This window comes from Phaseolus vulgaris, chromosome 11 (genome assembly GCF_051622355.1).
Source record: "Phaseolus vulgaris cultivar YP4 chromosome 11, ASM5162235v1, whole genome shotgun sequence".
Classification (NCBI taxonomy): Eukaryota; Viridiplantae; Streptophyta; class Magnoliopsida; order Fabales; family Fabaceae; genus Phaseolus; species Phaseolus vulgaris.
The window spans coordinates 3901317-4029494 of NC_143508.1; the positions used below are offsets into that span (position 1 = coordinate 3901317).

General features: G+C 31.2%; 18 protein-coding genes, 2 long non-coding RNA genes and 1 other non-coding gene across 29 annotated transcripts; 15 read left to right on the forward strand and 6 right to left on the reverse strand.

The window, feature by feature from the left end:
- Positions 1–18041: 18041 nt before the first annotated feature.
- On the forward strand, positions 18042–23182 carry LOC137821979 (phosphatidylinositol/phosphatidylcholine transfer protein SFH8). Of its 2 annotated transcripts, none has more exons than XM_068627099.1 (14): positions 18042–18348; positions 18437–18740; positions 18828–18927; positions 19068–19334; positions 19422–19499; positions 19644–19745; positions 19846–19895; positions 20018–20117; positions 20212–20310; positions 20432–20545; positions 20863–20998; positions 21751–22151; positions 22766–22840; positions 22924–23182. In XM_068627099.1, exons 1-14 carry the CDS (start codon positions 18315–18317, stop codon positions 22939–22941), a joined length of 1878 nt encoding a protein of 625 aa, XP_068483200.1. In that variant the 5' UTR covers positions 18042–18314; the 3' UTR covers positions 22942–23182. The 2 variants fall into 2 exon arrangements, with proteins under 2 accessions (XP_068483200.1, XP_090153076.1); XM_090296950.1 differs by having other exon boundaries at positions 18047–18348; positions 22927–23182.
- A 153-nt stretch (positions 23183–23335) lies between these two features.
- Positions 23336–27588, reverse strand: LOC137822688 (phosphatidylinositol/phosphatidylcholine transfer protein SFH3). The gene is made up of 14 exons (XM_068631751.2): positions 27477–27588; positions 26739–26991; positions 26550–26649; positions 26190–26456; positions 25947–26024; positions 25777–25878; positions 25638–25687; positions 25310–25409; positions 25136–25228; positions 24965–25024; positions 24336–24761; positions 24153–24224; positions 23902–24035; positions 23336–23599 (listed from the first exon to the last, which is right to left on the reverse strand). The coding sequence occupies exons 1-13, from the start codon at positions 27529–27531 to the stop codon at positions 24024–24026; spliced, it is 1668 nt and encodes a 555-aa protein (XP_068487852.1). The 5' UTR covers positions 27532–27588; the 3' UTR covers positions 23336–23599; positions 23902–24023.
- On the forward strand, positions 23489–24892 carry LOC137827049 (uncharacterized). The gene is made up of 3 exons (XR_011083717.1): positions 23489–23617; positions 23997–24084; positions 24192–24892. It is a non-coding gene; the product is annotated as an uncharacterized LOC137827049 (long non-coding RNA).
- An 8260-nt stretch (positions 27589–35848) lies between the features above and the next one.
- Positions 35849–41150, forward strand: LOC137830007 (bifunctional dihydrofolate reductase-thymidylate synthase). Of its 4 annotated transcripts, none has more exons than XM_068637078.1 (13): positions 35849–35999; positions 36079–36139; positions 36655–37137; positions 37229–37628; positions 37705–37749; positions 37944–38009; positions 38842–38903; positions 38985–39059; positions 39152–39317; positions 39410–39533; positions 39927–40033; positions 40293–40410; positions 40711–41150. In XM_068637078.1, exons 3-12 carry the CDS (start codon positions 36671–36673, stop codon positions 40401–40403), a joined length of 1623 nt encoding a protein of 540 aa, XP_068493179.1. In that variant the 5' UTR covers positions 35849–35999; positions 36079–36139; positions 36655–36670; the 3' UTR covers positions 40404–40410; positions 40711–41150. The 4 variants fall into 4 exon arrangements, with proteins under 4 accessions (XP_068493179.1, XP_068493188.1, XP_068493203.1 ...); XM_068637087.1 differs by having other exon boundaries at positions 36083–36139; XM_068637102.2 differs by having other exon boundaries at positions 35853–35999; positions 36083–36139; positions 36631–37137.
- Positions 41151–41963: 813 nt separating this feature from the next.
- Positions 41964–43945, reverse strand: LOC137822091 (protein HYPER-SENSITIVITY-RELATED 4). Its single transcript, XM_068626999.2, has 2 exons — positions 42692–43945; positions 41964–42627 (listed from the first exon to the last, which is right to left on the reverse strand). The coding sequence occupies exons 1-2, from the start codon at positions 43661–43663 to the stop codon at positions 42238–42240; spliced, it is 1362 nt and encodes a 453-aa protein (XP_068483100.1). The 5' UTR covers positions 43664–43945; the 3' UTR covers positions 41964–42237.
- Positions 43946–46066: 2121 nt separating this feature from the next.
- On the reverse strand, positions 46067–46914 carry LOC137822102 (uncharacterized). Its single transcript, XM_068627007.2, has one exon. It carries the CDS (start codon positions 46774–46776, stop codon positions 46147–46149), a length of 630 nt encoding a protein of 209 aa, XP_068483108.1. The 5' UTR covers positions 46777–46914; the 3' UTR covers positions 46067–46146.
- Positions 46915–53103: 6189 nt separating this feature from the next.
- LOC137822110 (small ribosomal subunit protein eS25) lies at positions 53104–54883 on the forward strand. Its single transcript, XM_068627013.2, has 4 exons — positions 53104–53129; positions 53234–53308; positions 53497–53631; positions 54494–54883. The coding sequence occupies exons 1-4, from the start codon at positions 53127–53129 to the stop codon at positions 54605–54607; spliced, it is 327 nt and encodes a 108-aa protein (XP_068483114.1). The 5' UTR covers positions 53104–53126; the 3' UTR covers positions 54608–54883.
- Positions 54884–58041: 3158 nt separating this feature from the next.
- On the forward strand, positions 58042–59053 carry LOC137826124 (uncharacterized). Its single transcript, XM_068631986.2, has one exon. It carries the CDS (start codon positions 58090–58092, stop codon positions 58963–58965), a length of 876 nt encoding a protein of 291 aa, XP_068488087.1. The 5' UTR covers positions 58042–58089; the 3' UTR covers positions 58966–59053.
- A 2482-nt stretch (positions 59054–61535) lies between these two features.
- On the forward strand, positions 61536–62535 carry LOC137832934 (uncharacterized). The gene has a single exon (XM_068641343.2). The coding sequence runs from the start codon at positions 61603–61605 to the stop codon at positions 62476–62478; it is 876 nt and encodes a 291-aa protein (XP_068497444.1). The 5' UTR covers positions 61536–61602; the 3' UTR covers positions 62479–62535.
- Positions 62536–63688: 1153 nt separating this feature from the next.
- On the forward strand, positions 63689–64755 carry LOC137823597 (uncharacterized). The gene has a single exon (XM_068628804.2). It carries the CDS (start codon positions 63787–63789, stop codon positions 64687–64689), a length of 903 nt encoding a protein of 300 aa, XP_068484905.1. The 5' UTR covers positions 63689–63786; the 3' UTR covers positions 64690–64755.
- A 1020-nt stretch (positions 64756–65775) lies between these two features.
- On the forward strand, positions 65776–66862 carry LOC137832944 (uncharacterized). Its single transcript, XM_068641353.2, has one exon. The coding sequence runs from the start codon at positions 66236–66238 to the stop codon at positions 66752–66754; it is 519 nt and encodes a 172-aa protein (XP_068497454.2). The 5' UTR covers positions 65776–66235; the 3' UTR covers positions 66755–66862.
- Positions 66863–67954: 1092 nt separating this feature from the next.
- LOC150023003 (signal recognition particle RNA) lies at positions 67955–68252 on the forward strand. The gene has a single exon (XR_016518008.1).
- A 397-nt stretch (positions 68253–68649) lies between these two features.
- Positions 68650–69901, forward strand: LOC137832131 (uncharacterized). The gene is made up of 2 exons (XR_011084521.1): positions 68650–68720; positions 69433–69901. It is a non-coding gene; the product is annotated as an uncharacterized LOC137832131 (long non-coding RNA).
- Positions 69902–70425: 524 nt separating this feature from the next.
- Positions 70426–71489, forward strand: LOC137832122 (uncharacterized). Its single transcript, XM_068640137.2, has one exon. The coding sequence runs from the start codon at positions 70503–70505 to the stop codon at positions 71391–71393; it is 891 nt and encodes a 296-aa protein (XP_068496238.1). The 5' UTR covers positions 70426–70502; the 3' UTR covers positions 71394–71489.
- Positions 71490–77435: 5946 nt separating this feature from the next.
- LOC137805494 (glucose-1-phosphate adenylyltransferase large subunit 1) lies at positions 77436–82917 on the forward strand. 3 transcript variants are annotated; one of them, XM_068622801.1, is made up of 15 exons: positions 77436–77733; positions 78068–78431; positions 78659–78781; positions 78857–79027; positions 79605–79697; positions 79804–79887; positions 80114–80169; positions 80398–80491; positions 80911–81096; positions 81231–81311; positions 81735–81821; positions 81904–82008; positions 82104–82210; positions 82367–82427; positions 82575–82917. In XM_068622801.1, exons 2-15 carry the CDS (start codon positions 78195–78197, stop codon positions 82674–82676), a joined length of 1587 nt encoding a protein of 528 aa, XP_068478902.1. In that variant the 5' UTR covers positions 77436–77733; positions 78068–78194; the 3' UTR covers positions 82677–82917. The 3 variants fall into 3 exon arrangements, with proteins under 3 accessions (XP_068478902.1, XP_068485955.1, XP_068492285.1); XM_068629854.1 differs by having other exon boundaries at positions 77519–77864; XM_068636184.1 differs by having other exon boundaries at positions 77521–77929.
- A 1905-nt stretch (positions 82918–84822) lies between these two features.
- On the reverse strand, positions 84823–88754 carry LOC137822117 (F-box family protein). 2 transcript variants are annotated; one of them, XM_068627019.2, is made up of 4 exons: positions 88548–88754; positions 86703–88201; positions 86460–86485; positions 84823–85905 (listed from the first exon to the last, which is right to left on the reverse strand). In XM_068627019.2, exons 2-4 carry the CDS (start codon positions 88159–88161, stop codon positions 85159–85161), a joined length of 2232 nt encoding a protein of 743 aa, XP_068483120.1. In that variant the 5' UTR covers positions 88162–88201; positions 88548–88754; the 3' UTR covers positions 84823–85158. The 2 variants fall into 2 exon arrangements, with proteins under 2 accessions (XP_068483120.1, XP_090153635.1); XM_090297509.1 differs by having other exon boundaries at positions 84823–85849; positions 88548–88645.
- Positions 88755–97074: 8320 nt separating this feature from the next.
- On the forward strand, positions 97075–100125 carry LOC137828229 (protein RER1B). Its single transcript, XM_068634712.2, has 4 exons — positions 97075–97268; positions 97664–98025; positions 99288–99468; positions 99616–100125. Exons 2-4 carry the CDS (start codon positions 97676–97678, stop codon positions 99667–99669), a joined length of 585 nt encoding a protein of 194 aa, XP_068490813.1. The 5' UTR covers positions 97075–97268; positions 97664–97675; the 3' UTR covers positions 99670–100125.
- A 3117-nt stretch (positions 100126–103242) lies between these two features.
- LOC137828219 (FtsJ-like methyltransferase family protein) lies at positions 103243–108347 on the forward strand. The gene is made up of 11 exons (XM_068634701.2): positions 103243–103804; positions 103895–103942; positions 104044–104202; positions 104314–104360; positions 104858–105014; positions 105123–105184; positions 105268–105457; positions 105892–105981; positions 106371–106513; positions 106627–106753; positions 107183–108347. The coding sequence occupies exons 1-11, from the start codon at positions 103331–103333 to the stop codon at positions 108191–108193; spliced, it is 2508 nt and encodes an 835-aa protein (XP_068490802.1). The 5' UTR covers positions 103243–103330; the 3' UTR covers positions 108194–108347.
- A 940-nt stretch (positions 108348–109287) lies between these two features.
- Positions 109288–112535, forward strand: LOC137826569 (NmrA-like negative transcriptional regulator family protein). 2 transcript variants are annotated; one of them, XM_068632587.2, is made up of 5 exons: positions 109288–110055; positions 110134–110268; positions 111187–111430; positions 111759–111962; positions 112146–112535. In XM_068632587.2, the coding sequence occupies exons 1-5, from the start codon at positions 109876–109878 to the stop codon at positions 112310–112312; spliced, it is 930 nt and encodes a 309-aa protein (XP_068488688.1). In that variant the 5' UTR covers positions 109288–109875; the 3' UTR covers positions 112313–112535. The 2 variants fall into 2 exon arrangements, with proteins under 2 accessions (XP_068488688.1, XP_068488681.1); XM_068632580.2 differs by having other exon boundaries at positions 109729–110268.
- Positions 112536–112641: 106 nt separating this feature from the next.
- On the reverse strand, positions 112642–114807 carry LOC137826583 (phenylcoumaran benzylic ether reductase Pyrc5). Its single transcript, XM_068632597.2, has 5 exons — positions 114509–114807; positions 114233–114367; positions 113810–114047; positions 113350–113553; positions 112642–113170 (listed from the first exon to the last, which is right to left on the reverse strand). The coding sequence occupies exons 1-5, from the start codon at positions 114695–114697 to the stop codon at positions 112956–112958; spliced, it is 981 nt and encodes a 326-aa protein (XP_068488698.1). The 5' UTR covers positions 114698–114807; the 3' UTR covers positions 112642–112955.
- A 6440-nt stretch (positions 114808–121247) lies between these two features.
- LOC137810330 (phenylcoumaran benzylic ether reductase Pyrc5) lies at positions 121248–124139 on the reverse strand. Its single transcript, XM_068611537.2, has 5 exons — positions 124026–124139; positions 122585–122638; positions 122044–122281; positions 121644–121847; positions 121248–121462 (listed from the first exon to the last, which is right to left on the reverse strand). Exons 1-5 carry the CDS (start codon positions 124137–124139, stop codon positions 121248–121250), a joined length of 825 nt encoding a protein of 274 aa, XP_068467638.2.
- Between the last annotated feature and the right edge of the window lie 4039 nt (positions 124140–128178).

Here is a 128178-nt window from a genome sequence, read left to right on the forward strand (position 1 = left end):
AATCTTTTAGTTAAAAATGAGAAATTTGAGTAAGATAGAAGGGAAAAAAAATGTTCATGATTATTTTTGTCAAATTTCTATATCTCTCATTCTCACTATGATCACTTAAATTAAATATATGTAAATACATAAATTTAAATTTTTCATTAAAAATAATTTCTTTTGTACTGGTAAACAAGTATATAAATTTATAGTATTATTAGTTCTTCATCAAATATAATCATCATAATCAAAATAATCAAAATAAGATGATATAACAAAGAAGATAAAATAATAGAAGATAATTTTTATAACACTTAATTATTATGTATCACATTATATAAAGTTACATGATTATATTATTATTTTGAGAGAAGTGTGTTGGTCTTGATTAGACAATCCGTAAACTGATACATATTTATTTATTTATTTTATTAATAAAAAAAATCAAACAAATTTTCAACTTCTTATAATCCAACGAATTTAAATAGATTGCATTACAACTAAACTAGAGATTTAACAACTTAAAATAACAAGCAAAACTCAATAAACCTTATTTTTTTTAATTCTTATATCCTTATTTATGTGACTGGAGGTCTAAAACTCAAACCAAATCATTTAAAAATTAAATGTATAAACTCAAACCAAATCCACAATAATTTTACTTAAAAAGAAGCATATTTTGATCCATCTTGTTTAGATTTAAATTTTCTATTTGTACTCAAACTAATTCAAAATTACAAACAACAAACCAATTTATTATGTAGAGGAAAAAGCTACTAATATTCTAATATATTCATGTGAAACCTAATTAAAAACATAGACACATCTTTGCAAATCTAAATTAACATGCATTTATCTTTCCAATCACTCATATAATAACAAAACATCATTCATGTAGACAAAATGAAATAAAAGGACTTGATATATGAAAGAAAAATTAGAAGTTTTGAAATTTAGAAAGAAAAAAAAAGAGTATATATATATATATATATATATATATATATATATATATATATATATTATAACCCAATAACTTAAAATGGTTAAAACGTTCATTTTTAGCAATTTATTAAATTTGGTGAAGATAAGATTGATGTAGGAACATGTGAGGATGTGCAACAGAAATTGTTTTAGTAGATTGGTTGGGCTAAAGTAACTTGTTTTATCTTTTTGAATGAATGAATGAGTGGTCCCTCACAGAGTGAAAACCCTCTTTCACAGGACAATTAAATGATCCCCCACTTTTGTTGGTGTTCATCAGGCCAAAGCAAATTTTTTCAAAAATGCTATGTTTAACTTTACCAAAAAAAATTATATAAATAACTATTTTATGAGTAAATTCAGATAACATAAAAAAATATTTTTGATCTTAATTTAGACTTTTAGTTATTTGAAAATGGAATTTTTTATGTATTACAGTAACTATTTATTAAAATTTGCTTTAAAATGTCTTCATAATTGATTTAAACTCATTTTATTATAAAATAATTTTAATAATAAAAAAAAAATTACGAAAAATATTTTTTGTACAATCAAAATAGCCTTCATTTTTTCATTTTTCTTTTTTTCAAGTATTTTCCTTTTATTTGTTTTTCTTTTATCTCTATCAAACATATGAAAGGCAAGTAGACAAAGAGAATTTATGTGATTCTTTAATTTTCATAAAGTATGAGTAAATTATTTTATTCAGTTATTTTTGTCTTGGACATGGCAACAAATGTCCAATCCATTTAATATTTTTTTTGTATTTTTGTTACTGAAATAAGGCAGAGCCTCTTGTGCATCATTCAGGCTTGATTCAATGAACTAAGTTTTTTTTTTTTTGCAATCAATTAAAGGTAAAATTATCATATAATTCCTTGATTGTGGAGTTTATATCAAAATCATTTTTTTAACTTAAAACTTAAAAATCATAATGGATATTATAACTATACTTAGCTCTATTCCATGTCATGCTTTTTAACAGGATAGATAAGTTTCATGCATAAAATAATTTGAATGGAACAAATCATCATTTATTTATTATTTTATTATAAACTTTAAATTTGTGTAGTTACTAATATGATCATTCTAAAAAATAGGGAAGCATCATGTTAAGTGTCACCCACTATAAATGATTGGGATTCTAAAATTGAAAAAAAAAATCATATAATTTTTAAGAATTACTTTTTAAAATATTTTAAATTCTAAAATATTAATCATTTGTAATTTTTTAAAATGCATAACTATTAGAAACATTTAAAACAATAATTTCAATAAATAAAATATCCAAAATTAAAGGTATTGTATACTTAAATAAAATTGAATATAAATATTTTATTATTTAAAAAGGTTAACTATTTAAAGTTAATTTCACAAAAATTATCATCTCTCTAAAATATTTTTATTCTATCTTCTCCAAATGTTTGAAACAGTGTATCATTTTCTCCAAATGTTTGAAACAGTGTATCATTTCACATATATGAGTCTGCCTTAAGATATATCTCATGCTATAAAGTATTTATAAATGGGTTTTAATTTTAATTGTAATATTTTAATTATAAATAAAATTATTGAAAAGAATACAACATTAGAATTTATTTAAATTTTTTATTTTATTTTTAAGTACATATAAAATTTTAACTAATTTCTTTATCTAATAATATTTTTTAGGAGTGTTTGCTAGTTGTGTTGGAAAAGATTTGGATAAAAACCTTATCCAACCTATTAAAAAAATATTGAGTTAATTTTTTTTATTTTTTATCTTAACCCAATACATTTCGAGCATGTTATATTTGGTTGAATCAAAATTATGACAGATTTATTTTCTTAAAAATTATAATTTCCAAGTATCACCATAATTAAAAAATAATATAATTTTTTTAAAAATTAATTTGAAAAGTTCAAGTACTGTTTAAGTATGAGATTTTCTCAAATAACTCATATTAAATTCATTATTCTAAACTTATTTGAATTAACTCGAAGTTGAATTAACCATAAATAAAATAAGTTTCAATCTAACTGGATTGAATTAACTCATAAGTAACTCAATCAAATAAATATTTTTAATTTTTTTTATAACTTAACTTTAATTCGTGTAACATTCAATTACACCGTAATATTAACACTATCTTTAAAAATAAAACTATAAGATTAATAACATTTAAAACACTTAACTATTTTTTTCAAATATGTATGAATTTTTTTTTGTTATATATGAAAATTGGGGTATTATTCAATTAACCACAAAAGATAGTATATTACCTTTGAAGATATAATATTAATTATATGTTTTATATAGAAAGGAATAAAAAAAAAAAGAAAAAAAACAGTGGAAACCAGTATATTTAGGTGTGTGGAAGAATCTATTCAAATCCCACAAGGCAATTGTCACTACCATCAGTTTTACAGAGTACAACATGCAATAATGGTTGAGCAAATTTGTCACATTAGGTACCACAAATCTCACCAAATATTTCAATGAATAGTTCAATTGTAAAATAATCAACATAACATTCCAAAATATGAAAAGTATTCAACTTCAACCTAAACCCTAAACCAAACCATATTGTTATATAAGTTATTGTTAATCCATATTTCAATACTACAACATTTTTTAAGATACCAAACTATTATTTTTATAATAATTTTTCAACTCAATCTAATTTCACACAAAAATATAAGTAAATTAGTACATCAACATTACAAACATTTCAAATGAATTTAATAAAAAATAATAAAATAATATAGAATATTTAAGAAGTATTTTAACTCTATTACAAATGGAAGGTCTAATAAAAAATTAACATTGTTTTTTTTTAAACACTATTTCACTAATAATTTCATAAAGAATAGATGCTGACAAAGCTTATTTCAAACATAAATATATTTTTTAGTACAAATAACATAAACTAAAAAAAAATATACAAAATACAATCATAAGATAAGATGATATTAACATTTTATAACTATTTAATAAATTAGAAAAGAGAATATTTTCTAAAACTACTCTATTCATGTTCAAAGTGATTCCAATAAAGGATGATTAATTTTAATTTTTAATCAATATTATAAAAATATTAACTATAGTTATCTACCTGTCCATAAAAACTTATACTTGTAAAAAACAATTAAAATTTATAACTAAAAAATGCAGTCTACCATGTACAGTGGCGCACACGCGAGTGCAGAACTGTTGGTTGTGCGCGTGACACTTGCTTCCATAGTTTTGTCTGGTGGGCACGAAATGTCGTTGTCGCCCACACGCAAGAAGGAGCGCTTAGACAACACAGACGGAGGAGTGTGGCGAGTGGTAGGAACGCGCGAGTAGGTAGGGTGCAGAATCTAGACTCAGTAATGTTCTGACACAAATAACTTTTTAATTTCAGAAAAATATTATTAATTAATTAATGAAAATAAAAAATATATTATGCAGTGGATGGGATGTAGCATCGGTTAGCGTGGCCTACCAATTCAATCTCGCTTTTCAGATCTGGGCCCCACCACCTTCTCACCACACCTGCTTTTTAAATATTATCTTTTTATTTTTATTTTTCAACTTCTATTATTTTTAACTATTTTAATATTCATTGAACTTATTCTACTTATAAAATATCTTTAGGAAAAGTTTTTGTTAACACCCAAATAGTAAAATACCCTTTGACACCCAATTATAATAATATTTATATTAAAAAAATATATAATTAAAATAATAATTTATTAGTATGTAGAATTTTACTGTTTGTGATGTCAAACATGACCACCCCATATCTATATACCTACCTGAGTCTATTAAAGTACTTTTAACTTCTTACTAGATTTATTAAAATTAAAAAAAAAAACAATTAATTAAATTGTTTATTTCTACTAAGGGGTAAATATTTATTTAGATACATTATGTTAAATAATTATTCAAAATAACCTGATTTGTTATAATATTCTATTTCAAATTTGATTTTTTTTACTTGACAATAAATATTTTTTTTTTATAATTTTGATTTTTTTAATAAAATTAGTTTGGAAAATACTTTTAAAAATATTTAGAGAAATAATTATTTGATAAAATAATATTTACTTAAGCAATATGTAAATAAAACAATTTGTTAAAAAAAATTAACATTTATACATTTTAAAATAATTTATTTTTTGAAAATTTGGTTTGAAAAATTCATAGAAAAAAAATAAAATATTATAATTTAAAAAACATTATTCTTAGAAAAATAATTGTTTTTATTAAAAGATGATTATTTAGTTTTGTATTGAACTATAAAAATGTAATAATAATAGTTATTTATTTTTTAAGTAAAATACAAATTAAGTAAATATAAAAAATGTAAAAATAAAATCCTGTATTAAAAAATATTATAAGTCAGTTTTCAATATTACATTTATAAACATTTTAATTATTATATTTATTATTAACAAAATCAATAATTTAAATTATATAAAATATATTTCAGTATTTTTAAAATATTTTCTTTCCTTTTTTCTATCAAATTTTTAAACCAAAATTTCAAAATTTATAAATGCTAATTTTGTCAACATTTTTTATTTACATATTATTATAAATAATTATTTCTTAAAATATATGTATTTAAATAATTATTTCATTAGATAATTTTTTTATATATTATTATATTTTATATTTTTTTTATAAATATTTTTTTGAATAATTTATCTTTAACATCCCTATTACCATATCTAAATAATATAATATGCATCAATATCTAATTTTAAACCAAAATTTCAAAACAAATTATTTCAAAATTTATAAACGTTTTTTTTATTTACAGATTATTATAAATAATTATTGCTTAAAATATATGTATTTAAATAATTTTTTCATCAAATATTCTTTTATAAATTTTATTATATTTTATGTAATTTTTTTAATAAATATTTTTTTAAGAAACTCTATTACTTGAAACATCACTTACTCCCATATAAATAGATAGTATCATGAGAATAAATATAACCCAAACAAAAAGGTAAGTTAGTTATTTTTAAAACTTATAATATAAATGTCACTTTAAATAACAAACATGAATTTATAAATTTTCATACATTTTTTTTAAAGCAATCAAGTGACCTTATAGACCAACATATCACTACAATAAATTCATCAAATAGAAACTAATTTTAGAGACAAAAATAATTAGTTGCAATAGTAACTAAATTAGAAACCATTTTAGAAATTAAAAAAATTAGGTATCAAAGTTTTAACTACCAATTATTTAGATTATAAATTTGGTAACAAAAATATTGGTTGCTAATTAGATACCAATTTAAAAATCATCTAAAAATAATAGAAACTAATTTAGAAACCAAAAAAATTGTTAGTCTCTTTAAAATGGTCTCTAACAACTAATTATTTTTTTATCTCTAAAATTGATTTATATTTTATAATTTTCTTGTAGTGTATAAAGATATTTGGCTATAATTCTGAATACTCTTGCATTGACTTAAACTCAAAGATTTGCACATCTCATATTATCTCAATATGAATCCACATAATTATGCACATAATAATCTCAATATTAAATCACCTTGTATGACAAGGTTAATTCATGTTACCTACCAGATTAAATATTTAGACCACACCAAAGCTTAGAAATTCAATCAACCCAAATTTATCCAATAATCACATAAAATACATAGTTAATTTTTGTTTTTAACTTAAGCAAAAATGGATCTTGTCTGAGCGAAAATCTCATCATTTAAACGAAAATCAATCTAAGAGCACCTCAAAATTCACCCCATTTATACATGATTGAGATTTCCTCTCACTTAAGAAAAATGAACTTGAGAGAAGCCTATTTTTCACCCTATTTTCGCTGAGCGATAACCCCTCTCACTTTAGCGAATATAAGTTTGGAAAGAACCCAAATTTTCCTATCTTGTTCTAGCTTACCGAGGATATTTCGCTTAAACGAAAAATGCATATTTAATTTTCATAAAACTTATATTTTTCAAGCTTTCTTTCAAAAATTCAATACCAAATATATATTTTCACAAAACATAACACCCAAAGTTGATACCACCTTTTACAGAGTTAGATATGTGCTTTGAGTGAGTTCATATACCAACCTATATCTATATATACATTATTTCTAAACCAACTATATTTAGATTTCAAAGGGAAATGAGTAAAAGTGAACTTACTCTGACTAAACTTTTGGTCGGACAGTCTTGTAATATTCGTTGTCAGGAATCCGTTGACGTAGTATGACCGTTAAAATGATGAGCAAGGAGATCAATTATTCAATGGTTACTCCTAATCGCTTTTGGTCCCAAATCTTTGGGGTTGCTTTTTCCAATAAACATTGGTTACATTTCTTTATGTTATTTGTACCAAACTTAGAAAAAATGTAAAGGAAGGAAAAATAAAGTTTATAAAAAAAATATTATTCTTTTAGAATGAGACTCGAATAAGTGATTATTTTATTTATATACTTTTTTCACTTTAATAATATTAAAAAATAATTTTAAATATACTACTTCTCCTCTAAAACTATTTTGCAAGTCTATATTAAATTTTTATTTTTTAAGAATTAAAAAATTATCAATTCTTTTTTCTTCAATTTAAATAAAAAAATTAAAATTAGAAATCAAGTTAGATTATAATCAAATTTTGAATTACTGCAATAAACTAAACTGTATTGTTTAAGAAATGATTTGAGACAATATATTGTTTAAATAAATATTTAACACAATAAACTATTGAAAATAATAATAATCACAACCATGTTAATTTGATTAAATTTTTTAATTTTTTTCCATGTCTTGTTCCTGTTGTCTCTTTTTTTTTCACCACTAGAATCTTGGGTCGCTTCCACACGTCACCATTAATTCTTCCTATGATTTCAAACTTTCTAAAGGATCAATGATGTAATAATAGTTCCAATGATACTTCTAGGGTGACCTTAGAATCCTTTCACCTCCTTGTGCCATGCACCATGAAAATCTTCCTTTTTAATTATGATTAATTAATGGTCAAACACCTCACTGCATAGTTTTTAATCTACTAAGACCCCATATAAACATATAGTGTATGTTAAGAACCATGCATTTTGTAATTGAAAAGGTAAAAGGTAGAAAGTGGACAAAGACTCAGAAGAAAGAGAGAGAAAACATGGCTTTCAGTGTCTGTTCTATTGCAATTGCAACCACTCATATGTATATATATATTTATGCATGCTTTTCTTATCAGTGAAGGCAAACAAAAAATATTATTGCATTTAATGTACTGCACCAACCGAAAAATAAAATCTGTAGGACAAATCTTGAAGAAAACGACAATTCTATGTTGTGGCCAATGATGTTATGGTCACTCTCTATGCTTGTGTTAATGATGCACAGTTTTTGGTGTTTCAGTGTATATGGAACTTTGTCTAAGTGTTAGTCCCTTTCTCATTAAGGGAAATAAGTGATTTTGTTTCATCAAGTAAAATATTTGTAGTATAATACATAACATTTTTTACATATAATCCAAATTTTTTGTTGTAAAACTGTGTAGACAGAACTATGCTCCAGCTTATAGATTATGTTCAGACACATATATGATTGTTATAACTTTCTAAAAATATCACAACGAATTATATAATTATGTCTGTTTAACTTCTCTCAAATTTAGACTTCAAAGTATACTCCAAATAATGAGGTAACTCATTCCCCTGGGTCTGGTTCAGGTAAATCAAAGCACAAAATAGACGGTTTCTTATGCACCTTCATATAAAATATAAAAATACTTTTTTTTTGTCATCCTTATATTTTGATTATATAATTCAAAATGATATTTCGAATTATATAATATGGAAATCTGAATTTGAGAATAGCTTTCGGATTATGTTAAAAAATAGCTTATGGATTACATAATCTGTAAGCTAATCTCATATTAGAAAAGACTTATGAATTATGTAATCTGGAAATTAATCACACATCTGAAAAAAGACTTATGGATTATGTAATCCAGAAGTTAATTACGAATTTGAAAAATGATTTTCGAATTACGTAATTCAGAATATTAGATAGGGACATTTTTTAAAATATGAAAATTTATGAAGGTGTGAGAAGAAACTATGAAGGTGCATGAAGAAATAGTCCACAAAATGTCCTCATAAAAAACTTCAAATGGGCTAAAAAGCTAATAAGGCTTTACCGAGAAGGTTAAAGTGTGAATCTTAAATGGCTTTTCTTTCAGCATCTCCTATTTTTCTTCCTGCACCACCATAATTTTTAATTGACCATTATTCTTCTCTTAAAGTAACTTCTGGATTACTAGTTCTGGGACACATTTTCTGGAATTCCTGAAACAAGATTTCTAGAATTTCCATAACAAAATTTATGGAATAAGATTTTCATAATGAAATTTCTAAAACGGAATACATTATGAAAATGAGCTTTCCATAACAGATTTTTTTGAACAAGCTTTTTCGATTGTAAAATATATTTTGTAGAATAAGTTTTTCAAAATAAACTTTCTAAAAGACAATGTTATGAAAAGAGCTTTTCAGGAATGATCTTTTTTTCGTTACATATAACTAGTTGAGTGACGCAGAAAGGGGAAGGAGAGAGATAAAAAAGTAAAACTCATGAGGGTAATTCAATCATTTTACTCAGTTGAGGGGTGCAGGTTGAAAAAATGGGGGCTGCAGAAAGAAAAATACTTTTAAAAACTTTATGTTAAGTGAAGTTGAATATGTTTAGCTCACATATATTTTTTTATTATCTAGAAGTTAATATTTTTCATTCAAATTTATAATTTTAAATTTTTTCTGGAAATTTATAGAATTCTTTCAAATTTAAAAAAAAAATATTTTATAATATTATAAAATTTGCAAAAAGTAAAGTTATGAAAAAATAATATTTTAAGATCTCAATTTAATACGACTACCGAAATCAGAAGGTGCCTAACATGAGGGAGCTCGCATGGCACTAGAGCCCACAAAAAAAAAAATGGGCTGCTAAAGCCTTGTCTATTTGTTTTAATATTTGGATTTGAGACCCAATTGAGAACCTATTGGGCTATATGGTTCGATTATCCCTGTTAAAATTAGGGATGTTTCTTCCTGAAACTCTACATTTTTCTTTCTCTTTCTGCACCTCTATATTTTTTGAAATATCCAAATTACTCTTGACAGTTTTGGATAATTTCAAAACAGGAGCGTAAACAAAAGTGTTTCTGGAATAGGAAATCTGAAAAAAAAAAAAAATCATTCCAAAATATCTTTTTCTGGAAAATATATATATATATATATATATATATTATTTTTAGAATCATAAATTCAGAATTCATAAAATGTGTTTAAAAAAAATATCTTGGAAAAATTTCGAAAAAAGAAATTCAAAAGTCATTTTTAAAAGAAATAAAATAGTTTTCTTTTTGGAAATGATGGGGTACCGGAAGAAAATTGTTAGGTGCAGGAAGAAACATCCTAAAATTAGGTTCTATTTGTTTCTCCTACACCTCCATAAGGTGTGAAAAATGTTAAAAACACATATGCATGCAATTTTGTTGGAAAACTTTGGATTGAGTCATTTGGAAAGTTTCCGAATTACAAATCTAAAAGTTAAAACATTTGGTATTTTAATTTTTATTGTTCAATCCAGTATTATTTATTTTGAATGTGATTATATATTTTGAATTATGTAATATAAAATATATTTTTGAATAATGTATTCTCGATTTCATAATCTATCATATATTTTTAAATAATATATTTTCAATTGTAAAATCCAAAATGTCAAATAACATTGAAAATAAATAATAGGAAATTGTAGAATTCAAAATGTAACACACATTTTTAACTTCTTAATTTATAATCTAGAATTATGTTTTTGCATTTTGAATTTGAATTAGTCAATCCCAAACATTGTTTTGTATAAAAAAGAAATATGATTTGAAAGTTTTTTATAATTAAGAAAGTATATTGTTCAGTATAATTGTCATGTTTTTTAGAAGTGGTTTCAAAATCCATGGCTAATTGTTTTGCTTCCCCCAAAAAAACTTTGCTATAATAACCATCTGCACACATGGGAAATAAAGAACCAAATTATTATCAGTTGAAAATCTCAATTCTGAATTATAAAACAATTTCAAATTATACTTTTTTTACAAAAAAAAGTTTAGGATAATATGTTATTATATTCTAGATGGTATAATATGCATTATTGTTTTTAATAATATTTATTATTTTAGAGTGCGTAATTTAAAATAAAATCTAAAATAGATTTTGAATTTCACAACTTAAAATTTTAAATAACACTGAAAAAAAAATAATATCAATGTTGTGATATGAAATACAGCACACAAAAATAAAATTTTAACATCTAAGTCATGTAGTCTATACCACAGATACGGACACTGATACAACACGGAAACGAACACGAATATACGTATAATATCTAAAATGTAGGATACGAGAACATGGATCTATATATTATATAATTATGAATTATATAAATTGACAATAAAGATTTATGTGCACAAGTATGTTCCAAATTATTTTTTGGAACAGAAAAATGTTTTTCATGATTGGTTCAAAAAGATTTGTTTCTTATTTTTATAACCATAATAAAAATTTATACAATAAGTTTGAGTTTTTAAAAAATTAATGTATTTTTTCTTTTCAAAATTGTGTTAGAACCGTACAATTCTACTAGAATTGTGAGAAATCCAACAAATATTTTTTGAATTGGACACTTCATGGATACGTGTCCTACAAGTGTCATACGAGTGTCAGTGTCCAATATGAGTATCTGACACCGACACATTATTTAAGAAAAGTGTATGAACTTCATAATATGTACTTCAAAACAAATTAAATTATTTAATTTTAAAAAAATAAAATAAAATTGCATGGGATATTACTTTTCATATTTTCCACAACTTATTGGAGATGCATGATAGGAAGAGATGAAAAAAAAACACACCTTAAAATTATCATGACAAGTGGTCAAAATGATCACTTTATTCATGGGCTTCAACTTTATCTGCAACCCCACAATTTCCTTTATCTAATGTATTTTTTTACACTATCAAAGACTCATTCTAAAATGTATGAAAGGTGACACTAGAAAATCATGGGATCCATAATCCAAACCCCCTTTCACCCAAAATAATCAATTATTGTGTTTTGAATAATCCTTTTAGTTGCACCAAACAATACAATTGTTTCTGTATTTCAATGTATAAACAAAAAAAAACCTCAAATTTAAAAAAAAGTGACTTTTGCTTTCTGCACCCAATCAATTCTGACCTGCACCCTGCTGTTATTAATGTGAAATAAGATAATTGTTTTTTTAGATTTTAAATAAAAGTGAGGTGTAGGTTAGAATGTATTTCGGATTTGAATTTTGGAAACACTTTTTTTAATTTTGGTTCCGAAACACCTTTTCAGATAAGATTTTCCAAAATAGTCTTCTAAAATATGTTTTTTAATTTTATTTTTCGGAATTCCTTTTATAAAATGTATTATCGATTAAGTTTTTCACTTTCTAGAATATGTTTTTGAATTTTGTTTTTCAGACTCTATTTTCTAAAATATATTATATGTTTTCCAAAATTCACTTTCCAAAATAAGATTTTTCAATTCTCAATTTCTAATTCTGAAAAATGTAGAAGGGCAAATTTGAAACTTTAGAAATTAATAAGATGCAGGTTATAATTGTTTAGGTGAAGGAAGCAAAAGCCAACAAAAGTAAATCTTGTTGAGCTTAATCCAAATACAACATACCACACTAAAAAAACAGTTTCAATTTATGTTATAAGAAAAACAACCAAATCAATGAATCACATCCAATTAGTGAAATAATAATTAGATAATACAAATTAGTGACAGTAATATAGTGTTTAACTATATATATATATATATATATATATAAATTGATTTTCCCCTTTGACTTAGTTGTTAATTCATTGAATTTTGGTATTGAATTTCAATTATTATTTTTAAAAAACTATTGATAATTTTAATGAAGTGGATTTGATTGGTGAATGAAACATGCTAATTAATTACAGTTTATTGAGTAAAAGGATATCAATTACTGGCCCAATAATGTCAACTTATGTGCATGATACATACATATTATGGGTGGTTCGATAATAATATGATAAACCTAACAAATACTCGTTAGAATAAACTCGAAATAACTTTGATATCATATTAATAATTAAATTTTAAATTTAACTTAACCTCACAACTAGCTTATAAAGTTAGCTTATAAAGTGAGGTTTACACCTACATATATATTATAAAATATAATCTTTTGAAACTTTCCAATATATGTTACTAAGAACTTAAAAATTAATGAATTAGAGTTAAAATACACATGTAGCTAAGTGTTTATAACAAAAATTAAGTGTTGTTATATAAACTCTTATTATTATAAGACGTTGTATTATTTAGAAAAAAAAACTGTAATAAAATTTTAATTAAATAACTAGTATACTATATAGAGAGTGAGAGAATTTGTCTCATTGGAGAAGAATGTAGTTTAAAAATTAAAGTGCAGAGACTATGGTAATTTTAAAAGAAATATAAAAAAATGAGGGGCAAGTTGTAAAAAAAAATATTACAGAAACAGTTGCAGAAGAAGCTACTATGTATAGGTATGATATTTATTGATCAAGCAGCAAGTTCTGTTTCAATGGAGGATGTTTGGATGTTCTGCAAATTGAACTGTTATGTCGATTGTGACAGAACATATATGTTGGAATGTAGCATAGTGGCATAAATCAGAAGTTGATGTGAACTTATGATGGATAAATTCTGCAGATCTTCATCAACCTTTCAACCCAAGTTCGTTGGTTGTCCAAAACATGCAATGTTGTTTTCTGCCATTTCTCAGACATTTTCAGCTTCTGACAATGTTTGACCTCTCATCAATTCATTTCATACCTTCATCACGGGTCTGCACTCATCCCTAGTGAACTTATATATCTTTAATTTCTATAATATTGTTGCTTAATCAAATGTTCTTATTACAATGAAAACAATTATTTATATTATAACACTCAGAAATGAAAAAAGAAATATGCAAGTAAAATGTAAATCAGAGACATAATTATATTTTTTACCTTCTTTCACCTTTTTTTCAACATATATTTTAAATAAAAATAGACTTTAAAATAATGGAGTTATTAGAATAAAAAAATAAGTTTATAATATAAAAATGAACGACATTTTTATAAACACCAAATTTAACAGTTTAATTATTATATAATAAAATATCAATTTTTAAAATAATTTTAATATAAGAATGAGTATAAAGTTAAATTTATTACCTCGGAACCATTTCATTATAAATAAAAAAGAGAAGTATAGACAATTTTAAAGATATAGGATTTCTAACACTAAGTTTGTTTTTAATTATTTTTAAACACAAATAAATTCCAATCACATTTATCATATCACTTTACTCTCTTCATTTTCTTTAAACTTCACGTTTTCCTCAAATAATTTCAAATTAATTTCTTTAAATCCACCTCCTAATCCAAACAAAAACATAAAACATAAATAATATATATATATATATTAATAATAAACTTTTCTTAAAATAATTTTGTATAAATAAATTTTAATTTAAGAATCTCTAGTTATATTTCGAAAAGAAAGGACATACAGGAATGTGGCATATGTAGTAAATTACTGGTAAGTTTTACATGATAAATAATATATATAGATTTACTTTTATTATAATGTGAATAAGATTGAAAACGATTATTATAAATAAAATACATTACTTTATGTAATATTATTATAATCTTACTTTATAATAATTCATTCTTAAAACAAAATCTAAGAATAGTTATTAAATACTAATTATTTCATAATTAAAGTTTTAAGAACAAAATAAAATAAATAAATAGTAAAAATTATTCCTAACAATTTATTATCTTGAAATAATTTTAATCAAGAAATTAATTTTAAATTTGACTCTTTATATTTGTTTTTAGAATTTTAGATTAAAAAAACCACGATTTAGACCAACATTAAGAATAAATTATAAATTTCCAGTATGAGATAGAAGACAACAATTTATATTAATTTATAACTAAGAAAATAGGATAATTCAAATTCAAATAGATAATGACACTTGGTAACATATGTTTGTACAAATAAAAATCACTACATGAATTAAATCATTTGTTGGTTGCTATAATCTCCTTGAACAAGAGTATTACCACAAACATTGCTGTTGTTACTTTTACATAGAAGAGATAAAAAATACACAAATTTTTCTTAATCATTAAAAAATAAAATAATATTCAGATAAAAAAATATAATCAAATCACATTGTCGTAAACTTTATTACCTTATAAGTTATGAGTTTTGAATAAAGAATAAAATAGGAGTAGCCTTAGAAAGCAATATAAAGATTCAATTATTTTATAAGTTTAGAGAAATAAAAAACTTAAAAGGTAAAAAAAAATTATTTGAACCTTCATTACTTTTAAATAATAAAGTATTTATAAAACAGATTCTTACCAAAAAAACATTAATATCATTTTAAAAAACCTCAATAAGTAAGTGTAATTTTTTCTCATTTTTTTCACAAAGTTCAATTAGCAAGCAGTGGTTTAACTTATATGAATTTTCCAAAATCTGTATATAAAGAACTTAAAATCCACCATCACACTAATCAAAATAGTTTAATTTAGAAGTTAGATTTAAAATAAAAACATTTTAATGCAACAAGTTCAACACCATCCACCACAATCATTTTTCTCCATTTAAATTTATATTACACTGGATATTTATCTTAACAGTGTGATTTGATAATTTATTCCAACTACCATTAATTATTGGATTAAAGCAGATATTTTTGATAAAGAGAAGACACATTAACTGGTTGGAATGACTAATTATAAATATAATCCACCAAACACGCTTCACAAACTGAGGGAGTTTTTCTCGAAACACATGTTCTTGCACCATTTAATAGCAGCACTAGTATGGGGAGTTATAATAAAGACAACAACCACCATGAAAACATTGTAAGTAAGACAAAATAACATTATAATAATAAAGTTGTCTTGTGTGACAAGGTTATAAAAATATGTTAACATCGATTAGACATAATGTTATAAAAATCGGTTGGAGTTCTTATGTCAATAAAAATAAAAATATTTTATATACTATAAAAAAATTATTAAATAGTAATCAATTAAAAATAATTTTAAATATTAATAATTTTTTAAATTTATAATTTAATCAAACAGTAACTAATTAGTTTGTTATATAAAATTCTATTTAATGATTTTTTGTGGTGATGATATATAAGTGGAAATAAACTTAATCTTATAAATTGATTTTTTAAGGTTGAATTAGACTTAAAATTCACTTCTTAATATCATATTAAAGTTATTTAGAACCCATCATAATGATAATTTATTAAGTCATATGCTATTAGATCGTTATAATATATAATTTCACACATATGTCTCAAGACTCGAACACTCATTTTAAATGGTGTGTCATTGTCGGACACACGGATACCAATACTCGTAGGACACATATTGATGAAGTGTCAAATTCAAAAAATATTTGTTGGATTTCTGATAATTATAACACGGTTGTAACACAATTTAAAAAAAAAATACATTAATTTTTTAAAAACTCAAATTTATTGTATAAATTTTCATTATGATTATAGAAATAGAAATAAATCTTTTTGAACCAACTATGAAAAACATATGTCTGCTAAAAAAAAATTTAAAACATATTTATGTATATAAAATTTTATTTTCAATTTATATAATTCATAATTATATAATATATAAATCTGTATCCACTTACTTATATTTTAGAGATTACACATATTTTCCTATCTATATCCATTTTATATATGTGTCCATGAGTGTCTGTCCTAGTTCTGAATTGATAAAAATGTGTTGAAGATTCCAGCATATCAAATTGAATTTTCCTTTAATTTTTGTTGCATGATATACGAAGGACATTAACCGTGGAACCCGGTAATAATTAAGAATGAAACAATTAGTGGACATGCATGAGCATGATCTCACGCGGGAATACCATTGATTGCCGCTCTTTGAAGCATTTCTCATGAAAAAGGGCTTACTCAACCAAAAGAGGTTACTCAAATCAAAACAACTAATAAAAAACTTGCAACTTGTTTGGAACTTAGCATAAAGTAATAAGCATTATTTTCTTACAAGGAACACATTTTCTTTTCTTTTTCATCACAGAAGAGCGAATTAAACATGCAAATTATATATTAAAATCAACAAATAATTTGCACTACGCATTTTTTTATGATTTGAAAAATTGTTTGGGTATACGAAGATTTAATATAGATAAATGAATTTTTAATATGAGAAATAAAAAATTAAAAAGAGTAACGGAGTTCAAAAAGGAGAAAAGAAAAGAAGAAAGAGATTGCAGTGCAACAGTTACTCTCACCCCAAAAGATAGTCAACATCATCTTCTGCAACTATAATAGCAATGCAACAACGACCAACAATTTTCGTGGCGGGTCCCGTTACGGAGGTTTCATACGGATTTTGCCCTACAACCTTCTTTTCGGCGATAATTCAGCTTTTCCGTTTAATTTATTTTATAATAAGATCGTGATCTAAGCTTTTCTTAATTATTTATTATTTTATTAAAACACCCCATTTTCTTGGCATGCCAATTGTTCTTATTATTGTCCCTCTATGATCCTAGATACCAAACTTACGTTAAAAATATTATAATAATTGAATAAAAACAGAGTCCTAGATATTGGTCTGAGTGATTAGATGTGGTTACAGAAAAAAAAAAGTTATTATTTAGTGGAAATATTAAATATTGATAATGACTTTAATAAAAAGTTTAATTGGATGATTGGTAATAAATAAGGAAGAGAAGAATTTTGTTATTTTTTGGTCAGTGGTCAAGAGCAATAGGGTAGGCAGTAGCCACCAGTGATTAGGCCTGCTTGCTCACCAAATCACTGGACCCTTGTCAATTACAAATTTTCTTTCCACCGCCACGTGTCAGTCCCTTCTAGCTGTCCCGACTTTCACCGGCTACTCCAGTCACCGTACCTAAAAAAACAAAATAAAATATTCCATCTATAGGGTGAGAAACTGGAAAAGTAAAACTCACTGTACGCACAGTGTCGCAGAGGGACAGAGAGAGAGCAGTGTCTGAGTGAAACATCCATTCCTTCCTTCTTCCTCCTCCTCTTCCTCCTCCTCGTGATTCCCGAACATTCTCTTCTTATTCCAGCTCCACGCGCGCGACTCCACTCTCTACACTCGCGCCATTCTTCTTCTTCTTTCTCTATAATCTTAGGGTTTGCTTAATGCTGAATGTGACTTAGCTCTCACATTCACTCTTCACACTACAATGTCCGGCCCTCTCGACCGTTTCGCCAGACCATGTAACTTCTCTTTCTCTCTCTGTTTTCTTAGGGTGTTAGGTTTTCTTTTTTTGCTGATGAAACGTTTCGTGTTGGCTCTGCCTTGCAGGTTTCGAAGGTTTCTCCGGGAGCGATGAGAAGAAGGAGCGGAGATCTGATTTTGAGAACTCCGAGGACGAACGGAGGACCAGAATCGGATCTCTCAAGAAGAAGGCGCTGAATGCGTCGTCCAAGTTCAAGCACACGCTGAAGAAGAAGAGCAGCAGAAGGAAGAGCGATGGCCGTGTCAGCTCTGTTTCCATTGAGGATGTTCGGAATTTCGAGGAGCAGCAGACCGTTGATGCATTTCGCCAATCCTTGATCATCGACGAATTGCTCCCTGGAAAACACGATGACTACCACGTTATGTTAAGGTGTGGCTTAATCAGATAAATATTAAGTGTTGAATAAACAAACTCGATTGTTATTTTTTGTTTGATTTTTTTTATACATTTTTGCAGGTTCCTGAAAGCGAGGAAGTTTGATATTGAAAGGGCAAAGCATATGTGGGCTGATATGCTACAATGGAGAAAGGAGTTTGGTGCTGACACTATTATAGAGGTAAGTGCATATTGGATTCGGATAATATTTGCTGGTTACTGTAGGGTTCAAGATTAGCCTCTGTGGTGGTTGGATTTGTTTGTTGTGGATTGCTCCATACTCTGGACAATATTTTGCTTAACGTTTTGTGTTTGGGTTAGGATTTTGAGTTCGTAGAATTAAATGAAGTTATGAAGTATTATCCGCATGGCCATCACGGTGTCGATAGGGAGGGAAGGCCTGTTTACATTGAGAGACTTGGGAAAGTGGATCCGAACAAACTTATGCAGGTTACGACCATGGATAGATATGTGAGATACCATGTACGGGAATTTGAGAAAGCTTTTAAGATAAAATTTCCTGCTTGCACAATTGCCGCCAAAAGGCACATAGATTCAAGCACCACGATATTAGATGTTCAGGGCGTGGTATGTTGCTGTTAATTGTTCCTCATTGTATGTGTCTGTGTGTTCCTGTGACATTCGGAAAATTTATGGTGTAGTTTCAACTTTTAGGGCCTCAAGAACTTTACAAAGTCTGCTCGGGAACTCATTATGCGGTTACAAAAGATTGATGGTGACAATTACCCTGAGGTGAGTGATATCAGTTTCTGAGTAATCCCTTGTTACGTTACGTTCCTGTTTTTGATTTCATCCGTTGTGGGATAATTTAAAGAACTTTACTAAGGTGTCAATGGTTGGTGATGATTGATTTGTTTTTTCTTATTAATGATACAGACTCTTTGTCAAATGTTTATCATAAATGCCGGCCCTGGATTTAGGTTACTGTGGAACACCGTCAAGTCTTTCCTTGATCCCAAAACAACTTCAAAGATCCATGTATGTTAAAATTTTTACATATTCTAGTTGCATAAGTCTCCTTTTTTGTTGGTTTATGACTGCTGATATTTCTTGGTGCCTGTTTGGAAATATTACTCAGGTTCTTGGAAATAAGTATCAAAGCAAATTGCTTGAAGTAATCGATGCCAGGTACTCAATAGGCCTATTTCTCACTATCCAAGTGTTAGAAAATTTTAATTTATATGCTTTAACCATCACTATCATTTTACACCATCCTTAAAACGCCTAATATTTGTGTGCACTTGATGAAGTGAGTTGCCGGAATTTCTGGGAGGTACCTGTACATGTGCAGATCAGGGTGGTTGCCTCAGATCTGATAAAGGACCCTGGAAAAACCCTGAAATTTTGAAGGTAGACTGATGTTTCTTTCTAAAATGCTCAACACGCGCTATATGATATGAATCTTGCCACATGCTAACTGTTAATTGCACGGGGAAATTTGCAGATGATTCTTAGTGGCGAAGCACGAAGAGCAAGGCCTGTGGTAAAAGTTCTAAACAGTGAAGGAAAGGTTATTGCATATGCCAGCCCACAATACCCAATGGTAATATGTTGTATGGTTTATTATTGCTCGAACCTGGTGGAGTCTGAATTGATTCCTTTGTATCTCTTCAGGCCCCTTTTCATTTAGAAACCTTATGGAATGTGTGAATTCTTTCTTGCAGGTAAAAGGAAGTGACACATCCACAGCTGAATCAGGGTCTGAAGCTGAAGATATTGCTTCTCCAAAAGCGATGAAGAGCTACTCTCACTTGAGGTTGACACCTGTTCGTGAGGAAGTAAGTGTTGATCTTCGGATCTGTTTACTCAGTTTTCATTAAATTGGCAGAAGTTTCAATTGATTATAGTTTTTTTGTGCGCTGCCTCTCCACTTAATAACTTTACTGGCTGCAAATTTTTCTTTGATTATTCTTACTCCTATTACTTTTTAATTTAACATATATTTCATTAATTGTATTTATATACAAGATATTCACTACAATTAAAGATTAATGAGGATGATCAAAATATAATGCTTCTCAAGGAACTTGTTCTTAGGATTTTCCCTGGTCTATTCCAAACACAGAAGTTATTTATATTTTGTGTTCTTTGTTAGGCTAAGGTTGTTGGAAAGTCAAGCTATGTTGGTGGTAGTATCTTGGCTGGGTATGATGAATATGTTCCGATGGTGGACAAAGCTGTTGATGCTGGCTGGAAGAAACAAGCATCACTGAGGGCTCAAACTTCAAAAGGTTAAACAACTCTATCGTATTGTTACTATATTTACCTGTTGTATGAACTTCTCATGGTGCTTATTCACCAAAAACAATAACGATGCTTAAAAAATTACCCCGATGTTTAAAAATTTGTATCTGCATTCTGTACTAAATCTCATTAAAAACTTGTTTCGTTATCAGCATAGCGACACTATTTGTGCTTTAACCTTGGCAGGACATTTGATGGCTGTAAATGCATCAATGTCATGAGTTTTGGCCTTATATTGTGTCATTATATAAAAGATTATACCCAATTAAATAATGAATTTTGATTAATCAATGTTTGATTGAAATTAACTTATATTTTTTGATAGGCTATTGAAGACATGACTTGATTTTCTTTTAACGCTTATACTCTTGTTAGTAATCCACCCCCTTATTTTTATGTAATGCCCCCATTTTTTGACTTTTTAATTTTTTCAACAAGTTGATAAACATGTTAGTGAACTTCAATTTATGAAAATGGTGTTTTATATCTGGCGTGTTGTATAATTTCTAGTAAGTTAGAGAGAAACCGGGATCTACACCTGATAGTTTAAGGTATTGTTGGAACAGTTGATCCCTGACCTGGTATATGTTGTCAGGGTGAGATTTATTTGGGATTATAAGCACTTGCAGAAGTCCTGGCTTTAAGATTTAGGAAGAGCTAGTTCTTTTCTCGTTTTCTTGATTTTGAATTATTTAATTTAATTTTCTTCAGCATTGTTAAATTTAATTTTGTATTACAGGAACACCTTCCCTCCCTAACCCTCCAAAAACTCCCGAAGGGATTCAAGCTCGGATGGTGGTGGCTCTAACTGCTTTCTTTATGACGCTGCTTACTCTCTTCCATTCAGTTGCATACCGTGTGACCAAGAAACTTCCTGCCTCATCATCTAATGAGGATCAGTGCACGTCAGAGACACCCCTTAATACAACAACCGAAGACAATCATCCTCCTTCACCAACTCCAGCACATACAGAGGCAAAACTCCTTTCCTCAATGATGAAAAGGTTAGGCGAGCTTGAAGAGAAGGTTGACACACTCCAATCTAAACCATCTGAGATGCCTTATGAGAAAGTGGAATTGCTAAATGCTGCTGTATGTCGGGTGGATGCTTTGGAAGCAGAGCTAATTGCAACTAAAAAGGTAGGATGCTATACTTTTGCTTTTCCATAATTCTTTGAAAAACTGCAGTCATGATAATTACGTTGAGGTGTTTCCATGTCTTATTTTATTTGTTATCTTTAAATGCAAAATTAAAATCCTACCTTTTCTGTTAGCTGGCTGCTATACGAATATAATAATGAGCACGTCCTTAATGAATAATCTTTCGTGTCTGTTTATATTAAAATTCTAACCAATTTTGTCTGTCTATGTGGAACTGAGGTATGATAGTTATTGTAAGTTAAAGGATTAAACCAGAGAAAGAGAAAAATCAATATTTTATTTAACTTTCCTATATCACCTCTTAGCCAATCAAATCTATATGTCATGTGCTGTTTGGTAAACGGGTGTATTTGTGTTATAACAGTTTGATTATTTTAGATGTTAATTTCTTTACAGTTTCATTTCATGGTGAATTAGGCAAATTGGTTATTGAAGTTGTGCTTATGTTCTCTTTATGCATACATCTATTTTTCTCTCCTGTTTATGTTCGGGTGTAAATTTCATATTTGACCGTGAAGATGAGTACTTAGTTTCGTACTGTTTCCTTACCTGAAGAATACTGTTACATTTGTACTTTCTGGATTGTTCGATAGGCTCTGTATGAAGCATTAATGAGGCAAGAAGAGCTGCTCGCTTACATTGATAGTCAAGAAGAAGCTAAGTTGCGGGTAAGTTGGTTTCTTCTATATTTTTAATACAGTTTTATGGATGTTATGCAAATTTCTGATATTTATATATTGTTGTTTATCAGAAGAAGTTTTGCTGGTGAGTTTTGGCTGGCTGATAAAGGGACTCTGGGAGAGGTGTTTTCGAATTACGGTGTTCGTAGTGCTGACACCTTGCACATTATTCTGAACCCTGAACATTGATTTTCTGTTTAATGAGTACATTCGAGAATTGTTTCAAACTCGTGTATAGCTAATAGCTTTTGCCGGATTAAACACAAGCTTTGTTTTTGCTCTGGCAGCCTTTGTTTTATTTGGTGTGATTGTCTTTTGTTGGCTGGAGAAGCGTTTGTTCTTCTTATCTCATAACTTGCATTGAATATTAATCGATTTTGGGGGATATCGAGTGGGAAAAAAAACTAAAAAATAAATAATCCCTCAACATTTATAGTTAATGCATTAAGGAAACGGGCATATTTCGGGCTAAATCCGTATAAATAAGGCACGCGAACATTGATAATTTTATTTCTCAAATTAAAAGGTTATGATGGTAAGGGCTTGTGTACACAGTACAATACAGTAAATATGTGGATTGTTTGGCCTAACCCTTTTGCTGTGGTTGATGGTTGAAGTGAAGATCCCTTTGTCAATCAAGTAGTAAGTGCAGTGTCTCAGAAGGTTGGAACGAAGTTCACTTCATCACAGGGACGAATCTAGGATAACAGGAACAGAGGGGATTATGCTGACGGAAACGTCTGTCATCTGGTTCAACTAGTTAGTGTAAGTAGATTTTGAATGTAGTGATAATAATAATAATATCAAAATTTAACAATCTTGTCTTTACGAAAAAAACTAATTACTTTGAAATATCTTTTTTCAAAATTGTAGATTACGAGGAATAAATTGACGGGGTATAAATCATTTTACGGAACTTGACTTTCCTTGTTATTTTAACACCTAATCTTATTTACATAGCTATATAGATTCATATGGACACAAAATTTCCAGGGAGGTTGCACTGTATATATACAGAAGATTTCATTCAAAGAGAGGAGAAATTATACAGAGGTGAATGTAGTAGGATCCGATGGGGCTGAAAAAAGGAACGCCTCCAATAATATACAACTCTTGCTAATGTTAAATATTTGATTTGATTCAGGTCAGACAGCAATGGATGCCCAACACTTTACCAGCGGAACTGCAATCACGAACCCAAAGTCTTGTGTAAGGGAAAGCACTATGCACAAGTAATATAATAATACCTTACGAACTTTGAAAGTTATAATATATCAAAATCAAGCTTCATATAACTTACGAACTTCTTCTTTTTCTTTTTGTCAATTTGAGTTTGAAGCTCTACTTGTCGGGTAAAGGCATCGTCAAGTGACTACAGCAAACAGAAAAAAGAGTTACAGAAATATAAGATTCTTTGTTATCATATATCAATATTTTTCTCAAATGATGATGATGTTGTAGTAAGAAGGAAAAGCAACAGTACTTTTTTGGTAATAACCAACTCTTGCTCGAGCGTGCTGACTCTGTTAAGGGTTTTATTCAGCAATTCTTCCATCTCAGGTGGCATGACAGGTTTCTTAGAGAGCTCATTCACCTTCTCTTCTAGTTCAACGATGCGCTTCATCATGGGCATTTGATCATCCATGGAAATGTCAGGTGTTTTCATCTCGTTGCTACTACAATATGCTGTGTTACCAAACAACTCAGCTCCAGTGATTTTCCTTGGCATGTTCTTCGCCATTCGGATCATTGCTATCACTCCCATAATAATGGACATGATTCCACCAGTAAAAGGGATTCTAAACCCCTTAGAACTGTTGTTGCTAGGCGAACAATCTTTAGAAAGGCCTAACTCATCATTTTGTTCTGTTTTTTCCCATGATGTATTATTCACTGGGGCAAAGGTCACCTGCCAATATAAGGGGAGTACCCAAAGAGAAGGTCAACTCTGCAGTTATGTTTTCTTCAATCATTTGATTTGTAATTCATGCAAAAAGTTATTGTTCCCCACCATGAAAATTACTGAATGTTATAAAGATACATAGGCTAGAGTTTATAGATAAATACATATAGAATGGAAACATGAAATGATCGAAAACCTAAGAAACTTACTTTTGGACTAGTACTGGGATGCTCCACGGCTGCAGATTCTTTGTTTAAAGAATCGTATTCCTAACATTATATGAAAAAATTCAAGTCATCAGATTTTCTGGCAAACAGATGATGGCAAGAAAGTTTCAGAGCAAAACTGAATTTGAAATTGTGAAGTAGGCAACTGACCACCTTTTGACATGCTGTATCCTCCTCAATGATGGTTTTCACTTCAATCCCGGATAAAGTTTTTCTCTTGCATTTTCCTTCGCCATTTTGAACCATCTAATGCATCCAAAGAAAACATCACTTCATTACTATCTTTTCCTAATTACACAGCAGAAAAAAAGACTTTGATCTTACTACCTTCAAGATTTCTGGGTCATTCCATGGTCCTTTGTCTGAAAGCAAACAACCACCTTTGTCTCGACAGGTACAAGTACCACCCAAGAACTCTGGAAGTTCACTGGTAAGTAATATAAGAAAATGTGTTATGTATAGCCTTAAATAGTAATGTTGTTATTCAATACACCAACATGTTAAGAGAACATCCCCATTAATCAACATGATCAGAGATCGTTATTACTCTTTACTCAATCTAAACTGTCTCTCAGTATGTCCTTAATGTGGTAAATTTCAATTCAGATGAGAATGAGATAAAAATACTTCAACGAGAATTGAGAAAAACATTTACCTGGCATCAATGATTTCAAGCAACTTGCTCTGGTATTTGTTACCTAGGACCTGGCAGATAAAGCAGTAATCTGTTGAATGCTTGTACTTAACTCAAACCAACATTGCTTGATGGTGAAAAGTGTATAAAAATTGCTTACATGGATTTTGGCCGTGGTCTTAGGATCAAGGAATGACTTGACAGTGTTCCACAACAGCCTAAATCCTGAACCAGCATTAATGATGAACATACGATTTAAGGTCTGAAAAGAAAAGTTCAGTGAGGTTAAATTCAGAAGATGACATTTTAGTTAGGAACCTGAAGTAGTACCTCTGGGTAGTTGTCTCCATCAATCTTCTGAAGACGCTGGATGAGATCCCTTGCAGCTTTGTTCATACTTTTGAGACCCTGAACAAAAACATACTAGTCAGCACTGGTGTGAAACTTCTTTTACATATAGTTATGCATGCTAACATTTAATGAAGGTGCTATGGTGAACTTTTACTCTTTCTGGCTTATTTGTACATAGAATAAAAAGTAAAAACTACACATGCTGCATATTTTCACACATACCACTCCTTGCACATCCAAGATTGTTGTGCTTTGGTCAATGTGTTTCTTGGCTGCGATGGAACAAGCAGGGAACTTAACAAGGAATGTCCTCTCAAATTCTCTCACATGGTACTTAAGATAGCGATCCAAAGTTGTGACCTGCAACAGCTTGTTAGAGTCAACCTGGCCCAACCTTTCTATGTAAATAGGTAGCCCTTGTTTATCAACTCCGTGATTCCCTTGTGGGTAGTATTTTCGAACTTCTTGCAACTCCTTGAACTCAAAATCCTTAATAAGAAAACAGAAGAAATTTCGGTTAAACTACCATAGAAAAAAGTATATTTATGAACATTGTTTTTTTCTTTATCCACAGGAAGTTACCTCCATAATTGTGTCAGCACCAAACTCCCTCCTCCACTGAAGCATATCTGCCCACATTTGTTTTGTTTTCTCAATGTCATATTTTCTTGCTCTCAAGAACCTGGGTTTCCATTTATAAGGCATTAAATGATACAACTCATACTACAGCTATTAGTATATCAAAAAAGGAACAAGAAACTAAGTCATAACCTTAACATCATATGATGATCATCATGTTTTGAGGGTAATAGCTCTTCCAAGATGAGTGTTTGGCGAAAAGCATCAACGGATTGTAACTCTTCTGCATCAACTTCATCCTCAATAGCAATAGACATAACCCTGCTATGCCTCCTCCCCTTCTTTTGCAAGGAATGCTTGAACTTTGAAGATGCACTGATTGCTACCTTCTTTAAAGAGCCAAGCTTTGTCTTCTTATCATCCTCTAAATATTCCATCTCAACACCTGTTTTCGCAAAATTGCTATCAGAAGTTTGAACAGAAATAAACTACAGATCTTCATTAACAACAAAGAATACCTTCTTCCAATAATACTACAACATTAACTTTGAATTTTAGCTTCTTTCTTTTTCTTATCAACCACACATTACAATCACTCTACCCTTGTAAGAAAAATGTCTCTCTCATACCTCAATAATTCTTGCATTGATCACAGGTTCAGATATAATTAATTACAAAGGCAATCACAGAACTAAATCATCTCCATTTCTATCAATGATTTCTCTAATTGATCAATAAGCTTTATAATAATAAGAGCATTCTAAATAGTAAATGCCTGTCAGATATATAATCATTTGATTTCATTCTGCTCATCTTCATACATTGAACAACATGCAAAAATTTATTTCACAGCACATGCATAACATATATATACAAGTAAACAAGCAAGAATGCAAAGGGAATGAAATTGCAATAGCATAGATTTACCACCTTTAGCAGGTCGATCTGTAATAGGCATGGACGGCATAGCTATAATGTCACACATGATTGATTATCGACGTAAGGTAGAAGAGAATTAACAATATTCAACGTGCCTACTCCTTAGCTTAAGCCATCAAATAAGATCAAGCATGTTAGAAGCTGAAAAACCATTTCTTACACACACCAATATCAACCCTTTTTCAAATATATTCAGAAAGCATTGGAAAAAAACAAAAAAGCCAAAAGAATAAAGATACTCTTACAATGAGATATAGATATATATAATGATATATAAAGTGCAGTTGAAGAAGGTATATGGCCTATGGGGGCTTGGAAAGTTGATGAATCAACATCAGGGAGACAATGGAGTTGAATGAGAAGGAATAGTAGGAGAAATACCTTTGGTTTGCAGGAATATAGGCGTTGCAAAAGCAAAAAAAAAATGTAAATTTATGATCCGAATAAAAATCTGACAGATATATAGAAGAGCGAAAAAGGGAAGACAACTCATTTTTAGAGTTTGCCGTTTTTTGTTTTGTTACTTATATTATGACATGTTTCTTTTGAGCTTGTGTTGCTACTAGAAGGAATACAGATGGAGATGGTGTTGGCGAAATGCATGCAACTCCATTCTTTCATAATACGCAACCCAACCAATTCATTCATATACTTTCTATCTTCTTTACTGCTATTCTAGGTTTTCTTTAACATATATGTTTATTCTTTTTATTTATAGTATTTAATATCTTTTAACTGTGATTTTCTATAACTTATTCTAGTTACACTTTGATTAACTTGTCACTTACATGTAAATCTGGTTAACCAGAACTAATAATTTTCTCATTAATGATACATTGAAAACCTATTTTTATATATAATATGTGATTGATAATTTGAAAAAAAAATAGTATTTTTATCTTTTCATGCAAAAACTAAAACTTTAGAAAAATAATTAGGGTTGTAGATATGACAATATGGATTCCGCTTAATGAATGCAAACTAATTATAAAAAATATATATATAAAGAAATTCAATAATTATAAAAAAATTAAATATAAATTAATTAAAAAATTGAACTTATGGATACTTATATAAAACATCAACCTTCCTCCATTTCAAACATAATCCAACATCAATTAAGATAAAATACAACTTAAGTGGATCAGTTGTTGAATTACTGAGTCCGTCTTGCGCTTTTTACTGTCCGCATAGTTTGTTCCGCATTGTCATTCTATTGATGTAAGTGGTCAATATATCATTTCTCTAATTATTTTTTTAACATTAGGAAGAGTTTTGTACTTTCAAACCTGAAAAACTTGTTAATCTACTGGTGACCAAGATGGCTATTTTATTAATAATTTAATAGTGTGTTTTGGATGAAAATTTTAAGAGAATAGTTTTTTTTTATAAAAATATTTGAATGGTCTACTATAAAAATATGTTATCTAATCAATAATTTTGAAACAAATTAAAATTCTAAATTTTATGAGTAACTCAATTACTTAATTAGAAATTTTCAAATTATACTTTATATATATATATATTTTATTTGTGTCACTATCTCAACCTTGTTTATAACGGTTATCAATGTCTCTAGTGATTTTTTTTATTAGTAAGATTAATGTTATTTTTTGTTAGTTTTTTTTTCTGATATTTCAACAAATATTAACTATAATTGTTTTCTATCAATGTTAATTGGGGAAGTTTATTTTTTTAGCAAGTCAACAAAATCTTCACGTTCTAAAATAAATCCCGAAATCTCCAAGTTGTAAAAATAAATTCCGATCCATATTAGTCTAAATAATTGTGAATTATATTAATTGAAAATAATTTTGGGTGATGTCAATTGATAAAAGTTTTGTTAATATAAATTGAAAAAATATTGGCAAACTTTGACAATAAAATAATTTTAACTATATATTAACTAAAAAAAATCAATATTAATATTATTAACAATTATTTAATATTTTTTTGTAATAATTGAAATACTTTATTAAAAAAAATCAATAAATTTGAATTTCCTTTATATAAACAAAATATTTAAAAAATAAAACAATTTAAAACAAAATTAATTAAAATCCAATGTATTTGAATCTCTTATAAATAATGAAATTATCTATCTAAATGCGAAGTAAAAGTATAAAAATGGAAAGATTTCTATATATTTAAAAATATTATTAATTTATTTCAATGAAATGATTATATTTCTAATGTTTTACCTAGTTAATTATACATAGCTTTATATAGAATTTTTATTTTAAAGTTGTATATTATTATGTAAAAAAGCAGTATATTGAATTAACTTTTGGTTCTTATAATTGGTTTATGTCTATTGAATATGATATCCTAACAGTTTAATTATTGGACTAAAGATTGAACTTTCTTACCTTTCATCTTTTGATATTTAGAACAGTTTAATTATATCATATTTCATAGATGATAAATCATTTTCTCAATTACTGACACATCCATTTTCATCCTATCATTAGATGTAACCATGGTTTTTTTTTTCTGCTTTGCAGTGTGCTGATAATGTAGCTTCTCCCTGCATGAAATTCGGAAAAACTTAAAGTAAAGCAATTGAAAAGAAGTTTCCTATCTTATCATATATTTTATTTTTTTTAATAATATTTTTTTTCACACAATGACATATAATTGTTATCACTTAAAGTATCAGATATCAAGTTATGCCTAACATAAGAGTTGTTCTCGTCGATTGATTTCTATCGGACTTGATACTGAGGTGTTAAAACGATTTTGCTTGGTGTATTGAATCGAGATGATGACGCTTTGTAATGAATGAAATTCTACCTGTTGATCACACTTCGACTCTTTATAACGAATGAGGACGCTTTGTCTCAAACCCTATTTATAAACGTTTCTTTAACAATTTTCGTCAACAAGAATATAATTTCAACAATAATATAATATCAACAACAAGAATATTTTGCTATTGTGCACCTTTAGTTTTTTAGTATAATGCAACATTACTCCTAACATTTTTTATTTACATCGAAAATATATATACCTTTAACTACTTCAATTATTCACCATGTGGTTTTGCTTTTAGTCATCCCCTTAATATGGACGACCAAACGTCTCGACCGACCTAATGACAAACCATTGAACTCGTTACTTACCTTACGCCGAAATAGATATATCTCAAATTAGTCTATCTCACCAAGCTAATACACTTAAATGTTTGAATTGAGAAGCCGAACACGTGAAAACTGAAATGAAAACTTCTTATCTTAAATGAAAACTGAAATTTTACGTGAATACAGAAGAAATATTCTTCAGCAATTAAGAAAAGCAAGATTAAAGTGTATGAGCTATAGCAGGTCTATGATGATTAGTCTTGTAGTTGGTTGACTTTGCACTTTTGTTAGTTGAAACGTTCATTCAACTTTCCCTATTTGAGGTCAAAGTATATATAGATTAGTAGAAAAAGAGCATAACTATAGTTCTTGGAAGTTCATATAAATATAAAATGCTAAGATAAGAGTTTTCTTCAAACTATTAAGGCTTATTGGTCTCACATGAAAAAGAGTGAAAAAAGACAAAGAGTTAGGGTCATTTTTCCCAACTGCTTTCATCTACCAATAGGCTGGTTGATAGAAGGAAATGCTTCCATGTCTATTTTTGTACAAGTCCTCTTTCCCACGTAATTTATTCTTTCACTTCAATATTTAAGATTTAATAACTTCACCCTTCTTTTCATGCTAAGATAAACCACCAAACTTGTATTCTGCTTTTATATGTAAATGGGCATGAATTAATGTATAAATGGATACTAAATAGTAATAGAACTAAAACAAGAATCCCATAAATTTTTGTTTGTTTATTGTGAGAATTCTTGAAAATCTATAACTAAATCAAATTATCTCTGGGTACTTTTCATATTTTAGATGGGTTAACACCTTTAAACTAAAAGATTACTAGATAAATACTAACACTAACAAGAGTTATCGTGATTCTAAGCATCATAGGAAGAATATGAGAAGCCATTTGCATAAATAATAATAATAAGAATAACTGAACTTTTAAATTTAAAAATAACAATATATCGTAATGATTAACTCTATTTATATATCACTATACAAATAATGAGATTTACGGAGGGATTTAAATTCGTTGATAAATTCAACATTACTTATATATATTACGGATATAAATTCTTAAATAAATTTAATGTTACCTATGGATATTACTTACATGTCTATATTTGTAAATAAATTTAATATTATCTACGAAATATTATTCACATATATAAATTTGTAAATAAATTCAGTTTTACTTACAAATTATTACTCGCTCACAAATATCGGTCCATAAATAAATTTCACATTATTTACAAATTTTATCTACGAATCTATATCAAAAAGTAAATTTAATATTAATATTAATTATTAATATAAATATTTTTATTAACAATATTAAAAATATAGATAATCTTAATAATTTTAAAATTTTTCATAATATAAATAATATTAATTATAATAATTATATACGTAATATTAAAAATATAATTATAATATATTCCACCCACTACAATTTATTTTTAATATTAATATAACAATAAATAATAATTAAAAAAAATACATCATTTTTTTCTTGTAGTATCTTATCTCACTAAATTTTATATTATAACACAAACCATGATAGATAATTTGAACTTAGTGTCCGTCAATAACTTTTTTTTTTTTTACTTTTTACACTTTGGGTTTTCCGAAGAATGAGGATAATTTTATTAACTAGTGAAAGTGAAGCCTGAAACCTGACCATTTGAAAGTGTACCATAAACAATGTGTTCATAAAGAGAATTTTGGTTTATATTTTCTTGCTTTTAAGGACAACCTTCCATATCAATTATTGTTACATCATTGAAATTTTTTCTTCTGTGATATACAAAATAATTTATAAATAAATATTAATTTTTTTTGTCAACTAAAATCAATCATTTTTTTATCATATTCTTATCTTTAAAAAGGTATTTTAATTAATTAAAAATGTATATAAATAGTAACTAACTTTAACACCTAAAAGATGTAAAATGTTTTAGGATATTGAAACAAATTTCAATCAAAATACAAATCTCTACGTATTAGTTTTAATAAAATATAGATTTTATCGAGGTATATAATACTGTAAAATTTACATTTAAATGTCAGAATAAGATATTGAAGTGAATTTTTGAAAAAAAAATAAAAAACTATATAAATTTCTCCTTATTATTATTTGTTATTTGTACATTGTCCTAGTTCATTACAAGTTTCATTAGTTTACCATACACGTACGAATTTGAACGATTTTTATGTTGCTTTTCCACTATATTTTTAAAATACATTGATTATGATTTTTGTTTAATATATTATATTCAGTTTAAAAATTGATAGTAAATAAATAAATAACTCAATACAGATTCTGAAATTGCAATATACTGGATTAAAATAGTTTTTTAATTTAATATAAATTAATTAAACTCATTTATGCCAACAAACATAACTTTCATATAACTGTTCCAAAATTTGACACATTTGCCTTACATTAGGAAAGTTTCAAATGAAATGGAAATCAATTGAAAATTACATTTGTTTTTAGTAGATAAATGGACGGTCAAGATTCCACCAGCAAAAAATTATCTGAAATAAAAATGAAATATAAGTGTTTGGATAATCTAATTTAGTTAGTACCTACATTATTAATTACAATTAATTAGCTAGATGTACCATGTTATTGCCACGTGGACGACCAAGATCAATAACGGAAAATACGATGCAAATTTGACAAGTGTCACAATATCATTGGGTGTATACAAATTTTCCGCCCTTAACACTGTGGGGCCCGCATTTGCTTTTACTTGTTGCATTAATATTACGTACCTGCATTTTTAATTATCCCTACAATTGAATTCCAAAAATACCTTCTCAACCTCCCTATTATTACCAAATTAATTTTTACTGTTAGATTGATTTGTTTTTCTTAATTGTAATTTTGATAACGTATTTTAAAAAAAAGTATAATTAGGTTTTAAATTTAATTATTTTAGAATTTCGATTCAGATCTTGATTCTTAATTATTCTTAACTCTTAGTTTTAAAATACATTAAATCGCTATTAAATTAAATATGGTAAGGGGTTTTTATAATTGCTATCCTTTTCAAGATTGTAAAAAAATTACGAATATATAATAATACGTCAGTGTGTGATATCCAAAACAACATTATTATGGATGGATAATTAAATTTAAATTTAAACTAATTATATACATTTAAAATGTTAAAATTATGTAAAAATTGAAAACAAAACTACAGAAATTAAAAATCAAGGAAATGAATTTTTGCAAAATGAAAAAAAAAATAAAAAAATTACATTTTTATGAAATATACAGATCAAAATTATCATTAAACTATCTTTCAATAAAACTTTTGTATGGTTTTTTTTCACTACCACTAGTCTATGATTGATGAACCTTGATTATATATTTCTGTACATAAGTTACTGGTCAATAAATCATATGTTTCTATTGAATTAATAAGAAATCAAGTACAATTATAAAACAATGAAATTTTATGCTTTTAAAAAATAAAATCATTTTTAATTTTAACTAGTATTCTTGGATTCCAATTAATGTTTATCTTCCTTTGATGTAGATGCTTTAATAAAAAAAAACACATAAATTTGGTTGAATATGATTATTATGAATTCCAAAAAAATTATATATTTAAAATTTGTACTGGTATGGGACAAGACCGAGTGGATCGAGACTTTCACGGACAGCCTGACCGATTGACACATATAACCATTAACGTTCAAATCAAAGTCAGTGAAGCTAAATTACCATTAAGAATTAGGTAATGCAACCATAAGTGTGATCCATTCCACTAATCAAACCAATAAGGTAAGTCCATTAAAATAATATAAATAACACATATTTCAATGAATAAGGTACGTTATTATCACTGTACACATACCCGAGTGCCAAACACCATCTTTACTGACTGACTTCTGCAGGTACCTCTCTCATTTGGCATTCACCCGAGATTGAGAGCTGAATGAGTAGTGTGACGACCGGAAAGATCACAGCAAAGCCCCAGCAGCCTGCCCAGAGAAAGTTCTCTAGGTTTCATCTTCCTAGGAACAAAATCATTATTAAAGTTTTAGTAAAAAAAATAATTAGTAAAGATAAATTAATCTCATATGAGTTTATTCAGAGAATGAATGAATACTCAACATTAATTAATGCATTCTTTCAAATACATTTAATAAATCAAATTAATTTATTAAATATTTTTTCTAATTTTTTAATACTAAATGATTTGTTTGATTAATCTTCCATATGTATAAAATTCATTTAATAAATATCATATCAATTTATTAATTTTTTATTAAATAATTTCTATAAATTTTAATATAGTAAACCATTTAATACTAAATGTTTTCTTTAATATATATAAAGATCTACCTTGATTGAGTTGATTAAACATGATTATAAGTTCTATATAATCTAGAATAAAATTGTTCTGCGTATAGAAATTATTTAATAAGATTTAATAATTTGTTAAGATATAAAATCTAATTCAATAATTATACTTTAAAATTTTATTAAAAAAGTGCCACTACTTAATATATATATAATTTTTTATCCTTTCAAATTATCATTTATAAATTATCTGTAATAAATCTAAGGTGTAGTCTATATGTAAAAATATGTATCAATTATAAAAATGAATATAATTTACATATTTTAAAAAGTATTTATTTTTCATTAAAAATAAGTATATAATTTAAATATTCATTTTTCATAATGCAAACGTAAATTCTATTGCAAAAATAAAAAAAAATGACTATCTCCAATTGTAACACTTATATGAACTAATATTCGAGAGAAAAAAAAAGAATTAGGAGGTTTTTATTAAGGAAAGTATTTTTTATTTTGGAAATGTTATCATTCTCATTAATGCACATGCCTTGTCCTATTATCATTATTGATCCTTTCAATTAATGATTTTTTTAAAATACTGTTTCATTTTAATTTTAAAATTAATGTGTTTTAATAAACTACCGTTACAGTTAGTTTCAACCTCATCTTCATATCACAATTGTTCATTTAATTTAATTTTTTTTCTTTTTTAAAAATATTGCTTGATTTTAATTTCAAGGTTTGTGTGTATCGGAAATTTAGAAAAAAAAATGTATATATCAGTTACATTTTTTAATTTTGATACAATTTATTATTAAAATGTTTGTTTATTACAATATAAATAAATATTTATTTTATTGTTATGTGAAATAAATGCTTAAGGGGTTTGGTGGAAGGGTATTTGTGGAAAAGTGTAAAAAATAAATGGTATAAAAATCCATTATACGGTAACGTACACTGGACAGAAAACGCACGCATACGCTTCTTGGCGGCACTTCACGTCAACTGTGGTTTTGGATTTTCTTCTCTCTCCATTTGTTTCTCTCTCTCTCTCTCATTCGGTGTTTTCTCTAACAATAAACCTCTGCATTTCAGAAGCCTCTTCTCCTTGTATTACACCCTCCGATTTTCAGTTTCAGCTTCTTTTCTTTCGCTATTTTTTTTCTGTTTCTGATTTTACATTTTTCAGACAGAACCAGAAAATAGTCCGCGCAACATTGTTAGGTCACTCTGCGGTTCCGCTTTCTCCGGTATAGATCCGCTACCTCCTTGTTCAAATTTCGATTTCTGTATTTCTAGATTTTTTTTAATAGTTTGAATATGTTGCAGTCGTTGTTTATGGAATTTTAGATTATGTTCGTTTGGTATTGGCATAAGTTTTTTAGAGGTTATGTTTGCTTCTTAACTTATTGTTTTTCTCGATTGTTTTGTTTTGATGGTTTCATTGTGTGTTTCTGTTTCTGTTACTGTTGCTAAGTTATTGTGATGCGATGAGGAAGACCACAGTGGTGTGTTGTTTTTATGATTTATCTAGTTTAAGTAGGTGAATGGATTTTGGAATTTTTTTTATACTAATATGTATTTTTGGAGTGTTTGAATTAGTGCAGAGAGTTCTTTTTATGCAGACATGGAAAAGGGTGGGAGAGTGGATGGATTTTTTATTACGTCGTTGTTAATTGTATACTGCACGTGTTTCATTTCATAAGAGTTTTGTTTTGATTTATTTCTTTGTTGGATTTAGATTCCCACTTTATTTGTTGGGCAGGCTTTTGAGTCCTCCGATGGCAAGTGATTCTTTTGTGATTTCCAATGGCAATGGAAATGGAAATGGAAATGGCAATGGCGATGGCAATGGAAATGGGAAGTCAGAGCCTCTTCCACAGAGGACTTACCAAGCAGTAGTGATTGCGACGAGAGATATGGGCATTTCTAAGGATGGAAAATTGCCCTGGATGTTACCCACTGATCTCAAATTTTTTGATGAGATCACTACTATAACGTCTGATCCGGGGAAGAAGAATGCTGTTGTGATGGGTAGAAAAACATGGGAGAGTATCCCTCCTGAGAACAGGCCTCTTCCTGGTCGCCTTAATGTTGTTCTGACTCGCTCGGGTAGCTTTGACATTGCAACTGCAGAGAATGTTGTCATATGTGGAAGTGTCTCTTCTGCTATGGAACTGTTGGCTGCTTCTCCGTACTGTCTGTCAATTGAGAAAGTATTTCTTACAGGAGGTGGTGAGATTTTCAGGTATATTTATATTTTTGTTACCTTCCTGCTTCTTTCTTTTGTAATCATATTAAACTCTTTTACCGGTGTTGCTGATAGTTTTCATGTACAGAGTGGCTCTTAATGCACCTGGATGTGAAGCTGCCCATATTACAGAAATTGAGGCAAGCATTGAGTGTGACGTTTTTATGCCTCGAGTTGATACCTCTCTATTTCAGCCATGGTATTCATCATTTCCTTTGGTGGAAGACAACCTCCGCTATTCTTTCACCACTTATGTGCGTGTAAGGAGTTCTCCGGCAGACTCCCTGGGTCAGAATGCTGATCCATTTTCTGATAATGATTCCGACTCTTTAAAATTTGAGGTCGATAAAATTTCTTTTCTTCCAAACTTCATTTATGAAAGACATGAGGAGTTTAAGTATCTAAGGTTGGTTCGAGAAATTATTTCTGAAGGCACAATTAAGGATGATAGGACAGGGACTGGTACCTTGTCGAAATTTGGCTGCCAGGTAACATCTTGATTGCTCTGTTCTGCAGTTACTATGATTTATATGCACGCTTACACCGTTCTCTTTAATTCCACAGATGAGGTTTAATCTGCGCAGAAACTTTCCGCTTCTAACAACCAAGGTATGTATGAATTTGGGTTTTGGATTTGTATAAACTACTGCATAGTAATTTCTTATTTTTGTGTTTCCATTCTTTGTAATTTTGATGTAATTGCTGCTTGTTTTGTCACTTTTAAAGTTTATGAAGACTGAAGAAGAATATATATTGTATATCATGATATAAAAGTTGACATGATTTCTTCATTTGGTTCCTAGAAAGTATTTTGGCGCGGGGTTGTTGAGGAGCTTCTTTGGTTTATCAGCGGCTCAACAAGTGCCAAGGTAATGATAATCTGTACCAATCTTTTCCGCGCAGACGCACACACATGCCCTTTTCTAGTAATGTTACAATAGACAAAGTCGCTAGCTAGCATGAGTCAAATATTGGGGAACTAGGTTGGTTTCCTTGATACTATTTTAGTTTGGGAAACAATGGGGATAGACACATGGGAAGCTTTGGAATCTCCTACCCAACTCATTATTCCCTGTAATTTTTATTTTATTTTTTCAAAATTTTAATAGACTTATACACTGTTGTGAATCAAAATAATATAATATGATTGGATCCTTATTAATCTATGCACTGATGACTAAAATATCAATACCTTTTATGTTCAACGATTTATTAGTGAATAAACGTCGTGATACCAGGAAACAACATATGTGTCACATGCTTCACGAGATCAAGAAGAGCTTGTTGAAGCTTTTCAGAGTTCTTTATTGAAATAGTTGCTGTAATTTTGATCATAAACCCTCATGTTCATAAAATTAACATTATCGTGTATATTGATTTTTTTTTAAATCTATTTGCAATGGTTAAAATATTATCATAAAACGGTTTCATGATGACATGACTAGCACCTGGATGTTGCATTATTAATATTGAATATTTTTACCAAAATACATTCCTCAATAATATAGCTTAATAGCTTCCTGCTAACAATTTTTAGTTATTTTTGCCAAACATAGCTAGAGTATAAAAAGCTGCTGAACCAAAATTCCATTAAATCACTGCGTTGCGTGAAGGGCTTATTAGTGGTTCACAAGAATGTCTCGATGGTTCATTAGATACGGCTAGAGTGAATTTTATTCTGGAATTATTTTGTATTGACAGGTGCTGCAAGAAAAAGGCATTCATATCTGGGATGGCAATGCATCTAGAGAATACCTTGATAGGCAAGCATGACCTACTAATTTTTGTAGGGAAATTTTTTCTTCTCCGTGCATTTTTTAACTGGATTTACAATATATATACAGCATTGGTTTGAGAGAAAGGGAGGAGGGTGACTTAGGACCTGTTTATGGGTTTCAGTGGAGGCACTTTGGAGCCAAGTAAGTGGACGTACCTTTGTTTTACAAGTCATTTGGCAGCATTTTGTGGGCTTTCTTAGTTAGTTCTTTATTTTCCATCTTACATTTTACAGGTATACTGACATGCATGCCGACTACTCTGGCCAAGGATTTGATCAGCTTTTAGATGTTATTAACAAGATAAAGCAGAATCCTGATGATCGTCGGATCATTCTTTCAGCTTGGAATCCATCTGATCTTAAATTGATGGCACTTCCCCCCTGCCACATGTTTGCACAGGTCTGCAGCTATATTTGGGTTTCTCTTGGAATAACTATCTCTCTTTCTCTCGTTCTCTTTTCATGAAATTTTGTAAAAAAAAAATCCTGCAGTTTTACGTAGCAAATGGGGAATTATCGTGTCAAATGTATCAGCGATCTGCGGACATGGGCCTGGGGGTGCCATTTAATATTGCATCTTATGCTCTCCTGACATGCATGATTGCTCATGTTTGTGGTAAGCAAATTATGCCAGTTTGCTAGACTTAAATTTGTTCTCAGACGTACATGGCATCTTAATTCCTTTTCACGGGTTCAATACAGATTTGTCATTATTTGATTTTAAAGTTCTTTAAGCTGATTAATGGGTTATGATTCACAAATAATTTATATTATGATTAGCATACTTTGGTGTGGAAGGGCAAAATAGTCCTTTTGGTGCCAATAATCAGATTCTCTTATAAATTAGAATGCACTTAAAAAGAAGATTTAGTTTCGAAAAAGTTTGGGTGTGGCTCTGATGATGTTTTAGGTTGTAATCTTACCGTAGAGAAATACAGCTTTTATATTAAAGGAAAATTGACATCAGATATCGGACTGATCTAACCATATCATATCCTGTTCTTGTCAGACCTTGTTCCGGGTGATTTTAATCATGTTATCGGGGATGCACATGTTTACCGCAATCATGTGAGACCTTTGCAGGAACAGCTTCAGAATCAACCAAAACCTTTTCCGGTATGTGTATATGTTTAAAAAAGACATTTGCTTAACGTAGATGCCAACAAAAATTTAGGGAAATACCTTTTTGACGCCGCTATTAAAATATTCATTTACTCTGCAATTACTTTTTAGAATAAAATATAATATTATAATAAAATAATAATTTATTTAGATATAAGATCATATTTATGGATGTCAGGGGTGCTCAAATATTTACCATTATGTTCTAATATAAACTGCCTTTTCCTTGTTGATTACCTAAACCTCAATTCAGATTTTGAAGATAAACCCGAAGAAGAAAGATATAGATTCTTTTGTGGCTGCCGATTTGAAGCTCATAGGATATGACCCTCACCAGAAGATAGAAATGAAGATGGCTGTTTAGGGATCTTGTAAGAGTCTCAATCCCTGCTTTTGTGCTATCTGAAATGGGGCAAGTAATATATATATATATTATTTTTGCTTAATTTTATTTGTCACTTGCACCTGTGGCAAACAGAAAAATGGCAGTTTAGGATTCATATTGAACTAGTTTTGACTTGCTGATAAAGTAAAATCTGCTCTTCCAAAAAACGAAAGTTGAAGTAAACTTGGCTTTTCGCTTGTTGTACATTTTTTTAATGTATAGCCACTTGATTTTGTGTTCCATATTTTGCTCATGAAGCTGAAACATGGTATTTTCATTGCTTCAGGCGTAACCATAGGACCTATATATTAAATTTATGGACAAATAAAAGAATCTTGCTGGATATACTTCGAGCTTTGCTTGTTACTACTGGGAATCCTTTAGGTTCACATGTTTCGTGGCTCTAAGGTGATTTTTAGGTATACTTTTGACTTTTGAGGGATTTTTTATCTGCCCCAGCCCCATTCAAAAAAGAAGAAGAGGAAAGGAGAAGTGCCAGAATCACTATGCGATGTTGCATTGCTACATCTTTTTTCTGGCTTTGTTTAATCTTTTGATACTCTTCGTTGTTTCTTATTTTTGGTGCTTCTGTGTATTGTCGTGGCGTTGTGATTTGGAGAGATCCCCGCGGAAATGAGTAAAGGATGATAAAAAATTACATACATGTATCAAAACTCAAAGGTGTTTAAAGATCATTATTTATATTTTACCAGTTTTTGTTCTAAATTGTCCATGAATATCTGGTTGCTGCTGTTCTTTACGTTATGCAAGTATTAGATTCTCCACAGTCCACCCGTTTTGGTTCTTCGGTGAATTATATGCTCACTAGATCAGAGAAAAACAAGAGCAGAGGTTATATTTATATTTATGATGTTTAAGATCTTCTTTATTATCTTGATATTAAGTTAAACAAAATATTATTTTTATCTTAGGAACAATCTTTCATTCAACAAGTTAAAAAAATTATTAAACTGAGATCTACTAAGATTTTCACATTGAAGTAAAATTTACCATAAAATTTTGAAAGTGATGTGGCATGAAATTAATTAAGATTAAAATTCAAAAAATCCAACATATCTTAGCAAGTATTTGTTATTCATTTTGTTTTAAAGCTGAATTGACTTAATTTTGAACCATTCAATGTGATTGAAATGTATGCATTGTAAGTTGTATATGCGTACGAGTTTGACTAGTGTAAAATCAAACAGGTCGTGGATCAGTTTTGTTAATCATGGAAAATTTTGCAATAAACTACAGTGAGTTTTTTAACTAACGTTAGTACTTTTTAATACAAATTTATATATTAAGACTACCGGTGGACAGATTATGAAGTGAACAAATTTTGATTTTATAATTTAAAAATTGTTGGATTTGGTATTCTGTTTTTAAAATTTACGTATACTTGAGCGTTGGGATACTCGGAGAGGGAGGTGGTGACGTGGATGGCAGTTGCGCAGGAGCATGTTAAAGACACAAACATTAGTTTTTGTAGTTAATGTGTTATTGTGCTTTTAAAAAAACAAATCAAGTATTCATATCTTCAAATAAAGAAACATTTTGAAGTGAAATTTATTTCGTCAGTAAATATTATATTTTTCATAAATAAGAGCACCGAAAAGAAATTTATCACTCTTCAAGAAATTCTTTAAATAAACTGGATAGGTTTGATCCTTTGAACACCGTGTTTATCTATCGTTTCTCCATCATTTTTGTTTTGTTTAGCTATCATCTTCATTTCAATGGACTCAAATCATTCAGTCGTTCTCTACCCCAGTGAATTAGGATATCCCTGGACAGAAGAAAAAAAACATCATCATTCAATGGTGAGAGGTGCTTTCATCTTCAATTCATGATTTCGTTTCTTCTGAAGAAGGAGATCTATGAGGCTGTTGAGTGCGATTTCCGGGTCTTGATCCAGCAAAAACTGCTCCCCCACCTCTGCAGGAGTGACATTGATGGTCCCAAGAAACTTCTCAATTTGAACAAAAAGTGGGTGCTCTGTGATCCCAAGGTAATTGGAAGCCAGCATTTTGAACCCACCAGGGGTGCAGTAGGTCATGTCAATGTGCACATCCATGCGCCCAGGGCGCAAGAGAGCAGGGTCCAATTTCTCCTTGTGATTCGTGGTGAACACCATGATCCTCTCATCCCCACAACTTGACCACAACCCATCCATGAAACTCAGGAACCCCGATAACGTGACCTGTAATTCAAAACCATATGTTGATGCTTGAAAGAAAGTGTATAAAATTGACATTGGATTATACCTGGGGTGGTGGTGGATTGTGAAATGAGTGAGAATGGGGTTGTGATGATGTAGGTTTTGCAATCCTGTCCTGCAATTGAAGGGAACAATCAATGTCTTCCACAACAAGTATGGAACGGTTCCTGGTGGCCATCAGCAACTTCCTGAGATCAGAATTTCGCCTAACAGAGGTGAGTTCCAAATCATAGACATCAAAATTCAGATAATTGGCCATGGCAGCAATCAAACTCGATTTCCCAGTACCAGGGGGACCCGAAAGCAAGTACCCTCTCTTCCACGCCTTCCCAACACTCTTATAGAAACCCTTCCTCTCCACAAACCTATCCAAATCCCTAATTATCATCTCCTTCAATTCCCAATCCATAGCCACTGTCGCCAACGTCGCAGGGTGCTCGAGATTCACGCCCTGCCACAAATCCCCCCTCCCTCCCATCCGCATCCGCTTGTCCTTCACCGTGAAGAGCCTCAGCGTCTTCCTCCGCTCGCGCGCCGCCTTGGCCTCCTCCATCACGCGCGGCAAATACTCCGACAGAACCATCTCCCGGTGCTTCTTGTGGAACCGCACCTCGAAGAACCGCACCTCGGAATTCGATTTGTGGCGTCCGGCCACGAGCTTCCACCGGAACGGCACGCCGTTGAAGGAGTCCGTGATCTCGTCGTTGCCGTCCAGCAGGAGGGACACGTGGCGCGATCTCGAAGGCATCGTGGCGCGGAAGCGTTTCGCGTTCGGCGCCTCGTGCGGCTTGAGGTAGAGCTGCGCCGCGGCGAAGAGCGGGTTCGGAGCGAACTCGTGGAACTGGTCGATGACGAGGGTGAGTTCGGAGGAGAAGGAGAGGAGTTTGGAGAGTTTGGAGTAGAGGTAGTGCTGGAGCTCCGGGGGAATGTAGTTGCGGGTGAACGAGCGGAGGAGCATCACGGTGGCCGCCACGGACGCCGCCGTGGAGACTACGTTTTGAAATTTGGGAGTCGTCATTGGGCCTTAATTGGGCCGGTGTAAGAATCGGTAAGTCAAGAGAGAAAATATTGATGAATATGAAATCTGAAACTATGAACTGATGCAATTAAGAATCATTGATTTGATTTGGTGAGTTTACTTGTTTTGAGTATTGTTTTCTCATTGCAATTTCTTCGTTGACCGTGACTTCTACTAACAATAACAAAGTCTTCTTTCCTACAGTTGCAGGAAACTTCTTTTGAGCTTCGCAGCATTTCAATTCTCAGTGGAAGGTATGCTACACGCGGGAAATTTACGAAAGTGGTGCAATTTCTCACTCTTTTTATGAAAATGAGTAATTAAAAAAAAAAAAAAACTACAAAACAACCTTACATAGGATAAAATCCTTGTTACATTATACGGTATTGTTAACTGTGGTCAAACCAAGGAAAAAGTGGGGAAGGAACCAACAAAATATCTCACACTTGAGTTCTTAAGGAATCAGTGAGCCCACATAAAATGAAAGTAAAGCATCATCAGATATTACACTGATATCATAAAACTATACAATAATTAGTATACTATTTTTTCTACTTTCTTTTCACTATATTATTTCACACTTTTTATCTCTCTTTTTTGCATATTATATTGCATGTTTTCTTTTGCCTTTTATTTTTGCAATTTGTTGCATATTATATCTAGAATCAAAAAAATGCCAAACATCATGCAAAAGCAGAATATCTATTGCTACTCCTAGTGACATTACATGGTGGTGACTGGCATATTGAGCTTCTGCATAATTAAATAATGCTTCTCCCAATACCTAATTATATTCTATACTTAAACTCTTATACCTTCTATTTTTCTTTCCTTCAACCATTTTTCTCAATAGATTTCATTAAAATATAATTTCGATTAGTAACACATTAGTTTTTAATTTCTACATTTTTTTTAAAGTTGTTTTTACGGGATTGAGATGTCCTAGACATAACTGAAAACATCTCAAACATGTAAGGTAGTCATTACTATTATGCAGTACAAAATAATTTTTTAGAATTATTAACTGATCGTATGTATGAATCCTATTAAGTGATAATATATAGAATTTATATTAATATACAAGTACAAAAAAAAAAAAATTATACTAGTACTAGTACGAGATTCTATTACGTGATACAAAATTATATATTTATAAAAAAAAATTATCTTCTAACCTATCCTAGGGATTTATATTAAAGTATATGTCTCACCTTTCAAAAATATTTACTTATGTGAAACATAACACGATCATAATAGGCCAAACAATAGGTAAATATAGGATAAGCTAATGATTCAAAAATAATGACTAACAAATAATATCATTACATAAAAAACAAAATGTCATATGTAATAAATAAAATAAAATCAATATATCTTTCGAAAGACAATGTTGTTGTGTCCATACTTAAAGACTAATATTTGTTGGTCAAATTGGGGTAGACCACTTTGTTGGTACTCCCAATCAACCCAATTACCCTATCCACAAGGTAAGACCACTCTTGACACTATTCTAGTATAGTCTACCTCAGTGTAATTTCATAATATATCTTTAGCATCTTTTCATAGACTCTTCATCACCTAATACCACCACAGTCACCAATGCAATTTGAGATTTCATTGAAATTGTTATAGCATAACTCACCACATTAATTATAAATTATACATTTTCATGTACTACAACACCTAACTATTACGTAAATAATTATTTTTTATTTAAATTTGGGAGTATTAATAAGAATTTTTTCTTATAAAATATTAATTATAACATAACTTCATCTGTTTTATATTTTTAATAATTATTTACAATATATTTAAAAAATATATAAGTTTTACAACAATACAAATTTTACATTAAGATAGAAGATCCATATATTTTATAAGATATTAAAACTAAGTTTTTCATGACTGAAAATTTTAAACCCTAAACCCATCTAAATCAATCTAAATCATAAACCTAGATATGATACTCAATCTGATATATCGGAAAAAAATGTTTTCACACGAACGTCTTTATTAAAAATAGTTTATTCTTAAAATTAATCTTATAATTTGTGTCTTTTCTTCTGCTATAATAGTACAGTCCTTAAAACAAAATACATCATAAAAATAAAGAAGTTGGGAACTTTGGCGGCATGAAACAATATCCTTAAAAGAAAATAGATAAATAGAGAAATAGACACAGAAATATATTCTTAAAAACTTAAATACATTAGGAGTCGAAACCAGAGAATAGCATCTATTGTCATGTTTTGTCTCTCAGGGGAAGTCCCCTCATCTCCACACTATTCTCACTATTCTCACTATTCTCACATCTCAAGAATCAGAATACCCCTTTCCCATCAAAATCACTTTTTTTTTCATTTTCTCTTAATATTTTCTTGACCTACCATACCAACATGCATCTAAACCATTAATTACACTTCACTTTTATCTTCTTATTTAATACTTTATTTACACACTTTTTCAAATATACATATATTCTTTTACAGTAAATAATAATCTTCTTCTCTTCGAATCCTCTGTTCCCTAGCAATGAAAGCCTCCACAGTGCGGCGAAACTCCTCGTTGCTCATCCCATCTTCAGGCCGCGCCACTTCTTCTACAGCAACACCCTCAATCTTCTTCCTTCCCTTTTCACTCTCACTCTCACACCTACGCATCACACCACGTCGTTTCTCCCTCTCACACCTTCTATAACCCTTTTCCAAACTAATTTTCGCTTCCCCTGTTTTCATCCTCTGTTTCTTTCTGCTATACTCTGCCACAACTGTTTCTTGGTTTTTCGTTGTGTTTTGAATTAACTCTTGGTAGAGATTAGGCTCCTGAACAACGTTGTTGCCCTGAGCGGAGAACTGGGCGAAGAGTGCGATGATTATGATGTTTCCAATGAGGAAAACAAAGCGAGGACTGTTCATGAAGAGTGACAAGTCTCTGAAGTACTCGCCAGAGTTTCTCACTGCAACTGGGAGCTGCATGGAGAACCTTGAAACCAAGACCAAAACCGCACACACTTCGATGATACGTAACAAGCTCGCCACCCTTCGAAGCTTGCGGTGTTTGAGGATGGCGTTGGCTTTCTCTGCTTGGAGGTTATTGAAACTGAAGGAGTCCATTGCTTGAAGGGTTGATGCAGAAACAAACAACAACAACAACTCGTGCTATGTGCTTCACTCAAAAGGGAATAAAAATTTGTCTATGGCAATAAAATATGTATGTGATGTTGCAGACAACAGTGAAGAAGCTTCTGCAGTTGGAAGCATGGATACAAAGGAGACAGGGGAAGTGAATGCAATGTGTGAACTCTGTTTGAACAGAGAACAGAATGGTTCTGTTTGGTGCTATGAAGTTGTGCTATTCCTTCTTTATAGAGCAGAATCCAAACTTTTAACAAAATAGTAAAATAAAAATCTCTCAATATTCCATTATCTACTTTTTTTCTATCCCTTCACTGTGTATGTATGAAATTATCTTTACCTTTTTTTCTTCACGTCATGTCAAATTTATGATTTATATCTAAGTTAAGATTATTTTAAACAGCTTATTTATTTTTTCCAAAACTTCAAATAACCATAACATTATACTAATAATATACTATATAGTTTTTAGTTAACAATGATGAATATTTTGAACAAATGGAAGAAAACACCAAAACTCTTTCGTATTAAAAAATATTAATATACTCTAATACTCCTCATTTTTAAGTTTACGTGATATAATATAATTTTAAAATTATTTAATTTTTTCACGTGTATATAGTATATTTTAGCAAAAAAACTATTAGTATGAACCTATGAGTATTCTAATTTATATATGTACCAAATATTGGTCAAATATATTTTTATAAAAAATATTACTAATTATATGTCACCAAGTGAGTGAAAAAAATATTTAAAAAAAAAAGCATCATCACATATTCTCTTATACTCTGAATTATTTCTGAATTATTTGTGGAACTTGGAATATTCTTCTTTCTAAAACGTCTTTGGACTGAGAGGAATAACTTGACGTGGATATTGATGGCTTTCAGTTATACTGTGACAATTGGCAATATTTAAATAAGGTGTTGTTTGTAGAATCCCTTCTAAACTTAATAAAGTGAAAAAAAATAATTATGAATATTATAAACACTTTTACTTAACTCAATAAAAAAGTATTTATTCATGACTCAGAGATAATAACAAAAAGACTGCAACACAGAGATAATTCACCCTCATTCATTTTTAAATAAAAACTTTCATTTTAGGAATCACAATGCAACTTGAGATCTCAGGCTGACACATGAAAAAAGTATTATTAAATAAAATACAAAAACGATACATAGATAGACTATATCTATTCATAAAGAAGTCTAAGAGCAGACAAGATGAAAACCTATTATACCAATGAAAAGTTTCTCTATGAATAAATCATAAATTAGCCAACTTATCAGTACACGAATTTCTTTCACGAAAATTATGAGTAACCCTAAACCTAATTTTCCTAAAGTAATTAAGACAAGTATTCAATTAATTAGGAAACATCCAAAAAATATTTATCCTAATAATCAACGCACACAAACCAAAACATAATCACCCTAATATTATTTATTGCCTAAATTGTTTATAAAAGGAGATGTATTATTTGTTAAATTAAACATGGCTTATGGTAACGACAAAAGACGAGAAAAAATCATTTTCATAAAATATTGTTATATTTTTGTTAATCATGTGAACATAAAATTGACTAGATTTATCTATATGGAATTAGAAATGATTATTTAAGAAACAAATAAATAAAAGATAAATCATATTAGTGTTTTAAGTGAAACATAGTGTGAAATTTGTTTATGAATTTTTTGGGTGGAAATATTTGTTAAATCCAAGTAGGTGGTACTCAATGAAAAGACAGAAGAGTCAAACACTGTTTCTACACGCCTTACCCCTTTGGTCTTCTTTCGAATCTAGGTTAATTTTTTCAATTATTGAAATAGGTAATAATAATAGTAATGTAACAATTATGATAATAATATTTTTATATTTATTTATAGTACTATTGTTTTAATACAATATTAATATTATTAATTATAATAATAACAATAATATATATCGTATATAAAGAGAATTTCTTACAAATTTGTTTCTATTTTATTTTTATTAATATTTTATTTTTTATATTTCAGTTAGTTTTTATATTTTAAATATTTACTAAATAATTAATTATTTTTATAATTACTAAATCGTTAATTATTTTTATAATTAATTAAAAATTATCATTTTATTTTATTTTTAATACTAATATACTGTCATTTCGTAAAAAGTTAACAATTTTAAATGTTAGATGTGAAATAATTTAGGAATAAAACAGAGTTTTACCAGTGAAGTAGTTTTTTTACATATATTTATTTTCCTTAAAAATTATAATTTTTAACTTGTTATTATTTGATTTAATTATTATTTTTCCTTATTATTTAATTTTTTTTATCTTTTCTTTATAAAAAAAATATGAATATAATAATAATAAAAAAAAATGTAGATACACAAATATTTTTATCTGCGTTTCCAATAATAATAATAATAATAATAATAATAATAATAATAATAGAATAAAAATAATGGTACTAAACCGGAAATCGTGTTTTCAGGTTTAATTTTATATAACAAAATTAGATTGGAAATTCTACTTGAAATGAAAAAAAACAACTTTTTTTCATAAAATGAATATAAAATTTTACGTATTTTTTATTTTATGATTTTTTTTATCTAGTAATTCTAAAAGAAATTACACTAACCAAAAGGTTGAACACAAATAATTAATGTACTAAAAAATTCAATTATTCTATTGACATAGTTTAAGTTTTATATTATTTAAAATATTTTTTAAAATACTTGAGGCTATAACAATTAGATATTGATAGTATATTCTTAAATTGTGAGTTATTTGAGTAACCACACATGGATATTGCCAAGGATTGCAAAACAAAACACAAAGTATTGTCTTGCAAGTTGAATAAATCTATATAGAGTGAGATATGCCTCTAGACAATGATTTTGCAGGTTCTTATTGAAAGTAGTTGAACATGGTTTTACACAATTTAAAGATGATTACTCTTTGTTCACTCATGGTTATGACTCTTCTTGGTCATTTTGTTGGTATATGTGAATGACATCATCTTAGAAAATCATTATTCTTCTTGTGTTAACAACGTACAATTGATATTGAACTCCTCATTCAAATTAAAAATCCTTAGTCCTCTTAAATATTTCTCAAACTTAGAATTTGCCAAATTCAGTAAGAGTATTTCATTAAGTCAAAGAAAATACATTTTTCTTGCCGATATATATATATATATATATATATATATATATTCTTTTGTTTGATGATATTGATTTCTTAAGTAGCAAATCGTTTACACTACATATGACTCATAATTTAAAACTTAGCCTCAATGATAGTGATCATATTGAGGATCCCTTTGTATATAAAAAATTAAAATGAAAGCTTATGTATTTAACTATTTCTAGAGAAGACAATGAGAACATGAATAATCAATTGACCACACATTCAAATGCAGTCCATCACTTTACGATACTTGAAATCTACTATAGGTCATATTATTTTTTTCCTCGATCAACTGCAAATGTCATCTCTCAACATATATTGATGAGCAACTCTTTAGACATTAGGAGATTAACAATTACCTTTTGTATTTTTTTTGTGATTCTCTTTGATTTCTCGTAAGGTTATAAAACAAGGTACTACGTAAAAAATATTGGTTGAATTAGAATATCATAACTTATCACCAGTGATCAATAAGTTGTTTGACTACAACAATTACTCAAACATTTTAAAGTTTTAATTAACACAATTATTATGTGACAACTTACTCTTAATCCCTTTCATTATGAGAGATCCAAACATATAGACATTGATTATTATTTTATGCGTGAACTCCTTCAAAGATAATTTTTCACTCTCATTCATTCATGTTAACACTTAACACCAAATAACTCACGTATCTACAAATGATCTTTCTTACTATTGCTTTCAATACGTTGGATAAAGTTAAAACTTCCAAAGTGGAAATTATTTATAAATATAGTAGAAATAGAAAGTGATATCAAAGTGTAAGTTTTAGTTTTGCATCGCAAAAGAAATTTTTGTATGTAATCTAGTCATAATCACGGAGTGGTGAGAAAAATAAATTGATTATGAAGGAAATAAATGGAAAGTTGAAGAGTTGTTTTTTTTTTATAAAAAATAAATGTAGGTGCACCTAAATTAAAATTAACATTCATCACAATTAAAATATCACTTAAATATTTTTATACTATTTAAAACTCTGAATAATTTAGAGGTATAATCTATACACAGGTGCATGTACAATGCATACCCATAATTTCTTCCAATAAATGGGTGAATGAGTTAAAAAATTGGAATAAATTTGATGCGACATCAATGTCTGAAATTGAAAAACTCATTCTTAGGTTGTGTATGATATTTTAGAGTTATGTTGTGGATATGGTTCCAGATTCTGCACTATTGAAACCAGGTCCTTCCCACGGAATCAGTGAAACGATGGGTAGCATTATAGAGATTGCTGTTCCCTTCAACCATCACTTCTCTCTCTTCTTGCTTGCTCCAACCAAAGAGGATGAAGGATAATGCTTCTCAGTATAAAACAAAACCTCAAACTACTTTGATCTAAAACTTTTTAATACATAAAAAATTATTCTGTTAACTTCTGTTTAAAGTCTGCAAAATAGTTTTTAACTTTTTTGTATTTAAGTTGTATCACTCCAAAATTCAATTAAACTTGTTTAGGGGACATAATGGTTATAAGATTAAGAAAAAATTTGTTGAAAATCTTACATCGACTAAGAATTAAGATATTTCATAGTATATATGTGAGTGTAAATATTACCTTATAAACATATGGTTTTATGAGGTTGAGTTAGACTTAAAGTTTACATCTTAATATAATATCAAAGTCATTTCGAGTCTATTATAGCGATTGCTTGTTGGACTTATTTGTCACTCGCTATCAGACTGTTATCGGACCATCAACTAGAGATTAAAATATTTCATAGTATATATGTGAATAAAAATCTCATTAAGACAATTTTATGAGATTGAATTATACTTAAAGTCCAGAAGAAGAGTTTCAATAAAAATAATCATGATAGAATGATTAACTTGTTCATTTAGTATCTCGATCAATCAAGTATATAGAAAAAAAACTCGTTTAATCAAAAGAGTTGGTGTGGGAATTGGTAAAATTTGTTTTCAAGAATACTTTCTTGTGTTAACAAATTTTAAAAGTTGAAGTTTTCGAATTTTTAAATATCTTTTTAAGCATGATTCTTCAAACTCCTGTTTAAAATAAAAATAAAAATAAAAATGTATATCTAAACTTTAGTTTTCCCAGAGTCAACTTTCTTTATGCGAAGACAGAAAAGTAGTATAAAAAAAATGTCCACAACTATTTTAAAAGAAGTTACGTTTATCTTTCTTCGAACCTATACTAAACAATACTCATATTTTTTAAAATTTTAAAATAAATATTATTTTTATGTTTTTAATAAAATAATAGTGACATTTTTAAATTTTTTAAAAATGAATATATATATTTTTCATAATATTAGTTATACTTGTTTTTTTTTTATGTTTTTAATAGAGTGATATCTACTATTTTATTTCTTTTATGATTTTTATTGTTCCATTTTAGTGATTTAATTTGAAATAAATAAATCAACCAAGTAAAAATTATCAAGTGTACGAGATATACTTTTAACCAAAAGAAAAACAAAATATCTTTAAGAAATCTGAAAAAAAGATGCATACAAATAAATACTGAATTCATATATATATATATATATATATATTATTTAAAAAATATCGATATACTCCGTTTTAGGATTCTACTCACACATTTTTTTCTCATATTATGTATTCAGTACTTAGATGAAGGTCATGAAATATATCTTAATTGTTAAAAAAAGTAACAATAAGTTGATATTTTAATACACTGATTTTTTTTAACCAATATACAGTACACAAAATTCAACATAGTTTTCTATTTTTTTAATGCTTATAACAACAGCTAAAAATACAGTATGCTATAGTTTTAGATAGTTAAATATAATTAAGAGCTAATATGTTTTTTTAATACTTTTTTTAAATTGATAGTAAAAAAAGAGAAAAAAAAATCAGTGTAATTTGTTCAATATATCAAACCGTTAATATATGATTATTAATTATTAAGTTTTATGATTTGTGGTGTGACCAGTCAAATATTGGATCTATCTATCAAAAACAAAATCTTGGGTTTAAAGATGGGCCTGTTGGGCCGAAAGCCCGGAATAAATATGACATCATGTGTCTCTTATAAGATGCCTAGGGTTTTCAGTGGTTTGTGTTTCCGCCTCTGCTGAAAGAAAGAGTGAAAACCCTATTCTTCTCTGGTACCTAAGTTGCAGCTAATATCATGGTGCGATTTTTGTTTTGTTTCTCTGCAAAATCTCTGAAAATGTTCTACCTTTCTTTCCCCAATCCATGTGAATTGTGATTGACTTTGTTGTTCTTTGCTTGCAGGCTCCAAAGAAGGATAAGGCTCCTCCACCTTCCTCCAAGCCCGCCAAATCTGGCGGTGGAAAGCAGAAGAAGAAGGTTCGTTTCTTGTCAAAGTTTTATTTTTTCTTAGTATAATTGTTGTCTGGTCCATTTGGTATTTCTGGGTCAGCGCCATTACCTTTATTTCAACATATTCCAGAACAATGTTTTTTGTGTGTATTTGTGCGATTAATGCTATACAAGGGATGTGTATGTGATGTTTTGGTGGAACTTGTGTTCAACAGAAATGGAGCAAGGGAAAGCAAAAGGAGAAGGTGAATAACATGGTGCTGTTTGATCAGGGCACATATGACAAACTCCTCTCTGAAGCACCTAAATACAAGCTCATCACTCCTTCCATTCTCTCTGATCGTTTGAGGGTATGTTTTTCTTCTTCTGTTCTGTTAATGTAATTGCGTCACTTGTTTTGTAGATACGTTAATTTCTAGGAGAGAGGTCGTATCTGTTGGTGTTGCTTTGATGCGTCTTCTGTCTTATGAGTCAATTGTTGATTTTCCGCAATGTTTCATCTGATTGATTTTGATTGTTAGTTCTGTATTATGATTAATCATTACCTAAGATGAACGATTTCTGGTTTTCCTTATTTTATGGATAAATGATTGTTGCTTTTGTCCAGCTTCACGAAAGAACTTGTATAGTGCAAGTGGTAACTGACTAATTGCTTATGAGAAAATAAAGAGGCATTATTCTCTCACAACCCTGAGTGTTATCCACTGGCTTTTATGTTTTTAAATTCTGAACTGTTAATTGTTCAATAATTGATTATCAACTAGATACTTTTTCTCCAACGTTCCTCGTTTGTATTACCCAATCCAACTTCGTTACAGATTTGCAAGTATTTTTCCATGTTAATTCCTCTATTTTTGTTTTTGATAAGATTCACCCGATATTGAAAATAAACTTAGTGCATCTCTTTAGGATTCCATAGTTTGTTTCTTATTAGGAAACATGGCCTTTCTCCTCGATGTCCACAAACTTACATGTCCTTGTGCATTTGAGTAGCTTAATGGATGTTTAATCATTTTGCAGTTGGTATATTCATGTTTGGCAGTCCATTGAATTTGATGTCATTGCTATGCTCTATTTTTGACTTTAAGTTAACACTGCCTCCCTTTGTGATTCACACTGATACCTACAATTGCATTTGCTCAATAACTGTCGTAAATTACTAAGTAAATGGTATATTGAATAATATATAATCGTTTTACATGCACTTTACAGGTTAATGGATCCCTTGCAAGGAAGGCTATTAGAGAATTGATGGCTAGAGGATCAATCAGGATGGTGTCTGCCCATGCAAGTCAGCAAATTTACACCAGGGCAACAAACACCTAAATGTGGAATTGTTCCTAGGTTATGGAGTACTCTTAGGAATAGTGAAGTATGTTCTTTTGAAGTTTGAGATGCATCTCATACTAGCTTCTCAGTTCTAGATTGTTGCTGAATCCAGGCTGAGTTTGTATTTTTGGTTTCCTTCCATGTTTGATGTTTTAAAATATTATGAGTCTTATTTTTACATGTTTTGTTTTGTTTGCTTGAATAGTTAATGTGCCGGAGATTCTTTCTGAAAACAAAACCGATTGGAATATGTTTGTGCCGGATATTTAGTAATTTGTGTTTTGGTGGGGGTTGGTAGAGTAGTTTCTACTTGGTTCAGTTAATTACATTTAGAATAATTTTTTAACTGTTAAAATCAATGTTTTTTCAAATGTGATGTAAAGGACTTTCTAACTGAAAAGGTACAACGACTAATGTTTGTCTTGCCAATTCAAATTTGGTGTTTTTGTATTGTGTATTTTTTACGTTAGCCATATCCCAGCTAATGACAACGTTTCTGGGGAAGTGTATGGAAATTCGTTACAAATGTTTCGAAGCATTGCAATTTAAAGCATAACTTGTAAGTGTAAAAATAAGAAATTATAGCTTTTGCCTAATTGAAATGAAGCATAGATAATACCTTTGTTCTAATTAAATGAGTAAAACGTTTTTATTTTTTTATTTATGAAAATCAGGTAACCGTAGTAGTTACAGTTCATATTTCCTTGGATTATTTTCCTCCTCTGTCAGTTCTATTAAGTTTGTGAAGTGTAAAACTATTCCAGTTGTTCTTACATGTGCATGTATGCAAGCTGACGGCACTGACAAATTGTGTGGCTCTTACGGTGTACCTGCATGTATTGAAATCTCTTGTGTTTCACCTATTGGCAATTTATATATGTATTAACCGAATTACTATGGTCCATTGAGAAAAGTTTTTTCATGTACACATTTGCATATCTATTTTTCCTATTGACATATGCACAATCGAGAGAGGATCTCTTAGTCTAATCTTTGCGAATCCTAATCAAAATTAATTGAGTCACTTGGCTAAACCGATTAAACAACTTATTCTATATCACATTGGTGTCAAGATCCTCAACATACAAAAAAGGCATTCTTGAAGTGCGTACCATTTAAGGAGCCGAAATCATCACCGCTATTATTTTTCACAAAAATGGAATCCTCTTCCAAACACACCAAAATACCACTTGGAAAAAGGACTAGGAATATTTGTTTTTGGTAGATGTATAAGCTGTTTAGGCGAGTTGGCCTCTTTGTTGAAGGGTGTGGAGCTTTGATGAAGAAGAAAGTGATGATCTATTCGTAACACTTTTTTCGACGTTCAAGTTAGTAAAAGTTTAAAGAGATATAATAATATTTAAGTCAGTATATAGAATTGAATGTATACTTCTTGAAGACCAAAATTATATTTATAAACTTTTTAGACTTAAAGAAATAGGGTGATTATTAAATATTAGAGTGATTAGTCTATAATAAATTATTAGACTGATTTCTCTCAATTTTCATGTGGTTTGACAACTATCTTAAGTAAATATTATATTCTCAATATTATTGATATTATGTAATGCATTGTCATTCTGAGTTGAGGGTTTGGAGCCAGGAATTGATGGCCTTGAAAGGCCACTCATTAGGACAAGAGTTTCCCTTCTCAACATCTATAATCACTGAAAACAGTTTTACCTCAATGAGCATTGACTATATCACATACTTGTACATGAGTGTAACTAAGATTTTACTAATGATTATATATTATCTAACACTCAAATTCTAGCTGTTATGTTTATCTTTCATTTCCTCATCTCTTTCCTTCGAAACGAAGGAGTTTAGATTTTAAGAAGTTCGAGGCATTAATGTCTAAATAATTTGACTAAAACGTGTTTAGTATGGTTAATAATTAATGCTTTCGTTTATTTAAAGTGTTCAAACCCACATGGTCTTTGGGATCAATATCGAAGCTGATCAGGTTGCTTGATGAATAACGAGTAAAATCTATTACTGTCTTGTTATGAGGAAAATTAAATCAATAAGCACTTTCCTTGTGCTATCTTTGTACATAATAGAAAGACAGAAAAGCAAAATCCATGATACATTATCACCGTCAGAACTGAAATTGTGCTACTAACAATAAGAAATTATTTGGCAATAATACTTCAGCAACTATCTCATAAATAATAATTCCACACAATCAGGGGAAAATATCCATCACTTTCGTTGTACATGATCCCTAGTATATGTTGGAAGATCTTAATAGATAACTTGCAAAATAATGAGGCAAGCCTGGGATCCATTATACAAGATCTCTTGAAGAAGAACACGAGTCTAAACTTATGTGTTCAATTAAAATCATAGTCGCCCTTAAATAATTTTATTGTTTTTTTCCTTATGTTTATGTGTATATCTGCATTATTTTGCTTGTAGATGGGGTGAATTATGTCCTCACCACTCCTTATGGTATTGCAGTACCTTGTTTACTCATTTCCTTTTAGGATATTCTGTAATATAATTGAACTTTTTGTTGAATCACTTTATGTGTGATGAAAATGTTCAGTCACAACATTCACAGATAAACACCTAGAGTTTTTTTCAAAGACTTATTAACATAAATAGACTTAATTGAGCTTTTGTCTATCTTTTGTTGAATGGTTTTATATCTGTCAATCGGGGATCTACATTTTGTAAAATGGTAACTGTTTTTCTTATACAGAAAGTGAGAAGAAAAGTGTTTGGTAATTGGTGCTCAGAAAATAAGAAACTTGAATGGTAAATTCTATTATTCCACATTCATATATGAAGCAGACCACCATGAATAGGATAGGAGTAATAAAAATAAAATGTGGTGGTTGCTATTTCATTGTAGCTGGGCAGGGTATGATTAGCTACATAGATGCATGCACATAAACATCAACAAATCAATTATGACTTTCGGAACTCTGCATCAACATTATAATCAAGATATGACCAACCAATGTCTGAATATTAAGAGATACCCCTCAAACAATTTTGTTTATGTCTCAAACCAAACTGGTATTTATAATAGAATTGCTTTTCCTCCTGCAGACAAAAGTTCTGAGTAATATTGCTCACCCCAATACCTTGCCCTCGTGTAAGTCACAGCTTAATATTTTATATCTTGAACCTGTAATGATGGAGGAGATATGATATCTACAGCAGATGCCATATTCATGTGATTTACAAAATTAAAAATTGTGGAATGAGTTGTGAAGCTTGGTTTGTGGGAAGCATTCAGCAAACAATGCTATGGTAGCACTATGATGATAAGATCCAAATTAAGATAATCGAGTTGCATGCTCACTCTGTAACATTTGAATAAAAATATTGTTCATGCCTATTCAATTAGTTTCCTCTCTATCTCTCTATGTGTGTGTGTATATATATATTGATATATTGAGCATAATACTGGAAGTACTAACCAGAGGTTTAGAACAACTTAACTACCTTTTCTTTGAGAAGAAAAAATGGCAATCGTTGAAACAAACACAAAGAGCTCTCTGCATCTTCGTAGCAACAGCTTGCCCTCTACACCTCACCCCTTTACATCACAATTTGAGGAGCATTTGCACAGATTGAAGGATTCTGAAGGCACCTCTTCTTCAATAAACTACAAACTTGAGGCCTTGCAGGATTTGCATGAGTGTGCTGATAAGCTTCTCCAATTGCCAATCACTCAGCAAGCCCTGGCACGAGAATGTAGCAGCAAATGTGTTGATGAACTATTAGATGGATCTGTGAGGATCTTGGATATCTGTGGTACAATTAAAGATTTCCTACTGCTACAAAAGGAAAGCATGAATGAACTTGAGTCATCTATTCGCAGGAGAAGAGATGCTGAAGCAGGATTCACATTTGAGAGTGGGAAATACCTGGCCTCTAGGAAACAGATAAAGAAAGCAATTCGGAAGGCCTTGAGAAGTTTGAAAGGATTCAACAATGAGCTCATGAATTCTACCTCAAATAAAGGCAATGAGACATTGTCCATGCTTAGCATCTTAAAAGAATCAAAAGTAGTCACCGTGAGCTTATTAGAATCCTTCTTGTTGTTTATCACTGGCTCAAAGGAACAACCTAAACAGAATAGGTGGTCAATAATCTCCAAGTTGGTGAAGCCAAATAGAGTGGCATGTGATTCTCAAGAAGCAGAAACAAATGAATTTGAAAAGGTGGATGCTGCTTTGATGTCTCTGATCAATCACAAGCCTTCATCCATTGATAATTTCCAAAGCCATATGGAGAATTTGGAGATGTTCATTCAAAATCTAGAAGTAGGAGTTGAATGCCTCTCTAGGCAACTAATTAGAACTAGAGTTTCCCTACTCAACATCTTCAACCACTAGCCACAGAAAAAGTGTTTCCCCCCATGACAAACTCATACTTGTACATATATATGATCAATGAAAAAGGTTAACATGTTTTGAGCTATTAGATTATATCTCAATCTTTCTACCCTCCATATCTCGACTATTTTTATTCATTGCTAGAGAACAGGAAATTTTATTTATCCCCCCACTCCCTTCTTGATTATCAGGTTTAGAATGATCCTGCAAGAATTGAAAAACAGGAAAAAAACTAAAAATAGCTTCTCTCTCAACAGAAAATAAATAATTATCTCAGGATTTAGTCAATGATGTTTTCGCTTACTCACAGTATAGTGTGTATTGTTATGGATTGGGAAAGAAATGGACCTAACTCCTAAACCCATATCAGAGAAATATAATTTCATAGAATTGATGCAATGCATTTTGTTTATTCTTTTTTACAAATTTTATTCCCAGTTCTATATGTATTTGTTTCTTAAATCACTTGTGAATATTACTTGTTTTATTTGCAGTTCTCAGTGTTAAACTAATCTGTGATGATAACGGAGAATACTATTGCAATGTAGAAGCGGACAAGGAAAATTGCTCACAAAAACAAAGAATCACGTGTGCATGCATGGATCACTGACTTATAATTTGAAGAACAAATAAATCAGTAGTTACTAAACAATACTTTTTATTTAATTACCGAGACTGAACTGTGAGTTAGTTTTGACGAGATTTTTGTCATCTTATTGTTTTTCCTAATCAAACTTTGCAATACTAAGAAATACAACATTGGTTAGTAGGACTTTGTAGCACTCATAGAATAAGATCAAACTACCATTTTGTCTGTTTCCCTAGTTGACAGGCTGTTGTATTCCTTGAACTTGAGCACTCAATTATTTGATAAACTTTTCCTTCTCAAAATTCTTGATTCACAACGTTTTTTGGTATATGAACGTGTATAGTTAACTGATATAGAAAAATGAAAATAATGCATGAACATGGCCATCTAGGTGCGGCTCACCATTGACATCTGATGATTGAAAATAGAAAAAGATTATTTTTATCCTTGACTCATTTTTGTTAGCAGGCAAGTTGAGAATAATTGGTATTACAAATAGAACACCTCCTTCTCCTACAGACAGAAGACTCAATTATGATGCTAAGTCCACAATGGCTCCTCTTCATTTTCCTTTCCATCCATGCTAGATACATTCATGAGATTCTCAAGTCATATTTTGTGGGATGAGTTGGTAAGTTTGGCGTGTGGGAAATATGGACTAAAAAATGCTGTGTGGCACCTCCAAAAACCAAATAATAATGGACTTGGCATGCCAACTTGGTGACATTTCCTAAGAAAAACATTCATCTTGTCTCCAGCTTCAAAATATGTGAAGTGAAAGAGGGTAAAATAAAGAGTAGACCAATTATAAATACTGAAATTGAACTTCCAAATATATAATGGAGGTTGGTAGTCCTATAATTTTTTGGACATTTAAGTTGGACCTTTAATGCTGAAAATAAATATGAATTTCACCTCATAGAGTATATTTTGACATCAATTTAATCCTTAATTTTGCTTGTTTCAGATTTACACAACAAAAAACCAAACTGATGTCCTAAATCTATAGAAGACCAACATGATGACATCCCATGTATCTTTGGATGACCAATTTGAGTATTTAGTTTGAAAACTATTTGTAATTGAACAAGACACAACTCTATCAGTTGATTACAATCCTTCAACAAAACAGCACTTTTCTCTTAAGATAAGAGCATGTGAAATTGTGAACTTCCTTTCCTTTTCAATTAATGCTGATACGAGGAGTGTTTTGGTAGTGGTTTTTACTTTCTTATACTTGAATTCTATAGCAGTCAGGCTCCAAGCCTATAATTGATGAATGTTTCTTTCTTGTTGCTAATTGTTTCATGTGTTCGCCAATGTCTTCAAACTGCAACCATGTAAATGCAAAGACAAGTCAGCAACTGATCCATAAATCAGAGGGAAGCAACTCAACAAAATATATGTTATATGTTTTCTGATCTGCAACAGTGAATGAGACTTGACCACAATAGGGAAACCCTATGGAATAATTTATCACCTTCCATCTAGAAAACAAAATAAAGTCTAATGTCGATGTTGCATACTTTGTGTATTTCTCTTCCAAGCAAGTTCCTTTTTATCAGATATTGTATGGTGCCTGCACCCTCCACCTTTTTAGTCCATGTTTATAAACTAAAGTTGGAAATTCGTGTTGTCTTTAGTTCAACAGACAAGTTTGTTGCCTCGATGCTGTTAATAGAACCAGTTTCTCCACTTCAAGACAAAAGCTTCCATTACAATGCATACTCCGCAAATTTAGATTTTTATCAGCAACCTGCAAAAGATACCATTTTCAAACAACCATGTGAGCCTCAAGTAAAAATATTCATGAGTGAGTAGGAAACACAGAGTAAACTATATAATCATAGATCTGAGATTCAAATCAAGATGATATAATTGCTAGCTCATTTGGTGACATCTAGGAACAAAATTATTCTACTTGTCTCCCTCAATTTATTTGCTATATATGGAGCTGATGGAAAATACTAGGACTCAGACTTCAGAACAAGTTGTGCATATCATCTCCTACTTTGGTATCCCGCTATTATCTTCTCTAACAAGAGTAAATGGAAAGAAGCGCAAAGAAGTCTCTGCACATTCGGTGCAACAGTTTACCCTCTTCACCTCACCCACTTTTATCACAATTCCAGGATCACTTGCAGAGATTGAAAGACTCTGAAGCCACCAGAATTTCTCTGTCATCATCTTCAATAAGCCAAAATCTAATTGGCTTGCTTGATTTGCATGACTATGCTGATAAGTTGTTCCAGTTGCCCACTATCCAACAAGCCTTTGCACAAGAATGCAGTGACAAGTGTGTTGATGTTCTGTTAGAAGGGTCATTGGCACTCCTGGATATCTGTAGTACAGCCCAAGATTGCCTCTTGCAATCAAAGGAAAGCATTCACATGGTTCATTCAGTTATTCGAAGAAAGGGTGCTGACACTGAATTCACAGTTGAGGGTGGAAAATACTTGGCATCTAGGAAGAAGATGAAGAAGGCAATTCGAAAGGCCTTAGGAAATTTAAAAGGAAAGAAAAGCGATTTAATTGTTTCTTCCTCAAACAACGACAATGAGGCTTTGTCTATCCTTGGCATGTTAAAAGAAGCAGAAGCTGTCACTGTGAGGTCTTTAGAGTCCTTGTTGCTGTTTGTCTCTCACTCCAAGGGACAATCAAAGCAGAACAGATGGTCAATAATATCTAAGCTGATGCAGCCTGATAGAATAAACTGTGACTCTCAAGAAGACACAAATGAATTTGTAAAGATGGATACAACTTTGCAATCAGTCGTTAGTCACAAGCCTTTATATGTTGAGAATTTTCACAGCCATGTGGAAAATTTGGAGATATGCATTGAAGATCTAGAAGTAGCTGTTGAACACCTTTCAAGGAAACTCATTAAAGCAAGAGTATCCCTTCTTAACATATTCAGCCACTAGTTAGAGAAAAAAATCTAAATGTTGTATATATGCAGACACCCAAATTCAATTTTTGACCTACAGTTGTACATAGATATGATTAAAACTTACTAAATACAATAATCAAATGATCAAATTTCTTTCTTTTTCACTTGCTTTCTTTGTTCCTTTCTTTCCTGCTAGGTTGATTGCTTTCTTTATTTCTTTCTTAGCAAATTCTATGCCCATGTGTAAATTCTGTTTGCTTGATTGAACGGGTTGAAGAAAGTGACTGCCACAGTCACCCTTACGAAGTTTCATTCTTTGGAAATTCTTACCTAGGTCTAAATTGCTATTGAATGGACAGAAGAAAGTGAAAAATGAAATCTAGAACAAGGTTCAAAGTGAAATTGTATTGTTTTTCATATTTTAGTTGTACTAGAATGTATTAAGTTATATTGGTTCTAAATTTTTCACATCCTCAGTTGTCGCGTACACAACCAAACATATCTTAAGGAAAAAATAAACCTTTTTTCATTGTAATCCTTAATCAAGCCAATGACTGATAAGCCAAGTGGAAGGACTATAGTAGAATGAAGAGGATATAATAATAACTTAATCAGCAACCCCTTCATATCAATTATTAAGCCCACATGGGATTCAAAGTCAGTTTGAAATTGAATCCATATATAGTTCGCACTAGTGCAAATAGGTTGAAGAGTAAACAATAGTCAAAATTAAGTGTATGCACATGTTCCTTTATTTCATGCGCTGAAATTCAATGAAGAACGTGATTTTTGTCTTCCTGTAATGAGGGAAAAGCCAATTAGTTGTCATTTGTCAGTTCCTTATATTAGTATGATTCTTTATTATTAGTTTCTTGTGTTCCGAGCAGTTGCTATTCAGTACAATAGTTCATTTATAACTGCAAGTGATTCATACGATTCCCCTCATGCAACTGATGATTTGCATTTAAGGTTATTCTATTTGCAAAAGGCAATATTATACCTGCATTTATTGCAGTGAAGAAAGGCCTGGCAATTAGACAATGCCACTCGTGAGTTTCATGCATTGATAACACCAATATGGATTACTACAAGCGTGTGCTAAGAAAAAAAAACAAGTCATGAGTTGGAGTGTTCCTGTGCAAGAAACACTGCATTAACATTACTGAGATCTCCGATAAATCTGAATCTGAATCAGTTAGCCCTTATGGATTTTTGTTGATATTTGATTCCTTCTGTCTCCTGAACTTCCAATATATATTGAGCTAATCTCAGTGGAAGGAAGGTATATCCAAAGACCCAATTGTGTAGAGTCAATCTCAAAGCCTTTCTCTTGTCTGAGAAAATGGAAGTCACCCCTTTTAGCCCAAAATCTCATTCTCATCATCACCAATCTCGCTCAAAGAGCTTGCCCTGTAAACCACACCCTCTTATTCTACAATGCAATCAACACTTAGGAAGTTTAGAGGCTTCAGCTTCTGATGCAACTTCCTCTTCATCATCATTGTTCAGACAAAAATTAACTGGTCTGCAGACTTTGCATGATTCTATTGAAAAGCTGGTTCTACTTCCTCATACTCAAGAAGTCCTAGTCCAAGAGCGTCAAGAGAAGTGGGTAGATGAGCTTTTGGATGGATCTTTAAGGCTCCTAGATGTATGTACTGGTGCAAAGGATGCTCTGCTTCACACAAAGGAATGTGCACGAGAACTTCAATCGATTATGAGAAGAAAGAGGGGAGGTGAAATGGAGGTGGCAGCTGAGGTCAGGAAATTCTTGGCCTCTAGGAAGGTAGTAAAGAAGGCAATCCTCAAAGCATTGGAGAGTTTGCAGGCAACAGTGAAGAAAGCAAAATTTTCTCCAAGCAACAAGGACCACCGAACCACAACCTTGGCTAACTTGTTCAAAGATGTGGAAGTAATCACTCTTTCCATATTGGAGTCCCTGATGAACTTCATCTCGGGATCAGCACAACCCAAACCAAGTAAATGGTCTTTGGTTTCCAAACTAATGAACAACAAAAAGGTCACTTCTACACAAGAATCAGATCAGAATGAATTTTCCAATGTGGATGCTGCATTGCAATCGTTTGTGTTTCACATGACAAGAAAGTCTGACCATATCAATAATTTGCAGAACCATTTAAAAGATTTAGAGTCAGTCATTCAAGACTTCGTGGAAGGACTTGAAGCTCTTTTTAAACGTTGTATCAAAATTAGAGTTTCTCTTCTCAACATCCTCAATCACTAGTTGTACAAATCCGTGCCAATGTTTTGTGATTATGTCAATGAAATTGGCTCCTAATTTAGATGATAATCTTTCTCTACCATTTTTTTTGGTTTCATATGTTGTTTATTTCCTCAGTAACTCTTTGTGCATACTTTTTGCAATTTGATGCATTTTCTCTATCAATTTGTAAAGCTATTCCGTTGTGGCTGTAAACTTAGCCTCTGAAGCTTATATGGTTATCACATTTTTTATTTTTACTGCATCCTTTTGTACTGTTAGTCCCATGGTTAAATGACATTGTATCATTGATTTTGTTAATATCCTTCAATAAAGTGCTAAAGGCTCAAACTTCTCAAAGCACTGTGGTTAATAGTGATTATTGTTTAATGGGTGAGAAAGCCAAAGAAACTTTATATCCCTAATATTTTCTTTCTTATCCAATTCCAAATGCGCATTCAAAAACTCTTTTCCAATCAAAGATTGAAGAATACTGCAGCTGCATAAAGCTGTAGATAATTTTAAATGTCAAGTTGTTAAATATACATTTTAATTCAAAACTGTTAGAACAAAGGTGGTTGAAACCTTAAATCCCGGGCAACATAATAAGCTCCACTTGGGAAATAGAATATTCTGTAAAAAAATGTTAATGTATTGAAGCAGAAGAAATTACTACTAACCTCCACTTATGGTTGTTCACGTGTCAATGGAAGCAGAAGAAGATTAATTAACAGGTATTGAGCTGGGGACAATAAACATTGCCACCAAGAAGTAGCCAATATATTGCTATATCTGAAGATGAAGGTTTCTCTTGTCGTGAATCTGTCCTGTCCTGTTGTAGGTAGACAATTTCATAGACTGAAAATCAATTATGTTAGGAAACAGCTCCTCTCATCCTCCAGACAGAAGCTCCCATTACAATGCATTCATCACACAGCATGAACTAGTGTATTGTCAAGATATGCCACTTTGCAAGAATCCATGTGATTCCCAACTCACAAGTAAAAAATTGAGGGATGAGTTGGAAGCAGATGCATAATGGTTAAGATGCTGAGATCCAAATCAAGATCATATAATTGCATACTCATTAGGTGACATTGGAGGAAAAAACAATTCCTCTTGTCTCCCTTATTCTGTTTCTTCATCTGCTATATATAATACAAATGCCTACCACAACAACTCAGGCTTTGAAGCAAACTCTACACATTACCTTCTAAGAAGAAAAAATGGCAGTCATTGAAAAGAGAACACAAAACTCTCTACATCTTCGCAGCAACAGCTTGCCCTCTGCAGCTCACCCTTCTGTATCACAATTTGAGGAGCATTTGCAAAGATTGAGGGGTTCTGAAGCCACTTCTTCATTGTCATCATCTTCAGTGAGCCACAAACTTAACGAGATGCTGGACTTGCATGATTACACTGATAAGTTGCTTCAATTGCCAATTGAACAACAAGTCTTAGCTCGGGAGTGCAATGACAAATGGGTTGATGATATCTACTAGAAGGGTCTCTTAGGCTCTTAGATATTTGTGGTACTGCTAAAGATTGTCTTCAGCAATCAAAGGAAAGCATGTGTGACTTAATGTCAGTCATCCGAAGAAAGAAAGGTCATGAAACTGGACTCGCGGTTGAAAGTGTGAAATACTTAGCTATGAGGAAGACCATCAAGAAGCAAATTCGAAAGGCCCTGCAGAATTTGAAGCACAAGGACAACAACAACAACACTTCACCCATGCTCAGCTTCTTAAATGAAGCAGAAGCAATCACCCTGAGCTCATTAGAAAATTTGTTACTGTTTATCTCTGGTCCAAAAGGACGCTCAAAGAATAGCAGATGGTCAGCAATCTCCAAGTTGGTGCAGCCAAAAAGGGTTATTTGTGACTCTCAAGAATCAACCATAAATGAATTTGAAAAGGTGGATGCAGCTTTGCAGTCTCTCATCAGTCACAAACCTTCATCTGTTGAGAATTTTCAAAGTCATATGGAAAATTTGGAGCTGTGCATCCAAGATCTAGAGATAGGAGTTGATCACCTATCAAGAAAATTAATTAGAAATAGAGTTTCCCTTCTCAACATCTTCAACCACTAATGATAGAATCTATATGATTTTTGTGCACTCAATTTTCCCCTTTGAGAGTCACACAATTGTACATGAATGTCATATATTTTACTGAATACATATTATTTAAGGATCAAACTATTGTTTCTTCAGCATCTATCTCTTTTGTTCAGTTCCTATGTTTACCCTCAACATCACACCTCAAATGTTTACTAGTAAAACAGTAACTATACTCTTTTTATTTAGTCCACCATTATTTATTTATCATTTGTGAACATGTTACATGCACCCATGCCATGCTGCTACTCACATTTTTTAATCAAGTTTTATTTTTTCTTTCTGGGAAAAACAAAATTAAAGTAGGAGAAGCAACATAAATAATTTTAAACTTCTGCAAATCATGTGCTGAAGGCATATATTAGCTGGTAGTCATGCAACTGCCATTAGGTTGATGTTTAAATCAAAACCTAATGGCTGCACAATGTTTTAAAGTTTCATTTTCTAAGGATAGTGGAAAATAAACTAGTTTTATCATCAAATATGTAACGTGCATGTATATTTATATTGATTAGTTAGTATCTATCTAACACATACACGGACACTTCGACCCATATAATTTCCAAAATATAACATACGGATCAAGATTTATGTCAATTTGTTCATTATTTTTATGAAAAAATAATAATGAAAAAGGGAGCAAGATTTTAGAAAAGGGGCAGTGGCACAGATTATTCAGTCTCTTGCGGATTGAGGAGGGAGGAGGTAAAGGGGTATACAGAGAAAATAGAGAAAAATTAGGTTATTTTTATATTTTAATAAATGGGCATTTTGATCTTTTATCACAATCATGAGGTGTAAGAAGAAATAAAGTAGGTGCACAAAACATTTGTCCAGTCTTTTGGGCCTGGTGGATCCGAATTGGGGATCCATAAAGAATTACGTAAAAAACAATATCAAAATTGAACTTTTCTGATGAGATGAGAGTATTAATCAAAGTTGAATGAAAACTTATAAATGGAACTTTTATGTTTTTCTCAGAACTTTAAAATGGACTCAACCAAACCTTTGGGGTTACAAGGTTATGTATCATAACATAAGATGGAGAAAGGAATATGCCTCACTCTCCAACTAAAGGCTATCTGTACTTAATATTGTCACATTTCAAGTCCCACATCGTTTAGAGTATTACACAAACTAGACTTTATAAATCTTTGACAAGCATGTCAGTTCGCCGAGCTGGGTAACACCAGCTTGTGACCCAGGTGGGGGCACCAAGGTGATTGAACAAGGCTTTAGCACCATGTTGGCCTGGAGGTTGCATCTGCTGGCTTGCCCACTCCAAGTTGAGAGTTGAGCCAAGGGAACATTGCGAAGGCATTGGTCTCCTGGTTCCTAGACGAGAGGGCAATGCGTGAGGCTGGCTTCACAGAGCAGCGACTACCTCTGGCTCTTGACAGTGGAGGGATCACAGGCTGCTGCATCTCCAGGCACCTAAGCTTGGTGAGCTATCCCTTGAACAATCACTTTTTTTTTTATGCTGCTGCTGCATTCATGATCTACAAATAGGAGTTGATCACACCTCTCAAGAAAATTCACCAAATACATGATTTTTGTGCACTCAATTTTCCCCCATGAGTGTCACAATTGTACATGAGGATCAAACTATTGTTACTTCAACATCTATCTCTTTGGTGTTGTTTGTTCCTGTGTTTACCCTCTACATCTCATCTTTCCAACTCCCCTTTTTCTCCTAAAAGTTCACTATTAACATAAATGAAAGTAAAGAGATCATAAAACAGTAAACACTTTTTTTGACTTCTAGAGTCACAGTAGAAAAACAACTGCTCAGCAACATTTTTCTTTTATTCAGTCCACCTATAGATGTTATAGTCTATTACTTATTATTCAATTATACACATGTAACAGGCACCGATACCATGCTTCTAATCGAGTTTCAATTTCTTCTGTCTGGGAAAATTAAAGTTAAAGGATGAAGGTATGTCCTAGCTGCTAAAGCTACAACTTCTATTTGGCCGATTATTAAATCAAAACTATGGCTGCACATGTTCTACAGTTTTATATGCTAAGGATAAAGAAATGTTAGCTGGTTGTATTCGTGTAAAGAGGACAAGTGAATCAGCATATTATCATGAAATATAGTCCATGCTACTCCAAAATAGGAGCTACTAACATTGATTATTTAATATATACGGAATTGGGGACATTAGAAAACATGCAGATGAGAGGCCAATTCACTTCTCCATAGATCCAACACTTGTGCTACTAAAAAAATCAAGTTTATTTTTGCAAATATATTGAGTTGCAGCACTAACATTGAGTTTGATGAGGCCACAAGAGATGCAGCATTTGTTCCCCATGGCCAGCGTGACCTAAGCCTTGTGTTTTAGCCATCTGACAAGTCTACACATGCACACGAGGGGTGACACAATGAAATACATTTTTTTTTCAAAGTAGTTGTTGCAAAGCGTGTGTTGCATAGCATATAAATTAAGAGAAACGAGGTGTCAGGAGATTCCTTGTGGGAGACACTGCATTAACATTAATAAGGTTATGTTTGGATTCAAATCTTGATTAGTTAGCACTCATTGATGTTTTTGTTATTTATGTTGAGCACATGGCACTGGAAGGAAGTTGAATCTACATCTCAATTTTCCATGCATCTCATCATGTGTTCTCTTATTTTGTAGAAAAATGGAAACCTCTTCTACAATCAGTGAACACTAGGCCAAGAAGCCTCTTCTTTAACTCCACTGCTAAACCATAGACTAAAAGGGTTGCAACATCTGCATGAATGTGTTGAAAGTTCGGCTCATTATCCCCTAGTCCAAGAAGCTCTTCTCCATGAACATAAATACCCTTCTGCATGAGGTTTTGGAATGTAGTGAGAAAGACCATCTTCAAAGCCATGGGAAATTTGAAGGATGTTAGGACAACTTCTCTTCTAACATCATAGGCCAACAAACCATGTCACTGATTAGCTTGTCAAAGGGTGTTGAAATAGTCACATTTTCCATGTTTGAATGATTAAATATACAGCAGAGAAGAGTTTTTTCATGTAAAAAGAACAATGAGACTTAATATTTTGACTTGAACCTCATGAAAGGCAAGTATCAATCCAGTTCCTATATATTCTGATCTTAGTTATGATGTTTAAAACTATTATTCACCTTATATTTTTCTTATTCAATTTTTTAATTTAGATGGTAGCTAGAAGCACAGACCTAACGTTCTTAACCATTAGACAGTTTTGTATTAAATCAATGAGATGCAACACTTCACCTCCCTTCTTTTCTCTCACACATTGTTAGCTTTATTTTAATAAATGGGAACAACGAGTAGTTCAATTATTGTTTCTGCATGAGGGACATGCTCAGAAGTAGTGCAGCCATTGTTTTAGACATCAAGTAGTCCACACGTGCAGTTCAATTACATTATTGAATGCAGGTTCTTTATGGTAGATGATTCTAATTGAAAAAGGTGAATCATCGAAGTGAGAGAGAAAAAAGGAACAAAGTGTTAGTTGGAGAGTTTCCATGTGGGAGACACTTTCCTAACAATTATGTGATCATGTTTAGATCCAAATCTTGATTTGTTAGCACGTATTGATATTAGTTTAAGATGAGATTCCTTGTGTCCTCAACACCCTTTTGTATATATTGAGCATATGGCATTAGCAAGAAGGTAGATCAAAAAACTGAATTCCATTCTCAACATCTAGCCTTCTCTTCTCTTCTCTTCTCTTCCCCTGAGGAAAAAAATGGCAACTTCTCAATTGAACACAAAATCCCATTTCCATGCTCGTTCAAACAGCTTGCCCTCTAGATCACACCCACTTATCCTGCAATGCAATGAGCACTTGGAGAGGTTAAAGGCTTCCCATGAAACCTCCTCTTCCTCTTCACCCCTTAGCCACAAGCTAGGAGGGTTGCAAGATCTGCATGAAGGTGTTGAAAAATTGTTCCAACTTCCCCTCACTCAAGAAGCACTTCATCGTGAGAGTCAAGAAAAGTGGGTAGATGAGCTTCTGAATGGATCCTTAAGGCTCTTAGATGTGTGCACAACCGCCAAAGACTCTCTACTACACACAAAAGAGTGCATGCGAGAGCTTCAATCAATTATGAGAAGGAAAAAGGGAGGTGAAGCAGAGCTCAGGGCAGAGATTAAGAAGTTCTTGAATTCAAGAAAGGTGGTGAAAAAGGCCATCTCAAAAGCCTTGGCAAATTTGAAGGGTGGTTCTACAAGAAAATGCAGCATGCCACTTGCAAACAAAGATAACCAAACAGTAGCTTTGATTAGTTTATTGGAGAACGTGGAAGTGGTAACTCTATCAACATTTCAGACACTACTTCATTTGATCTCAGGGACTGCACAATCAAAGTCTAGCAGCTGGATTTTGGTTTCCAAGCTGATGCAGACGAAGAAAGTAGGATGCTCAAAGTTGGCAGATGAACGTGAATTTGCCCAACTTGATGAAGCATTGCAATCCTGCATGTTTTCCCAAACAAGTAAATTTGAAAACATGAGTAATCTGCAAAACCAAATGGAGAAAGTGGAGTCGCTTGTTCAAGATCTTGAAGAAGGTTTTGAATTTCTGTTTAGGCGTTTGATAAAGACCAGAGTTTCCCTTCTTAACATCCTCAATCACTAGTTAACATTATTAGACCATCAAATTTTGTAATGTATATGTATAGAGAGAGAGAGAAATAGAAACATTTAATTCAAATTTTGTTTGCAATGTGAGCAATGATCATTTTGACAATCATGTTATTTCGTTACAACACTTTGAGTACTCAAATTTTATTGCTACTATGAACACTCCTACCTATCAAGGTCTATCTATTAAGTAGTTTAAAGAAGCAATTACCATTATATCACGAATCACATTCCAATATCTTTTAAATTTGGTTCACGTTCTTTTTTTAATATCCCATGTCGACTAAAAATAAAAATATTGCATAGTATATAAGTGAACATAAATCTAAGTTTATAAGTTGATTTTATCATGTTGATTTAGACTTAAATTTTTTCTTCTTATTCTAAGTATTGTAATCAAATATATCACGCTATTCCAAATTTTTCTATCTCATCTTTCACCACTTTCAACCCATCTATTACTATTAAATTTAAAGTAAGGACTCGTCTTTCAATAAGATCTTCAACAACCCCTTATTTTTAATTTTCTCAATTAAATGACCATAATTATTTAAAGTGATGATGAATAATTTTGTATTAATGTTACAATTTATCAAACTTCCAATAAGGAACACTATCATAAATCAACCAGATTTGCATTCAAATGCATCTTACTATAAAAGTAAATTATATAATACCCAATATCAAATATAATTAGGAAACTTATAAGCATTTATATTACCTCAAAATACGACTTTGTAATGTACAAGAGTATCATATAATAATCAATGTCATCATTAAAAGAAAATCATTAAATTGTAATTAATTTTAGAGATAAATATAATTAGTTACTATTGGATTAAATTAAAAATTATTTTAGATATTAAAAAAAAATAATGATATATAAAGTAGTTTTTATTATTAATAAAAAAATTTAAATTAATTTTTAAATTGGTAGCTAACCATTAACTATCAAGATTTTAGCTACTAATATTTTATATTCTAAAATTAGTCTCTAAAAAATTAATTGAGACCAATTTAAAATCTAAAATACTAGTAGCTAAAACCTTGATAGCAAATTTAGATATCAATTTAGAAATTCTTTTAGAAAATTTTATTAATAATAAAAACTATTTTAAATATAAATAAATTTTTAATTTTTAAAATAATATTTAAGTTAATTAATATAGTAACTAATTAATTTAAAAAAAAAGTTATTTAATGATTTTTTTTAATGCATGCATTGTGGATAATGTTCTTCATTATATATGTTGAACACGTGTATGATCTATGTCAAGAGTCAAATTAAACCCAACAATGAAAACAGATCATACACCTATGAATCAACCACACAAGAAAGCTGCAAACAAATATGTTCATTTTGTTCTTACCAGAAGGACTTGTCTGAGGTAAAAAAAAAGGATAAATCTCTGCTTTCAAATTTTATGAATTTATTATTCATGAACTTCGATTTATGGTTGAAAATAAAATAAAAAATTCACTTAAAAAATTAAATAGCTAAAAATATATTTGATTATAAATAAATATTTAAATACTGATTTTTAATTTTTAATCTTATATTTAATGTTTGATTCTGTGTTAAATCATATCCTAAATTTGAGATTATAGTTATGAAAAAAAACATCAAAATCAACATGTAGTGATTTTTTTTTTCTTTCTAAATGTTGTTGTTCAGTCATCACATGTTATTGGTCTAAGTGCATAAACAGTAGTTGCAATTCTCCATCAATCTCTCTCAGTACACACTGTAATCCTTATCTGCTTTTTTTTTTACCCTTCAACTTCCATCGTCCATCTATTATGTTATACTACAAGACATTTTCATTAATTTTATTCTCATATACTTAATAGTCTCGATTTTACTTAATTAACCATATTTTTTAGAGTCAAAATTAATAATAATATAAATATATCTTCTTTCTTTAGTTATTTAAAACACTTTTAAGAATAAATTTATCACGAAATTTTAAATTCCAAAACAAAGTAACATAAAACTTTATGTCTGACACAAGTTTTAATATAAAATATTACTTTCAAAATAAAAATAAATTTAAAAAATTGAAATGGATTAAATTGATGAGTAAAAATCATATATTTTTTATATAGATTAAGTTCGATATTTATTTGAACTTTTACTTTGAGCTTTAAGATTCAGCTTATAAATAGTTTGAATGATATAAATTATAACTATGTGTGATATTTTGTTGTCTTGATTATAATTATCTATATGCATTTTTTTTAAAATTAAGTGATTGTTAGGTTATGTATTGAATTGGTTTATTTATTAGTTTTCAAATTAAACACAAAATTTATATCAAAAATTAAGAAAAGAAATATTTAATTTCTAAACTTTACTTTATACTCTCAACTCTAATTTTATCTTGATTAATCTTAAATTTTATCATTTTACAAGGAGTATCACGTTGAAATTTAAGATTTCCTAATTCATTTTTATTTTTTTAAATTGACACCTGGATTTTTAATTTTATTCTAATTAATCCTTAAAATTTATTACATTTTACAAATATTTTTTCTAAAAAAAAAGAAAAAATAATAAATAATTGACACTTAATGCAAATAATTTAACTAAACTATGTTGGAGAAAAACTATTTAAAAACAAATAAGTTTTCCGTATCATATTAAAATTTTAGGTGTTTTATATAGTAAAATTTATGGATCAGTTACAGTAAAATTAAAATTTAAAGTATCTATTTCTCCATGAGATAATCCAAGGATCAATTAAGAAAACAAGTTTAAGGTATTTATTTACTAAAAAAATAAAATTGAGGAGGTTAAATACTTCTTCCTAAGAAATTAAAATAAATAAATAAATAAAATATGAATAAGTGATGCAGAGATTCCTACAATACAAACCCTAATCAGACAAATCAGGTTATTTTTATATTTAATTCAAATGATATTATTTTTTACAGTAAGTGAGATTTTTATTTAAAAACCAAACTTAAAGAATAGAGAAAATGCCATATTTACTTTATCATTATCTCTTCATGCACTATCTCCATTAATAAAATACAACTTTTTTAAAAAAAAATCTAGTGCACTTCCAAATTGATATTTAAAATGTATAGAAATTTCTGACATTATAAATAAAATCAAGTAAAAATAATATAAAATTTGATCTTATCTCATCGAGAATGACCCAAAGAAACTTAAGACAAAAAAAAATATTCTTTCTTATATGTTCGTCATAAGATGTTTATAATCTCCATCAAACAAACAAAATTTTAAGCCAAAAAATTATTATTCTATATTTTAGGGATTTTTTGTGGTTGAATGTGTGAAGGGAGAAGAACTTTTTAACAAAAAACTAAATTACAGTTTAATGTACCACCAACCTAAACTTACCTTACAAAATAAATTTGCAATAAATTATATTAAATAATATTAAAAAGCATTTAATGGTATTAGGAAAATAAAAATAAAATAAAATGACAATAAGTGTTGATGAGATAAACACTAAGGAAAGTTATGCATAATTCTATTTATTTTATTCTTTTTTTTACAATTTTGTTAATATTTTTTGTTTGTTTTCTTGCTTGGCACGTGATTGGTGCATGGAGACATTGGGAAGGGTTAAGGTGGAGAGTGCACGAGATCCACAAACACAACAAAAAAATTGATAGTGGGCCAAATGGGCCCACATTGAGAAATTGAGAACCGTGAATGCTGTTGCTGGGCTCTATGTCCAAAATCTGGAGGAGACTTCTATGGCCCACCTTTGAATAATCTACTTGTAACTTGTACCTTAATGGGCCCCACTCAATCAGCCAATAAACACCATTTTTGAGATTGAAAATGAAGAAACTATTTAGGTCAAAGTTGGGACTAACACTGATACTGTAATCATCAACTATAGTTAACTAAGTCATAGAGTTTATACCTCTTAAATAAATAATTTAAAGTTTAAATTATTTATAGCTACTAGTTTAAAATTCAAAATAAGTGTAATATCATTTTAAATATGAAAATGAAATATATTAAAAAATATTAATATTATGTACACTCAAAATCTCAAACAATATTAATATTTTATTTATTTATTTTTATAAAAAGTTTTCATATTAAGATTACTATGCTCAGCTAAACAAACAATATTAATATTAATATTAATAATAAGACAATTTTTTTAATAATATTGTGTATACTCACTGATATGATATGAGTATATTGATACTCATTCCACTTATCGATAAATGGATAGAATTTTTTAAAATTATACACTATTTTACTATTCAAATTGAATTTATCATGAATTTTACAATGTATATATTCATGGATTCGAATATTTAAAACATTTTAATAAAAATTAAATTGATAGAGTTTTTTTATCAGAGTGATTTCTGTATTATCTGTGTAAAAATAATTAAATTAACTAATACAAATTATGATATATATATATATATATATATATATATATATATACATACTTAAAATTCTCCTTCCCGATATTTTTTATACATGTACATACTTAAAAATTGGATTCAATTAAGAGATTAATTAAGTGTTTGGAAGAAAAAGTTTTTTTCAATAAATAAATAAAAGTCTTCTATGGACATTTTAAACAAGAGCAAATATTTGAATGGGAAAAAATCTCTTTTGATGATTTGCTTTGTGTCTCCAATATGATTTTTTTTACTAGTTTTAGCTTGATTTGATCACCATGGCAGTGATCTTATGTTGTCATTTAGAATAATTTGAGAGGATAAAAATCAAAGCTCTTATGAAATTTCATGTCTAATTATGAACATCAATATGCTGAACAAATGCATAACTACAAATTATGGAATCAAATCGGTTCAATTATAAACACTTCCATTTACTTTATATGTTCATCATATTTTTACTAATTTTACTTCAGTTTCATCATTTGGATAGTGATTTATTAGGTTTTCATAATTTAAAGCAATTTTGAGGAGAAAAATTGGTTTTGTTGAGAAATTCCTGTTTCTAATTATGAAAATGAATAACAAATGTACAGCTGAAATTATGGAACTATATGTTGACATTGAAATTTTTGCAAATTTCATCAAATTTTGGATTTGATGAGAGAATCACTTCCTCTGAAACTGTAAAAGGAAAAAAGAAAAAAGATGAAAATAAAATTAAAGAAGTTGAAGTTGAAAGGGTGATTAAGAGCATAATGATGAAAATCTAATTTAAAACCTGTTTTATGGAGAGTTTTGGGGGTGGTGATGGGTTAAGGGTAATTCATTATTAAACTATATATACACTTGCATCCAGTAAAATATGTAATTTTAAATAATCTTTTAATAAATAATACATATTTTAAGTTTTTTATAATTGAGTGAGAAAATTTTAATCATCATTGATAATTTGTTATTTTTTACGACAGTTAGAAAGGTTGACCTATATCGAAAACCTATGAATCTACTATAAGTTTTTTTTCGTTTGAACATCGCCCTTCATTTTAAGACTATGTCATCCTAAAGTGATGCTAGATAAAAGGATGTTATCAAATTAATTTTTAAATGATACTATTTTTATATTAAATTGTTTCTAATGAAGAAGAAGAAATAAAAAAAAAGGGATGAAGGACATAAAATGGGAATAGTAATTTACTATGTTGAAAATTCTGTACTATTATAATTGAAAAAAAAAAACAACTTTTTACTGAAATATGGATTATAAGTAAAGAAAATAGAATAATTTTAAAATTATATAGAAATCATCAAAATAAATTATAAATAAAAAGATAGAATAATTTTAAAATTACATTGTATTATACACTATTTGAGTCACTATGGTCATTTTACTTGATTTAACCTCTTTTATTATTGGATGGAAAATGGCACTTGGCAATGGCGAGCATGAAAACCATCCTATCAAACTCAATCAAGTTCAACAATAATCACGTTTATGAAGATAAGTTAAATCATGCTCATGATCAACAAAAAGGAAATGTTGCAACATGTCGTCAAATGACAACCGTGGAAATTAGCATTAATTTTACATATTTCTTTCTCTATACTTATCAAAACTTTCCTTTGATTTCACGAACGGCTAGTGTCTGAAATTGACACTTGTTTGTTTCCTAATGACTTTTGCCTCTATAAGAGGAGCCTAGAAACTTGAACTACACATGATCTACAGATTATAGAAGCAAACCAACATTATTTAATGATACTTCACATGCTCTGTTATAGTTTTTGAAAACTGATATATACCAAAGCCGTGAGATTTTTCCCATCTTTCTCGTGAAAACTCTGGCTCACAAGCCAATAAAGGCAACCACAACCTTTCACACCACTTGATCACATTCACTATCAACTCATCCACTTCATTGCCATCTCCAGTAATATAAATCATCCCTCTGATCAGTTATCTGAATTCCCATTTGCATCAAACTCACAATTTAGTTCAATTCTGGTTCTTCATAGTTCATACTCTAACTGTTTGCCTTAAAATTCCTGTCCAAGTAACTGGGTGGGTGTTGAGTTTTAGTTCTTCATCTTCTTTGGTTTTGCTTTTCATATTCCTAGTGTTGTAAAGTAAGATTTTTCTTTTCTTTCATACATTGCTCTATTATTTTAGTGTCACTTTAAGTTTCTGACAGAATCAACTGTGACTCCAGCTTTGTGTTGTACTGTTATAATGTAATGTATACTTTTCACTTGGTTTGCTTACAGTTGGAACTTCAAAGTACAAGCTTTTGAGATTTGGAGGTTGGCTTTTTGAAAGGAATTGAACTGTTGCACATCATTACCATCTGGGGTATCTGAAGTTCAGGTTTTTCTTAGTATTGAGGCTATCACAATGGTGTCTGCTTGTGTAACCTTGAAAGCCAATACCCATTATGGAAACTTGAGAAAAGACAATACTTTTCGTCAAGATGGTGGCTTTTTAGGTGACAGAATCAAAGGGAGTCTTAGTTACAGTCCCTGGATCATTAACCAATTGGCCTTAAGTCTGAGAACCCAGGAGAGGGTGAAGAAGGCAAAACCTGGTGTTGTTTCTGCTGTTCTTACGTCAAGTACTACCAAAGAATCAGTGGTAAGTTCAATTCTGGTGTTGGATCCATTTTATACTTTCTAACCTTACAGTTTTTATGATCGCGATCGGTATGATCTTGACCAGTGTATTTGGAAACACATTAAGAAGAAATTCACTGAACGTAGAAACTATTTTTGTTAGCTTCTTAGAAAACGTAAAAAAAAAAAAAACATATCTGGGATGTGAAACCAAACACGCCATATTCTTATTTTGAATTTCAATTTCAGGATTTTCAAATTCCAGCATTTCTCAGAAGAAAGGCTAACCCAAAAAATGTGGTTTCCATCATACTGGGAGGGGGTCCTGGGATTCAACTATTTCCTCTCACCAAACGAGCTGCCACACCTGCTGTGAGTAAATCATCACTTTTATGAAGTTCCACTTCCATGTTCAGATGATAAAGTTGATAAAGTATGCTTTTGCAGGTTCCTGTTGGAGGATGTTACAAGCTTATAGACATCCCAATGAGCAACTGCATAAACAGTGGCCTCAACAAAATATTTGTACTGACCCAATTCAACTCTGCATCCCTCAACCGTCACATCTCCCGCACCTATTTCGGAAATGGAATCAACTTTGGCGATGGATGTGTGGAGGTATGTATCCAGAATTGGATGGTGATTGCTAGAGGTCATAAATGACTCTGTTAAATCCTACGTCGACTAGAGATTGAGAAAACCTCACCTCATGAAATGAAGCTGAGTTAGGCTTAAAATTCACTTCTTAATATGGTATCAAAGTCATTTCGAGTCTATCTTAGTGATTGTTTGTTGGGTTTATCATGCCACCACACACAAGCTGTCACTTTCAGCGTGAGCGGTGTAAAGTTGAACTCATAAGTCAGTTTTATGAGATTGAGTTAGGCTTAAAGTACACTTCTTAATAAACTCGTACATCATTATCTGGTTGGTTTTTTGCGTAAGATATGGTTGTGGTTGTCCTAACTGTTGAAAAAGGAAACTAAGACATAAAATGGTAAAATATTCATAAAACTGTATAGTATTTTTATTGGAGATACAGTTTTGTGTGTTGTGACTGGCAGAGAAGTATGAGCCACAAGAATGATTCTACTGTATTTTGGAAGTGAGGGGGCGCCAGAGCCCTGATTGTGGACCTATTACTGTTTTTGTTCATTATAATTTAATATGACAAAACAACTCAAATACTTGATAGGTTCTGGCGGCTACTCAAACACCAGGAGAAGCTGGAAACAGATGGTTCCAAGGAACCGCAGATGCTGTGAGGCAATTTACATGGGTATTTGAGGTGGGAACATAATCTTTCTTACATAGCAGATTTCTGTATACACTGCATGCCCCTCATAGTTTTTTCTCTCAAGTTGAAAGGAACAGTGATAGTTTGAATGTTGTAGGATGCCAAAAACACAAACATTGAGAATGTATTGATCTTGGCGGGAGATCAACTATACCGAATGGATTACATGGATCTTGTGCAGGTAATAGAGCCATTAGCAAGGCAATTATCTTAGTTAACATTATTCACAGAATTAAGGCAATTAACTCTCTTTGAAAAATTAGTTCTCTCCTTTTCTCCTACCCTTCTTATGTTCTTGCATCAAGTTTTTTAATTTGCCTAGACATGCAGTTCATACTTTGGAGTGTTTCTTCATTTTTTTACACAGTTCTTATTTACTGGTTATCTACTTTGTAATAAATATGCAGAGTCACGTTGACAGAAATGCAGATATTACAGTATCATGTGCTGCTGTAGGTGACAGGTGTGTTTAATAACCTTTTACATGTGTTTCTTTTTCTTTGTTTTTTTTTTCTGAAGTGGCACGTTTGTTTGTTTAATATCACTGTTCTGCTGGGAGAATATATTCTCTTCCTTTGGAAAGGAAAGAGTCACTATAGAAAGAGAGCAAAGACACTAACTTCCTCCACACAAAAACATTCAATCAAATTTAATATTATTCAAGTCTCATTTTCAATCGCGTTTTTTTCAGCCGTGCATCAGATTATGGATTGGTCAAGGTAGATGGCAGAGGTCGCATCATCCATTTTTCAGAAAAACCCAAGGGTCCTGATCTGAAAGCAATGGTAAGCCCCAATACCAATGAATGTTCCACTAGAATAGGTTCATGGTCACTATCACACAGAACAATAAAAAAAAATCCACAGTTCCTTAGTGAGCAACTGACACTTGCAGAATTTCCAGTGAAGTTCATACACACATATATATATATATATATATATTTGAGTGTCTATCCAGAATGACTGGTCATACATCAGAGGATAGCATCACACAGTGATGTACAAAACATATTAAGAAGAGCACAAATTTACAAAACTTACAAATTATAGGCTTGATTTGCAGATTTCTACCATTGTGTTTGTGTCTCATTCTACCTTTCCATAACTACGAAACTTTCTTGCAAACTTGCAGGTCCCAATATTTGATCATAATATATTTATCTCTTTTCTCATTCTAACCATGTGTTCCTGTTGCTTCTTTGCAGCAAGTAGATACTTCTGTTTTCGGGTTGTTACCCCATGAGGCAAAAAAGTCACCATATATTGCATCTATGGGGGTTTATGTATTCAAGACGGATGTTTTACTCAAAATTCTGAAATGGAGATATCCTACATCTAATGACTTTGGATCGGAAATCATTCCTGCAGCTGTCAGGGAACACAATGTCCACGTAAGAAAAATTGCACTAAACAGATATCCTTTCAAATGTTTGGTCTATTCTAGAAGATGAACATCTTGCATTTACAACTGATCACTGCTTAATGAGGCAAGACTACAAGTTGAATGTCTATTGTCCTCTTTCAGGCTTACTTATACAATGACTATTGGGAAGACATTGGAACAATAAAATCATTTTACGATGCTAACTTGGCTCTTACTGAAGAGGTGAGTTCAAGATATTTACTGTTGTCAAGTTTGTAATTTAATAGTATTCCTATTTTGAAGGTATAAGCACTATAGAACCGTGCACTAGTTTACAATACAGGCCACATTATCAAAGATGCATATATTTAGTCTCCCTTATCTTGCTTCCTGTGTGATACAGATCAGTGGTAATTCCTTTAGCATTAGGCCACCATGAATAAATCAACATATTGCATCTTGGGAGTTAGAAATAAGTGAATAAAAGTCTATTTGCAAATTGTAGCATACTAATTCAGAGGAGAATAAATCAAATTAGAATGATCAGTAATAGTTCAAGATCCACAAGCCTAATTACAATGAAACTCAGACCTCAAGTAGCTGATAGAATGTAGCAAATTGTCAGTGTCCTGAAACTAATATTTGTACTGTGCTCCTCTCTTGCAGAATCCAATGTTCAAGTTTTATGACCCCAAAACACCCATTTACACATCTCCAAGATTGCTACCACCAACAAAGATTGACAAATGCCGAGTATGACTGTGATCACAAATGTGAAAAGTTTGGCAATAGTTTCATGAGATGTGTCACTTATAATATTTGATTTGCTCCGTAGATTGTGGATGCAATAATCTCCCACGGATGTTTCCTAAGAGAATGTATCGTTCAACATTCCATTGTAGGTGAACGTTCACGTTTGGATTATGGTGTTGAGCTCCAGGTAATTACCACAGTTTCTAAACCAAGGATCCTAAGTGCTATGCCCTTCTACATTAAGATTCATACCATCTAAAATTCTAAAACCACCTTTTACAGGACACTGTAATGATGGGAGCTGACTATTACCAAACTGAATCTGAAATTGCTTCTCTGCTGGCAGAGGGAAAGGTTCCCATTGGGATTGGAAGGAACACCAAAATTAGGTAATCTCACCCTAAGATGAACAATACACTACCTGATTGAATATGTTTGTTTTAGAAGTTGACACTAATAACAAATGTGTCATTATCATGATAAAGATTTGGCTTAACATGTACTAATAGTCATCTGATCTTTATTACCTGTTGTCCTTGTTGAAGAAACTGCATAATTGACAAGAATGCAAAGATTGGGAAAGATGTCATCATCATGAACAAAGATGTAAGCATGATTGCCTTATCTTGATTTTACATTTGAGCCAATTTTTTTAGGTAGTATATTTCTAGTCATGGATAATTGTGAAGCAGAAGTCACTAGTAGTATCATGATATGATGTTACCTATTGCCATGCAAATTATTGGTCTGTAGGGAGTTCAAGAAGCAGATAGACCAGAAGATGGATTTTACATTCGATCAGGAATTACAGTCATATTGGAGAAGGCAACAATAGAAGATGGCACTGTCATATAAATGGGTGGAAATACTTATTTTCATGGATCAATGGCAAGAAGTAGCTCGAAGAAGCATTCCAATGTACTTTTGCCGTCTTTGGGGACAGAAATTGAGAAATCAGAACCCCCTTTTGTTTTATATGCAAAATAGAAAGAAGTCTCTCCCGTTGCATGTAAAAAGAGAATGAACAAACCATGTGTGAAATCAGATCAAGTTGCATAAAAGTAAATAAAATGAAAAGCTGGATGTGAACTGCAAACTGTTTTCTCCTTTAGTATCATTGAAGTATTATGACTATTACTTGGGATAGTGATGAACTAATGGGGTACAAGAGAATTTGAGGGCTTCATACATCGTTCACTTCTTTTCCTTTGCACGTTGATCAACAGATTTTAAACTATAGCTCATAATTATTGTAAATTTAAGCAAGTACTTGTTATAACAGTGTAGTTTACTGGTAAACCCAACAAACTCTTGTTGGAATAGACTTTAAATAACTCTAATATCATCTTAAACAATGGACTTTAAACACAATTCAACCTTATAAAACACATACCGACTCATAAGGTGAGATTTGTTATAAAATGTTTTTATCTCTAATTTTTCAACAGAAAATGAGTAAATTAGTGTCTAGGAAAATGTGCCGTCACTTGTCAGAAAAAACACCTTCACTACAAACCAAAAAGGCAATTATCAGAAGGGGGTGTACATTGATTCTTGCATCAATTTATCGATCACTCACTAATTCAACAGTGAGCATAAACAAGTTCACATGGCATGTTGATTATCCTTAGCAATTTTTGTTATTTTAAAAAATGGATACTCGAAAGACAATTATGATTCTTGTATGATTCATTCATTGGCTAGCCTGTGTTGTCGCGCTCTATCTTAGATTATCTTGTTTGTGGAGACATTGTAGGGATGCAGATAGTAGATTGTACGAAAAAGACAAATGCAAATGCCATTTATTTTGAATAGCGTATGAATGACTTTTTCTATCTTTTAGACCAAATTCCTCTCAGATTCTGTAAACGAATGTTCCCACTGTTTCTTTCCGTTGCTTTATGTCTTTCTATCCTTTGCTTGGTCCTTCCAACACCATAGTAAATTAAATCATGCTAAAAGCCACTCTGTTCCAATCGGCTGGTCCACACCAACCAAGCAAACTTTCTTCTAAAACTTGTTTGTGAAGAGTTTAATTTTTTTTTTTAACAAAAAACAATAGTTTAAGTATGATATAATCATACTGTGAAACTTTTTATCTTACAAAAAGCCTTCAAACTTAAATTATAATTTAACTCTATAAAAAAATTAAACCTTAATAGTAGTGTAAAAAAATTATAAATTATAATCAAACTTAAACCTTTTAAGAAGTGCATATATTTTCTAGATGAGTTGTTCATGTTTCATTCAATTTTTATTGGGTGATTGAAATATGTAAGATAACAAGAGATTATTATCTTCACCTACATTAATAGTAGTGTAAACACATGCATCAATGATGATAAAGACCACGATCTAGTAGAGGATGATGTAGGAGCTATTAGAAAGCATGACGACGTTATGTAACATGTTTTTAATAAAAAGAGTAAAAATTACTTACCACTTTACATAAACGACAATATTAATATATACTAATCACAAAATATTCTCACATATTTTCATATCCAAATACAAGTAAATAAGATTTTAAAAAACATTCACATTACCGAGTTAACTGAAGAATTTCAATCTTAGGAGTTAGGAGTAGCTTTTTTGTATTATTAGTCCTGTAGAGTTCCTCCTCTTCCGTCCAAGTGTTTAACAACCACTAATGACTAAATAGTATTTTTGACTATTTCTCTGTGAATCCCTATTTTGAAAACATTTTAAGGGTACTTCCTCTTCAATCTTCCTTGCTTAATTCTTCTATAAAGAATTCGACATGCTTTGGGACCTCGAGAATCATGCATCTTCTTGTAATCGTAAATACTTCTAACTTTTCTGGTAAAAAAATAAAAACTTCTAACTTAAAAAGTAGCACAACATCATTGCATTGAGAAGCTTTTGTTCAGGAATGAAAAATTCAACCCAAAAGGTGCACAATCATATATGAACTCCTTCACCACGATATATGCTTAAGTCGAAAGTATGACTTTGGTGGTAAGACAAGATTCAACCCCTCTTGAGACATTTCTCCCATCCTGAGTTATTGCATAGTAAGTTTATTCATACAAAAAAAAATGCATGCTCTGATACATAACTACTTCAGATGCATGCATCGCTTATAATCTGTTTTGACTAAGCCAAATCTGAGGTGAATATGAAAGTAAGATGAGCAACTATTCAACAATATTGTGGCTACACATGGCCCCCGGCATTTCTAACTTCTCCAAGACTTCGAGTACAGAAGTAAGGAGCTATAATGCCATATCATGTATTCTTAGACTAATGCTGAGAATCGCCCACCATAAACTTCATAAGAAATTTATATAAAAAATGGCCAATGATTTCAAAACCCCTACATGTTCCAAACTATCACTGATCCCTTTTTCATAAGCTCGGATGAATTCAAACTATTCATTGCCTTTCCCATCAGAGCCATGGCAGCAATGCTCGGAAACTGTTTGTTTTGAGACTCTTGTAGCACAGCATTTGAAGACTTTTGTTCACGAAGCTCCCCTAATTCATGCCTCTTTTGGGAAGACGCGGCACGATTATGGCTCCATCTCTGAATCCAGGGATGTGAAAGGGTAATTTCTACAGTTTTCTTCGCTTCAGTTAAAGTGCACTTGCCATTTGTTGATACTGTTACAGGTATATGCGGTATTATCTGTCCTTCAGCATGATGTATCGTTTTCGGTTCCAAACGGATTTTGCTATCTTTCGTAATTTTGCCAAATATATTAACTTTTTCATGCGAGAAAGCTTCTCCAATTCTTATGCTCTCAGTCCCATGAGCAGAGCCCAATCTGCACAACTTGAGTCGTTTGACCCATCTGCTGCTAGGATCTGATCCCAAAGAACTATTGCCAGAATTAGACCTTACATGTTGATCTGCATGAGAAAGAAAGTGATCCAATTCAAGGCTGAGGGTTCTTGATGTGCTAGTCTCCCTATCAACCACTGGATCCTCCTCAGTAGGAAGCTCATAAGGCTCTTGGTTTATGTCTGGTATAGCTGTATTCATCGATTTTGCCAGGGTTTTCTCTCTGGAAGAAATTGTTGCAACTTTAGACGTGAGTGAGTTTTGACTATCCTTGGAGCACTACAAAATGCAAAATTCGACAACTCCTACCTAATTAGCCTCTCAAAGTTTAATATAGTATCAAATTTTACAAGGCGCGAGGTCATTAAATTTAAAAACCAACTACAAATGCGATTGAAGATATATATATTAGTGCATGTGTATATTCAAAGTTTAGATTTGAAGGAACTGTGCCACTCAAAGTAGCTTCTTCTCTGTATGACACTGTTCAGCATTCATCATAACCAAAAGCTAGTCCTTGATACATAAGTCCTTAAACTTAGCTTATAGGCATAAATTAAAAATTAACTTTTAGAGAAGTTAATATAGGAATATCTATAAATTAATTTACACACAAGTTAATTTTATCTTTAAAAAAAAATCTTCCTTTTTTTCTCTTCTATAAGCATTTATGCGTAAGTTCATCAAAATATACCCCAAAATTTAAATCATGAAAAAAAAGTGTCAAAATCATGTCCCGTTAAAATCATCCAAATGCTTGAGAAAGAAAGTTAAGATTGAAAACTTGATGTCATTGTATCAAGAATTTCAAAATTATAATTGAGAAACATTACCTTATTTGTTTGGAGTGAAACATCACCTGTAAAAGACAACAGGAAGAAACATCAGCTGTAAAGCAAGAAAGTCACCAAATAGCACACAACATCTTCCTCCAAAAACTAATACTACGAGTAAAGTTAACTGAAAAAAATTTAAAATTAACATTATCTATTCAGTTAATCAAAATAAGAATAACTGAAAATTAATTGAAGCCTCAAGTCTAGCATATGGTATATCCTTCAAGAGTGCATACATACCAGGAACACCATTCTTATGTAAAGCATCGATGTCCATAGTATCTGTTTCAGCAGATGACTCATTCTTCAGGCATGTTGGATATTTGAAATCATGGACATTTTCCTTTCCTCCACTCTTTATGGAGCTTCCTATACCTTCCAGCTTCAGAGCCCCCAAAGCATGGTCACTCGTGGGTGGAGAGAAATCAAGGATCTCATTGAAAGCGTTTCCTTTGAATTTGATAGGTGCTATTGGCTCTCTAAAGAACTGACCTCTGTCAGAGAAGGTAACATCAGTGTTTTTTGACATTAGAATATGGTGAGTTGTCTGGGAAATTTTGGGATGACCTCTAGACGATTCTTCAACTGAATCTATACTGGTGTATATCTTCATAGAGCCCACATCATGAATAGAACATGGCATTTGCTCTACCATAGAGTTTGGTCCACACAACTTTTGTAGTTTAGGTGACTCAGAGGATTCAGTCTGACACGTAATATTTGGATTAGAAACATATTTTTCAATCTCATGTTGCTTACTACCACCAATAAAATATAATCTATCACCGCTACCAGCCACGGAATCATGCGGTAAACGAGTACTACCACCTTCCATCCATCTTGAAAAAAAAGATCTTTGAGGATCTAAGAGGCTGCTCATTTTCTTCTCGCTGATTAAAAGAGACGAAAAGGTATGATATTTGGTACTTGCGAATCGCCCTCTAGATGCTAAATTGTAGCTGGATTGACATATTTCAAATGGTTCATGCGTGAACTGGGGCATCACTGTTTTCCCTTTGCTACGTCCATTTGGCACTGCGTCAGAAGCTGATTTTACAAAATCATCCCATAGTGATGTTGAAACCGTGAGGTTCTTCTGTTCAACATCCCACGGTGATTTCATCAGCAGAGCTGTCGGTAAAACTTCTTGAGACAACACTTGACACTCTTTTACTACGGTTTGTATGTTCAGAGGAACAAGTGCAGGTATTGATGATAAGCCAGCTCCGGAAGCTCCATCTCTGTTAAGAGAAACATTGCCATCTCCAGAGCAGGGTTCAGCTTCAGATTTCCCATCTTCCCCGTCTTGCTGTTCCCTCTGCAGAGGCAATTTTCTATCCAACTTTCCAGTAAATTTCAGTGTAGGAAATGATTTGGAATCACAGCATGCCTTCTTCGCTTTCTCATTGTCTGCCTCACTGTTGAAGGAAACACTTGTGGCCCTAACTGCTTCTCCAACTGGTCCAGCGTGCACAGAACTATCTATCCCACCAAGCAAACCATGCTGCTCAGCACCGCTGTCTTCTTTGTCTTCTTTCAGCTCACAATCTACCCCCAAACGATTGCAAGCAAGGGATGCTGACTTATAACTTGATTTCATCCAATGAGTCATCCACGCCGACCGGTTCCTATTCATTGCTTGATCTCCAACCCTCTCACCATCATGACATGATTCTGCAGCAGTATCATCGGGCATCATGATTGATAGATTTCTTTACACAACACACCACCAATTTCACCTGTGCACAAATGTTTCAAAAACCATAAACCATCAACAACTAAAATCCATCGCATGCAGCAACAGAAAAACGAACAAAACTAGATCGCAAAGATTCAGAACTCAACACCACCACACGAAGAAAGCAAAATCACACTCTGACCATCCAGACACGGAAATCACCACCGCATAACCAAATAAGTGTTAGTAGCAGCATCTTTTAGCGTCAAATCAAAAATCGAAACAATTCCAGTTTAACTGAATTCAACAAAAACAAACCTGAAAAGGCAGTGAACTGAATTTCTGCGGAACTTCACAACAAATTCAACTGATAAATTACTTGAAAAACCGCTTAAACAAGAAGGTACCTTCAAAACTCGGAAACGCGAAAGAGCACAATTGAGAAGAGAACGATGGAGTTGAGAAGCATAGAAAGGAAATAAATAACGAGAAAGAAGAAAAAAAAGTGAAGAAGGAAAAATGTAGGAGTACATTAAATGAACGGTCAGATGTTGGTGGTAGGTGGGTCCCATGTGTATGGGAGAAATGTGAGCGTTGATGTTTTGATGCAGTGTAGTTGGGAAGGATTAGATTGGCGTTGATTTGTTTGGGCTCCTGAGCCACACGAATCGGTGTCGAAGAGTGGGACCCACCATTCTGCACTTTTCCTTTCTTCCAATTGGCTCGTTCCTTTTCTCTTCTCCTATGTTTCGAATTACGCGTAATTAATGTGACCACTTTTAAACTGCGCGCCAATTCATAAAATAATGCTGAAAGGATCTGAATCAACCTTTTTCTAAAAAGCTAAATAAAGAAAATAAAAATACCTAAGCAAAATATCTACTCATAAAACATGTTCATCTTTTTGGTCCCTATCTACACAACAACTTCAACTAGCAGGAATGTTTCAGCTTTGCGTATCATTTACTCCAACAATGTTTTAGTATCTCTGTCGTAACTTTCTTTTAATTAATACTTACACCATTATTCTAGTTTTGTTATTTTGATACTTCAAAATAAATTGATTACGTATTGTTACAACTCTAAAAAATGTTAACTGAATAAACATAAATCTAACTTTTTGAAACATAAAAGTAATATATCCATAACGTAACTATTATATTATGGACAGTTTTTCCTCCCAACAATGTGGTGTAAAGCTATTCCCACCGTTATATTGTAGATAGTAATATACGAAATCATAATAATCCATCAAGTGTAGGAGTTCGATGACTTACATAAATTCATAATTTATAATTTTGTTATCCTAACTGTAAATAACCACAGATTAACATTTTTCGTAAAAAAAAAACATTAACTTATTCTTGACCCACAGAGAGATTAGTAAATTTGTGAAAATTAGTTAGTATTGTAAAAAAAAATGAATACATGTCCACACACATTTAATGTACGCAACTTATCTTCATATTCTTTAAGAAAAATAATATATATATATATATATATATTTGGTAATTGTTTTAGTTCTTAATTAATTGTTTTGGTTGTTGGGTGTTTTGCTGGAGTCATTCTCGTCTTCGTGCTCTTCCTTCGGCTCTCGGTCTCAGGTGAACACCGAGTGGGGTACATGCGGAATGCACTCCGACACTCAAGTCAGTAAAGCGGGTGATCAGTATTCGAGTAGGTGCACAGTAATAAATGACGTAATTTGTTCTTTGGAATGTGTGTTATTTATATTATTTTAATGGGCTTACCTCATTGGGCTTGATCAGTGGAAAGAATCGCACTTAGGGTTGCATTACCTAATCCTTAATGATGGTTTAGTTTCACTAACATTGGTTTGAGCGTTAATGGTTATACGTGTCGGTCGGCCGACCGATGCATCATGTCTCGATCGGCCATGCAGATAGAGTCGTGTTAGCGCGTGTCTCGGACAAGAAGATCGAGACACGTCATGATATCGGTCGACCATACCGGTACATATAGCTTTAATAACTATAAAATGTATAAAATAATAATTAATTAGGAATTATGAATTACGAATTCAGTAATAGTAGTTAAAAAGACAAACAAAAATAATTGTCTGAGACGTTGATTATTGTTCATGTGAAGACGTAAGTTCTTCATGATATAATAGAAATTTCTAAAAAACTTAGGATACCATAAATATCAAAAAAGGAAAATAATCAAATAAAATTGTAATCTAGAGAGAGGTATAGAAGAGAGAACCTGAATTTGTGCTTTTAGAAGCAAAATGGAGACGTGCATTTATAATGTAGAAGAGAAACCAAACCAGAGCAGAATGAAGGAGGAAAAGAGAGCAGAAAAAGGTTATTGATTGTGGTGGCACCAAGTTTGAGCGCATCTGATGCATCTGAGGACAATGTTGTGTGCATCATCCTTAGAGCAGATTCAGTCTCTTCTACAATATTTCGAGGTCTCTTCTAACAAATTTGAAACTAAACAAAAAAAAAACTCACTTCCACAAGGTTATTCTACATTATCCATTTTCCTTCTTGTGATATCCTTTTATTGGTTTTACTTAAATGTAAATGTAAATAGTAGATTTAGTTTTTATTTAACTTATTTTACAAAGTATAATTCATAATTATATTGTTTAGTTTGAAAAAAAAATTGTTGAGTGACGTCAAGTAGGCGTAAAATGGAAACTTGGACTCAAAAACAAAATTAAGAAGCATTATTGGCATATATTTTTGGGTTAAATGAATTTTAGGGAAAATTTTCTTAAGAGGCTGGCAGAGTTATAATACTAAGAAATTTCTCTCTCAATATACCTATATAGTTTCTAAATATATATTTTATTTTCTAATGTAATTTCTAATGATTAAGCATAGTTGTTTAAATGTTTGGTTGATAAATGAACAACTTATAACTTTTTTTTAAAATGTTGTAGTGTGATAATTAATTATTCTATAAACTAAGTACTGAAGCAATTTTACATTTGAATACATTGAGTTCTAATTACACAATCTTAGTTTTTAAGATTATATTAAGTGTTTTTGTTGTTATTTGTGTATTCACATAAATGATACTTTTTTTACCCTTGTCTCTAAAGAATTTTAAAATGTTCTCATTAGAAAATAACAAGTGTATTTATGTTGTCTTTTGAGAAATTTCTTTAATATTATATTTTTATTTTAAGCTAATTACAAAAGTTGGCCAGGTCACTTCTACATGTAGAATATACAATACAAACGCTTACATTTAAATGCTTATTTTTATCATTGAATTTATTTTATTATATGAATTATTTTAATTTATTATTAATAATAAATAAATAAAAATGCTTTGCCCAACGTTGAAGCAGTAATGATACTAGTATGTAATCAAACACTAATCTAACCCTTCACTTTATTTATTTTTTGTACGTTACAAAGACTTTATTAGTTATTATTATGTCTTCTTTTACTTTATTTGAATAAACAAACAAAAAACTATTTATCTTTTTCTGGCAATATAAAAAAATAAAATTCTAAACTATTTTATTTTATTTTGAACAAAACCATATTGTTATACATTTTTATTTGTTGCATCTTATCCAAGTTTTATAATAATGTTATTTAAGTAATGTTGTGATAATTCCTTTGTACCAAGATTCCGTAACGTAAGTTGTTGTGGTGACATAATTCTACAGGTGTCATTTTCATGTCTGTCACGTGTGTAAAGCATATTTAGTGTACCTTTTTCACTTAAAAATAAATAATAATTCTTTAATTTGTACGCATGGTGCAATATTCTTGTGCTTTTGAAGGTTTACGAGGAAATGGGATAAAAAATAAAAAAGTAAATTTGTTCTTTGTATAACAAATAAAAGTATTATTTTTTATTTAATTGAAATAATTAGGAGTGGAACAAAATCAAACTTAGGGTGCATCATCAGTGTTTGATGAATGTAATGGCATTTAAGTCATTTATAACTGATAAAGAAATAACCATAATCGATTTTAGGTGTTTTTTTTCATCTTATCAAAATTCTTCCTACACCCCATCAAATAAGTAAAATAATCAAAATAATTTATCTAGTTCTTATTTTAAAAAGTTTTTTTAAATATAATTTCAAAAAATTATTTCAAAAAACACATTCCAAAAATCTTCTTAAAAATATGGTTTCTGAAAATTCTGTTTCTTTCTAAAAAAACATTTTCCGTAATGCATTACAATTTTATAAATTCTGAAAAGGGATGTTCTGAAAGTTTTCAGAAAAGATAATCTGAAAATCGTTTAAAAAAAAGTAAAATAATTTTTTCAGAAAATTGAGGGGGTGCAGGAAGGAATACCCTCGATTTTAGTGACAAGTATTGAATATTCAGTCACTGACATACTTTTCTTCCTGCACCTTCGTATCTTCTTCCCACTCCTCTACATTTTTTACTAAAAGTCCAATTTAATATTTTTAAATTATAGAATTTGAAAATAATTTTTAAACTTTACAATCCATAATACAAAATTATAAATTTAGGAAAATATTTTATGAATTTGAAAATACTTTTTAAACTTTTTAATTCAAAATATAATGTTGTGTTTTAAATGGTAAAATTTAATATGCATTTTCAAATCCAAAAAATATCTTCCAAATTGTACCATTTAAAATATATTTTTATATTTTAAATTTAACATATTTTATGGAAAAGTAATTTTGAAATAAAAAAAATTATAAAAGTACATAAATAAGGAAGTGCTGAAAGGAAACGTCCATATACAATTAGGTCATGAGTTTATTTTTGTATTTTTACATTACATTTCCTTTTCTTCTACGAAACTCGTTTTTTACAATAATCACTTCTCTTCTATCATTTCCTCCTTTATTTTCATCCAAAATCATTAAGCTATATTCTTTTATTTATTTATTTATTTTCCTCTACGCAATTAAACTCCTCCGGAATAATTATGTCTCTTAATTGCTTGTATGAATGAAAAGGGTACATTTATATTATTTTCAAAGGAACAATCAAGTCATAATTTAGCCTCTGGATTATTTAGGTCGTGCAAAATTATAATTATAACTTCATTGTCACGATCCTACAAAAAATAAGTGAAAACTAAATCCAAATTCAATAAATATTTTAAAAAAAAATACTTGAAATTAAGTAACATAGTACTTACCTATCGAAAATTGTTCATAATTTTTTCCATATGAATACTGTACTAAATATGAGAACGTTCTAAATACTTCCAAATTTAGTTAGAGTATCGAATTATAGTATTTAAATTAAAAAAATAATTGTTTTTTGACAATTTTCAATGTTAATAAAATATAAAATTATCAAAATGAAAATGATAAATGTACATTTGTAATTTATGAAAATGATGAATAAAATATAAAATCTGAAAAACTTTAAAAAATATTAGCATACAAGTTATGAGCGGTAGTTTTAAATAATTTCCCTCATTATTACAAGTTTCATTTAAAGAATGAATGTCATTAATGATGAACTCATTATCAAGAATGAAAATTGAAAGGGTATTATTGGATAGTTATTAGGAGGTTATACCTAATTAGAAGTTGTGTTATAAATAATCCTAATATTCTAATATATATTGGGTTGAAACTGATAATCCTAATATATATATTTACTATTTTTCCATAAATCTTAAACATATTCATTTTTATGTGTCAAGATTCACCATCAATTTATAGAATTTAATACATACCATTAATTTACATAATTTAATACATTGATGGAGAATTTGTTACCGATTTGATTTATGGAGTCATATTATAAAAGAAAATACAATAAAAGCATTTTCTCATTGAACAATAATTTTAACAATTTAAAGATAACGTCGCTTAATACAAGAGGTGACAATATAGGTTAGACTCTATTAGTTACTTTATAAAAGTGTAAGATGAGTTGACCTTGGACTACGTATATAAGAAAAAATTATATATTTATTAAGATATTTCTTTATGTATTCCATCAAATTTATCTGTGCATCTCGTCAATTTCGGTATTTAATTTTCATACTATAAAAGTGAATTTCAAAAATGGAAATTTAGAAGAATAACTTTTTTGAAACAACTATTTTACCTTTCATAAAATAAAACAACTGTTTTGGTTTATGGACTTCGATTTCTGGAAGTGCACGAAGAAATTTGATGGGGTGTTAAAAAAAATATTTCTTGTTTATTACGCGGTTAGCGGGTTGGCTCGCCCTGTCCCGCACATGGCTTGCACAGGTTGTGAGTTATGCGATACAAGCCTAAACAAGTTAGCATGCCAAAATAGTTTGTTTGTCCCGCATTTTTTCTAAAGGGTTCCAAGTTGGCCTGCACAACCCACCCTCCATTGTCACCCTTGATAATATCTTATCCTCATTGGGAGTTTACTCATGTGAGACACATCAATGGCTCGAATGAATTTTATGTATTTGTTATTATTAAGTTATTTAGATAACATCTCCAATTATAGTTTAGGTTCAAGTATAGATCAAGACCTATACTTCAACCAAGACAACATTAGTGGTTGCATGTTACAACTTTAGTGTTGGGCATGGAATGCATTAAGTGCTTGTCTCCATTTTTTTCACCAATAACTACAAAAAAGATTATCATTGGATTTGGTTTTCCACTTGAAAAGTGTATAAATATTACAACACATTTACTTTCCCCAAAACCCATGCATGGACCTACATTTCTAATTTCTCTGCTTAACCCTTTAATCGTGATATAACTTACTACATGTGGTCACGTGCATCCTCCTAAAGCAATAAAGAGGTATTAGTCACAATACCACAAAAGGTGGATAACGCCATGGAATGCTCAACACATTTGTCTACTTAAAGGTGTTCAATTTAATGGTAATGTCCATTTGTGTGACACCACCACATACATGGTACATTAACCACATCATTTGCTACATATAACTACCACAACAAACTTTCGATGACGATGTAAGCTCAAATAATAACACATTTGAGCATGTATTTGTACTTCTCTTGTAATTTCCATTCTTCATTGACAACATGATATGCCACTGGAGAGTTAACAACCTCAACTCCAATCTTCATATCAACATGTTAGGTCTTTCTCTCATGGTCATAAATTTTATGACAATTTATTTGGTAAATACAACCACTCCAATCTTCGACAACCATTGCTCAACATGTTCATGGACTATCATCATCCTATGCCTTTCCAATCTTCGTTAAAGTGGGTTTCACTAACATACAATTTTACAAGTCATTTGGATGTTTTCTTTTGTCAACCAAATATGTTAAAAACTTCCACATTCATCCTTCCACATGCATTATTATTGTCTAACAATGCTATCATAAGGCCTGAATGGTCCACATAAAAATGATGACAACACTGCAATTTCACATTTTTTCCCATCTATAATGCATAACGATAAAATAATACCTAACAGACAACGAAAAAAAACCTTTTTGTGACACATCATCTCATAAATAAATAATTTCCCTCTTGTAATAATATTGAAGTTTAATTTTAATTTCAATTCTTATTCATAACTTTCTCTTATTGCTCTCTTATGTTCCATTTTCAAGATTATAAGTTCCATATTTTTTGACCATCATAAGAAGTAAACACCCTAAACAACCAAAACAAATTCAATCAATTTCCATACATTTAATATAATTTATTTTAATAATTTTCAATTTCTTTAAAATTAACTCCATATAATATGTTATTACTAAATTAATTTACTTTTTTTTATAAAATCATTATTTTTCACACTTAATTTTTAATTAATTTAAACACACATGAAATACAAATATTAATCAGAATTCACTCAAAGCAAACACAATTTCAACTAATTCAAAACAATTGAAATCGTGTAAAGCTTGCACAATTTCAATCTTAATTTCGTTCATCTAAAGTTATATGATGGTTGCATGACTTTAATTCAAAGTGAACAACCAAAATCGTTAATACTTTATATAATTTCACTTAAAATATATATTATTTTTAAGTAAAATCATTTATGATTAACATGATTTCATTGTGCAAATTTAAGTGATATGAATTATGACCGACTTTACCCTAAGTCAATCAAAATCATTTAAATTTGTAACAATTTCTTACTAAAATCATACATCTTACTAAGATTTGAAATAAAATTATATCAGCTTAAGCTTAGTACACCTTACCAATCTACATAATTAAAAAACATTTACCCATTTTAATAATAAATCAAGAAAATTACAGCGTGTTAAATATTCCCACAAAATTCAAAATTCACACCACATAACTGATGTATTTTAAATATAAATAAGAAATTAAAAAAAAAACATTATAATAGTGTGTTAAAACCTACCCAACTACCCACAGTAAGAAACATGTCACGAGTAAGGTAAAAAAATGGTAAAAGCCGAATCACATGGCCAAGGCCACCCGAATATCGATGTCTTTCATTTATTGGATTCATCACTTCCACCATCTTTCAAATTAATGACACAAATATAAATGTTCCACACAAAATAAATACCCCCACCATTTCATTTCTACGCCTTTTAAGTATTTTTTTTAAAAAGTTTACCAAAATAAAAATATTAAAATAATAAAACTTCTTAATTAAATTATTTTTAAATTTATTAATATAAATCAAATTTATTATAAACTTTTTTTTTCACTTTCCTTTCCAATCTAATAATCTAATTTTCACTTTCTCTCATATTAATTAGTACACAATCAAATTTATATCTTTTTATTTTTTTTCTTACTTTTCCACCCTCCTTCATTAAAAACAAAGCTTAAGTTAAACAAACAAACAACACATCACGTTGCACGTAGTTCAAGAATGCTAACCTCCCCAGCACCTTTCTCTATGACCCATCACAGACCAATAGCAACGAAACGACCCTTCGTTTCGGACAAAAAATAAACTAAAATAAAACCATATTATATGCAGTTTAAGATTCGGCTAACCATTTTCGTCACAATATATATATATATATATATATATATATATATTTATAGAAGTCTATAAACAACACTGGGAGAAAAAAAAATAATTAAGAAAATAGAAAAAACTAAAACTACAGGTCCAAATTCGCATCGCGTTGTAGATCTGCAACTCTCGGGTTTCGTCATCCATCAATTCAATCCTCTCTTCTTCGATTCGTTTTCGAGGTCCAAATTGTCCTCGCAGGTCAGCTCCTCTTCTTCGATGCATTTCCCTTCCTCTCATTCTTTCTCCGTATTTCAATTCTCTTTTCGCAGTTTCCATTTCCATTCTCCAAAATTTTAGGGTTTTCAGATTCTGCAAATACCGTAGATCTTGATTCGCACCATGAAAACCACGCTTCTTTTCTCTCCTTCAACTTTTCTAATCGGAATCTATGTAAACTGAACCTTACCATTATTAGAATGTGAGCATATGATTTATAAGCTACACGTTTATCGTTATGCATGTAATTTTATTGTCGTTTAATTTGCGTATGTCTGTGTGTGCAATGGTGTGTGGATCTATTTTATGCTTATATTCGTCGGATTTGGAGCGAATTGGTTGGTTGTAAGCGTCGTGTGTGGTTTTTTGTTTTGCAGATTGTGAGTTGAATGGAAGGAACTGGAGGCAGCAGTGCCTCGGCTGCTGCACCCGTGAACCAATGGTGGCAGGAATTTTCGAAGCTATTTCAATATTATCTGGATAAATCCACGCCGCACGCTACTTATAGATGGATTGGGAGTTTGGTTATTGTGTCGATCTTTGTTTTGCGGGTTTTTTATGTCCAGGGATTTTACATTGTGTCTTATGGATTGGGAATCTATCTGCTGAATCTGTTGATTGGGTTTCTGTCACCGTTGGTCGATCCTGAGCTGGAGCCCTCTGATGGACCTTTGCTGCCGACTAAAGGTTCTGACGAGTTCAAACCGTTCATTCGCCGACTGCCTGAGTTTAAGTTCTGGTAATTTAGGAATTTTGTTGTGTGGGTGGTTTAGTACTAACATTTTCATGAAAAAAATATGAACATTGTCGTTTGCCCCCTGAAACCTGCTTTAATAATTTTGAAGCAATCTCTTTAAAGAAAACTTGGATTCAATGTGAGTTTCATGTTAATAGTTGCTTCAATGTCTCTTGTTCATACTCAGTCTTTTTTATCGGTGAATATTTGACTTGTAACTTTTGTAATGTTCATCTGTCATTTCGTTTATTTGAATATGACTCCGAGTCATTTCTGTATTTCATGTGGCACTTACCTTTATAGAGGTAATGTAAGTTTTACAGAGGTGATAGCTATGAGGAAAATGTTTCTCTAATCTTTCCATTTGCCTTACCAGAAAACATTGTTGTTATCGCAGAAAATAACTATGTGTTTGGGAAATGCAAAAAAATTAACTAGTTGTGCCCAGCGTCGACTGCATTTAATTATTCAATATCGGTTAATTGCCAGACATTTTGCTGCAAGATTTTAGTCATTGGCATTGCATAAAGAAGCTGATAATTGTATGGGAAACAATATTTTATCTTTTGAAATGGTACATGAAAAATGAATTTTCTATTTATATTATTCTCTATTGAACAAACTGTTGCTTATCTTTCATGTCTTACTTATTTTCCTGGTTTGATCAGTCATATGGAAAACTTTTGAACATATCTGTTGCATGATGCATCATACTATTTGGCTGGGTTGGTTTGTCAACCTTAATCTTATTGTGTTGGTTTATCTTTCAAGTTTTCAAACAAAATTCTCTGGAATTATGTTTCTTTAATTAGTTCCGAAATATTTGTCTCAATAATCACTTAAATGTTTTTAAATTTGAAATAGATAACTATTTGTCCTGACAAATTTCACACTTCCTGAAGACTTAGTTTTAAAAATCCAAATGACAACATAGTATTAGGAAAGTATTATTGCTTAACAAAATATGTGAACATCCCCTTGCTCCTTTTGAAAAATGAGTTATATGGAGCAAAACCTGTGTCAATGTTGTTGACTGATATTATATAACTGGAATAACTTCATAGATGAGTATGATGCGCGTGAGTTGATTTGTTTAATTATTCTTTCTCGAGAGAGAGGCTGGTGCTATTTATGCTCATCCCTTTATTTTTGTTTAACAAGTAAGATATTATCATGCTAAAAGCCTACCTGTGTCTGTTGGAAACAGTTCAAAGAAATCACCATTTATGGATGAGGATATTGATTTGAGATGTTGTTGGCTGTAGGTATTCTTTCACAAAGGCTTTCTGCGTAGCATTTGTGATGACTTTCTTTTCTGTGTTTGATGTTCCTGTGTTTTGGCCAATATTACTCTGTTATTGGGTTGTCCTGTTTGTCCTTACTATGAGGCGCCAAATTGCACACATGATCAAATACAAATACATACCATTCAACATTGGGAAGCAGGTAACCTTACTCTTAAATTGGCTCTCATCAATTTACTTTTCGCCCCTGTAATTTGTTTTGTACATTTTGTCCAGTACAGGCAACATTTACTTTGTCTGTATCATTGACCTGAATGATAGTAATGTATTTTGTTTTAATGTGTTGTAGAAATATACTGGCAAAAGATCCTCTGCAAGTAGCAGTGGCAGTCGTGCAGACTGAAGCTTGGTTTTGTTGTGACTTGAAAAATGCAAATCTCATAGTTAGGTTTTGTGGACATCCAGGGTAGATTTTTCCCTTTTATTTGAAGGAATTTGTAGTCAGAGTATGACGGATGCCAATATGCAGTTACAGAAATATTATCTGTGTTCCACTCAGAAGACATCCTAATGCAGGCTTTGAACGTCAATGTGGATATACATTAGTATTTGATTCAGTTTTAGATTTCATCGCAAATCTAGATTGTATTGCGATGCTGCAGACCATGATTTGAAGACAAACTTCGTATAGCACTCATTTTTTTCCTGTTCAAGGAAAAACTATTTGCCTTTTTTGTTCATGCGTCTTATAAGGTTGTAAGATGAACTGGCAGTTTGACAATATCTCTACCCGTGTATTTTTTTTCTTTCCATTCAAAAGTAAATTCTATTTATGGCTACGGCCGGGCTTTTACTTTTATCATTTTTTGCAGCTTTTGAAACTGTCTAACATTGCTCATCGAAAAATTAACATTTTAATAGATCCATTATTGTTAAATTAGCACAAAAGGTTTCTCTTGCTCTTATTTTATTGTGATGCTTTGTATGGCCTCTCTTTATCAAAAGCTTATCGAGAATATTGAAGAATTAGGTTAACTTTGAATTTTGGTGATGAGATGGTTTACGTATTTTTATGTTTGAATAAACGCTAATTATGTATGTATGAATTTATTTAATCTTGAAATAAAAACCAAAGCTTTGATCCAAACTTGAGTGTTCTTTTGAAATATCTTTTACAATAATTTAGACATTAAATAATTTATTATAATTTGAAATAATCATTATTATTAATTTGTTAAGAGAGTTGATCTGGGAAGTACTCAGATATTTAAACAAACCTACTTTAATATGCATCTTTATAAATTAAATTCATATGTATCTTTATAAATTTAAAACTTTCATATTTACCTTTTGTGGAATTAAATTGCAGTGGAGAGCATTCATTAATTTTCGAATGGTAATAGTGTGAAAAGAAAGCCTAACTCCAATAAGTTGTTTAAGACTAGTGAAGTCAAATATTTGTCCTACATTCGTGAAGGTAGCCGTAGTGGATTGAAAACCATATCAACAGGTTCTACGTCTTACAAATAAGTTATATCTTGTTTAGACAATTTTTGAAATGATACCTTTATTTCCATGTCTCTTCGCCACTTTATCATCTACTTTAGTTTAACATTTCTGTAAAATAAAAATCCAAATCGTTTATGGATTACAATTGGAACCCCTCCCTCCTTTTACGATTTTCAATTTAACTTCTATATAATTTTGTCCACATATATCTTGAATACATAATCCGGAATGTTAAATAATTTACTTTTAGTTTTGGATTGTCCAAATAAGGAAATGAAAATGTTATTTTATATTGTACAATTTAGAAGTCAATTTTATTTTCAAATTATGCAGTGAAATACATTTGTTTTTTTATTGTGTTTCATAATGTACAATTTGAAAGTCAAAATTTTGTATTTGCATTTTAGAATACAAATTTTACTTTTGGATTGTAAATTTTAGAACACAATCCACAAAACAAATTTGTGTTTTGAATTCTACAATCCAATAATCTTAAAATAAAATTTTGTATTTTGGATTATATATTTAAGAAGTTTAAGTTGTGCAATTTATTGTAAGTTATTTTTCAAAGTCAATATTTATGTTGTTTAATTGCAATACAATATCAAGTATTACATTAGTTTGTAATCACTCTTTCTATTACTTTGTTGAATATAGAAATGAGATCTCAATTTTGGAGCAAAATAACATATGAAGTGGATAAGTTGTCTAGCATGTATGAGTATGACATTGTGGAGTTTGTGCCAACAAAAGATCAATTTGTTTGAGGAGGTGAGTTAACTAAATATGTATATTATTTGTAAGAAGTGTGACACAAGGCATATACTTATGTTGTATTATTTTTGCATATGTATTTAGTATGTAGGATGACTTACTTGAATGGGTGCGTATGATAACATTTTGACTTGGTTTTGTAATTGTTATTTTGAAGTCTGATACGAAAAACATATAACAAGAAATAAATATATGTGTGTTGTTAAGTTCTAAAAGGACTGATAAGTATATGAAACATAACAACAATTTACTGATCATTATAATTGATACAAAAGCATGTGATTGCCCTTTTACATTATGGGGTAAATCAGTTCACAATGGAGAATAATGGACGTTGAAGGTGATATGTGACAGTCAAAGTCATGAATTAACTGATAAATTACTTGGTCACCCTTATGTCTGATAAATTAAAATCTAATGAGTATTTCTTGGTCATTAACATTATTAAAAGTTTAGTGAAATCGATTTTTTTTACTTACTCTAAATGAGAGTAGTGAGGACAATGTTACCACAATAAATCAAGTGTACAATGTCAAATATGTAGAAGATCATATAGAAGATCTAAAACTAAAATACAACAACTAATGATATTATTAATGTCACAATTATATTAATCGAAGCATGTGTAATAAGTTTTCATAGGTTGTTACAAATGTCTTTTGGACTCATTATAATTTAGTAAAATTGTTGAACGATAAGTAATTTGAATGTTATTAAGTTATTTGCTTATTTCACCTATTAATACTAACATTGGTGTATTTACAGGATAGTATAGACAAATGAGTGACTATAACCGATACCAGATACGTGATTATGATTGCTATTAAATATAATGTTGTATTGACGTGTTTATCAATAAAGCAAAACATGACGATATTCTCATTACTAAGTAAACATGTCACGAATGAATGTGAGTCTACATCGACTTATATGTATTTGACATGTGTATGGTTCACATTTTATTTAGGTATTTTCAAACATATGTGGTCCTTTTCTCCATCCTTAGTTGCAATTAATATGGATTACAATATAAGTTTATGAAACTTTTGCAGATGATATTGCAGAATAATTGTCCCATACACATAAAAAAGAACAACTTATTTTAACTATTTTTTAAAATAAGAATGAATTCCAATCTGTAATGTATTTTAAAAAATAAAATACTTTTTATTTTACAATCCATAATGCAATTATAAATTTAGAAATAATTTTTGAATTGTATAATTCAAAGTGTATACAATTTTAAAAAAAATAAATTTCAGATTATGCATTGTGGAAACTTAATCCATAGTGAAATTAAAAGTACTAGAGATTTTTTTTTTTAAAAATGAACTCTAACATAAAACCAACACATCAAAAAAATGAGTGACCAAGGCATTCTTGACAAATGACATTGAGTTCCATCAGTGGGTATGGAACAAGTGAAAGAAGAAAAAGTGGATAAGAAGAGAAAAAAAAGGTAGGTTTAAAACACATATGTCATTAAGGACACTTTGGCATTTTCACTATCTCATTCGGGTGCATATTGAATTTATGGGAGTGTAGAAAGAAATTACTTATTCATCTAAGATATTTTCAGCCCAGCACAAAATTTAGATTAAGTAAATTTAAGTGGGCCAAAAAATTGTGCCGGGCCATTTCATTTAAATTCAGCCCAATATTAAAAAACAAGGCTTACTCGGTCGGATATAACGGTTAATAACACATTGGAAGAGTGTTTCTTCTTCAACTGCGTGTCCCAAAACCCTAACAAAAACCCGTAGTTGCAGTGCGGTGCATCAATGGGGAAAGCGAAGGGGAAGCACCGTTTGGACAAGTACTATCACTTAGCGAAAGAGCATGGTTACAGGTCTCGAGCATCATGGAAGCTGGTCCAGCTCAATTCCAAGTTCCAATTCCTCGAGTCCGCACGCTCCGTCCTCGACCTTTGCGCCGCCCCCGGAGGCTGGATGCAGGTGGCTGTGCAGCGCGTCCCCGTAGACCACCTCGTCATCGGCGTGGACCTGGCACCCATCGCGCCCATCCGCGGTGCCATCGCCATCCAGGAAGACATCACCAAAACAGAATGCAAGTCCCGCATCAAGAAGCTCATGGGCCAGCACGGATGCCGCGCCTTTGACGTCATTTTGCACGACGGCTCTCCCAATATCGGCGGCGCCTGGGCTCAGGAAGCCATGAGCCAGAATGCCCTCGTCATCGATGCCGTCAGATTAGCTACTCAGTTCTTAGCGCCCAAGGGTATCTTTGTCACCAAAGTAATCATTCATCTGTTTCCTATTCTTATTCTGATCATTATAATTATTGTTGTTGTAATTATTATTTATTGCTCCTTTTTTGCGTGATAGATTTTCAGGTCGCAAGATTACAGCTCCGTGGTCTATTGCCTGAAGCAGGTGATGTGATGGTTTTTATAATTGAAAAGCAGTTGTACTTGTGATTTTGGGCGGTTTGGTGGAGTTGTTGAGATTTGTTTGTTGATTTTTTTTTGTCTCAGTTGTTTGAGAAGGTTGAGGTGGATAAACCTGCGGCTAGTCGATCTGAATCTGCTGAGATATATGTTTTGGGGCTTAGGTACAAGGCTCCTGCCAAGATTGATCCGCGACTTCTTGATGTGAAGCATCTCTTTCAGGGGTCTGTGGAACCGCAGCCTAAGGTAATCATTCTGTTTTTTTTTTTGTGGATACTGGGTTGGCAATTTTTGTTTTTGTTCCTCTTTGGTTAGGATTGGTTTTATCTGTTGGTGATTGGTGAATCATCTGTGCAGGTGGTGGATGTACTTAGAGATACTAAGCAGAAAAGGCATCGTGACGGGTAACTACTGCTTCATTGCAAGGCTTGTTTTGACTTTTAATATGTTTGCTTTTTTTGTGAGTTACCTTTTTAAATTCATTTCAAGGCTTGGTCTTGCATAACAAATTATTTTTGAATGATTGTTAAGACATTCTGATAAACAGAGAGTACTAGGAATGTGAAAATCTTGGCAGTTTATTAGCTACTCCATTGCAAGGCTTGGTTTGACTTTTAATATGTTTGTTTTTTTGTGATTTACCTTTTTAAATTCTTTGCAAGGCTTGGTCTGGCATAACTAATTATTTTCGAAGGATTCTTAAGGCATCCTGATAAACAGAGAACACTAGGAATGTGAAAAACTTGGCAGTCTATTAGCTACTTTAGTTGATTTTATATACAAATAGCATACTTATTGTTCGCCATCCCTCTAGGTTCTCGCCTTTTAATTTTAGTTTTGTGCTCTAAACATAGTCTGGTACATACTGTAGACTTGTTTGCTAACTTCTTCACTACTGCAGTTATGAAGATGGAAACACTACTTTAAGGAAGATGTCTTCAGCTTCAAATTTCATTTGGTCAGATTCTCCTCTGGAGATCCTTGGTTCAGTCACTTCTATCACCTTTACTGATGCAGCTGATTTACCAATCAAGGATCATGAGCAAACAACTGAAGAGGTATTTTGTTTGAATATGTGAGATGCAATCATGCATTTTCTGTAATCAGTGGAGATTTAGACAAAATCAGTATTGTGAATTTTAATTTTAATGTGGTTGTTTTTGCAGGTCAAATCTCTCTGCGACGATTTAAGGGTTTTGGGGAAGCAAGATTTCAAGCATCTTCTAAAGTAACTACATGATTTGAAATATTACTCAATGAAATGGAGGAGCTTATGTGTGGGGTTTTGATGTTGTTATTTGTCACATGTAGGTGGAGGATTCACATTAGAAAAGCTCTTTCACCAACTCAAAAGCCTGATCCTACTACTAAAGAACAGACAAAAACTGAGCAGAAGGTGGATGAAGAAGATATATTACTCAATGAAATGGAGGAGCTGACTAATGTGATGGACCGCAAGAAGAAACATGCAAAGAAGCTTCTTGCTAAAAGAAGAGCCAAGGTTTTGTTTTTAGCTCTGAACTTCCATTGATTTTGTTGTTATTGGATATGCACATGAATAACTTTTGGAATCTATGCAACATCATTGTTAATATCAATGTTAAATAGCCATTATAGCACCACCATAATGCTACGATGTGGTTTTTTTACCCCTTATGGGAGGCCTGCCTTGGACCACAACGGAGTGTTTTTATGGTGGAATTTTTGCTTTTCTGCCATTGATCACTCTGGTTAATGTTTATTTGCAGAATAATGATGTGATTTTTTACAAAATAATAGATGATGTTTAGTCTGACAAAGAAACTCATTAATCACACTGCTCCATAACAGATTTTAATCCAATCATGACATTTTAGGCTCTATTTTTCTGTTAATTTCTTTTTCAAGTAGATGAGATCAAGCTGATTCACTGCTTTGATGATTTGAATCTTGCAGGACAAGGCACGAAAAGCAACAGGGATGCAAATGGATGCAGTTGAAGATGGTTATGTAGATCAGGAGTTGTTTTCTCTCGCCTCTATAAAGGTTTGCTTTAATCTTTTTCATTTCTCTTGGTTTGAAAAATGATATAACCTGTTGAAGTGCATCAACTGTTTTTTCATTTTAAACTCCTTCTTTTCCTCTTTAGAACTCCCCAAAAGCACAGGTTGTTTGCTTGATATATACCTTTCCTTTGTAACCGGGAGATCTAGAATAGTGTCAGATTACTAATGTTGGGCAACATTTAAGGAGTACTTTACTAATCCTTCAACTCTATATGGGCACATGTACAGAAAGCAGACTTTTAGAGTTACATATTTATTTTTATGTCTGCATATTGTAATCTATATATCCCTTCCTTCGTAGTGTAAAAAAAGAGATTGAGGACACCTCTCACATTTTTGTAATGGGTTCATTCTTTCTTGGGGTTTTAGGGTAAGAAAGATCTGGTAGCTGTTGACAACACTGAGTATGAAGGTGACGAGGGTGAAGTAGAAGATAGTGAGAATGAAGATATCCATGAAATCCCAGGGCGTTCATCCAGTGACTTGGAAGATTCTGATGAGGAGCGTAAAAGGTGAATGACAGGTTCTTTTGATGGTTGCTCATACTCTGTTATGTTAGCATTTACTCTTGAAATTTTCCTTCACAATCTGTGTTGATTTTTAATCAATGTTATACTGATATCAGATACAATGAGCAAATGGAAGATTTGTTGGATAAAGCTTATGAGAAGTTTGTCATCAGAAAGGAAGGAAGTTCAAAGCAGCGGAAGCGAATTAAAAAATCCTATGATGCAGACGCCGAACTTTTGGAGGTACGCATTGTTTCCTTTTTCACGGTTTTGTTTACTTAAACGTTCACTATGTTAGAGGTTTATATACTACGAGATTGAGAACTGAGATTACAATTGATTATTGAAAATCCTTCCATATTTGAACGCCAGGACAGAGGGAACACCATTATATAATCCACACTTTTGTTTCAAGTATCCATTAATTTATTCCCTTGCCCCTTTCTTACATCCAAAGAAACCTTCAGGGTGCACTTTGAAGCTTGCTGCTAATATAAACATGTTTGTTTTTTGTATTCTGTTCTCTAGGTACTTGTTGAATCTCTTTAGGAATGTATTCTTGTTATGTCAAATGTGTGTTATTTTATTGTTTACAAACATGGAATGATGCTTCTTTTTGTTTAGAGCCATTGAATTCTTTAACATGTAGATCATGACCTTTTGGCCGTGTAGGGCGGTGAGGATGATATTGCTCAATCTATGTATGATTCGGATGAAGATCAGGGTGAGCAAGAAGCAAATCCATTGATGATGCCACTTAATGACGGTGCTGAACTCACCCAAGAGGAGATAACAAATAAGTGGTTTAGTCAGGATGTCTTTGCTGAAGCTGCAGAGGAAGGAGACTTTGAGAAGGATGAGAGTAAAGATGAAATGGATGTAGATGATGAGCCTAAGGAGAAGAAATCCATTGCCAAAAAGGTCAAAGAAAATAAAACAGCAGCTCCTGCAGTGGAGGATCACCCTGAACCTCAAGCATCATCCAAGAAAGCAGATGATTTTGAAATAGTTCCTGCGCCTGCCACTGATTCAAGTGATGATGATTCATCCTCTGATGAGTCGGAGGAAGATATCGAAGCCAAAGCTGAGATATTGGCTTATGCTAAGAAGTTGGTGAGAAAAAAACAACGAAATCAGATATTGGATGATGCATATAACAAGTACATGTTTGATGACGAAGGATTGCCCAAGTGGTTTCTAGATGAAGAGAAGAAACACCGCCAACCAGTAAAGCCTATTTCGAAAGAGGAAATGGCTGCAATGAAAGCGCAATTTAAAGAAATTGATGCCCGGCCTGCAAAGAAGGTGGCGGAGGCCAAAGCACGAAAGAAGCGTGCTGCAATGAAGAAGCTTGAGAAGGTACGGAAGAAGGCGAATGCCATATCAGATCAAACAGAGATATCTGATCGTTCGAAGAGGAAGCAAATTGAACAACTCTATAAAAAGGCTGTTCCGAAGAGGCCTAAAAAGGAATATGTAGTTGCAAAGAAAGGTGTACAAGTAAAGACTGGCAAAGGAAAAGTCCTTGTTGATCGAAGAATGAAGAAGGATGCTAGGAAACGTGGACAGGGTAGGGGAGGAAAAGGAGGTTCCAAGGCGAAGAAGGGAGGCAAGGCTCCAAAGGGCAAAGGAGCTTCTAAGGCCTCCTCTGCCAAAAAGGGAAAACAGAGGACTAAGGAATAAATAAAAATAGATTGATACTTGATCATCTTCAGAGTTCAAATTAATGGCTTTGCCTAGTTTTCTAGGCCTATTTTTTGTTTTTCATTTGCTTCCTGCTTGTTATTGTGCAATTGATATTATAAATTAAAGAATGGAGGTTTTTGTCCTTCATAAAGGAAAACGGCAATGTAATCTTAGTTTCGAAATTAATTATGGATTAGTGGCTTTAAATGTTGCAAGTAAATTATCCTTACTCAAAAGTAAATTATCTTAGTAGCTGAGTCGTTTAAATTTTATTGTCATTATTATATACGAAAGAATTTTGTTATCATAAAATAGTTGAAATGCCCCTTTCTAATCAAAGTGAACATGTGTCTTGAAAAAATAATTATCATTCTCATGGGTGTTAAGTAAAATATGACATGCTTTTTGATTTTTCATTGGTGTCTGGAGAATTCAGTCCATGTCCATGATCAGTAAGTTTCTATGAGAACTGTTGACAATAATTTTTGGGGCATTCTTTTCAATACATCACATTATTATAGATCATAGTTAAAAGATTTTTTTTATAGGTATAAATAAGATTAATTATAGGAGGTTGGTTCTCCTTCTCACTCTTGTTTCTTTAACTAACTTGATCCTTTTTCCTTTCTATATGTAATAAAGAGACAAAAGTAATTTTTTAGTGTCAAATAATAATAAAAATTAAAAACAATAATTTTAATTTTTTGAAGTATGAAAACAAAAAAAAATATTAGGACTGATTCACTCACAATTAGGATGACAAAGTGGGATGTCAGGCGGATTAGCCCGTTTTGGTAAAAAAATAAAGGATGAGTGAAATTTTTTAACGACTGTTTCTTCTGCACCTCCATATATTCTTCTCCCACTTCCATACATTTTTATATTTTCAAAAATACCTTTCTATAATATTTTTGAATTATATAATTTAGAAATCTTTTTTTAAATTTTTAATTAGTTTATAAATTACATAATTCGGAAGTCTTTTTATTAAATACATGATTAGTTTTCAGAGATTATATATTTTTATATGGTGTATGAAAGTGGGCGAAGAACCTATAAAGATGATGGTATAAAGATGATGGTATAAAGATGATGGAGGTGCACGAAAAAACAGTCTTTTTTAACTCCTGGCCCACTCAAGCCTCCGTCCCGCATAACCCACCACCAATAACCAATGAGGGTGGGGCTGGCCCGCAAAAAAAAAAAGGCAAAAAAAAAAGAAGAAAAAATGTGTGATTGCCGCTGCTACTGCACAAACACATCTAGATTTTCTTCCTTCTTCATCACATTCACGGTCACCGCCGCCGCTGTCGCGCCGCTCCGGTACCGCTCCGTCTGCTACGCTATAACGGAGGCACACACGCGCACGACCATGAGACGAACCTCCACCGTCGCGCTGCTCCGCTCCGTTGCCGCGCCGCAGTTGCTCCGTTGTCGCGTCACTGCCGCTCCGCTGCCACGCCACTACCGCTCCGCTGTCGCGCCGTTGCTGCACCGCTCCACGCAAGTTAGAAAAAAAATGCTGGCTGGCCCGCAAATCCGCGGGTTGACTCCTATGCGGGGCGGGCCAACCCGACCCGCATTTTGCAGGTCAACGCGGGGGCGCTTTGCCATCCCTTTTATATAACCCTAAAAAGCTGAATAGAGATATAGACAGAGAAGGAAGGTGATTTGTTAGTATGGAAAAGAGCAAGATATTGATAATTGGGGCAACAGGAAGTTTGGGATACCATTTAGCCGAAGCAAGTCTGAAGTTTTGTCATCCAACATTTGCTCTTGTTAGACACTCTGCATTCTCTCACCCTCACAAAGCCCAAAAGCTTCACTCCCTCTCTCTAGCCGGAGCCACCCTTCTCAAAGTCTCTCATCTTATTTCTTTTCCTTTTCTCTTTCAATTTCTTGTTCTTATGATCGAATTTGGACATTTTTATGGTCAGGGTTCGCTGGAAGATGAAACCACCATTGCGGAGGCTGTCAGCCTTGTAGATGTGGTCATTTGTGCCGTTTCAGCTAAACAATCTCTGCTTCAAAAGCTCCTTATCCGAGTTATCAGACAACTTGGTTCTATTAAGGTTAACTTATAACATAGATTTAATTTTAGATTCTTTTCATTATTTGACCAATTCTTATTGATTCTGGCTTATTTACTTATTCATCGGTTTTTGGGTCTTACCAGTTTAATCCAATTTTGAGAAACTGACAAGTTAGGGGTGGTTTTTAGTGAAGTATTCCTTTTTAGTTTTTATGCAATTCTAAGTTTTTATTTTAGTATTTGTTTATTATTTAAATTTATGAATTTTTGCTTTAATATAATGAAAAGTTCTGGCATTAACAAATCCAAAAGTGTATGGCTGTCTAAATTTAAATAATAATATCTAAAAAGATCAAAGACTTCATACAAAATTATAAAAGGTGAGGAGCTTGATGAAGATAAAATTATGCTTTTACAGTATAAACCTACAGTATTCTAATTGGATAACAAGACAAACATAACCTATAAAATTGTATACAATTTTTGTCCTATCTTTTATTTCGAGAAGACTAGCTGATAGGTTCTGCATGTTCTCAAGCTGTTATAGTCTACCTTTTTCCTTTCTAGAGAAATTGCTTTCTTAATCTTTATACTTTCAATCCAACGTGCTTAAAGTTCTTTCTTGTATTATTTTATATTTGTTCTTCAAACAGTTTTACTCACTCTTAATTTTAAAAAACTTGATGAGTTCTTAAAAAACTAAATCTACGTGTTTTTAAAATTTTGAAATATCAAATTTATCACTTAAAGAAAACGAATTTATCAGATATTAAAGTATAGAATCTTGTAGGTCAGATTCAAAGACCAAAACCACATTTTTTTCCTCTTTTCTGTTCTTTCGTGTATGTAGCCAGAGTTCTCAATATCCATCTATGTATGGATTAAGCATAGTTTTCTTACGTTATTTGAGTTGTTAAATGTGTTAAATAATCTGTTGTTAATTGATTTTGGGCCTCAGAGATTCATCCCATCTGAATTTGGATCAGATCCTACCAGGGCTCACGTGTCAGAGCTTGATGATTTGCATAATTTCTATGCACCCAAAATTGAAATCCGTCGACTTCTGGAGGCTGAGGGCATTCCACACACTATCATCTCATGCAATTTCTTCATGAGGATTTTGCTTCCTTCTCTTGCTCAGCCAGGCTTAGATGCTCCTCCAAGGGACAAGGTCACTATATATGGTGATGGGAATACAAAAGGTATGCTCATCAATCAAGCATTGTTACTCTTTTACTTCCTACTTGGTAGTTTACCGAGTAACCACCTTTTCTAATCTTTGAAAATGTAGTGTTGTAATAGTTTTTAAAATTAAAGAAATTTAAAAGAATTCCTCAAAGTACACTTCATCAATTGTATTTAGTTTCAAAAAGCTTCACTTAAATGATACATATACATGGATCAAAACTAAAACTTTAGAGATTTATTTCAAAACTTAGTAGTAGTTGCAGGGAGTAATGTGATACGAGTTACACTTTAGGTACCAAATCATAATAATTTATTAATTATTCAGCAATGGGTTCTTTGCAGGTGTCTTCATGAAGGAAAGTGATGTTGCTGCATTCACTATCAATACAGTTGACGACCCTCGTACCTTAAATAAAGTGCTGTATTTGAGACCCCCAGGAAACGTCTGTTCTTTGAATGAGCTGGTTGAAATGTGGGAGATTAAGATTGCCAAGAAGCTTGAGAGATTGCATGTCTCTGAAGGAGAGTTGCTCCAGAAAATAAAAGGTGTTATATATACTTTGTAATTATTATACATCTCTTTGTCAGTTAAAACCATAGGAGGCATTTTAGATCATCTCATACAATAAGTGAAACTCTAAGAGATATTATGACAAAATCTTATCGTAGAAGGAAAAGTGAGAGAAAAATTCTAACAAACGCCTTTTTATTTCCTTTATGGCATTGCAGGAACTTCTTACCCTGCCAACTTTGAAATGCTCTTCATATATTCTGCTTTCATAAAGGGAGATCACACATACTTTGATATTGAACCACCCTCTGGTGTGAATGGTACACAACTATATCCACATCTGAAATATACCACAATCAGTGAATTCTTAGACACACTAGTTTAGGCTTTATTTGAGAATGCTGGGATATGTGCAGTGACATACTGTTACTTAGAAATTTTCCCTTTTTCTACAAGTTATGTTTATTTATTTTACTTCTTTCTAAGAACAAGTTAAAATTGTATATATCTGTGTTGGACAAACTAAAAGGGCAATGCCTTGCTCTGTTTCTTGCTGCTCTCAAATTGGCTAGAAGTTTCTAAATGGTTGACATAAAATTAGATAGAAACTTACGTTGCACAACAGTGGAGCAGGATAGAAATTTATCTTGGATTTGTTTTCAGCTTGGTTGTTAAGATATAAAATAAAAACTTTCACCCTTTTGCACACATGAATAAAATCAGTAAAATCGTGCTTCAGCCAATAAATCATTTATGAAGGAAAATAAGTAGTCTCTTGCCACAAAAAGAGGCAATAATAAACACTTACAAACATTGATTTTATTACAAGACTTTAATGGACATGTGACAGAACTAGAATTGCTTTAGCGTCTCCAGACACTAACTCTATGATTCTTTATTTGGAGAACTAAGTTTTACAGTAAGAAAATATATCCTAACTCTGTTTTATGTATCATTAAGCAAAACCAACACGTACATACAGATAAATATACTAGAATTTTCACTCCTCCTTCCAATTAATGAATATTCTATATATCGTTAACCAGTATAAGCTGGTTCAAGTAAAATGGCGTGCAAGCATCATTATGAAGGAAGAACTCGTCTAAAGTGGTGTATTTAACGTCAGGATATAGCATTGAAGCGTCAACTCCAAATGAAGGCTTAATTTCATAGTTAGTGTGATCTCCCTTCATATATGCAGAGTGGCAAATTGACAGACCCATGTTTCTGGGGAATGAAGATTCTACAAGAACAAGAAATTGCAATTATCAGCACAAACACATATTTAGAAACCCTTTGCGCAATAATTTCAAGCTAACCAAAGGACTTGATTTGTGAAGTGAAAGAAGCAAGTTAACCATACATTTCTTTCAACTAATAGGACACATGTCGAACATGCACTATAATTCACTGGACACTAACCTTTAATAATCTTCAAAACTTTATCTTCTGATACATAAACTCTCTTAAGAATTTCACTGTGATGCTTCTCCCAGAGAGATACAAGGTCATTGTATGACAAGGTGTTACCAGGTGGTCGGACATAGAGAATTTTGTTCAAGGTTCTTGGATCATCAACACTTCTAATGGTGTAAGTGGCAACATCCTCTTCCGTATTAAGAACAACTGTAAATGAAACAAAAGTTAATAGGAAGATTTGTGATATATAAACTCTTAATCCAAATGAAAATCAGGGTATAATAAAAAAATCAAATCGTGTGAAAAGTGAATCAAACTCTTCGTATAACAACATAAAATTGCGCAAAATCAAACTGAATTTAACCAAATCGTAAAAGGTTAAACTATTTTAAAAAAAATGAATTGGAGAATTTGTATAAAAACACAGACTGCTCCATGCATGCAAAAAAGTGTGTTTACGTACCTTTGGTGTTTCCATCCCCAAGAATAACAACAGTATCAAGTGGTGATGTTATGCCATGAAGATCTGACCAAGTGGGTAGGAAGTGTCCAGTGAAAAAGTTGGCCACCACATAGGTATAAGGAATTCCTTCAGCCTCAATGGTTCGACGAATTTGAACTTTACTGTCAAATATCTCGTGTCCTTCGTCTACAGCATGAGTTCGAACCACATCATTTCCAAACTCTGAAGGAAAGAACCTCTGCAAACAAATAACTACATCACAACAACTCCAACATGTTTGTCATGAAGAAATACAACCACAGTACTTTCTTCCAATGATATGGTAACATTGAATTCCAATCACTAAGTTATAAGCATCATCATGGTTTGCATGAAAGTGCATGCAAACATGTTGAAAAACAAAAACAGTAAATTTGGAGGTACCTTAACATTTCCGGCTTCCTTAATAGCAGAAATGATCTTATATTGAACATCTAACTGCGTGTGACTCACAATAGATATTACCACATCCACCTTCTTTATCGCCTCAACCAAACTCTGATGATCACGTACATCTCCCTGTGTATACATCAAACCCACAATTAAACAAAGTACTTTGCATAAAAAAACAGGAGAAAAAACCTGATGCAGTAATATTCCTGAAGAAAAACAGAAAAAGAAAATAGATAAAGATTGAGCATGTAAAAAATTGTTACGTACCAAAAGGAGGTTGACACCCAAGGTGTTGAATGTTTGAATGATGGATGATTTTGATGGATCAGAAAGAGTGGATTCTCGAACCAGGGCAAAGGTGGGGTGACCAGCCTTAGCACTTGCTTCCACCATGAACTTTCCCACAAACCCTGTTGCTCCAATTATCAGAATTTTGCTAGTGCCCACCTTTTCCATTGGAAATAAACAATGTTTCAACACAGAAATATTATGGAAGATTAGAGAAAGATTATGGAAGATTAGAGAAGAAGGAATATATCTTGCAACTCTATTTGCTATGAAGACTGCGCAAATGGAGTCCTTTATATATACACTGTCTTGCTCCCTTACGTGTCTTGTTTCTGCATTTAAATATAAATTAATATTTATCTGCAATTTGATTAGAAAAATAAAATAATATTTATCTGCAATTTGATTAGAAAATTTTTGCCTCCAGCACGATATCACTTTACAACCTTCTAATAATTTTACATCTTCATATTTTAATAATGTTTTTTTGTTCTATTTTTAATATGAAGCAACTGATTTGTAAACATATCATATTAAGACCCATTTGATTATGACGTCGTGAAAGAGAGATTAATTTGAAATTTTTAAAAACATTAATCACTTTAATCTAACAATACAAATTTTAGACAATTATCATTTAAGATATTAATATTAACTTTTCACATGATATGAAAATTACTTATTTTCGAAAATAGTTCAGATCAATTTAATATCTAATTTCATATAGTTGCATATTATTTATTTTATTTTCATGAAAACAAATTAAATAGAATGCTTAAAGAACACCAGTTATTTAAAATGTTCAGTTCTGACAATTGGTGATAAAAGTGGTCAAAATAGCGCACGTTTCTAGAAACTAATTGAAGACGTCCATGACTGTATATTCAACTGAAATTCTTTTTGGTTGAATTTTTTACATTAGAATATCAACAGTGTTAAAAACTAGTGTTTTTTTTAAAGATATATATTATTTTTAAAACACCCACAAAAACATCTTATTTTTTTTCTCTAATATCACTCATTGTATCTATATATACTTTTGTCATTTTTTCACTGCATGTTGAACAAAATTTGGAGTTAAAAGTCTTATAATTTGAACGTAAGTAAGAAAAACATGGCATATATGTTTGAATTGTTGTGAGTCTAGAATATAGAATGTTCTACGTCCCAAAAGAGTATTAGTCTTAAACTTTGTTTTGCAAATCAAGTTAGGCATGAACACGTATCTCATCATTTTCAAATATATGATTTATTTATTATGCTTAACAAGAGAAAATCATGAAATAAATATTAATTTTAAAAAAAATAATAATTGGTTGTTATAGTGATTAAATTAGATATCGTAGAGACTAAATTTTTTTTGGTTTCTAAATTATTTTCTATTATAATTAAATAGTTTCTAAATTGATATCTAATTAGTTACCAAAATTTTAACTATCAATTATTTAAATTTTAAATTTGGTAGCAAATATATTGGTAGCTAATTAGATATCAATTTAGAAATTCTTTAACAATAATAGAAACTAATTTAGAAACCTTTTTTTTTTTAATTTTTAAAATGGTCTCTAATTTAGTCACTATACCATTTGTCTATAAAATTTGTTTCTATTTCATAATTTTATTACAGTGTTAGTTCTATAAAATGGTGTTAAATAAAAAAAAATTAGTTCGTAATTAAAATAATTATGATATTTTTGTGAAACCCTAATTTTTTTTTACATTGATTAAAGTATTGCATTGAATTTATTACTTTATTGGAGAGGTGATTTACAAAATCTAACTAATATTTAATGACAAGTTACGTTATAATTGTCTCAATCAGATGTAAAAAAAAACAACGTTGATGTCTTCCTCACTTTCAAAACTTTTCTAGTATTTTGAAAATCCAGTAATGTTCTATTTAGAACCATTATTTTTTTTATGTGAGTTAATTAAGTTATCACTTCTATTAAAATTAAAAAAAAAAAATTACTCGAAAATTTCATAAATTAAACATAGCGACTCGTCCTTTATTTAAATATTATAAATTGAAATGGTGAATTTGATCACAAGACTTTTATTGTTGATATATTATTATTTTAATCCTGAAAAATGGATTTTGTGTTCATTGTCTGCGTCAACATTGTTTCTGTCAGCTTTCAGAGTTGATGTTCCAAATTTGACATTCAAATATTTTAGGAGACATTTTTAATAAAAAAAATAAAAACAATTATAAGTTTAACCAATTTTTTTAATAAATATGCAGAGAACTTGGTTGATTCTTATTTATTTTAAGCAATCCACTAGAAAATGTTTTTGTCCATCATTCCATCCCATACTTTTCATGTGCACTTAATCACACTTTTCAAATATTAAATTCTTTTTTATTGTTATCGTCTTTGTTGTTATTATACTGTCACTTTGTGGTGGCTGCAGTTGATGTGTAATCATTAATTATATATTATGCTATGAATTGACTTGAAAAAAAAGTGTTTTGAATTCTAGGGTTAAAAAAGTTATTTTCTAATAAAAAATATTATGAATTGTATAATTTAAAACACATCTTTTAATTATACAATTTAAAAATTATAAAAAATAATTTCTGTAATATGTGGAAAAGCTTTTTATGAAAAAAAAAAAATCGAGAATGTACTCAAAGTAAAGTTTTCAAATTGTATAATATAAAATTTGTTTTTGACTTATAAATGGTATAATTAAGAATTATTTTTTTTGAAAAATTGGCTTTTAAATTATACTATTTAAAAATATTTTAGGAGAAAAAAAAATCATATTTTCAAAAGTGTAAAAGAAAATTGTGGGGTGCAAAGAGAAATCTCCCGACTTCAGCCTATAAAATTGAGCCCAAACTTACTCAAGTTTTTAAGAGGATCATTTTTTCCTTGATCGTTAATGTTTTCTTGTCCACGGTTATTTTATTTTCTAAAAATATTCTCATACAAAACAAGAAAAAGTTAATATAGAGATACTATTGTTAAACTGGTAATTAAATATTATAAAAATAAAATTTTAAAATTTGATATAATATGTAAATTATATATATATATATATATATATATATATATATATATATATATATGATATTTGATTTACACATTTAAGATTTTATTTTTTATTTATAATAACATAAAAAATAATTTTTATTTGATGTACACGTTACGTATTTTTATTTTATCTTCAACTATAGTTAAAAAATAAGAAAAAAATTAAAATAAATAATTCAAATATTAAAAATAACAAATAGTAATTGTACACATATTTCAATATTATAAATAATTTATATTTTTTTAAAGAATATAATATATCACAAATCACAAATTATTAATTTTTTTTTAAAATATAAAGGCTCTTGAAAAATATAAAGGCACAAAGTATTCTTTTTACTAATATACAAAGCAAGAGAGGTGTTTAAATATAATTTAGTATTAAGTAGTAGGTTATATTGGTGATTATAAATATTATAATAATCGTATTTGTCTAATCAGAAACCATATCTATAAATCAAACAAAACAAACACATTAAAAATAAATAAGAAGTAGAGTCAGCACTATAAAGAATAAAAATCAATTTTTAGAGGCAAAAAATAATTAGTTGCTATAGTGACTAAATTAGAGACCATTTTAGGCTAAATAATGTTTGGTTTCTAAATTAGTTTATATTATTGTTAAATGGTTTCTAAATTGGTATATTGCACCCACTTATATACAATGAAAGGCTCTAATCTCTAGTCGATGTGGGATCTCCAACACACCCCCAACTCGTGCGTGGGACTATATATTATGGGTGGTTCGATAGCGGCCCGATAGCGAGTGACACGATAGGCTCAACACAAACACTCGCTAGGATAGACTCGAAAATGACTTTGATACCATGTTACGAAGAGGACTTTAAACCTAACTCAACCCCATAAAACCGGCTCAATGGGGTGAGGTTTGCACCCACTTATATACAATGAAAGACTCTAATCTCTAGTCGATGTGGGATCTCCAACAGAAGGTGTTAGCTTATAGATGATAAACACTTTCAATGTTCAAAATAATAAAAATGTACACTTAATGATGAACTTGTAAATAGTGCAATTTTAATTCGTTTTTATTGTAATAGATATTTTCTTTTTATGAGAATAGGTAAGTTGTACTTTAAAGATAAGTTGTACTTTAAAGAATGACTTTAAAATGTAGAAATTGTGCGTCATCTAAGTACTCCTTTACCTTTCAAATTTTTTTGAATTTATTTATAGTTTATAGTTTAAATCAGCTTTAGATAGACTCACTTTGTATTAATTTTGTTTTTAAATTATCATAAACCTCTGGCAATGAATAAGTTCCCTTTTGCTAGTTTCCACTTTTCAGTACCAAAGTGGCTTATAAAACTAGCATCATCCAACTTACCCGTTAAGATAAGATTGAGACGCATTTATGAAACATGTCTCAATTCCTTCAATTCAAGCTTGTTTCCTGTGTCTGTTAGTAACACAATATCATCAATACCTATAATCTTGCTTGTAACATGGTTTCCCATTTTCACAGTACCATAGTCACCTTTCTTGTAATTTGAAAAAAATTCTTCATGTGGACTTACATGGAAAGAGACACCAAAATCAACGATCCAAGAGCAATCACCATATGCAACATTTAGTTAATTGTCTTCTCCAATAAGGAAAACATCTTCGTAAGTGACGACGATTGTGGTTGGAGTACAATCATTCTTCTTTGGATCAACTAACTTAGGATGGACAGTTCCGACTTTCTAATCTCTCTTCAGAAATATGCATTCAGATCTCTTTTAACATTTTTTGCTACAATAATAGCATATTGTTGTTATTGTGCGAGACTGAGAGCGACCTTTGGCTTTGCTTTTGTTTCTTCTATGGGATTCATTTTTTTCCACAAGTTTCATCTCTTCCTCACTTCTCAAGAACATTTGCTTCATATTGAACATTTGTACCTCTTTCTTCCTTTCTGGATTCTTCATTCAACAAATTGTCTGAAACAATGTCCATTGAGATCTTCCCATAAGGGATTTAGTTGCTGAGCATGACTACTATCAACTCTCAGGCAACAAATTGAGTAACAAAAGTGCCTGCAACTCATCATCAATCTTCATATGTCAATTGATTGACAAGACCCTTGAATGAATTTAAGTGCTCCATCATACTTTGACCATCTGTGTAGTCAAGTTTTACCAGTCTTCTAACAAGATATGCCTTATTTCTTGGAGTTTTCTTTTGAATCATAGATTCAACTTTTGACCATAACTCATAAGCATTTGTGTATGTGGACACATGCTCAAACAAACTTCTATCAATATACTTTCAAATCATTGTAACAATTTTTTTATTCAAAAGTTCCCAATCTTTATCACTCTTACCTTCTGGCTTGTCTATACAAAAAATGGGCTCATGCATATCCTTACAGTATAAGTGATCGTCCATCATGGGCTTCCAATAGGAATAATTGTCCGTTGTCAACTTAAACATGTCTCCATCATAAATGGTTCATTCCATCTTGTATTAGAACTAAGCTCTGATACCAATGTTGGGAAAATTAGAACTAATTCTCCCTCTTTGGTGTAGATACACTTGCAAAATCAATAAGCATATAAAAGAAAAATAAAGCAAAATAGAATAATGACACCGAGAATTTTTAATGTGGGAAAACATTCTCAAGTTGAGAAATAAAAACCCACGAGACCTAGTCTAGAAAATGTCTTCACTATGAAAGTAGAATTACAATATTTGTTTCTCTCACTCTGTGAGGATAACACTTAATCTTGCCCAACAATGATAGAATACAATGTCTCTCTAGCCTTTCACTAGAATTTCTAATCTCACTCTGGTGGATATCAACTCTCTCTTTTACTCTCTATGTTGCTATTCTCACTTGTTTGCATTTCTCTTCCTCACAAGTTCCCTTTATATAGAGAATGAGAAGAATACTTCTTCATCAAGAGACAATGGATATAATTAATGCTCATCACATTTTCAAGAGAGAGTTATAATTCCAAGACTTTTGGAATAATTATCATTGAATATATTCAATGGGTCAGTTATAATTAAGACTTTTTTTTTGTTAATGATGGTAGTTATGGCTTCAACTATATCATTGTTTCTAGAGTATGACTTTTTGATAATTAAATTGTTAGGATGACATGCCTTTATTCTTTTTGAGCATTTATTGGTTTATAAAAATACAATTATTTTTCATTGTTTTTAGTATAGCTTCCATCTTGCAATCTGCTACGACATCATAGTTTTGTTGGGGTTGGCCATTCCATGATGCTAACCAGGATTTTAAAATATTTATTGTAACATAAAAGAGTGAGTTAAGAATTTTAGAGAATAGTGAGAAAAAATAGCCTAAATTTGGATGATGCACAACTTAACCCTAGTACCTTGCACAGGTGAATGAAATCAGTAAAATCCATAAAATCGTGCTTCAGCCAATAAATCATTTATGAAAGAAAAGAAGTAGTCTCTTGCCACAAAAAAAGAGGCAATAATAAACACTTGCAAAACATTTATTTCATTACTTTAATTACAGAACTAGAATTGCTTTAGCATCTCCAGACACTAACTCTATGATTCTTTATTTGGAGAACTAACTTTTACCGTAGGAAAATATATCCTAACTCTGTTTTATGTATCTTTAAGCAAAACCAACACGTACATACAGATAAATATACTAGAATTTTCACCCCTCCTTCCAATTAATCAATATTCTATATATCGTTAACCAGTATAAGTTGGTTCAAGTAAAATGGAGTGCAAGCATCATTATGAAGGAAGAACTCGTCTAAAGTGGTGTATTTAACGTCAGGATATAGCATTGAAGCTTCAACTCCAAATGAAGGCTTAATTTCATAGTTTGTGTGATCTCCCTTCACATATGCAGAGTGGCAAATTGACAGACCCATGTTGATGGGGAATGAAGATTCTACAAGAACAAGAAATTGCAATTATCAGCACAAACACATATTTAGAAGCCCTTTGCGCAATAATTTCAAGCTAACCAAAGAACATGATTTTTGTGAAGTGAAAGAAGCAAGTTCACCATACGTTTCTTTCAACTAATAGGACACATGTCGAACATGCACTATAATTCACTTGACACTAACCTTTAATACACTTCAAAACTTTATCTTCTGTTACATAGACTCTCTTGAGAATTTCACTGTGATGCTTCTCCCAGAGAGATACAAGGTCATTGTATGACAAGGTGTTACCATGTGGTCGGACATAGAGAATTTTGTTTAAGGTTCTTGGATCATCAACGCTTCTAATGGTGTAAGTGGCAACATCCTCTTCCGTATTAAGAACAACTGTAAATGAAACAAAAGTTAATAGGTAGATTTGTGATATATAAACTCTTAATCCAAATGAAAATCAGGGTGTGCAAAAGAATCAAAACAAACCACACAAAAAAAATCAAATCGTGTGAAAAAGTGAATCAAATCGTAATTTGTATCAAAACATAGACTGCTCCATGCATGCATGCATAAAAGTGTGTTTACGTGCCTTTGGTGTTTCCATCTCCAAGAATAACAACAGTATCAATTGGGGGTGTTAGGCCACGAAGATGTGACCAAGTGGGTAGGAAGTGTCCAGTGAAAAAGTTGGCCACCACATAGGTATAAGGAATTCCTTCAGCCTCAATGGTTCGACGAATTTGAACTTTAGTGTCAAATAGCTTGTGTCCTTCGTCTACAGCATGAGTTCGATCCACATCATTTCCAAATTCTGAAGGAAAAAACCTCTGCAAATAAATAACTATATGACAACAACTCCAACATATATTTGTTTGTCACGGAGAAAGACAACCACAATACTTTTTTCCAATGATAATTAAGGTAAATGACATTGAAGTACACTATTGCCAAATCCATCTAAAAGTCAAAATTGAAAATCATTTCTTATTATATCAAACCTAGCTAACCAAATTACTCTGTGACAATGACAGTTTCATGAAACTTCCAATCACAAAGTTATAAGCATAATCTTGGTTTGCATGTTTGGTGCAAACATGGAGAAAAACAAGAACAATAAATTTTTTAGGTACCTTAACATTTCCGGCTTCCTTAATAGCAGAAATGATCTTATATTGATCATCTAACTGCATGTGACTCACAGTAGATATTACCACACTAGTACAAAAAGGTACATTAACGACGGTTAAAAAGGACATATAAAGACGGTTTCCAAACTGTCGTTATTGCAGGCGTCGTTAAAAAGTAATCATTTTTAACGACGGTTGTTGAACCGTCGTTATATGTGGGACTTTTAACGACGGTTCCACATATAACCGTCGTTGTATGTGGGACTTTTAAAGACGGTTCCACATGGAACCGTCGTTATATGTGGGTTTAAAAAAAATAAAAATAAAATAAAATCTCAAACCTGCATAAAATATCAAATTCCAAAATATAAAAACATTTTAAATCATATTTTAAATATGAAAAATATATACAACAAGTTATAACATTCTACAAAATGTTTTCCTAATAAATGAAAAAATATACCATTATAATGATTTATCTCTGTTACAAAATATTTTGACCATGTTGCTTTCACATACTCCAATTCTTCTGAATCTAGCCTGTGTTGGTCGCTGAAAAACTGTACATTTAAATTTTTTTGAATTAGTACATGAATAATAAAAGGAAACGACGATGGTTTGATGGTTTATGCCAATTAAAAACAATGAAATAACTTAATTGTCACAATTGAAATATCGAGTAACAAGATATTGAGATACTAAAATCAAACATTAATTAATCAAAATATAAATATAAAAGCACAATAAACACGTAAGGAAAGGACGATGGTGGTCATCAAATATGGGACACGCCACTAAAAATATAATTACAAATAGTAAACTATGATAATCAATGTGATTAGATCAAATATAAGCCGTATCAGGCACGCTACTAAAAATATAATTACAAATAGTAAACCATGGGATATGATAATTTGATACTTTTGAAAATTATAGTTCATTTATAATTTTTTTTATTAATTTTTTATTTAATAATTTAAAGTCCTTGAAAAACTCAACGTTGAATTGATCTAAATTACAAAACAGTATAAAAAAAATAATCTTTTAAAAAAATATGAACTTGTTAAGCTATGCAAATCGTTTCCCCGGTTGATTTCAATTAAAAAAGGAGTTTCTCTTAAATAAAGCCAAAATTGGAATCAATGGAAACATCTTATAATATCGTGAATTCCTATGATAGGAAATGATATATTACAAATATAGTGAATATCACATTATGTAATGAATAACGGCAGAGGTGTATTTTTACATCTTAACTTTTTATACTTCATCATACTGTTACAAAATATATGCATTCAATTCACAATTAATTGTAGATTTAAGTTATAAAAGAGTTGAAATTGTGGTATTAAAATAATAGAATATAGAATGGAATTGGTAAAATAAAATTGAGAAAGTAAATGGATTAAAAAAGTGAAAATAGTGGAAAAGATGATTAGTTTACCTGAAGAGAGAGACTTAGACCTAGAGTACCGGGCCACCACATCTCTGCCGGCTCCACCACGTACTTCTTCATTATCCTCGCCATCCATACCCTAACACCTACATTCATAACCATAGCTAATCCTTCAGTATTCAAAGAATAATGCAACACAATTTGTTTCAATCTTGACTCAAGTCTTATACATTTAACATTACCTGTGTGGTCAAGACCGGGAGCCAGCTAGACAATAATGTAATCCTTCTCCCATAAAACACGCGTATTATATCAACAATGCCAACGGCATAAACCGAACCACTCCCAAACGCGGAACCAGCATTCGCCAATATCGAAATCAGCACGTGCTCCTTTGTGTTGAAGGGGCCAGGGTTAAGTGAAAATTCTCTCCCTCAGATCTGAACCTTCGTTCCCGGGAGAACCTTCTCCATGAAGCACCCGATGGGAAGCGTCGCCACCTGAACTGATATCATCGTCACTGTGAGCGGCTGGCTCTGACACCCGAAGAATGTGTTCAAGAACGAGAGCAATACCACCGCCATGATCCCCATTAGTGCGGAACGTCCAAACTAGCTCATTCGGATTGTCTCGGTGGGGCAGAGGCGTGGGGCTCGGGGCTTGACAGCGCTGGCACGGGGCACAGTTGTAGTCACGGGTGGCGCGGTCGCGGTCACGGTCACGGGGTGGCACCGGCAGCGAAGGCAAAAGGGTGGCCTCTAAACTGTGTGTGTGAGAAGTGAAAGAAGAGGGAAAAGTAAAAGTGAAAATGAAACTGAAGGGGAGGCAAAGAGCTGGTCTGAAAAAATAAAAAAATCTCACCTTTAACGACAGTCTTGTGAGAACCGTCGTGGAAGCCCTACTTTTAACGACGGTTCTGGTGCGAACCGTGTTGTATCCTTGCACGCTCACATTTAACGACGGTTTAGGAAGAAACCGTCGTTAAAAATGCAAAAAAATTTAAAAAATTTACGGAACTGTCACCGCCTCACTTATTACGATGGTTGTTTTCAAACCGTCTTTAAAGAGTGTCGTTAATGAAGTATTTTGTACTAGTGCCACATCCACCTTCTTTATCGCCGCAAGCAAACTCTGATGATCACGTACATCTCCCTGTGTATACATGAAACCCACAATTAAACAACTAATTTAAGTACTTTGCCTAAAAAAACCTGATGCAGTAATCTTGAACAAAAACAGAAAAAGAAAAAAGATTAAGATTGAGCATGTAACAAATTTTTACGTACCAAAAGGAGGTTGACACCCAAGGTGTTGAATGTTTGAATGATGGATGATTTTGATGGATCAGAAAGAGTGGACTCTCGCACCAGAGCAAAGGTGGGGTGACCAGCCTTAGCACTTGCTTCCACTATGAACTTTCCCACAAACCCTGTTGCTCCAATTATCAGAATCTTGCTAGTGCCCACCTTTTCCATTGGAAATAAACAATGTTTCAACACAGAAATATTATGGAAGATTAGAGAAGAAGGAATATATCTTGCAACTTTATTTGCTATGAAGACTGTGCAAATGGAGTCCTTTATATATACACTGTCTTGCTCCCTCATGTCTTTTGTTTCTGCATTTAACTATAAATTGATATTTATCTGCAATTTGATTAGAAAAATGTTGTTTTTCATCACAGCATTCCAGTTTAGAATCTTATATGAAACAATTTACTTAGTCGTAAACATGTCAGGATTCATTTGATTATCACGTTTTGAAAGAGATATCAGTTTGAAATTTTTAAAAACATTAACGATCCAAAATTTAGGCAATTATTAACAGTTAAGATATTAATATTAACTTTTCACATGATATGAAAATTACTTATTTTTTTTAAAATAGTTAAGATTATTTTAATATCGAATTTCATATAGTTGCATATTATTTATTTTATTTTTATGAGAAAACAACAATGTTAAAAACTTGTGGGTTTTTTTTAATATATATCTTATTTTTAAAACCCATCAGAACATCGTATTATTTTCTCAAATATCACTCATTATATATATACTTTTGTCATTTTTTCACTGAATGTTGAATAAAATTTGGAGTTCTAAAAAACACTTTGATGTTAAAAATCTTCTAATTCGAACATAAGAAATGCATGCCATATAGGTTTGAATTGTGCTGCGTCTTAAACTTTGTTTTTGCACACCAAGTTAGGCATGAACACGTTGACTCAACATTTTCAAATGCATGATGTGCACTTATTATGGTGGTTGTGTGAAAATGGGTGTCAAATAAATAATTTTTTTAGTTCGTAATTAAAATAATTATGATCATTTTGATGAAAGCCTATTTTTTTTGTATTGATTATACTTTGTAGTCTTTATATATATAGGTTTCATGAGTTTTTTTTTCTACTAAATAGTTTAAAAAAATAAAATATTTTTACTTTAGAAAAATAATGGAGGAATTAAAATCACATTTTAATAAATTATTATTGCGAATAAACAAACTAATATCAACTTGGAATTAAATAGTGGAATACATAATTTATACATTAAATGATAAAGTATTGCATTGACTTTATTACTTTATAAAAATCATATAATTTTTAAAATAATCAGGACTAAATTATTTAATACAAAAGCTGGAAAACTCTGTCCATCACATTGAAGAATAAAAAAACACATTTTAATAAATTATTTTTTGCAAATAAGCAAACTTATGTTAATATCAACTTGGAATTAAATAGTGAGATACAAAATTGATACAGAAATTGTACACCATAATTAAATGATAAAGTATTGCATTGATTTTATTACTTTATTAGTAGGTTTGAGACAAAATCTAACTAATATATTTAAAGAGATTTTTCACTAAATTAGTGTAGTTATTTTTGGATATTACATTTTTGTTAGAATTTTTATTATTATTAAAATGTGGAAGTTGTGCACAGTAGCACAAATTTATACTGAAAGAAGTATTTCATCAATACAACTTTGTGTCACAAAAGTGTTTACGGGAAAGTCTTATATCATCAATACGATTTTGTCAAAATTCTTATTCATATATAATGTTTTGTGTATATGAGTGGAGAGATGGGCCATGCACGTCGGTTGACGTAGTGTAATTGCTGACGTGTTGATCTTCTTCTCCTTCGGTCGGTCGTTCCTTCTTGGTGTCTCCTTCGGTCGGGCGGGGAAGGGTACCTGCGAAGACACTCCGACGCTCAAGTAAGTATGAGATTCTAAGTGTGGTTTAGTAAGTGAATGAAAACGTAACTTTCTCTAGCTTGAGCACAGTATTTATAGGGTTGCCTAATGGGCTTTCTATCCCTTGGCCTCAGGGTGGTTGTGGATAGATCTTGTCAGTCGTGCTCCGGAATGCCCGGGGAACATATCTTCTCTAAGCGCGTTCTCCTTATTTTTCGGGGGTGTATCTTAACTACTTTAGCTTGTTACATAAATGCCCTTGCATTTATTATGCATTCGGTCGGTCGGTCACGTCCGTCTGATGTCTACCGGTACACTTGCCCCCCAGGCTCGAGGTGAATAAAAGCCGAAGAGTCGTAATAATTGATGTGCATTTCGAGGTGTCAGGCATTAAATGTAACGGAATGACGGGACGTTCGCTTTTGGTCGGATGGGACAGAGATAGATCCGACGGTGGAGATCAAGTGACGGTTCGACTTCCGACTGGCTGAGGCCGTAGGATGAATGTGCATCTGACGGTTGAGGGAAGGGGAGGAATGCTATAAATAGCGTTCGCATTTGGGTAAATTGTGTGTTTGTGTGAATCTGGCATCCGAGTCGCTCCGAGTGCCGAGTCCATATTGTGAACGTGTGTTGCCGAACGAGCTAAAGTTGTCGACCAGCTGTGTGTTTCTGCGCGTTGAGGTTAGTTATGTCGTCTCAACATTCTTCAAATAGGATAGTGAATATTGAGTCATCTGGGAGTGAGGACTCTTCGTCCGGGAGTGGTGAGAGTACAAGTGGGTCGAGGGGTCCAACATATGACTGGGTGGATATTAGTGTTAGGAACTTCCCCACAATTTTTAGAAAACCGGACGACCTAGATAAGGTGATAGCGAGGGCGCCGGTTGTGCGGTCAGATTTACCCTCAGATATTTTAATAGCCGAAATATGTGGGTATACCGATCGAGTTTGTCATGGGAGGGAGAATGCGCCGGTGGATTTCTTCTATGTGTATA

Excerpts from the sequence above, each read along its gene's own strand:
- LOC137821979 (XM_068627099.1), top strand. The coding sequence starts at position 18,315 with ATGTCCGGCCCTCTCGACCGTTTCGCCAGACCAT. Across the intron at positions 18,349-18,436 it reads CGACCGTTTCGCCAGACCAT|GTTTCGAAGGTTTCTCCGGG; the intron begins GTAACTTCTCTT and ends TCTGCCTTGCAG. Across the intron at positions 20,546-20,862 it reads TGACACCTGTTCGTGAGGAA|GCTAAGGTTGTTGGAAAGTC; the intron begins GTAAGTGTTGAT and ends GTTCTTTGTTAG.
- LOC137822688 (XM_068631751.2), bottom strand. The coding sequence starts at position 27,531 with ATGTGTGACATTATAGCTATGCCGTCCATGCCTATTACAGATCGACCT. Across the intron at positions 26,650-26,738 it reads GATCATCATATGATGTTAAG|GTTCTTGAGAGCAAGAAAAT; the intron begins GTTATGACTTAG and ends ATGGAAACCCAG. Across the intron at positions 24,762-24,964 it reads ATCCCAGTACTAGTCCAAAA|GTGACCTTTGCCCCAGTGAA; the intron begins GTAAGTTTCTTA and ends TTATATTGGCAG.
- LOC137830007 (XM_068637078.1), top strand. The coding sequence starts at position 36,671 with ATGGCAAGTGATTCTTTTGTGATTTCCAATGGCAATGGAAATGGAAAT. Across the intron at positions 37,138-37,228 it reads GGAGGTGGTGAGATTTTCAG|AGTGGCTCTTAATGCACCTG; the intron begins GTATATTTATAT and ends TTTCATGTACAG. Across the intron at positions 38,010-38,841 it reads GCGGCTCAACAAGTGCCAAG|GTGCTGCAAGAAAAAGGCAT; the intron begins GTAATGATAATC and ends TTGTATTGACAG.
- LOC137822091 (XM_068626999.2), bottom strand. The coding sequence starts at position 43,663 with ATGACGACTCCCAAATTTCAAAACGTAGTCTCCACGGCGGCGTCCGTG. Across the intron at positions 42,628-42,691 it reads ACAATCCACCACCACCCCAG|GTCACGTTATCGGGGTTCCT; the intron begins GTATAATCCAAT and ends TTTGAATTACAG.
- LOC137822102 (XM_068627007.2), bottom strand. The coding sequence starts at position 46,776 with ATGGACTCCTTCAGTTTCAATAACCTCCAAGCAGAGAAAGCCAACGCC.
- LOC137822110 (XM_068627013.2), top strand. Across the intron at positions 53,309-53,496 it reads GTGGAAAGCAGAAGAAGAAG|AAATGGAGCAAGGGAAAGCA; the intron begins GTTCGTTTCTTG and ends TGTGTTCAACAG. Across the intron at positions 53,632-54,493 it reads TTCTCTCTGATCGTTTGAGG|GTTAATGGATCCCTTGCAAG; the intron begins GTATGTTTTTCT and ends TGCACTTTACAG.
- LOC137826124 (XM_068631986.2), top strand. The coding sequence starts at position 58,090 with ATGGCAATCGTTGAAACAAACACAAAGAGCTCTCTGCATCTTCGTAGC.
- LOC137832934 (XM_068641343.2), top strand. The coding sequence starts at position 61,603 with ATGGAAAGAAGCGCAAAGAAGTCTCTGCACATTCGGTGCAACAGTTTA.
- LOC137823597 (XM_068628804.2), top strand. The coding sequence starts at position 63,787 with ATGGAAGTCACCCCTTTTAGCCCAAAATCTCATTCTCATCATCACCAA.
- LOC137832944 (XM_068641353.2), top strand. The coding sequence starts at position 66,236 with ATGTGTGACTTAATGTCAGTCATCCGAAGAAAGAAAGGTCATGAAACT.
- LOC137832122 (XM_068640137.2), top strand. The coding sequence starts at position 70,503 with ATGGCAACTTCTCAATTGAACACAAAATCCCATTTCCATGCTCGTTCA.
- LOC137805494 (XM_068622801.1), top strand. The coding sequence starts at position 78,195 with ATGGTGTCTGCTTGTGTAACCTTGAAAGCCAATACCCATTATGGAAAC. Across the intron at positions 81,097-81,230 it reads TCAGGGAACACAATGTCCAC|GCTTACTTATACAATGACTA; the intron begins GTAAGAAAAATT and ends GTCCTCTTTCAG. Across the intron at positions 82,009-82,103 it reads ATTATGGTGTTGAGCTCCAG|GACACTGTAATGATGGGAGC; the intron begins GTAATTACCACA and ends CACCTTTTACAG.
- LOC137822117 (XM_068627019.2), bottom strand. The coding sequence starts at position 88,161 with ATGATGCCCGATGATACTGCTGCAGAATCATGTCATGATGGTGAGAGG. Across the intron at positions 86,486-86,702 it reads ACATAAGAATGGTGTTCCTG|GTGATGTTTCACTCCAAACA; the intron begins GTATGTATGCAC and ends TGTCTTTTACAG. Across the intron at positions 85,906-86,459 it reads TTTCACTCCAAACAAATAAG|TGCTCCAAGGATAGTCAAAA; the intron begins GTAATGTTTCTC and ends TGCATTTTGTAG.
- LOC137828229 (XM_068634712.2), top strand. The coding sequence starts at position 97,676 with ATGGAAGGAACTGGAGGCAGCAGTGCCTCGGCTGCTGCACCCGTGAAC. Across the intron at positions 98,026-99,287 it reads CTGCCTGAGTTTAAGTTCTG|GTATTCTTTCACAAAGGCTT; the intron begins GTAATTTAGGAA and ends TGTTGGCTGTAG. Across the intron at positions 99,469-99,615 it reads CATTCAACATTGGGAAGCAG|AAATATACTGGCAAAAGATC; the intron begins GTAACCTTACTC and ends AATGTGTTGTAG.
- LOC137828219 (XM_068634701.2), top strand. The coding sequence starts at position 103,331 with ATGGGGAAAGCGAAGGGGAAGCACCGTTTGGACAAGTACTATCACTTA. Across the intron at positions 105,015-105,122 it reads ATGAGCAAACAACTGAAGAG|GTCAAATCTCTCTGCGACGA; the intron begins GTATTTTGTTTG and ends TTGTTTTTGCAG. Across the intron at positions 106,754-107,182 it reads CAGACGCCGAACTTTTGGAG|GGCGGTGAGGATGATATTGC; the intron begins GTACGCATTGTT and ends TTGGCCGTGTAG.
- LOC137826569 (XM_068632580.2), top strand. The coding sequence starts at position 109,876 with ATGGAAAAGAGCAAGATATTGATAATTGGGGCAACAGGAAGTTTGGGA. Across the intron at positions 111,431-111,758 it reads TGGTGATGGGAATACAAAAG|GTGTCTTCATGAAGGAAAGT; the intron begins GTATGCTCATCA and ends GGTTCTTTGCAG. Across the intron at positions 111,963-112,145 it reads GTTGCTCCAGAAAATAAAAG|GAACTTCTTACCCTGCCAAC; the intron begins GTGTTATATATA and ends ATGGCATTGCAG.
- LOC137826583 (XM_068632597.2), bottom strand. The coding sequence starts at position 114,697 with ATGGAAAAGGTGGGCACTAGCAAAATTCTGATAATTGGAGCAACAGGG. Across the intron at positions 114,048-114,232 it reads AGGAAGCCGGAAATGTTAAG|AGGTTCTTTCCTTCAGAGTT; the intron begins GTACCTCCAAAT and ends ATTTGTTTGCAG. Across the intron at positions 113,554-113,809 it reads TGGGGATGGAAACACCAAAG|TTGTTCTTAATACGGAAGAG; the intron begins GTACGTAAACAC and ends TTTCATTTACAG.
- LOC137810330 (XM_068611537.2), bottom strand. The coding sequence starts at position 124,139 with ATGGTTATGAATGTAGGTGTTAGGGTATGGATGGCGAGGATAATGAAG. Across the intron at positions 121,848-122,043 it reads TGGAGATGGAAACACCAAAG|TTGTTCTTAATACGGAAGAG; the intron begins GCACGTAAACAC and ends TTTCATTTACAG. Across the intron at positions 121,463-121,643 it reads AGTTTTGAAGTGTATTAAAG|AATCTTCATTCCCCATCAAC; the intron begins GTTAGTGTCAAG and ends TTGTTCTTGTAG.